The sequence below is a fragment of the Mizuhopecten yessoensis genome, unplaced genomic scaffold (genome assembly GCF_002113885.1).
Source record: "Mizuhopecten yessoensis strain PY_sf001 unplaced genomic scaffold, ASM211388v2 scaffold716081, whole genome shotgun sequence".
NCBI classification, from domain to species: Eukaryota; Metazoa; Mollusca; class Bivalvia; order Pectinida; family Pectinidae; genus Mizuhopecten; species Mizuhopecten yessoensis.
Window position 1 is genome coordinate 2,648 of NW_018479938.1, and position 128,795 is coordinate 131,442.

The 128,795-nt window shown below is 35.6% G+C and overlaps 3 protein-coding genes across 6 annotated transcripts; 2 read left to right on the top strand and 1 right to left on the bottom strand.

Annotated features, from left to right (window-relative positions):
- Positions 1 to 4,701: 4,701 nt before the first annotated feature.
- Positions 4,702 to 16,838, top strand: LOC110441645. Its single transcript, XM_021484844.1, has 7 exons — positions 4,702 to 4,757; positions 9,183 to 9,206; positions 9,889 to 9,915; positions 11,131 to 11,160; positions 11,447 to 11,470; positions 14,336 to 14,355; positions 15,116 to 16,838. The coding sequence occupies exons 5-7, from the start codon at positions 11,464 to 11,466 to the stop codon at positions 15,575 to 15,577; spliced, it is 489 nt and encodes a 162-aa protein (XP_021340519.1). The 5' UTR covers positions 4,702 to 4,757; positions 9,183 to 9,206; positions 9,889 to 9,915; positions 11,131 to 11,160; positions 11,447 to 11,463; the 3' UTR covers positions 15,578 to 16,838.
- Positions 16,839 to 39,278: 22,440 nt separating this feature from the next.
- On the top strand, positions 39,279 to 93,917 carry LOC110441646. Of its 4 annotated transcripts, XM_021484845.1 has the most exons (16): positions 39,279 to 39,319; positions 68,357 to 68,386; positions 69,413 to 69,442; positions 70,503 to 70,532; positions 71,524 to 71,553; positions 72,574 to 72,603; positions 76,521 to 76,532; positions 78,059 to 78,100; positions 86,295 to 86,327; positions 86,844 to 86,858; positions 88,855 to 88,878; positions 90,066 to 90,089; positions 91,303 to 91,332; positions 91,617 to 91,640; positions 92,916 to 92,935; positions 93,498 to 93,917. In XM_021484845.1, the coding sequence occupies exons 2-16, from the start codon at positions 68,383 to 68,385 to the stop codon at positions 93,855 to 93,857; spliced, it is 708 nt and encodes a 235-aa protein (XP_021340520.1). In that variant the 5' UTR covers positions 39,279 to 39,319; positions 68,357 to 68,382; the 3' UTR covers positions 93,858 to 93,917. The 4 variants fall into 4 exon arrangements, with proteins under 4 accessions (XP_021340520.1, XP_021340522.1, XP_021340521.1 ...); XM_021484847.1 differs by lacking the exon at positions 88,855 to 88,878; XM_021484846.1 differs by lacking the exon at positions 76,521 to 76,532.
- A 22,788-nt stretch (positions 93,918 to 116,705) lies between these two features.
- LOC110441647 lies at positions 116,706 to 119,405 on the bottom strand. The gene is made up of 2 exons (XM_021484850.1): positions 117,921 to 119,405; positions 116,706 to 117,257 (listed from the first exon to the last, which is right to left on the bottom strand). Exons 1-2 carry the CDS (start codon positions 119,320 to 119,322, stop codon positions 116,836 to 116,838), a joined length of 1,824 nt encoding a protein of 607 aa, XP_021340525.1. The 5' UTR covers positions 119,323 to 119,405; the 3' UTR covers positions 116,706 to 116,835.
- Between the last annotated feature and the right edge of the window lie 9,390 nt (positions 119,406 to 128,795).

Sequence of the window (128,795 nt, forward strand, 5' to 3'; positions counted from 1 at the left end):
TCACAGTTTTAATTTAGCACTGCGTATAAGAGGAAAACCTGCATTTTGTGATAAAAGCATCCAATTTATATTAAACAATTTAAGGTATGGATGCATCTTTAAAAAAGTAACTTCCGTTTTTTTCCAAAATGGCCGCGATACGCCATTTCAACAATAATATGAAAACATGTATAAATGCTTCCTGCGTTTTGATCACAACTTGGTAGTAGATGTAAAATACTAAAATATTCTCTACACCTAATTCATTTTTCAAAATGGCAACCACTTCTGATAATTTTCGAAGATGGCCACCATTTCGTTGACGATTTGTTTCACAAAATGAAATCTTCTTACTCGATTAGCATTAAACACACGACACAGTGACATGTATTTCACAATGTACAAAATAACAAGAATATGCATATGTATCATTTTATCGAAGTCTGAATATTAATATGTTGTAAAAGTAAAAATAAAAATATGCTTTTCAAATGGTCAAATTGCATTCACCACATTTTTGGAAATAATGAACAGTTGTTCTGAATCGCTTGCATTTTCTGTGAACCACTTTTCAAAATGTCCTCTCTTTGAATGAAGTTAACGCAGGCTATTCCTTTTAATTGGGGAAAAACAGATGTTTATCAGTCTCTCGTATATGAAGTGTTGAAGCCGATCTTTCCCATTTTTCTACTTCCTTAGCAGTCTTCACCATGCTTGTTTGTCAATTTCCTTCGCACCCAGAACTTACAACTCCTCACTTCTGTCCAGGAACGGATTGCGGAATACTTCAAACACAGTGATTGGAGATGGTATGTCAATCAAAAACTTGGTTTGGTAGCTTAATTGTTGTTCATGATGACGGAACTCTTCTGTTGTATCTTCAGAACTGCTGATTACTGCTTCAAACTCTTTTAAGAGTCTTGTAATCTCTGGACCTGCAACCATCCATCGCCGCAATGCACCATGATTCTCTGTCAGTACTACTGCACCCTCATTAGACATCACTGTTGCATTGCTCTGCTCATGTACATGGTCGATAGCAATAGTTGAAACTTTTTATTTGTCTTTTTTACAACAAGGGACCACCTTGGAATTCTTCGGAGAGTACAGGATGCATTTTCACCAAGTGTTTTTTTTTTATATCACGTAGATGTACTGGCAACCATATTGCAAAGTTTACATCAGTACATGAAGGCAAATAATCACGGGTTTCTTCATATCGTCAACATATTCCTCTCTTTTATAGATTTGACAAAAGCAAGTGATGTGAGTTTCATATCAAGTACACTGTTCTAGTATTTAAACGGAGGTGATAACGCCGACCATTTCTCCTTTCATTCTGTGAAATCGAGAGAGGATGGTGTTCCAGAATGTTGATTTTGGAAAATACCACATTTGCTATTTTCAGGATGTGAAGGCAATATGGCTTGCTTTCAAAACGAATCGGCCATTCCAGATGTTGGTAACATTTGTCTAAATGAGTGCAGAAATCCATCTACTTCTACTTACACAGTTTCCAATATGTGTCTTAAAGTAGCCCTTCAACGTGCAACCCCGCAAACATGATAACATCATGATGCTCTCCATAGCGTTGCAGCCAATTACATTAAGTCAATTTTGCCAAAGTTTACAGAGGCTGATCAATTTCAATCACACGTGTCTGACCATGATTGTTGGTAGATTTCTGCATGATATCCATTGCATACCTAATCATTGCTGTACTCTTGGCATTTTCGTGGAACAGGAGTACCAGTGCAGATAATGCAAGATATGCTTGTACATCTTCAAATTATCAGCATAAGAGTACGACCATGCTATTTTACTCTTGTTATTGTCTTGGCTATCAAGACGGTCCAACCACATGTAATATACTAATTCCAAATGCATAGAGCATAAAGCTTGTCCCATGGAAACATGTATTTTTTTCTGCAAAGGCGAATTTGTCATGTGTGTTTGAGTGTGTTTATACATTCAAGATGACGATTGTTTGGATCAAAGTCATGGATATGACAGACTTGTCTAATACAACTGAAATGACAGCTGTGGGACAAAAACATTAATCAGGCTTAATATTGGTTTTGCTTCTATGAATACATATCTGTATTAATCAAGATGAGCAGCAGAAATAGTTAGCGCTTACTCTGTTTGCTTGTTTGGAGTTAAACGATCTCGCAACATCCAAGGTCCTATGAGGTCGGGTGCAGAGGAAGACAACGCCTGAAACAGAAATAAAATAGAAAAGAGTGAAGACAGGACAGATAAGAAACGAAAATATCCCAAGTGTTGCTATGGGTACAGCAGATCATTTTGTTTCTCTTCCATATCCCCATTCGTAGAAGACTGGACACAAAACCCCCCATTCGACAGGGGGCACATTAGACGCCTTCTACGATACAAATGCAGTGGGATACAGATGTTATATTCATGATTTCCTTAATGTCCCCTAAATAGAACACAAGGAAGAAACAACCCCCGATTTTTGCAGGGGGCAAATATTCTTGAGAGGAATGGTTAGATACATCAGGCTCTGTGGTAGGTAAAGCTGCTGGTGGAATAAAGGTGTACTCATCAGATAGTAGACTGCCTTAACTTCTTTGCCACACATGGTGTTGTTGGAACTAGTGGTTCCGATTATCAAACAAAGTCGCCACTTGATCGACTACAGAAGAAAAACGAGTCTTCGACTATGATTTCCTGGACTCGTTAATCGAAAAATGAAACCTCTAAAGATCGTAGCTTGTGGCATGAAGTGTGGAACCAGGGCCGTTTTCGTCCGGTTGGTCTGTACCAACGAACTACTCCCATTGTACTTAAGCTCTTCAACTTTTAGCAGTTGCCCGTTATAACCATGTTGATTATTCCGTGTTGACTGATTAAATAACTTTTGAACATCTTGAATTTTACCCGGGAGTAAAGATTTCATTTTCGTATGTCCCTATATCTTTAAACGACCAGAGTGTATCATGAATCATCGTTACTCAAATGGTAACACAATAATACAATTAAGTTCTTTAATTTCTGTCTAATATACACTCATATTTAGATTTTTTAAATCATGGCGGCCATCTTGATTTTTTAGTGAAGTTAACTTTGTACAATGGGAGTTCTTTTTATGATTCCATATCTTTAAATGACAAGTATAAATCAGGAACTTCATGCACCAAATGTCATGCTTTTATCACAAAGTGTAGATTACCTCTGTTTTTGGCCCTTATCCGCTGTACTAATTTCTCAATAATATGTTTTCTGTATTGATCATTATTTCATCTGCTTGTCATTAAGCTTACAGAAAATATACTATTGAAATTTGTATCTGCAAATGAAATGGTTATATTTAACTAAGACATATTTTGTAATACATAATTTATCAAAGTAACATTACGAAAATTTAATTTTATTTATTTTCCTTCATTTTTGGATAAAAGGAATCAATAATCATGGGCAGCGATTGAACATAATACTAAATATTGGCACACCGGAATATAAACATATTACAAACTTTATTTACCGATTTTTTTCAAATTCTTCTCTTCCGAATCTTTTATTTCATTACTTTGGATGATAATTCGGGATGAATCAATTGATAGTAACCCTCTGATAATGCTACATTGGTACTATATTTCTTACACTTGGAAACATTTTTAGCGTATGCCGTCCGTCCTCGGTCAACTTTTTACTTTAGAAAACATCTTCTGAATATCCAATAGCCTATGGTGATGATATTCGGCCAATAACATGTTGGGATGAAGGATTACTCGGTTTGTTCAAATGAATGACCTTCGCCCATTTTTAAGGTCACGGGTGTCAAACATTTTTTTTTTAATAATTTGTAAAATATGCTTGTAGCATGCGTGGATTAAGGGTTTCGAAGTTTGTGAAAATAAATGAATTTGACCTATATGCAAGGTCACAGGGGCCACATATGTTTTAAACCTTTAAACAACTTCTTCTGAACAGCTAGAAGTGGTGACATTTTCCGAGTAATATGCTAAGAAAAAGGGTTATCAATTTTTGTTCATTTAAATAACCTTCATCCACTTTTGAGGACACATTTGGTCAACTGTGTATAAGCCTTTAAATGACCTAATTTCATCAAAGATTGAGTTTGATAAAGTTTGTTCAACGTACTGACCTTGTTCGACTTTCAAAGTCACGGGGGTCAAATGTGTTAAAATATTCTAACAGCTTAATTTGAGTGATTTATAGTCATACATCTTATATTTTGCCTGTGTCTTAATTTTAGTCCACCTTTCAGGTTACAAGTGCGAAATTCCATTGGGCCTCTTGTTTTACATTCGTTCTCAGTCTTCTTGTTTTCAATCTGGTTGGACTAGGAGACTGTTTCGATAAAACTGTGCATTACGTTCATGCTATTTGATATGATATATTCAGTAGGGAATGATACTAAATATATAATAAAAAGAATAAGTAGGGGCTGATATCTGTCTGTAGGCTAACGACATGTGACATGATTATTTATATTTTCACTTTGACTTTAAAATGTCCTCTCTCGGAATATGTAGTCTTGACTGAAAGATAATATTGTTCGTATCGAATTCTTTACCAAATATGTCATATGTCAAATACTCAAAATCGATAAAATACTTAAATATTCTATAAATTATAAGGTTTTTTTTTTCAATTCAAAGATATAGTTAAACCAGTCGGTCTTGAAACGTTGCTACACGTTTAATACGTACATTGTTTATGTTGAAAGAAAATCTTTGATATTATAGTTAGACTTCCGTCCTGGGAAGCAGACATCAACAACCGTCCAGGTAGGTACAATTTCATTTCAATATCTCTTTGTATTTATACATAATTCATGTATATTATGGATACGTAACAAAGAGTGGAAATCTAAATTACTTTATAAATTATATATATTTCCAGGGTGAATACTGTGTACCGTGAAAGTTTCGCCGAATTAAACTTACGCCCTACACTGGTAAATCCGTATTCGCCCAGTGTTAATTTCGCATTTGATTGCTTAATTAATCATATTATTTACCTATGTTGACTGTTATGATAATTTCGCCTTCATTACCGAGGGAGATAAGCAGAGTGAAACAGCGGGGAACATTTCCCAGTATACAGTAAATCTTAAAATCGATTATAATATTTAATTTAAGGAGGTAGACATGTTTCACTCATATTAAAAACATATTACCTCTGATAAATAATTCCATCAGATAGTTTTTGTTAATTGCAGTTATATGTGAAAAGACTGTTTCAATAATATACAATGTGCTATCGGATTCGAAACTTATATACTCAGTGTACACTTATAACTGGTTCAGTCTTGTATTTCATCTGTCCTTAATTCTATCATTTTAAAAGAAATGCATCATTTATTATAATTATATTCATGCGAAGGCCATACCTATAGCAAATGTGGTTTATTCACGAGTGTGTATCTTAATAACATCTGTTCTGTTTGATATTAATCTTCCAAGGACAAAGAGTTGGATAATCACTAGTATATTTATATTTGGGCTAAGCGTCTTAATAAGAGCTAAGTTCATCACATGCGTGCCTCTATACGTGCAATCCATGTGTCTATGCCGTTGTTGGTATCGTGATGATTTTCTGTTTTTGTTTCTCCGATAATGTTGATCTGACGCCGCTCTTGTAGTACTATCTCAATAAAATACCATACAAAAAGCACCAAGCACGATACTGTAGTAGTACGAGGAATATTGAAAGAGATAATGCCGTCGCTGTGGGCTCAAACTCGCGACCCTTTCTCTATCCAGCTCGATGCTCTGCCACTGAGCTAAAGGAAATTCCCTACAGCTGACAAACCCGAAACGAAGTCGAAACCCTTTCAAAGCACCGGTTTCCGTATGCCATTATGCGAGAGTTTGGAAGACACAACATGGGTTCTGTCTCTGACCACAGTGCATATATATGTATATACACAAATGTTGTACTTCTACCTGTTTAATATTGATAACCAGTGCAAAAAAGATAACACTGATTGATGTGTTCTTTTTTCAAACCCGTAAGCGCCGCATAGGTTTGATATATAAGCATTTTGTCTACTTCTGATGCTTCCCTAAGCGTTAAAGCCTTCTGGGAAATTATGACCGCATACTTTCTACAAACATATAATAGGAAACCCTATCATCATTATGTTTTCGTTTGATAAAATATGTCATATTCACTGCGGTCAAGATATACGAATGTTATATTTTCACACATGAAGATGCCACTCTGAGTACTATTCAATCACAACGGTACATTCTTTTCACTGCAAATATGTTTTAGTTTCAAGTACAGAGGAGGTGACGGAAAAATAAGTGGCTGTTCTGTTCCACAGTTGCAACATACATTATGGTATTTTCATAAATTGTCACCTTAGGCCTTTTTGTTTGGAAATCTAAACAGATAATAGCAGCAAACGTCAAAATTGAGTTGAGATCCTCATTCAAAATGGGGCTCTGTAGTTTTCAAGCGTTACGTCATTAAAAGCTGGCGTCAAATAGCACGCTACAAATTCCAGCACTTTTCTGATGTAGCAATATTTGAGTCCATTTACTTTTTTATAACAACCAGAAAACAAGAAACATGTATTTGTTTTTTCGTTGAACACAAGATCTATTTAACCCGTTTAAAACGCATATGTTATAACAACCAGAAAACTAGCGTTATGGCGTAGAGTGTCTTCGTATCTAAAAATGCATTATCAAATGAAATATTTGTTAAAATCGCGATAGGTATAATATATATTTTATATAAAGCATGTACTGCATTCTCTCTCTCAGAATATGACGTTATTTTCAAACTGTTGTCATTTAAACATGCAGTAAAACTTTACATTTTAGGGTCTTAAGAAATATATTGAATGAAAACAGTGCAACATATGTGGATACTGTGTGTAAACAGAACATCATGAAAGATAAAAGTAATGCCATTTATATTCGAAGAAAAAATTCAGAAGTGCATATCTGCTCCAGGGTGTTGTTTTGAATCTCAATAAGTGATTTTTATCCAAATATCTGGTGTCCAGCAGCTTTGCTGCATTTGTTTGGTTTTGGTGCGGATAACAGTGTTCTTGGCCCTTTGCAGACGACTAGTTAGTTTTGTTTTTAGATATATCACAGAGCAGGGCATAACAGTCAAACTGAGAAGTAACAAGTTAATGTACCAAAGTCTCGCCGCTATGGAGGGCCATCTCAGTAGAGTACCTCGTTTGATAGGCCAGTTGCAGGTTGTCTTGATTACTTCGTATGAAGATGAACCTCTAAAAGCCTGGCCCCAATTCTACACTGGGCGGTACTTCTTAAACTCCTCTCTGTCTGTTTCAGTTTTCTTCAGCAGTTCTCTCTTGACTTTAATGTTAAACGTCCGCCCAGATGTCCCGTGCTAGAACATACCAAAGTCCTTAGATATGTTAGTTTAATTCCCTGCTTAACATTCAGCATTAAAGGTAATGACAACAACCGCTTAAAGCGTTGTTAGTATGCTTTGACCAATCGGAATGCTTTCCTTTGATGTTTTTTGCATGGTGTTTCAGAGATATAGCACTATCAAGTCGAAATCAAGGTTTTGTTTGACTTTATTTTGTTTAACTTCAAGGACGTGCCTACATGTGATGTTTATGTGTGCTGGAGGCAAGGTATTTCGGTGTAATTTCCCCCCTTTGATAGTGGCATCATGTCCGCGTTTAACTCAAGAAGGAAAATACACCACCATACCCTGTCTTCGACACTCATTCGCACATGCTCGGATACATAACACACATAAAGGTACGTCTTTAAGTGACCTAAGCTGGCAATAGACTCAAGTATTACCAATACTACTGTAACGGTTCACGTCCTTAGTCCTCCACCGTTGTGATTCCAGGTTCTAGCGTAAAGTGACGTACGTTTTATATCCTTGGAGTCTGTAGTGTGACAAAATATATACATAACACTGACGTGACCGTTTCCAACATTTATAAGCATTGGCAATATTGACAACAACGTTTAGGAATAGTGCGACCTATTATGTGAGTACCCAATAACATTCTGCGCCGGCGTTAACGTCATAATAGTGACATTCACTCGATGCCATGAGGAGGATCCAACCAGAGGCTCTGGCGTACCCAAACGCCCCTGCGGCGTACCTGGCGACAACCCGTGCCCACCCGCCGACGTAAACCCTCTGCCGTTCTGGTCCGGTGGTTTTCCTCACGTCACTGAGTGTTTAGCTCTATTGTCTCGCTCACCTGTATATAACTCGCTGGTCGCTGGTCTGCTCTCCGAGAGAGTTAGACCGACCGACGGCCAGCGGTATATATACGCATGAATGAACCCTCATAATAAGACGCAATCCTTTACACGGCACAATACAGGTAACACACATTTGGTACAAATACAGGTAAAAACTACCATACATTACACTACACTTTTTTTGATTGAAAACAATATTGATGGGAATGTGAAATCAATTGACAAATGCTAAACATTGATCATCAGTCTTGAATTAAGCTGCCTTCAGGTAGGATATTAAGCAAGAAGATTAAATCAGCATACATCTGCCCTGGGCTGCAACATACTCGAGTCAATTAAAATTGTATTGTTCCATGCAAAACGTTAAGCATCTAGAATTAGCGTTGCGGTTGATTTACTTCAACGAAGATCTGTGCTGGATTCCTTCGGCATGGTATTTCAGTGCTGTATCACTCTGAATTCGGCATTAGATATGTGCTTTCGCTAGGAGACGAATACTTCAATATACAGCCTTAACAAAACAGACACAAACATCACACACATACATGTACGTCCTTCAAATAACTTAGCTATTTATACCATACTTAACTGAATAAATATGACTTGTTATTCTGTACATTTACTGCGTTTTACTGTATGTAAAATTGAAATATGTATCTTGAATAACGACCTGATAAATGTCAATTTTATTTTTGCCTTGTCTTCAAAACTTCCTGTCTACAAAGCTATATATTTGACTGACTAAAAATAGTACATACATAATTATTTACCAAAAATTATATTATACTTTTTATCGTGAAAGATAATACTCATAAACCAGAAGTGAGTTATCAAAGTGATAAACTTAGATATTTTATAAATGATATCTTACTGAATTTTATAATTCAAATATATTAATTCATCTTATAAGGTAATCTTATATTATTTAAGTAACACATACTTAATACAAATTTAATACCATTGAGATATTTCGTTTCCTGCCTTTAGATGCAGCATCCATCACACTAGCTGGTAAGCAAATATTATATTTCAATTAACATTATCCGATACTAAAACACGCTTTTCTTAAACGCATTACTTCTGGTAAAGTAAGAGTGCTTTATACATTCTTAAAATATAATAATGTAATATATGATAGCCTTCCTAGTTAAATCAATGTTATGTCAATATTCAACGACTTCAACAAAATATAACACCAAAAAGACATCAACACAAGTGTTAGCTTTGTTATGTTTTATACATAAATAGTAGTTACATGTAAACGTTCTTATGGTTGTTGTAAATACTTACATTTATTTCATTCCATGACCTGTAATTCAGTACAGTTTCTGCGTGCCACTGTATGTAAAGTTAAAATATGTATCTTTGATAAAGACCTGATAATTATCAATTGAATATCAATCATGTCTCCACATTTTCCTGCTTAAGAAGTTATAGATTTGACTGAACAAACTTAATACATACTTCAAATTATCAACAAAATATATCATTACATTCGGATCGTGAAAGATGATACTCGTAAACAAAAACAAAGTTATCAAAGTGAAATTTTTTAATAATTAAAAACGAAATCTTGCTGAATTTAATAATTAAAATGTATAAATTCATCTGATCAGGTTATATTTTATTATATAAGTAACACATCCGTGATACAAATTTAATACCGTTGTGATGTTTCATTTTCCTGCCTTAGATGCTTCAGCACCCATCAACATACCTGGTAAGCATAAATACTATTTCAATTTTCATTATCCGATTCTTAAACACGCTTTCCTTCAACGCAATACTTCTGGTAAAATTAGAGTGGTTTATACATTCTTAAATTATAATAATGTAACATATGATATTTTTCCTAGTTAAATCAATAATATATCAAAAGGCAACGTCTTCAACAAATATAAAACCAAAAGACATTTACAAAGCAAGTGATGGTTTTGTTATGTTTCATACATAAAGAGTAGTTCCATGTATACACTATTATGGTTGTTGTAAATTGACGGCAGACTGATTTATCGGTGAAGAGTCACAAAGGCAAACAGGAAAATGCCTGGTATAAACTAGAGCATAGATTGCTTTTGCCTGGTTTCTTCCTTTGACAAATCTAAGTTGTTCGTGCTTATTGCACACAGTTCTTAGATTCATCAAAACCAGCAATCCCATCTACCACAGCCCGGTTTCAATAATTATTAAACAAAATCTTTATTATTTGTACCCCAAAATATTTGAAATCGTATAAGCTATTTTTTTGATAACCTCAAATTCTTGTCTTCTGAAATTGTTGATTTAATTGACTTGGACTAAAATTTCTTATTAATGAATTTAAAGTGTTTCTCAGGTAATAATTAAATATTATTTTATATCTTTATTACACATTTCAAAAATATTTGTTATTGAATAATCTTAAACATTCTTAATTCATCAACATCTTACTGAACAAATTTCAATTGCTTTGATTACTGAACTATGTGTTTAAGTGTAAACTTCTGCAGCAAGTTTCTTACTGTTGTTATACTAACATTTATTTCATTCCATGACCTGTAATTCAGTACATTTCCTACGTTCCACTGTATGTAAAGTTGGAATATATCTTTGATAACGACCTGATAATTATCAAATGAATTTCAACCATGTCTTCACAACTTCCTCCCTTATAAGTTATATATATGACTGACAAAAAATAATACATGCTTCAAATTATTAACCAAATATATATTTACATTCGTAATGTGAAAGATAATACTCGTAAACCAGAAGTGAGATATCAAAGTGAAAAGCTGAAATATTTTATTAATGATATCTTCTGAATTTAATCATTCAAATGTATAAATTCATCATCAATGATAATATATTACAGCTAGGTGATCCTTTATCATTTAAGTAACCCATACTTAATACACATGTAATACCATTGTGATATATCATTTTCCTGCCTTAGATGCAGCAGCAGCAATCAACGTTACATCTGGTAAGCAAATATTCTATTTCAATTTCTTTACTCAATACTAATTCTATATTCTAATATCAATTCTACTGATCAATACTTCTGGTTAATACGAGTGCCTTACACATATACAGTTCTAAATAATTTAATTCATGATAACGTTCTTAGTAAAATCAAAGGTATATCACGATTCAACGTCTTCGACAAAGTGTAACATAATTAAAAAACCTTATTTATGTTGTATATATATAGAGAAGTTTCATTAGATATGTTCTACACACAATTAAAACCTGACATATCCCTGCCTCAGAAACAGAACCCATCAGCATGACTGGTAAGTTAATAATGCATTTCAATTTCTTCACTCAAAACTAAAAAACGCCTTTATACTTATCAAAACTTCATGTAAAGTACGATTTTCTTACACATAGCAACATTATAAAGTATATGATAACTCTGTTTGTATTAATCAATATTGTATCAAGACTCAAAGTCTTCTGCATAATAAAGCACCAACAAATAAAAAAATAGTTTTATTAAATACGTTCTAGTGGTTGATGTAAATTTAATAAAATGTAGGCAGACATACTTTTCTCTCCCGTGTCACAATGAATCCTAGGAAAATGCCTGTTATAAAAATGACTATAGAATGCTTCCATTTTGTCCCATCACATGTCAGGTGTGACGTGTTTGTGTTTATCGTGCATAGCTCTTCGAATCATCAAAACATGCAATCCCATCTACCAAATCAAGGTTCCAATAAGCATTGAACATAATCCACAGTATGTGCTAATAAAATATTTGACTTATTATAAACTATCTTAATCAATCCTCAAATTCTTGTTTTCTGAAATTGTTGATTCAATGACTTGGACTGTAATTTATGACTAGTCAATTTATAGTGTTTCACTAATAGCAAAAAATAACATGTCATGTATTCTTATACTTTGATTATTTTTTCGGAATTTCATTATCAGTCTATTATCATGCTTGTTGTACTAGGAAAGGGTATTGTTGGGTCAACGTTCTGAGTTTGGGGAACTCGCCTGCAGTGATAATGAGGCGTTGATCCGTACGTTTATAATACAAAGCGTACGCTGACAAGAACATGTGTTTCCCTCCACTTTATTCACCGGAAACAACAACCTCGCAACTAATAAAATTGACAAAAGAAGCCGGTCTCCGGACAGGAGATCCGGAATTAAAAACAAAGCCGGATTCCGTACCAGTATTCCGGAATTACAGTGATAAATTAGAGCTACCTGACCAGTATACCTGTGTGTACACACACATCCCCCCTCACAAATAAAAATTTAGAGCAATGAGCAAATTTTTTGAACTGGTCAGGAAGCGCCAATTTAGTACTAATTACAAGGTAATGAAAAATATACATGTATAGTATCATAATTACATGCATTTTGAAATGACCATCTTCAGTTTGTAGTAGACTGGTAGCACAAGTGTAAGCATTATCAACTAATAAGCATGGTTTGAAAACACAGTTTGATATAGATATATGTATCTAATGTGTATCCTACAATCACATCAGAGCATAAACCAGAGTAGAACAGATATACATACAAGCCATAGAAATAGTAGAAAATCAAAAAAATTCTATATGTAACCACATACCCCTCTTATAATCACCTAAGCGCTACTAGGTACAAACACTCACATACACTGGTAACATATATGATACAGTCAACCACAATATTTCATGTTTGAATCCAAATACTCAATAGTCTGCAATCTGTCTTTGGCTATCTATTTCTCAGAACAAGTGCATCAAATATCTTTAACATGCATTATATACCAGTGATACTGTAATGGCTTGACACATTGGAAAGATGGCAATCAATACATTATGTTTCCTGCATTCAATGAAATATATTCATATGTAATACTCATTTTAAGCACATTCTTTGTGAAGGAAAAAAATAAAATAACAATAAAGCAGGTTATAACTAGGAAAGTGTATCAGTAACATGGTGCTTTACATTCATGTTGTTGTAAGATTCCCAAATATATCATTTTATTTAACCATAAAAGATAATACTCTTACACCAAAACTTAGTAATCATAAAGAAATAATTAAATATTATTTAAATGAAAGTTTGTTTAAAATTAAATCTACAAATATTACATTTTCCTTCCTGGAACACAGTTACTATTTTATTTCAATTGCTTTACCCAATACCATTTACTAATACATTTCTCTTGTAAAATATGGACACGTAACAAAGAGTGAAGTTTTAAATTACTTCAAAATGATATTTTTCTCTCTTGAATAAATCTTATATTAATATTTAATGTGTAAGACAGAACATTGTATCATCAATATACTACTTTATACCACATACTGGTAGCTTGATAAATTAATTTTCATGGAATGCCGGCATGAGAAAACTCAAGAGAAAGTTTAGAACAATTTGAGAACAACTTGAGAACTTTAGAAAGAATTTCCTCATTTCCCGGTATTTAAGAACGTATTTTTCTCAAAAAGGAACGTTTGCTCGCGCCACGTGACATCCTTAGCCGGACATAGAATCCACACAAAAAGTGATCCGCGTCAGAAAATAGTCCGTCATAAACAAATCAGTATAAAGTTACGAAATTATTGTGAACGTAATTTAATTTTAAGCGTATATATGCACATGGACAAGCCAATGAAAATATGCTTATTTAAAAAAATAATTCGTCATAGCTAAGTTCGTCGGGACATTTCACACTTCATCACTTACTCAGTCATAGCTTCACAAAGGGACCAGTCGGTCTTGACACGTTGCGACACGTTTAATGCGTATTTTTTGTGTTAAAGTAAAACGTTGATATCACATATTTCTAAACTGATGAATCTTATTGTAGAAATTCGTCATAATTTTAAGGTTCGTGATAATCCTCCGCGCAAACCTTATATTTGTTTACGTTTGTCACAGACCGAGGATTTTCGATCGATGGTCATTGAGCATAGAAGTAATTTGAAAGATATGGTGTTGAGTTGACTTATTAAAATTTATAATTTAACTCAAATCCACAAATTCATCACTTTCTCATATATATTCATCATTTTCATTATCATTGTCAGAACTCTTATCGTCAGATGACTTAATCAAAGATCGAAATTGAACGTTCATTATACAATTGATATATTCGGCTGATCGTTCAGATAGCAATATATATTTTCCTTTATCATTTTCAGTCTCAACAGAGAGGTCCGAGGTAAGAATCAAGATTTTGACTTGTGTAACTTACATGAAACACTTTGTTATTAAACGCTCAATTAAGCCTAAGATAAATCGGGGAAACAGTTTTGAGTTCAAACAGAAAACTTAGGAGGAAATTTTGAAGATCATATATTATAACTGGTTAGGCAGAATCAGTCTCTGAAGATGCTCATTGGTAATCATAAAAACTCGAAGCAATTCATTGCATATTTAGATATATTTCATTTTTGTTGCTTACAAATATGTGTTCATGTAAGGACTCGTTTTAAATTGTTGTATTTGAACTTGTACGATTTACTTTTCTTTCGTGCATAACTTATATCAATAGCCATCAGTATATCATCATTTTTGGTTTCGTCACAAACTGAACTGAACAGGTGGAAGAAAAAGGAAATAAGTGATCTGTAATTAGTGGTTTAAAAAAATAGTTTAGAAACATTTAGTGTTTTACTATTGTAAAGTTGTTCTTCACAATACTGCACGAGCTTATCCGACAAATAGTATAAAGATAGATATTAAGTTCATATCTGTTTATTCTTTAGTCATTTGGAGAAGACATGCATACACTCATGCAAAAAGTGTTATTTTTGTGTGTATAATATTATTGATGAAATCATAAATTGCACCGACATGAAAACCTTATTAGCGGACAGGCCTTCACAAACACGCACGTTTACACAGTGGTTAAATGGGCGCATTGTCATCATAATACATAATGATATACTTTGAATTCTCTTGATGTTTATTTGTAACAGGAGCGAGGCACGGGAGGTCTAGATCCCTATGCACCTAACCATAGCTTGTCAGATGTAAAGTCCCTCTATGACGCATGTAAATCTGGAGACAAAGAGAAAATTTTCAAACTTCATGCAAATTGTCCAGAGTTATTATCACAGAACAGTAACCAGTGCCTTCTTCGCATTGTTGAATCTGGAAACATAGACTGCTATATCGCTATAGAATCTTTGTTGCTTAAAGGAAAAGGAAAAGAGGAGCGTCAACAATACATTGGAAACATTAGAGATACGGATAACGAATCCGTGCTCCACAAAGCCTGTCGTTCTGGAAGTAAAGATATGTATTTATACCTCTCTACAACATATTCATATCTTGTTGCTTCAACAGACAAGAACTCTCTCCTGGAAATAACTAGTAAACTAAACAAGTCTGACCTTTATGATATAATTGAGAAGGAGTTTGAGATTAAGAAAAAATAACCGTTGAATGGCCGATGAAAAAACCCATTTCAACATCAGAATATATACCCGGGGATCTTTTTTAACATTTTATGACGTTAAAGTAATGTTACACTTGATGTTTTGATAACCTGTTTTCATTTTTGTATTTTGTAATGTTTAATTCGTGTTTTAAATAGACGTTATTAAGTAGAGTGTGCATCGATTTGAGTGTCCATATTAACGTTTTTCAACATTACATTTGGTTTTAACTCTATTTGGTGTTTTATCATAGATATTGGGATAAATAAAAATAGATAAGATGTACCTCCATAACGTTTTCCAGATTTTAGTCATTTTAAGGGAAACGTTTGAAGAGTTATGGCGTCCATGGCATAATTTCTCAAATAAAGCTAGCTGTTTAGTCTCTTTGATCAAGCCCATAATTTGGTACTCTCCAGAAAATTACAGTCAAACAAAGCCTCTTGTTATGATAAAAACTTCATCTAAAGGCTATCAAAGGATTCTTTCTATAATGTATCCTTCTTGATTCCAAAGCTGTTGTTTACAATGACAAAAAAGCATGTAGAAAGGAAATTTCTCCCGCGTGTTTCGCGCACAGTCAGAACACAACCTGCTCTGCAAATTAAATTCATTAATATTCTAATATAACTCCGTGATGCAATTAACAGAGGACAATCTCCATTGTTGTTGCATTATATAAATGTGATACCTTACATATTCAACATACTAGTGTTCTAACTGATAACTTTAGAACTTATAAGAGTTCCCAGACAACACTAATACACAGTATCATCATTTAACTCAATCAGAATAAACTGTAATTAAATAGCCGGTGTCCGTGAATTCTGTTCAATCCACATAAGCAGGCTTTCTGTTCAGTTAATTTACAAATGCATCTGGAATTAAAACAAGATTTCAACCGGAGTCATCCCGGAGGACCATGTGTTGTCTGATAGTTTTTCTTTACCTTTGACTTGGGTCATTCATATTTCTTTGGTCATGTACCATGTATGGTAAAAATCCAGAGAACATACGTTTGAGCTAGCACTATAAACAAAACAAAAGCTTTAAAGTCATTTTCAACTTGACGTCAGAAAAGCTGACCCCAGTGAGATCGGTTTCATTCGGAAAATGTGACTGTCAAATGAATTTATACAGAAAAAGGATCAGTTAAGTTATTTTTCCTAATTTTTTTACATCAATTTTGTGACCAGAGGCCCTCTAACTTATACCTTACATTTGTAATAATAACTTATAATAACAAAAAAGATATTGTTGAGACGGGAAGTTGAAATAAAAAGGTACAAGTGCTAAAATTAATGATTTGTTGTTTTTAAATCAGAAATAAAATATTTTGCCAGTCAGCCAACCACCCAACCCCCACTTACACAAACACAAGGAGCTGGTCAGCTTCATATTTTGTGATACCATGCAATTTTAATCCTCAAATCTTAATTAAATCCTCAAATCATGGTTATTTCAACTAAATCAAAACGATCCCCTTCTGAAATGAAAAAAATGTACCGAAGAGTGTCATTTTCATATGTAAACAATAGTAAGGTGTATCATCACCAAATGGGAGAATTGATTATTCAGTGGTATTATTATTTACAATTTAGAAAACTACCGAAGAACCTCTCTATTCATTAAAATAATTATTTGTTTATGTACATCTGAGTCTGAAGAAGAAGTTTCTTTAACATTTAAGCCATTTGTTTCTTTGGAGCCCCTCCCTGGACACTGGGGTTATAGAAAAAGCAAAACCTTTATATTCTGTTACATGTACGCTGGTCCGCAGAAGTATAAATACATGTCACGGACGACGCACGACGACGGGGGTTAGCTTAGGTGCCCTTTTACAGTCAAATGCTTACAATATCAATAATAATATATACTAAAGGTCAACAACGGTCTGTTATTTTTTGGGATGTCGCCATTATAATGTTTCCGAAAATATAGAACAAATCGAGGTAATGAAGCAAGAACAACATCAGAAATTAATAACAGTTTCAATACCAAAGTGTATACTGAACTACTCTAAAGTCACCTATGGTGTGATATGTGTAACATAACAGCGAAATTACATTGGTCTGGACCAGAAGGAACCTCAACATAAGAATGTCTTCCGATGTTTTACATCACTTACAACTGTTGTGGACTCGTTGTGATAATGAATAAAAATGGCGGAAATCATTTCATGAAAGTATACAATGTAGAATGCCTTTCAATAAAAACGAAAATTTTTGTTTGGGGGGGGGGGGGTACTTAAAGGGGAAGGGGAAATTACAAATATATTTTGATGTTTTCAAATAAGGTAAAACAACAACAAAATTACCTTTTCTGTTTTTGGAAACATGAGTAAATTGAACAGGCATTGATAAAAAAATGAAAAATGACAGAAATCAATCGACGCTGAAAGATTGTTTACATAAAACGGAGTATTAAGCCAGGGGGTTGTTTTAAGTAAATTTCAAAGAAAAGGTGTTTTGTTTTCTTAATTGTTTCCTTTCGAACCTATATTTTGAGTTGAAATTTACAACTTTACTCATTTGAGTACCCATACATAAAATGCGTATTCACTACACACTTTCCTTTTGTTTTACATTGAGTTATTGCTTCTGGACACATCTCAAACTTTGCAATTTTAAATATCTCTCAATTGTAAGTGAATTAAAAGATCCAGGACACCCTTTATATGATATAAGTATCAGATATCAATAGTTGATATTGTATATTATATATATATCATATAATGTTTGCTTTAAAACCTGGGACTGAAGTGAGTTCCAGGTCCTTATTTGTTTTCTGACTTATCAAAGTTAACTTACAAATAAAAAATGGCATTTGCCATCACAACTACTGTAAAATGTTTAATTAAATATATGAAGTTTTATTTCCTGGTAATTTTAAGTCTATAAGCCTCAAGAAAAGTATCTATTTGAACAATTGAAACTTATACCAAATATGCATTTGAAATATGTAGTGTTAGGCAAGGAGATGCACTTTAGTCCTTGTATTCCAAAACACAAGAAAATGTAAGCTTACGTAGACAGAATGTAATTAAAGAAGACGTCACCTTTGAAATGATGATCATTAAAATGACGTAACCTGTGTAATGATGAAGTCATGATATTGTCAGCACACCGGGATTTATAGGAAATTTGGAGACCTATCACCCTACTAAATGTTTAATACGAAAAGGCAGCACATCAATTAGCTTAACGTCTACATAAAGTACTACCTTCTATGATTAGTATGGATTAACAAGGCTTTTTAAAAATCAGATACACAAACCAATTAAATATGACCCCAAATTATCTACATGAAATTATTCAACCATATATATTAAACCCAGAAGAAAATACATACAATCTTAGGCACTCAAGAGTTTTCAATGAGCCCCTTCCTAGAACCACACTATATGCTAATAGGTTTTTTCCCAGTATGATGAACATATGGAACAGTGCCAATAATAACCTTACTAATATTACAAATATTATTACTTTTAAAAGGAAAATACAAAAGTTAATTGTAGGGTACACAAAACAAAATGTATCTACACCTGTATTTAAATACTCTGGTTCACGAAAAAGTAATATATTAATGTGTCAATTAAGAAATGGTGCTAGTCAACTAAAATATGATCTGTTTAAAGATCACTTGAAAAATAGTCCAAACTGTCCTTGTAGTCATGCAATTGAAAACTCTGATCATTTCTTTTTTGAATGTCCTCTCTATACAGAAGAACGACAAACTTTTATGCAGGATCTTATATTTAATGATGAAGATTTCCATAATACAATACCTTTAAGTACTATTATAAATGGAAACACTAGTAAAAGTGACTTACAGAACAATCAATTGATGGAGTGTGTGCATAAATACAATAATGCTACAGGACCTAGCAATAAATGTATCCATGTGTCATGAGATGAGTTGAAATAAAATGTATGTATGTAAATATTGTATTCAATGTCTTCAAATATCAAAAGTATGCTGGAAGCCATGGAGAGAGCTTATATAGGCAAAGCCTGTTGCTCAATCCTTTTGTTTAATCAATAAAATATATTTGAAATGAAACCAATTAAATATAGAGGGATCAAAGCCTTTGACACCTGTGAATGGGAGTTTATGTTCAACACGTTACAAAATCTGATAACATGTGAAAGAAACAAGGCTGACATTATGAGTTGACCGCCACATTCCATCAATGACATTAATAAGTACCTCACACAGTATGTTGGATACCACAAAATAGGTCTACAAAGACGTAGATACAAGGTATAGCTGTCGATGATGATAGCTACGTACAAGAATTTAGTACAACATTTAAGAATCATATTGTTACCGGAATTAGTTTGACAAATTTACATTTAGAAGATGAAATAATCAAGTCTCTATTGACGTGTTGACGATATCCTTGTTTACATTTTATGAACATACATTGACTAACTATGTTCTTTGATTTCATATTTTATATGAATAATTAGAATAATATTACCGAACTTGTAAGTCACTCTTTTCCAAGCTTTCGGGCTTAGCCCTTCGTCAGGGATTACCTATCACTGGACCTCTGTGTCACATCTATCTTAACAAACATGTTGAGTAACTATCCAAATTAGATGATCTGACCACGCGGGCTTTTGAACTTGCCGAAATACAATCACTTGAAGTTCCAATCTAATCCACCTTGCTACTTCCTATCGCCATTTTGTAAACAGGACCTAATCTCGATGCGCGTTTGAAAGAGTTTGAAGTATTACAAAGCTTCTAAACGATCATGCCTAGAACATACTCTCTAAGGAGGATGTTTTTGATAAATTTACCATCAATTGTTTACTACATTTCTTTTCTGTATCACTTTGCATTAATTCATAATAAAACAAATTGATTTCCTCACATTCCTTTCTGTTATATATCGGATATAGTTTGTTACTTCTATAAGTTGCCAGTTTCCTTTTAGATGAAATATGTCTTGTTTAGGTGATTTTTGAGAATTGGTGGTTCTGCGAAATTTGCTTATTGTTTTTCAAAGTATCAATATTTTTTTGTTCATAACATATATAGTTTGCTCACCTAGTTACCACTTTCTTTAAAATGTAGATATTTTATATTTGTTTTTGGAAAAAATATCCAGAAATATTATTTAGTTTTGAAGTTTTACTTAAAACTTACCATACTGACAATGTCAGACAATTTCAGACATGCGAAACATATAATAATTTGTAATTCTTCTTGAATTTGGTGTGCAGATAAATCCTGAATGAACAGATCTGTCAGATCAGCGCAAATTATTTAAATTGGAGTCTACATGAAGAGTTATGTTCCTTCACTTTCTTTTTCAAGATATTATGATTCAAAGAATTTTCTACTTGAGTCATCCAATCCGTCAAAATCTGTCAAACCATAATTTACATACAATTTACATAGGATGAGAGGGAGGGGGGGGGGGGGGGGGGGGGGGGGGGGGGCTAAAAGTTGGCCCCCTGAAGAATCGAGGATTTTCTTTCATGTCTACTACTTGGGGGACATTTAACAACACACTTGGATCTTAAATCTTTCCTTTCTTTCTTCACTGTTCTCCCTTTCTGTGCTTTGTCGTGAAGCCTGTGAAGCATGGCGAACACTTAAGGATCACTCTCCGTCATCACACGTTGTCGTTGGCGGCGGCACACATTTAAGTTTTCCATACTTTTTTTCGCCACTATTTACCATATCAATTTGTTACTTTGTGTGTGGCTTAATCATAATAGATTACAGATCAAGTTCGAACCACTTGCCAATTTATTTATTTTTTTGATGGAGTTACATGTATGGCCATTTGCACATTGGAATTTCTTATAATTAACTGTTTGCCATACTTTGTTCGTTACCACCTGCCACTAAGTATGTGGTTTTATCATAATGAGTTACAGTTAGTCCAAACCCTGTGTCAATATTTCATTTGTTGCTGGAGTAATGACCCTTTGCACATACGAAATCTCATAATTGATTGTTTTCCCGAACTTTTTTTTCGCTACATTTGAATAACGCTTAGCATCCAAATAAATGACCTAGATCAATTTCAAAGTTGCATTAGAAGCAAGTAAGCGATAAGGCCCATCGGGCTTCTTGTTTAATTTCTGCACAATATCTTCAGTGCTGTTGGTAGAATTGCTTTCAGACTTTATCCGGTGCTTTTTTGAAGAAAGTGCTTGCTTTGAATAGCTTTTCAGGGCCGACGGTCAAAGGTCAAGGTCACTGTTACCATGAATAGAACATTAGTTTAGGTACAATATTTCGATTTATGTTGGGATGATTACACTCAGGCTTTATCAAGTGCTACCTCGGAGAAAGTGCCTGCTTTGGTGCTTTGGTGGTCAAAGGTTAAGGTCATTGTTACTTTAGCAAGTATTTGCTTAGGATACAATTTGTAGCTTTTGAGGCATCGATGTCAAAGTTCAAGGTTAATGTTACTATAAATAGAAAAAATATTTCATGCACAATATTTGGAGCTCTTTTGGGCCATATGCACTCGGAATTTATCCAGTGTAATAAAATATTTGCTTAAGCCTTTGGATAGCTTTTCAGCCTTAGATTTTAAAGGTCAATGTTCACTGTATTTCAAATTATGTTGGACTCATTACACTCATATTTTATCTAGTCCTTCCTGGAAGAAAGTGCCTGCTTGGGATAACTTTTCACGTGCAGTGGTCAAAGGTCAATGAGTCACTATAAATAGAAAATCTGTTTAATGCACTAATGCACAATATCTTGATTTCTTTTGGGCTGATTACACTCTGACTTTATCCAGTGCTTCTTCAAAGAAAGTGCCTGCTTGGGATAACTTTCCAGGCCCGGGGGTTATTTCTCTATCACTGTTACTATTTGAATAGAAAATAAATTTATAAAATGCACTACTTATATTTTGAGTTCTGTTGGACTGTTTACACTCAAGACTTTATCCAGTGCTTTTATAAAAGAAAACACCTGCTTTCACTAGTGTTTGCCACATGTATACCTAACCACAGTTTCTTTTAAATCTTCAATAACCATAATTATGGAGAATAGTCACGGCGGCATTTGAAATATATATATATATAAAAATCTTATTACCGATAAGCTTGTAATAATAATACTAATAATAATAGTCTTTATTTATACTTGATGACGAAGTTGAGTCAACGACTCAACTTACATTTGGTCAAGTAGTTATAAAATATACAATAATTTAAAAAATGTATATAAAACAGAAAATCATCAGAAGAAAATATGTTGAAATGATGTAATTGTATTAAACATCCATAACAGCACTTAAGATAAGTCCATAAAAACTTCTTTGCACTTTGTTTAAAGGACATTTGTGAGGGTGCATTTCTGACATGTTTAGGTAAAATAATCTATGTATATGGTCCATGGTAGTTAAAGATTTCTGAAACATTTTTTGTTTTAAATGAAGGTAGGTAAAATCAAGCTATTAGAACTTGAGTCATGGTCACTTGATGGCTTACTATTAATATTCCGGTATGATTGGGTAACTGAACAATCGTTGCGGCATTTCTAGTTCAACATATGCAATAGCTGTTCATTTTGGAAGTTTTCCCTTATAAATTATATCACCAACATTGGATCTATTCATGCATCGATTTATTAACGCATAAGAGGTCTATAGTACCATTACATTTTAGATAAAACACCCAAAATGAAATGACATCAAACAAACCAAAAGATAAAAAAATAAAAATATCAACCTGAAAAGCAACAGTTATTATGGTAAGTTACATCTATTTTTTTAATAGACCAACAGTTTACAGGTAGGTTAGAAGTGTTGTGATATTAACCGGTTCGAAGCGAGTTTTGAGATTTGTTATATTACTATAAAATGTTATCGTATTGGCTAAAGGGCAATGCAATATAATAAAAAGCTTTACTGTAATGGTTCGTGCATGATACACACTGCGGTTGGTCCTACTTATATGGAACACACTGAATATAAAATCAGTATGATGGTACGCTCTTATCTACAAACCGGATGATAATAGATATATCGTAGAATCCGTCGTTTTATCTCTTTGCTGTATCAATCTGGTCGGATCGCTTATGTAACAGAAAGGATATTATTAAATCACCCTTGTAAACATTATTGTGTGGTAGATAAGTTATACAAACCTGAATGTATCAAGAGGCCAAGAGGGCCTGTATCGCTCACTTGGATATAAATGTTCTTTTTAAATATCATACTGCAACCATTTCAATATATTGACCCTGTCTCTCAGCAACACCTGTCCCGCATTTGGTAATTTCTTACTGCCCGGCTCAAATGGGGAGAATTTCAAACGTTTATTTCAATTTCCCTACGTTCCCCCTATTGGGACTCGCCCTTCTGCACCCTACGGGGCCCATTCTCCAATTATCCAAAATTGAGACCCCTTTGCTGAAATATGCTTTGATTTTGATTAAAATCCCTCCATTTGCAATCGGGAAGGATTTTCAAGATTAATCTGAATTGGGCCGTGCCCCTCCACCCCTACAGGAGTCATACACAACAATTAATTAATCGAGTCCCCTTTGCCAAAGGATGTTCAACACAAAGTTTGGTGTCACACTCTCCTTTTATGCAAAATTGGGACCCCTTGCAAAAGTAGGCTCTGAGCAAAATATGGTTAAAATCCCTCGATTTGTACAGAAAGAAAAGGGATTTTAGACATTTATCGCAAATTTCCTTTTTGGGCCCCACCCCTGTAGGTGAGGAATCGAGATAAGAATAATATGTGGGTTCCGCTGCAGAATACGTATTTGCTTTTTTTGACACAAAAGCGACCAAAATCAATATTGTAATTTTTGAGATATTTGTTCTGCTTCTAACTATCTTTTGTTTCTGTGTCTTGCTTGGCAGTACCTCACTTCTGGCTTTAATGTATAACGTTCGCCCAGGTTCGCGAAGGCAATGGGATCTTTTACCAGGCCGGCACATACCAAATTCCTTAGCAAGAGACCCAGAGGGCCTGTATTGGTCACCTGAATATTAAAGGTGTCATAGCAAAATATTATCAATTAATATTACACTGTACTACAAACATTTCACTCGCAAACATTGTCGGCTCCATCTGTTGAAACTACCAGCCAATATTATTATGTGATTCTATGCTTTTTGGTTCTTCCTACTCCTGCTTAACGCTCAGCAATTTAGGAGTGGGACGGCTGGTTCGCCCGTTGTCAGTATAATGTGACCGGGTGGAGTGTCCTGCTGGTCGTCTTCGGCAGTATGTTTCAGTGAGGTAGCACTATAAAGTCGGCATCAGTTCCGGGCTATCACAAGGAGACAAACACGAACATACCGCAGCCTCCAAAAACACATACGCATACACTACTTGCATGCATCTTGCACACATGGGGAGGCCGTCCTTAAATTACCATAGATGTTGATATGACGTTAAACAAAACTTAACCAAACCAAACCAATCTTCGGACGTTTTTTGAAAGTGTCTGACATATTTTTCCCTGTGACCTTTAAAGTGAGTCAAGGTCATTTTAATTATCAAACTGTGTTGGCTCTATTCCAAGAAGCTACCAGCCAAATCTTATGAATCCATTCTTTTTGGTTCTTCAGAAAAAATCGTTTAAAATGTTGTTGACCTCTGTGACCTTTAAAGTGGTCATTTTCATTTGCAATCTTTGGTGAGCTCTATCCCCAGAAGCCACCAGCAAAATATGCAGATTCTATACCTTTCAGTTCTTCTTCAGAAGTCGTTTGATATTTTAAAAATGTTTGACCCCTGTGGCCCTGACAATAGTTAAAGGTAATATTCACTCGCAAACTTTGTCGGGATTCACCCCAAGAAGCTTTCAGCAAAATGTAAAGGTTCTATATCTTTAAGTTCTTCGGGAGAAGTTGTTTAAAGTGTTTGACATATTTGAACCCTGTGACCTTATTAGGAGATCCAGGTTATTTTAATTTGCAAACTTTGTTAGGCGCCATCTCAGGAAGCTATCAGCCAAATATTATAAAACTAAATAATATGCCCTAGGATTACTCAGAAGAAGTCGTTTAAAGTTTTTGAAATATTTGACCCCTGTGACCTTGAAAGTAGGTCAATGCAATTTTCATTTTTAAACTGACTATATCCTAGGAAGCAACCAGCCAAACATGAGGATTACATACCTTCTTGTTCTTCAGTATAAGTCATTTTACGAGTTTGACATATTTGACACATGTGACCTTGAAAGAAGGTCAAGGTCATTATCATTTTAAAACTTTGTGGGTCTTTATACCAGGAATCAACCAGCCAAATATAAAGATTTTATATCTGTCAGTTCTTCAGGAGAAGTCGCTTGAAGTGTTTGACACATTTGACCCATGTGACCTTGAAAGTAAGTTATTTTCATTCCCAAATTTTGTCAGGCTATACTCAAGGAAGTAACCAGCCAAATATGAAGATTCCATACCTTTCGGTTTTTCAGAAAAATTCGTTTGAATTGTTTGACACAGTTGAACCCATAGACCTTGAAAGTAGGTCAAGCCCATTTTTGTTCACAAACGTTGTTGGGCTTCTACCAACGAAGCTTTCAGCCAAATATCATGACTCTATGTCTATCTGTTCTTCAGGAGAAGTTGTTTAAAGGAAAAGTTGACGGACGGACCGACGACGGACAATGACAGAATCACACTTGCCCTATGGGCAGGTGAGCTAAAAATGGTATTTGTTATTCACTGCTTATCATTCAGCATTTGGAGTAATGGCAACAACGGGTTCACTTGTTGACAGTATAATTGGACCGGACGGATTGATGTGCTGTATGGTCGGTTTGGTATTTCAGTGATATACATGTAGCACTATAATGTTGGCATCAGATCCGCACTATCACAGGAAGGAGATACCCCAACATACCCTGTATCCAGCACACATACACAACACGTATGGAGGCACATCCTTGAATTACAGAGGCTGCTAATAGTACGTAAACAAAATAAAACGAAATATAATGACCTTGCCCCTCTGCCAAGGGATTATCAAACCTCAATTGAAACAAGAGCCAGATGGCCTGTATCGCTCACCTGGATAATAAAGCAACCATGGGAAATAGAAGAAGGATTTAATAGATTAAAAACCTCAAATTCCCCTATTGGGCCCGCAACTCTGCAGGCCAAATTTTGATGAAATCCCTCAAATGGTACACAGGAAGAACGATTTTGAAGACTTTAACCTGTAATTCCCCTATCGGTCCCCGCTACTATGAACCCAGAGGGGCCACACCTTCCGTTTATACAAAATGAAGTCCCCATTGCCCAAGGTTGCTCCAGATCAAATACGGATACAATCACTCTAAAAGTACAGAAGGAGAATGATTTTAACGATTTTAACCTCAAAACTCCCACTTTGAGCCCCGCACCTCTAGAGAGGCCACACCCAATGTCTATACCAAATAAATGTCCCTATGTCCAAGGATGCTCCAGGCCAAATTCGGATAAAATACCTCCACTGGTATTGAAGGAGAAGGATATTTTTAAGATTTAAACTTCAATTTCCACTTTTGAGTCCCGCCTCTATACACTCAAAGGGGTCACACTCATCATTTATACAAAATGAAGTCATCTTGGCCAAAGGATATTCAAGACCAATTTCAGATAAAATCCCTTTATCTCTATGGTAGGAGAAGAATTTCAGAGGTTTTACCTCTATTTTCCCTATTGGACCCCGCCCCGCTGCCCCCAATGAGTCTAAACCCCCGTTTATACAAATTTGAGTCCCCTTTGGCCAAGGATAATCCAGACCAAATTTGGATAACATCTCTTAATCCATATGGTAGGAGAAGGATTTTAAAGATTAACCTATATTTCTCCTATTGGACCCACCCCTCTGCCCCCAGGAGGGCCACACCCACGGTTTATACAAAATGTAGTATCCTTGGCCTTAGGATGCTCTAGATTAAAGTTGGATAACATCCCTTCATCCCTACGATAGAAGAAGAATTTTAAAGTTTCTAACTCTATTTCCCCTATTGGGCCCCGCCCCTCTGCCCCCAGGAGGGCCACACCCACCGTTTATATAAAATTGAATGCCCCTGGCCTAAATTTAGTCCAAATCTACTGGGCCGTTCAGGACAAGTAGTATTTTAAAGAAACAGTTGACGGACGGACGACAGACGCCGCGCCATGGCATGCGTCCCCTTTGCTAAAGGATGCTCTAAAAACAGAATTCGGATAAAATCCTTTCAATTGTACTTAAAGTCAAGGATTGGGTTTGATTTCATTTTGTTTAACGCCCTATCTTCTGCTAAGGTAATTTAAGGACGTGCCTCCATGAGTGCTGTGTATGCGTGTAAGCCGATGTAGGAAGTATAGTTGATGTATGAGGGTATAGGTGGTTTAGGAAGTATAGGTTATGTAGTAGGGTATAGGTGGAAACTGAAGCTAAGGGGGCGTATGAGGCTATAGGGAGTAAAGGTGATGAAGGATGATACAGTTATTTAAGGTGATATATGAGGGTATAGATGGTTATAGGAAGTATATGTGATGTAGGAGGGTATAGGTGGTATAGGAAGAAAACGTGATGTAGAAGGGTTATGGTGGTATAGGAAGTAAAGGTGATGCAGGAAGTATAGTTGATGTAGGAGGGTATAGGTGGTTTAGGAAGTATAGATGACGTAGGAGGGTATAGGTGGGTTTGGAAGTATTGTTGATGTAGGAGGGTATAGGTGGTTTAGGAAGTATAGATGACGTAGGAGGGTATAGGTGGTATATGAGGTTAAGGTAACGTATGAAGGTATATAAAGTAAAGGTGACTTAGGATGGAATAGGTGGTGTAAGATAATATAGATGATGTAGTAAGGTATAGGTGGTATAGGAAGTATATGTGATGTAGGAGGGTTTAGGTGGAAAATGAAGTTAAGGTGACGTAGGAGGCTAAAGACAGTAAAAGTGATGTTGGAGGGTATATTTGTTATATTAAGTATATGTGATGTAGGAGGGTAAAGGTGGTATAGGAAGTAAAGGTGATGTATAAGGGTTATGGTGGTATTGGAAGTAAATGTGATGTAGAAGGGTTATGGTGGTATAGAAGTAAAGGTGAGGTAGGAGGGTATAGGTGGTATTGGAAGTCAAGGTGAGGTAGGAGGATATAGTTGATGTAGGAGGGTATAGGTGGTTTAGGAAGTATAGGTTATGAAGTGGAGTTTATATTGAAAATGAAGTTAAGGTGGCGTAGGAGGCTATAGAAAGTAAAGGTGACGTAGGGGTGTATATGCGGTATAGAAAGTAAAGGTGATGTAGGATGATATAGTTATTTAAGGTGATGTAGGAGGGTATAGTTGGTTATAGGAAGTATATGTGATGTAGGAGGGTATAGTTGGTACAGGAGGTAAAGGTAATGTAGAAGGGTTATGGTGGTATAGGAAGTCAAGGTGATGTAGGAGGGTATAGGTTGTATAGGAAGTGAAGGTGATGTAGGAAGTATATGTGATGTAGGAGGCTATAGGTGGTTTAGGAAGTATATATGACGTAGGAGGGTATAGGTGATATATGTAGTTAAGGCTACGTATGAAGGTATAGAAGGTAAAGGTGGCTTAGGATGGAATAGCTGGTGTAAGAGGGTATAGATCATGTAGGAGGGTATAGGTGGTATGGGAAGTATATGTGATGTAGGAGGGTACAGGTGGTATTGGAAGTCAAGGTGAGGTAGGAGGATATAGGTGGTATAGGACGTATAGGTGATGTAGAAAGTATAGTTGATGTTGAAGGCTATATGTGGTTTAGGAAGTATAGATGACGTAGGAAGGTATAGGTGGGTTCGGAAGTAATGGTGATGTATGAGGGTATAGGTGGTATATAAAGTTGGGGTGACGTATGCAGGTATAGAAAGTAAAAGTGACGTGGGATGGAATAGATGGTGTAAGAGGGTATAGATGATGTAGGAGGGTATATGTGGTATAGGACGTATAGATGATGTAGGAGGGTATATGTGGTATAGGGAGTAAAGGTGATGTAGGAGGGTATAGTTGGTATAGAAAGTAAAGGTAATGTAGAAGGGTTATGGTGATATAGGAAGTCAAGGTGATGTAGGAGGGTATAGGTTGTATAGGAAGTAAAGGTGCTGTAGGAAGTATATGTGATGTAGGAGGCTATAGGTGGTTTAGGAAGTATATATGACGTAGGAGGGTATAGGTGATATATGTAGTTAAGGTTACGTATGAAGGTATATAAGGTAAAGGTGGCTTAGGATGGAATAGCTGGTGTAAGAGGATATATATGATGTAGGAGGGTATAGGTGGAATGGGAAGTATATGTGATGTAGGAAGTAAGTGTGATGTAAGAGGACAAAGGGGGTATAGGAAGTAAAGGAGATATAGTAGGGCAAATGGGGTTTAGGATGTATATGTGATGTAGGAGGGTATAGGTGGTATATGACGTGTAGGTGATGTAGGAGGGTATAGGTGGTATATGACGTGTATGTGATGTAGGAGGGTATATGTGGTATATGACGTGTAGGTGATGTAGGAGGGTATATGTGATATAGGAAGTAAAGGTGATGTAGGTGGGTATAGGTAATATAGGACGCATAGGTGATGCATGAATAGATAGGTGGTATAGGAAGTTTAGATGATGTAGGAGGGTATAGGTGATAAAGGAAGTATAGATGATATAGGATGGTAAAGGTGGTAAAGGAAGAAATGATACATTTATACAGCACCCGAGCTTTCTTTATGAATTAATATACTACAGCTTCTACATTCCAAAAAGTATTATATATTATAACAATGTTTCAATCCGCTGAGATATAGAAAAGAGATAGAGAATATCGAAGTATAATTTTAATTCGACATCGATAATTAGAGAAAAATATGAACCTGAGGAATATTAGCAGAGACTTTTGTTGTTGTTTAACTCAGTTTAAATGTGTCCACAAAATTGGAAATCTGGAATGGTGATCCCGCCCCTGATTAGCAGTTATGTGGTAAGTCCCGGAAAGGATTTGAAACAATTCATTGCATGTGATCTTCCTATGTAGCTTGTACTTATTTTGAAATAGTGTATATCTGATATATTGTACTCCATAAAGGGTACATACTGGTTTCCCATGGTCTGTATTAATCGACGTGTCCAGTACACAAACCAACAGCCACGCCGTTGACACGTGCCTCAGGTATGGAGGTGCTATTTTTTATAGTATTCAAGCGGTTCCTGGTTACTAGTTTACCATGTAATACACAATAAAACACGCATCATTGTATCTTACCAGAAAATTACATAAATGGAATATTGTCTGCGAATAGAAATCGAAATATAAAGGTTTATTTGTATACAAACTGCAAATGTTTCATGATTTAGCCGTTGCTGTTTTACGTAAAGCGACACAGATCTATTTATATACATATATCAGAATTTATCATAAGCACATATAGAGATGATTGGATTGTGTTTTTTACAAAGGCCTTTTAAACTGTATTCGGGGTGACCCACCCCCGCAGTGTTTCACTCCTCCAACCCCTTCTCACACACGTGCATAGTACTCTCGTGTACATCGGGGATCTTAAACAATCGCTACAACTAACGGAGCGGTCCATCTTGCTTTTGATCTAACATGGATGACAAGGTAAACACAGTTTTAATTGAATCTTGAAGACATTGTAGTGTAGCTATAGGTCCCGTTCGTTAGACTTTGTCCATTCAAAATGACGTGGACGACGAATTTCATTTTGGATTAAAATGCCTCCATCAACGAGTCTCGAGATAGAGACGGAAACAACGGTGGGGTCCAAAAGTTCCAGGTTGTCTATATTCCCTCACTAATATTGCAGACAACAGGAAATGTCAACTCGACTTAATGTCCGGAGTGAGGTTTCACTGTATTGTTAATCATAGTGAAAGAAGTATTAGCATCAAATTTACTATGTTTCCATTTTACAAGTAATGCTTAATATATTAAAAACGATTAACATTGAAGAAACCTAAAAAAATCAATTGTATTCAAAATCTGTCCCGGGTGATACCGAGGTAAGGACTACAACACAGAAGAGATCTAAGTCTACCCAGTGCACCCCCGCTAAGCTAAGGCATATTGTAAATCATTTTTCGATTAAATATTATTTAAGCAAGTATATTCCTATGACCTATATAATTTCTTTAACAAAGTTACGCTTGTCTGTCCATACTTAAGCAATCAAGACAGGAAGACACAGACATATAGCCAGAAATGATAGACTCTGCACATTTTGTGATTTAAACGACATAGAAGATGAATACCACTTTATTTTGAAATGCAATGTATACAATAATTTAAGAAAACGCTTCGTAAAAAAATACTACTGGAAAAATCCATAAGTGTATAAACTTATACAGTTGTTGAGTGTTGAAAATACCAAGGAACTATGTATAGTAGGTAAATTTATATACGAGGCTAATAAACTAAGATTGAATTAATTTCATAAGTTTTATTAAATCATGTATTTCTGTACGACATATCCAGTACTGGTATTTGCCGCATTTGTAATACTATACAATTATTAGGTATTTCTATATGTAATTAATGATGTAATGTATGGGAAAATCTATGGTATTTGTGTTAAAAGACGAATTTGAATTTAGCATATGCAATTAATTCAATTCAATCCAATGTTTCTCCTCCATTATAATAACGTTGACTTGAGTGGTATATCCATTGAAACCTGGGACAATGTGCAAAAGAAAAAACAAGAAAAGACAAAATACTTTCATTACAACAAAAACAGGACCAAGGTCTGCGTCCGAGGTTAATATTGTTAACCTAGGTTGATAAAACCATGTATCGACCTCATCACCATACTGTAATTGTATAATATTGTTTGCTTGCAAAGCTGTATCATTAAAATATATCATAAATACCATACAAAAACAGTTAAATGCTTAAACATAGGCCATGTTATTGATAATAATTGACACACGAATCAGTTGCTTATCGTATATCTGAAAGAAGTTACAAATAGTCACCATACAAAAGGACAGTTTTATATACTGGACATGTTTGTGCCAATTATAAGATATAAATGATATATTCCTTTCAAAATGCCTCTTTGTTGCAGATTTAAGAAAGGAAATTCTGAAAATAAACCTATTATGCATGTAAGAAAATTATTTTAAAAGAAATGTTGCCGTCATTCCAGCGGGCGTTGATGACATCAGTACTGCCCAACTCCTTCCCCCACCATTTAAAAAAAAATGTTTACGGTACTAGTGATCTAAATCTCATTTGAATGAAATTGATATAAAATACATACAGTATAAGCTTAAGTATAGCGTAAACACTAATCCAACCCCCTTATCCCCTGAAGTCCTTTGTTATATATGCCTCATAACCATACGTTTCTTCATTCTTCATTACTATATACCCGAAGTTACACACACCCGTGCACGGTGGTCGTCTTTATACTTTCCCTGTTCAATATTTTAGTCAAATTATAACGCTACGTAAAATTCAATCAGTGACGTATACAAGTAGTATAAGCTATTTAATTAGTTACAATAATGTTTGTTTGGACTTATCCTGATATGTCGGAGTAATCATTCTCCCCAAGAGTTGGTTGAGATACATCTAATTTATACTTTCTAAACTCTCAGGTTTCGTTGGAGGAATTTAATCTAGATACATCGACAAAGGACGTATCTGCGTCCACAGGGACCCGATAGTCTTAAATCATTTCTTGGGTGTGGTTGGAAGGAGGGGCAGCATTTATTTCGAGAAATAGTGTTAACCACTAAAACATCTTATTTATACTTCCTAAATTATCAGATCAAGTTAATCTACATGACGCCTTATCACAACAAGAAGAACATCTAATATTACCACACAGCGGGATAGGTCCAAGCAAACCCAAACTGTAGCAAATTCCCGGGTCCCTGTGCCTGAAACCACAGGTAGTAACCTTGTGGTCTTTACCTTCGAAATAACAATAGCCGCAGGTAACAGGAGTGACCACACTTTTAAACAATAATAAAGGCCAGATTAAAGCAAAGACCAGATGATAGTTGGGATTAATTGATTCACAATTGTTTAGGATAGTGAAATTAGTGTTGTTTGTCCACTATACTTTTCAAAATGACGGTCAAGAGAAAGCACTTAAAAAATGTTGGTTCAAGGCTGTTTTAAGAAGGGAATTACAGAAGTAATTCAGATTTCAGATTATGTTTTCATCACTCAGACAAATGAAAATGTTTAACTTGAGGTACAGCACGGAATTAGATTATCCAGGGATGTGAAGTGGAGGGATACGCAACTTCCTCTTTGCCTTAGTAAATATGTTCCGAGTGAAGTTGTATGATACGAGCGCCCCCTAGCGGACAAGTTATGGCTTCATCAGAGCGTGGTTGAAGCGTGAAATTGGTGTGTAAACAAACCAATAATACTGAGTATTACTACATTTTTTGTTTACCTTGTTGTTGTAGGTTGTTTATATTACATCTGGTGGAAGTAGTAGATGGTGTCACAGGACCCGATGTATTGATTTATTGACATATTTTTTTCATTTTCTGTAACTGTGTTTAACGTCAACCGGATGTTGTTTTTTGAGATTCGAGATTTTTTTTTTACTAACCCAACAACAACAAAGTTGTGTTTCTAATTCCTTCTCAACGGAATGGTTTACATTAGAATGTAGTTTATCCATGGACAGCTTAATTAATTTAATTTTGTATGGGGGTAATCTTATGGCGGTGAGTTATTAATAATTTGTGTTATTTTTGTTTCAAAAAAGAGCTAATACTTTTATCACTTTGCGTCGGAAATGGCGTCATTTTCAGTAAAAACCATGTTGTCATCTCGCTGTTTAGATCAAATTTTCTTCCAATAAATTCCACCATTTTTCAAACAACGGATATCAATAAAAAGATGAGTATTTTTTGTATTGTGTAGACCTGAGTTTATTTGTCCTCTGTCAGTATTTTTTTTTTTATTGGTCAGGAAATGCCCGCTATGTTACGAACTTTTTTGTATACATTTGAAAATGTTGGGTGGAAAAAATATCATTACCACCCATTTTGTGTTTCAAATTTCTTCCAAAGTATTTAATCAAGCTTTTCAAAATTAATGGCAATGTAAAGCTTAATAAAAAAAAAATGTAAGGGAGTAGTCTTATGGCGGAGAGTTATTAATAATTTGGGTTATTTTTGTTTCAAAAAGAGCTAATGTTTGTATCACTTTGCGTCGGAAATGGCGTCATTTTCAGTGAAACCATGTTGTCATCTCGCTGTTTAGATCAAATTTTCTTCCAATAGGCCTATTTTCCACCATTTTTCAAACGTGGGATATCAATATATTAAAAAGATGAGTAATTTTTGCAGGTGTTATTTGTGGTATGTCAGTGTTTATATTTGTATTGGTCTGGAAACTGACCACTACAGTACTACAGTACTGTGGCGGTACCCAATCTGGGACGGTACCCAATCCGGGACACTTGTGGGAAATGGTCTAATGAAAATGGCACGTAATACAAACAAGCAATTTTATTTTTGTATTTTTTATGTAATGTTACTCTGAACTGTATGCCGACTTATTTGACTGCCGAATCTGCGCGATTACAGGGGTGTACAATTTAATATATTGACTACTAATCCACTACACATCCCTGTCAAAATCGTCGTCTGAAATGTCCGACTCACTATATTCTGTAAACTCTCCAAGCACGTGTTCTAAATCTATGTCATCATCCCAAGACAGAAAATCAGACGTTGACATGATGTGTGATTCATGATGAGACAATTTTAAAAGCGCTGAAGTATCCGATCGTGAAATGCAATGAACCGACTCCCTCAGAGTCCAAACCAAAATATAGCACAAACTCAAGATACAGACGATAATATCTCCAGACACAGCTACTGTACAGCTAGACATGGAGGCAACGATAACATTTCTCCTGTAATAAAATGAAGACCTACTAATACACAGCCCAGTAAACTTGGATAACCGCAATCACAACACTTCGATTCAGCGATGTGTTGACATGACACCGGAAGAACGTGCGAGTATAACCTGACACTAGCGCGCAAGCGCAGACCGGCCAGAGTAGGCACTCGATGACTTCACGGTCCAGTGAACAAACACAAAAGCGACGATAAGTGTTCGCGACTGGACTCGGAGTTGCAAATCCCTCCACTACACATCCCTGGATTATCTAAGTCCGTGGGTACAGCAATGAATATGATTAAGCGTAACAGGGAGCAAAGATATATACATGCAATTACAATTAGATTAGAGGGAAAGGCAACTGCCTCTTCGGCATAGGTATTATGTGCTGTGCACTTTGATGTTGCGAGAAACTCCGAGAAAGCGCGAGAATTTACGTGATTTGGGGGGAAAACCCGCCGCTTCAATCATCATGTTATCTAAGTCCGTGATATAACAAACGCTCCGGCTTCAATATCATTCATACAAATACTGTTTATAATTATGAAATAATTCCACTAAAGAGAATATCATAAGAATTATATCTGTTTGAGATATAAAACAATAATAACACGGAATTCGCTTGCATCATTTCAGTTGGATTTGTAAGATAATACAGGAACAATACTCCATGCAAACACATCACATTCACTTGTTTTATAAATATTATGATATTCATAGCCAATATTTTCCAAACACAAGTTTCATATTTCATCTCCTTTTGAACATTTGCTGTAAAACAAACAATTACACGTACGTTATTTAGTTTGATTCGAATGTTATATATGTATAATCTGATACACCAAAGCATGGGGTAACGACAAACCTGTGTGAAAATTACGTCTGCAAAAGTTGTCGATAAAGAAAGTGCCACAAAGATCACAAACAGTCTTTCACCATAGCAAACCACACACGAAATATGCTTTCCAGTCTACACTGCATCTGTAGCCATACGTGTTTATGATAAATGTTTGTATAATGTAATGTACATCCATGTAATAATTCTTAACCATAATTATATGAAACAACAGTTAGCTTCATAGCTGTGTTGATGTTTAAACTAAAGCGACTTCTATACTGGTTTTATACATCTCTACTTAACTGAAAGTAGTTGGAAGTTAGGGTTTGACGAAAAATATCCAGAGGAGTGGGGGCGGGCAGGGAGAGGGGGCGCGGGCAACTACTCGATCCCTTAATTGACCCCTCTTATCCCCCACTCCGACCATGCCGAGCGTATCTCAACACGTTCCATATTTGACACATATTCTACTTGTACACGTAGTGGTATTACCATACAGTTTATTGTGTGTGATGGCTAATATGACTTACTAAGTGTTAGCGTATGGAGACAGTGAAAGTGGGAAAGATAGTATACATAAATGTATATGCATGGTCTATAAAATTAAATGGCCATAGCCATTGAGCTGTACAATGTAATAAAAAAATCACAAACGTTTCTCTTTTTTTTTATACGAGTGTAGTTTGTCATTGCATATATGCATATTATGAAAACATTTGAAAAGGGATATTCGTCTCGTGAATATTCCTTTTTATACTGTCCATTGTACCGGTCACATTCCGGTAATAAATTCAATATATATTTATATATATCTACTTTATTTTTATGTCTATTATCATTGTTGACATTTAATTGTAAATGTATGACGGGAGAAGGCTGTGATATATTCTAAAAACGTGTGTCCCATCCCTTGTTAAATTGTATTGGCAACAAATATGTTTAAAGCTTAATAAATTTAAATTCTGAATATTGGCAAGTGTGCAATTAACTTCTGATGATGAATAATTACTGGTCTCTGGCTAGTCAAGTGACGTTATCGGTGCTATTTTTAGCAGGGCTTTCCCGAACAATTCAAGTGGTCAAACTGGATATTTGGAACGGACTATGAATATGGGGATAGCGATATAACATAAGTGGAAGTGCATACAATATATACATTCATTAAACAAAATATGGCTCTTCACGTGATGTGTCTTTAATTGACCCCTCTTATCCCCCACTCCGACCATGCTGAGCGTATAGGTTGTTCATTTTTTTAACAGATAAGAAACAAGTTTAAACGTATTAATCACGCCGACCCCGACCAAAACTAAAAATGTCCAGCGGGGTGTGTCTGTACCGTCTTAGATAACAGAAGTCCATCTCCGGACGGTCGGAGGGTATAATTTAAAGGCTCATCATAATCGGTCTTTCCCATTGGACAGCGATATCCACTCTCCCGGGGGGATTTTTTTTCCAAAAATTTCAAAGGTAGAGTCAAACAAACACGAAATATCAGCATGTGTATATGTGTGTACCCACTGTAGATTTACATGTCAAGCTAAGTATATATCTGTGTGTTATTTTGTAATATGATTGTGAATAACTCTATCGTGTAATCATTAGGATACAAAATATCGTCAAAATAGCGTACATGCGTGTCAATTCTTTTTTTCAACATTTGGTTTTGAAGAAAAGTGGGGAGATAACAGACCATTCCATATCTTGCAGGAATGGAACAGAAATCACAACCCATCGTCCGGGGATTGAAAAGTTAAACGTGGTCAAAGTCAATCAGTGCGCGTGCGAGCGTTCAGTCTCGAGGTCAAAGGCTGCCGCTGGCCCAAATGTGTGGTACACATTCATTGTATATGATTTTTTTCCCGTTTAGCACGCGCCAATGCTTTCAATTTTAAGTTGGCGATGATTGGGATATCTGTGTAAACTATTCAACATATAAAATAGTCAAGATATTATGATTAATGTAGGTAACTAGCAGACACAATCCTTTTTGTTTTTATTTGTTCATTAGAAATAATATATATATGTTCATATTCTGTTAGGGTCAGTTTAACATAATCTTGTTAATAAACTATGATTCCGAACTAAGTTTCAATTAACACATCTGCCAAGTATTGTCATGTCGGGGGGGGGGGGTCATTTTAATCTGATTAAAACCATACCTCGTTTTCGTTCAGTCCACAAGGACACGGTTCAATTAATCAATTTATATCTGAGGCCTTGTTTACCATACAAACTTATGTATGGTAAACAAGGAGGCCTCATTATTAAAATGGTTAATTTAACACCCACATACTAAAAATATAAAGAAAAGCGAAAAGCAGCTCGACCCTTGGCTTTCTTAAAAGAAATATAAAACAGTGCCCATCGTCTTGTAAGAAAACTGCATATATACCTAGTACGATATATCCTTGAATACGGCGCCATTATTTGGGAACCATATACCAAAAATCAAAACTGAAATCCTGTTAAGAATATAGCGCTTGGCAGCCAGATTCATTGCAAGTGATTTTAAGTCCAGGGAAGATGGATGTGTCACAAGGAGCTTCAAGGACGAAAACAACAGAGGGTCACGTTCATGTATAAGGTAATTGAGGGGTTGTTACCAGCTGTCTACCTCCAGCTCATAGGCATTTGTTTCTGTCAAAACAAAAATTAGTCACGCGAAAAAAGCACGTCCTGCTCAGAAAAAAATGGTACATTTTATGAGTAGGGTGTGATTTTTTTTCTTGTGACTACTTTTATTGGCAGAAACAAATGCCTGTGAATTGTGGAACCACCTGGAAGATCATTTAGTATGTGACCCTATTTAGGAGGCTTTTAATTAAGAGTGCTATAGCGCACCAAAAACATAATTGAACTGCTCTCTCTCTCTCTCTCTCTCCCGTTGCATAAAAACCGGAGCCGGGATCTACAACGCACGAAACAGAAACAGACAGAAAGATACATTGAACCGTGCCCCTGTGATCAGTCTGGGTTTCTCGTGCGTTTGAATAATCACATTGAGTTTAGAAAGAGTTTGAAGCACCTAGATTATATCACCGCAACACACGAGCGGTCACTGCTGATCAGGTAAGCTTGTTATCTCATATCCATCGGCCACTAGGCATACCCCTACTTGTGTCGGTGGCTCAGAGGATACAGGTTTTGCCATGCAGAATCAAAATTATCTATCTCAAGTTTGGGACGACAAAATGGGTAATGGAAATGTATTCATTATGATCGATGTCAAAACGGGAGGAATCGGAGATCGATGGTCCGATCACAGGGGCTCGAAATACATATGATTATACTGATATAGGTCAAGGCACACGAAAGGGCTTGAGTGGATGTAGTAGACGACTGATTACACAATTAAACATCACGGATTACTTAATTAAGATTCAAAACGATGCTACTGCCGCAATTCCCTGGACAATATAACAAAAGTAAGTGTTGAAAGTCTCCATTTGAAATTTGGCGGTACCGGTAGTGTTCTGACGAAGCTGCTCGCCTTGTGTATGTTTTTTGTGTGCTGTGACCCATATTAATATGACATATGTGTATTATAGACATTTGTAGCGAACTCCTGTGGTCCGATGCTCGAAACTTAGAGACTGCCAGTCATACAATGATAACATCAAGATTTATAAAAGTATATTAATTTGTATAAGGAAGGGATGAGACTGGAAACTAGGCCAGATTACAAAAATAAAATGGACAAGGACGAAATCTGACGTCGGTTTAGTGAGATTATATTTACACAATGCTAGTGGAAACGATGCCATAGTTACTGATACTTATTTAAACTAGGTAAAGCATAATGTAGCCGGTGATTAGAGAAAGATCTCCATTTCACGGGGGACCGATTTTCACAGAATCCGCTTCCAAATCAAAATTAAATATGCTGAGAGATAATCAATTCAATAGAATCAATAACATATATATCATCTCTCAATCTGCTTAATGACAAGAAATCCGGAAGCTAAATAGACTCTTCTTTGTATATTATTTATATATTCATATTCATATACGACCTTCTTGAAGTCGTCTGATCTTATGTCACTGTTTTCCCGTGAGTTAATTAATGTCTTTGTATCATAAGCTTTATTTCTGAAGTACGTATGATTACACATTTCCAAGTTAGTCGCGATATTGGGTGTTGACATATCATCGTCACGCACGTGTACTAATGTTTACCCGGTGTTACTATAATTTACACTACGGTAATGGAATGCCCGGTACGCAATACGGAAATGACGACACGAAACTACGCCAAGAAAAGCATGTGTATTACGAAGGGTGGGAAGTCCTTAAGCTGCGTAGATGAACAAGCGAATAAAACATAGTGCCGTGACGTGACTCGAACCTGCAACCCTTCGGTTGTGAGCCCGGCGTCTTACCCGGGACTACATTATAATTTGCCCAGAGTATCCCAATAAAGTTTGGATATTCTCAAGTATGGGAAGTTATTGGAATGAAAATAATACATGTTGGACACACGCAATGCAAATAGTCGACAATTTGTCGTGGTTGACCTGAAAAACGTTTGCTTCATATAATGATGATACTATGGAAAGTGGCTAATTTATCATGTACATGTAATAAACATAAAGGAGAGACAGTGGTAATGCAGTCTAAATCTTCCAGGAGGAATCAATCGGCCGCCCGTGACCAGATAATACTCTTAACAATAGACAATTAATTAGTGTGTGCTTTAACTATGGATTTACAATGTATTAAGAGGCGACGGCTATGCATGACACATGTGCTGGGGTGTAGGTATACGTGTCCATCGGTGACCAGGTAATAAACTTATAAACAGTAAAGGAAATAATAATAAAATACGATTAAACCTTTATGTTTATAAGTTTATTATCTGGTCACCGATGGACAATCGCATAGACTACGTATACCTACACCCCAGCACAGTTTAATCGTATTTTATTATTACTGATTTTCCTTGATCCTTTTTGAAGTGATAGGCTGATTTTATAACGTAGTGTTTTAATAAGCAATATCATTTTACGTCATTAACTGTAGGCTCTCATAACTCTTTTAAGAGTGGCTTTCGTCATTCTTTTCATGCCAAGTGTCATGAGTACATCATGTATGTCTTTGCTTGTAAATTTGTATGCGAAAGGTGAGACTCAAATAAAATATTTGTACCTGTATCTGTATAAACTAATTAATGTCAACAAAGTATAAGTGTCGACGAAGGACTGCTGGTTTCTAGATCGTGATATCTGCTTATGCCGAAGGTGGAAAGACCGTCTCAGGGGGTTATGGGATAACCACCTCCCTCTCTCTCTTTTCAAGGCACACTATTGGAGTATTGAAGTGCTCTGAGGTTATATTGAATTCTCAGTTACAATGAATAGGTTTTATGTTACAAAGGAGCTTTTAATTTATTTTATTTCAACCAAATCTTTTCATGTAGTAACGCCTCGCATTTCTAAATAATTCCTGCTTCCGTGCTAGCTCTGAGTCTAGTTTTTAATTGGTGTCCAACAGGTGCGTGTGATTTTGCGGGATCATGGTCCAGTCCCCTACCCCTCTAACCCCATTTTAATTGATACATCCCATTAAATGCACCCTTAATGTATCCTTGACAGAAAATCAATAATTTAAATGAACTGTTTCTTATTTTATGACAAAAAGTCACAAATACTGCAAACAATTTCAGTTTTTAGTCACCCCTGGGGTAACCCCAGTGGGGACTATTAATATCGGTTTCAGTCCCAGATTTTGACCTCTGTTGCCTTGCGCTGTTAAGTGCTTGCTTCTGTCGGAATATACCAGGGGCTAATTACAAGCTCTTGAATAACTGAGATTTCGATTTCCTTTTTAAACAGGAATATGATAAAACTTAAAGGCGTTCCAAATTTCACACGGGAATTACATATAACCTAAAGATGTTCCGAGTATGAATAAGGCACCTTTGAGGTTCCCGAAGTGGATAAACTGTCATCTTATACATTGCTATTGATTTATTTAGATATTTTATTTCTGACCAACGACTACCGTTAATATTTGCGTTTAACTGCACATTTTTTAAGGAAAAATGAAGTGTCAAGAAAGGGGTGTACACGATACTGAAAAATAATCCAGGACAAGTTATTATTCGCGACCACTCATCATAAATTTTTCGAGGATTTTCGAAAATGTTTTGAAATATGCTCGCAGCAATCAACTGCTAAATTTCGTTGAATAACCCCGGATTGCATTGTCAATTTAACAAATACGAAAAGTTGCAAGTTTAAGTCGTATTGTACGATACAGTGGCGGATCAAGAGGGGCTTTATGGGCTTCAAGAAAAAAACCCCATGTATGTTCACCATTTTCCTCAATTTTTCCTTACATGGAACCCCCCCCCAACACTCCAACACCCAACACACTGGCAATTTGGAAAAAACCCAGATAGGTTTCTGGATCCACCACTGAAATAGAATCGGATAAATAAACTCGAGTAAAGTAGGCCTAACTTTTCAGGACGTTACGTTGTGAATTGATAAATACCACGTTTGGGGAAACATAACGAAGACTTGCATCCTATTTAGCATTCTGGGGTTAAAATGTCGTCCTTCGGTAAAATCATGCTGAACTATTCAATCTTGACAGTGGGAATGTGTCAAAACGACATGGGTCAAGTGGCGAAGTTGGCAAGTTTGTGTACCGCAAAGAGTCAGTGTCACGTGATACTAATAACCGGCAGGAATTTACAAGTGACATCCATGCGAATTGAACCGATAATGATAAAAGCTTGAGTTTGAACAATAAATATTAACGGGTTCAAAACAGCCAAATACATTGATCTTTTCTTTTCAAATGTGAATTATGAGTCACAATTGTTTGGTGTTCTTCATGTCTCGCGAATTCGGCTGTTGGCGGTCCTCGTCGGACCTGTGTGAGTGACTGCCTTTAAGTGGTCTACACACTGATGACCGATTCAGTCGGATTTGCAGACGATAAGAAAACTGTTTGGAAAAGTATGTTTCATGACAAAAAAAGTAAAAGATTTATCCGTATGTATGATTGAATCTTTTCTGAAACGTATTGTTGTGGAAACAGCATGGTAATGTTCCAATAACCTGTTCTGCCCATGCCAGGTGACCGTGTCAGCGCGCAGATCTCCCCGTATTCGAGGTGTCAGTCAACGCTATTAATCGTTATATTTCCGACATGCTTTCTTTATTAATTCCATGTGTTGGCATGGCTACCTGAATAGTGTGTATGTATTTACACCTGGTCATTGTTTACCATTTTGATTGACAGGTGTAAAAATATCAGTTGTAGCTTGGTCAATGATTTATCGGAAAATGATCATACATAATGATGGGGTGACTTTCATGTCATTTTGACAAATTTCTAGTTTGTTCTTCTTATTTCCCTGAATTTCCCTATCAATTGATATTTTTTATGAAAGGTTTCTCAATTGAAGTCTGCTAATTCGAAGTTGCATGTTAAAGGAAGATCTAGAAAAAAAGTTGGTTTGGTTTCGATTTGTTTGTTATACATGTACCAATATCCGGTACATGTACGTGTATCAATGTCCGGTACATGTACATGGATCAATGTCCGGTACGTGCACATGTATCAATGTCAGGAACATGTACATGTATCAAGGTCCGGTACATGTACACGTACCAATGTCCGGTAAATGTACGTGCATCAATGTCCGGTACAGGTACGTGTATCAATGACCGGTACATGTACATCTATCAATGTCCGGTAAATGTACATGTATCAATCTCCGGTACATGTACACGTACCAATGTCCGGTACATGCACATGTATCAATGTCGGGTACATGTACATGTCCCGGACATTGATACACGAACATGTACCGGACATCGGTACATGTACATGCACCGGACATTGATACCCGTACATGTACCGGATATTGGGACATGTATAACAAACAGATCGAAACCAAACCAACTTTTTTTCTAGATCTTCCTTTAACATGCAACTTCGAATTAGCAGACTTGTACACTTTATAAATCAACCCCAGGCATGCATACATGTACATGCACCAATGTCCGGTACAGGTACGTGTATCAATGACCGGTACATGTACATCTATCAATGTCCGGTAAATGTACGTGGATCAATGTCCGGTACCTGTACATGTACCGGAAATTGATACATGTACAGGTACCGGACATTGATCCACGTACATGTACCGATCATTGTCACATGTACATGTACCATTGTCCGGTAGATGTACATGTATGCATGCCTGTACATGTACCGGATATTGATACATGTACATCTACCGGACAATGGTACATGTACATGGATCAATGTCCGGTACGTGGACGTGTATCAATGTCCTGTACATGTACATGTACGAATGTCCGGTACATGAACATGTATCAATGTCCGCAAAATGTACATGTACCGGGCATTGGTACATGTACATTTTGCGGACATTGATACATGCACATGTACCGGACGTTGATACACGTACATATACCGGACATTGATATACGTACATGTACCGTACATTGATACATGTAAATGTACCGGACATTGGTGCATGTACATGTACCAATATCCGGTACATGTACATGTATCAATGTCCGGTACATGTACATGTATGCATGCCTGTGGTTGATTTATAAAGTGTACATCACCCGCCCGGAGTCTACTGTGTTCCCTACACCAATAAATAATTTACCCTTGTTTAAAATGACTAACTGCATTGTTACGGGGTACATGCACATACATGAAATAAGTTAATTGATTTACTAATAACAGAATGAAAGTTTCACAGGGAACCTCGAGTTTTATTACAACTTTACTTCAGACTTCAGTGGCGGGTTTAATGATAGTTGCTAAGGTAACGTAGCTACCCCCTGCCATTTTTTTTTCTTTTCAATATACGATATATACGTATACCTGATAATACTGGCAATGACCACCCTCTGACCATTCACCTGTGGTCACATGGACAACTGAAAGGCTGAACCACAAACTGTGTGAAGGCAATAAACAAGTACAGTCTTACAAGCAAGTAAGATACTGTGGCTGTCCCTTTGTCAGGAAATGCCAGCCTCAGGTAGCATAAATTTGGTATTTTCCTAGGGAAGCATCCCAAGGCGATGGGGATTCAAAACTGTACAAATGGTGGCGCTGATGGGCCGGGGGTCAAAAGGGACAATTTGGCTATAAACTATTTCTTCTGTAGAACCATGTCATGGATATCAATCATATTTGGTCGGAAGCATTCATGGGAGGCAGGGATTTAAAATTGTACAAATGGTTGGGTTGCCCCCCCCCCCCCCCCTCGATTTCTCACCCCGTCAGGTATATTAAGGCTTTTTATATAAATTTAATGAAATTAGCGCAGACACTAATGCTATTTGATATACAGTTTTCCGAATAAACACAAAGCATCGCCTCTTATTTGCTGAGACAAATAAATGCTATAAGTATTTCTGTTCTGTTATATGAACTGCAATATAGGTTGGTAAAATGAATAGTTTGATGGTGTTATTGAAGAAGACAAAAACAAAGTCAACGTCTACAGCAACATGGAGGTTGCAGCCTAGCTTTTAAAAAGTCTAAATTATGCAGTGTCCTATATCCCAAAAATTCTGTATTAAAATTAGCAATGTCACTTCAAACACTAAAGTGGCTTTTGTTGATTTTATTTTGTTTTTACAATATATTTTGATGTTAGGTCTGGTCCTGATTGGTTGACATTAAGAAATTGACCGATTTTGTCAGATTCGGTATGCAGATGTGTTATGGTAATGTGATATTGTTTAAGCATCAATTGCGACTATACAGGACAAGTTTAGGCACCTTAAATAACGGTCCCTGTTACAGCTAGATATTGTTATAATTTATGATAAAAAGTGAAATGTGTGTACCCATCCAGAGCAACTGATTTCACTTCTTTATGCTACGTTTACATTATGTTCCCGGCAGCCACGGCAGTCCCGTTTGTCCGAAACGTAGTGCGCCGTGGGATTTTGGAGTCCCGGAAGCTCCAAGGCGCATTACGGTTCGGCCCGCGGTATACCACGGGTGCCAGTACGTTCCCTCTAGGCCCGTCACGTTCTGATGGGGTCCCTCAAGTTTCTCACGTTCTGATGAAGGTCCGGCACGTTTTTCACGTTCTGTCAAGGCTTTCCACTGACGGAACGTGGACACCGGGCAGCTTTGGAGCACGTTTGTGCCAAAGAAGGCTTCCCAAGCAAAGCAATCATTATATCCTGAGACGATCATGAACTACCAAGATGAAGAATATTTTGAGTACGAAACGTAGTGCGCCGTGGGATTTTGGCTTGTATATACTCCCTCCCATACCGCGCGCCGTGTCAGACCGTAGTATAACGCAACGCGCCGGGCTTTCAAACCGTCGCACACCGCTACGCGCTGGATTGAACACGACAAACCAGCTACCATACACCCTAGCTTGCCGTGATAACCGTGACAAAACGTGGCAAAACGGGACAAAACGCGCAGCAATCGTGAACCAACCGTGACAGAACGCACACTAATCGCGATATAACTTGACAAAACTCGAAAGGACCGTGAGATGCCGGGAAATACACATGCTTCCCGTCCCACTACGGACCGCCTCCAAGTTATATTACGGCCTATTACGTACTGTCACGTTTTGTTGCGTTCACCCGGTTTTACTACGGCCTACTAGGTTTCTCATCCGCACCGTGACTGCCGTGGCAAATTTTTTACAGTTAAAAATTCTGGCCCGGCAACCACGGCAATCACGGCCTGTCACGTTGGCCCATCCCGTCCCTCCGCGTTATCTCACGACCATCCCGTTTTGTCCACGTTGGCCTGAAACGTGATTGCCGTGGCCACCGGGAACGTTATGTAAACGTAGCATTAGTAGCTGATGTTGTGAATTTTCTTTTGATTTTTTTTTTGTAATCTTACCATTATTGTTGACTATGTCTTGTATTTAACTTACAAATTATGTATATCTCGTGCAATTTGTGGTTTTAAAATGTTTCTGTTTCGAATATCTCCAGTGGAAATTGATTGCGTTTGAATGTGTTTAAGAAGGTACGCACACGTGCATTGTATTTGCGCGCGTGGTTGTGTGTGCCTGTATGTTGTACGCGTATACGTTCCAAGTATTTATGAACAAGTTGGACATACGTGTTATTGATACTTAGATACCACGTAATCGAGCAACAATAGTTTTGTCATAGTCTTATTGAATATGTGAAGATATTTGAAGACATTCTGTTGCGTGTTTCAAAAGTGAATGTTCGAAATAATTGATAGATAAATCAATCAATAAATGTTAGATATGCTGTACATTGAACATCTGGTCATCCAATATCATGTTAGTACAGACAATTGCATGTACCCTTAGGCACATTTAAAGACGCTCGCTCGCTCTATTCCATCACTGAGAGATGACGTCAGAAAAAACAAGGGAATGAAACAAGCAACGTATGTAAACTGTCGAATAAATGATTTTTTTAACTCACCTGGTCCGATGGTGAGCTTACGCCATACCACAGAAGGGCAGGGCCAAATAGGGGAAATAGAGGTAAAACCTTTAAAATTCTTGTTCTACCATAGGGATTAAGGGGTTTTATCTTAAATTAGTCTCATTTTTGTATAAATCGTTAGTTTTGGCCCCCTGGGGCCAGAGGGGCGGGAACCAATAGGGGAAATAGAGGTAAACATTTTAAATGCTTCTTCTAATGTAGGGATCGAGGTAATTTATCCTAATTTAGTCTGGAGCACCATTGGGCCAAAGGGACTCAATTTTGTATAAACCGTAGCTTTGGCCTCAAGGGGCCAGATAGGCGGGGCCCAATAAGGGAAATATAGGTAAACCTTTAAAATCCTTCTTCTAATGTAGGGATCAAGGGATTTTATCCTAATTTAGTCTGGAGCATACTTGGGCCAAGGGGACTCAATTTTGTATAAATGGTGGACATGACCCCCGGGGGCAGAGGGGCGGGGCCCAAAAGGGGAAATAGAGGTTGACCTTTAAATCCCTTTTCTACCATAGGGCTTAAGGGATTTTATCTGTAACGTTGTGCGATCCCACGACTGTAAGTCTGGAGGATCCTTGGGCCAAGGGGACTCACTTTTGTATACGCAGGGTGTGTGGTCCCCTAGGGGGTAGAAGGGCGGGACCCAATTGGTGGAAAAAAGGTAAACCTTTAAAATCCTTTTAGCTCACCTGGTCCAAAGGACCTTGGTGAGCTTATACCATACCACAGAGGCGGTCGTCCGTCCGTAAACTTTTCCTTTAAAACTAATTTTGTATAAATGGTGGGTCTGGCCCCCCTTGGGGCTGAGAAGCGGAGCCCAATAGGGGAAATATAGCAAGTTCTTTAGAAACCCTCTCCTTCTGTAGGAATGAAAGGATGTATTCCATATTTGGTCAGAAGCATTATTTGGGGAAGAGGAACAACTTTTGCATAAACCGTGGGTCTGGCCCCCCTGGGGGCTGAGAGGCGGGACCCAATGGGGGAAGTATAGCAAGTTCACTTTTAAAATCCTTCTTCTTCTGAAAGAATGAAACGATTTGGTCCATATTTGGTGTGGAGCATTCTTGTGTAAATAGGGACCAATTTGGTATAAACCGTTGGTCTGGCCCCCAGGGGCCTGAGAGGCGGGGCCAAAGAGGGGAAACATAGCAAATTCTTTAAAATCCTTCTTATTCTGTAGGAATGAAAGGATTTGTTCCATATTAGGTCTGAAGCATCCTTGGTTGAAGTGGAACCAATTTTGTAAACCATGGGTCTAGCCACCCAGGGGCCTGAGGGGTGTGGCCAAATAGGGGAAATATTGAAAATTCATTAAAATCCTTCTTCTGCGGGAAAGAAAGGATTCGTTCCATATTTTGTCTAAAGCATCCTTTGGTGTAGGGGAACCAAAATTTGTATAAACCGTGGGTCTGGTCTGGTCCCCCCAGGGGCTGAGGGGCAGGCCAAAAGGGGGCAATCTGTCTATATTGCTTTTAGCGACTTCTTCTTTGGAACTAAAAAATGGATATCAACCATATTTGACTGGAAGCATCTCTAGGTGGTGGGGATTCAAAATTGTACAAATGGTGGGACTGACCCCCCAGGCTGAGGGGTGGTACAAAAAGGGGGTAATTTGGGCTATATTGCTATAAACGACTTCTTCTGTAGAGCTGTGCCATGTATATCGATCATATTTGGTTGGAAACATGCATGGGGGGCAAGGATTCAAAATTGTGGATATGGTAGGGCTGACCCCCCCCCCTCCCCGGGCTAAGGGTTGTTTCCAAACATTTTTTTTTTTTGTAGGTTCAAATTGTTTTATTCCCCCAGCATCTTTGGGAGGGATGCCAGGGTTGGGGTGCCCCAGAATCATCCCTCTTACATAATATAGCCTCATGCAAAAGGCCTCTTTCTCTTCATTCTCTCTGTCTTTTTCATTCATTCTTTTTTACTCAAATTCAAAATCATTCTTTCTTTCATACGTATATTTCATTCATTACAATAACGATAATATTTATTTTGATTAAATTGATATATTAAATTACATCAACCATTCCTTCTTTATATATTCAAATATTGAAAGTATTTTTATATTTATAGAATCATTTACATGCCAAAAATTCTGCTTTATTAATTTGGGATTGCCATATTGTCCTAAAATTTAGACAAGATAAAACCGAATTCATGTACTTTGAATGATGTTGTTTTTCATGTGTAATTACAAATGTTTATTACTTCGAAATATTCGAAATCCCCACCATTTAACCATACACTACCCTCCAAAAATTCTGTTACATATTTTAATTTTTTAGGTGAATTTTCGGGTTTTGACCATTTTCAGAACAAATTCATACAATTTCTTCCAAGTGTGTTATCAGATATGTATGAATGTTTATAGAATCGATGAAAATATTATTTTCTTTTAAATTATGGAAGTAAAATTTCTTAATCTTATTCACTTCACTCAGAAATGCGATTTTAGTTACCCCTACCCCTTATTTTTTAATGAAAAAATGCACATTTTTTCACCATTTTTTGCAGATTAAACGCTTGATATAAACAATTACTGTAATAAACTTTTTTTTAGTATTCAATGAATCAAAAGAAAATGCGTTTCTCTTTCTAAAACAGCCACAGAAATGGGGGGTCGGTGTGCTTCCTTTTTTGGTCCCATTATTATTTGTGTTATTTTTCACCTTTTTCGGGGTCAAAAATCTTAAGTGCTTCAGTTACCCTAATATGTAAAAAAAAATTACCAATAATATATAACTTTCCACTTTTTTGCATATTATTTTAATCATATTAAACATTATAAAGTTGTACAGCAAAATTAAACCTGCTACATTTAAAAATGGTGACACAATAACAATTTAAGTGATCAATCTAGTGTCAAAAAAGGTGAAATTTTGCCCTTTGTGAAGCGCAAGAAATTCACATAAATACACTTTTTCAAAATGGCCGCCAAATTGGTCATTTTTTTCAAATTCTTGTAAAAAATGTTCTACAAACAACAGACATCTAGGTTTTTGACATGTTTTTCAGATGTGTGTTTGCTATTAAACCTATCATAATTTGTTAAATATTACAAAAACCCGTTACACCAGATCAAAACGAGACTTGAACGTGACTGAAACCTCAGAAGAGTACATCCTTAAGTTAATTGGTTGTTGGTTCTCACTATTTATTCTTATTTTTTTTATCTGAATCATTTCCTTTCTCTGGCAAATAGAAAATATGCCTATTTCTAACAAAGTAGTGATGTTAAAATTCTGACTAAAAATAAAGTTAAAGGTGTCTCCCACCAATGCCCAAGTCACGCTTAGGTTAAATACTGTGTGCAATAGTTCTGCATTAAGCTGATGTACACCCAGATACTTCGTATGACATTAATATTATACGCGCAAGAGGACGCCCATAAAACGACGTAAAATGAAAATGTATCGCTCGTTTTTTGTACCTCACTGATTGCGAGTCTATTAATGCAAGTGAATTCCTATAGCAAACAATTTTTCCTAATGTGTGGATTGGAGTTATTATTGGAGCTATTTTTTACCTTCTGATTTCAGGTATTATGGAATATATTTTGATGGTATTCATCATGCGCTGTAATCGAATAAAATCTGTTTGTTACGGTCTATTTCTATGATGTTGTCAAACTCTGCATACACTGTGACACTATGATTCCTCTAGAGACACTCTTTTTCCCTCGACATGGTATTTTTTTCCCGTGCTCGTATAGATATTCATGTAGCTGCCTCCGGCTGTAGTGGCTTGCCGGGAAATTGTTTCCCGTCCATATTCAGACACACGTAATCAAGCTTGCGGCGTTTGAAATTGAATGGACTTTTGGAGTTAAACGCACCCGTGTCGACCTTGCCCAGGACGACCCTCTTGGGCATCAGTCCTATGACCAGTTTGTCCTTGGCAAAGTTCATGTTACCTCGAGGCACGGACGTCACTTTCATTTATATTGTCCGTATTGGATACTTGGCGGGAGTTTTGTCCATGGCTCTTGCGGTCGGATTCAAACTCACTTTCCTTGCGTATATACATATATCTTGCACGACCGCTTTAAACGTGTCGCCTGTCGCATTGAGATATAACGCGTCCTTACTGCATGACATGTTTTTTTTTCCTGTGCAAACACGTCCGAATGGATTTTCCCCATCAAATCGACGGTGCGACTTCTTGCCGTCAACGCTTTCCTCGCGACGTATCCCAAGTTTTCGTCGCCCTGAGTGTCCATTTTACCTGCGGTGTCTTTGTACCACATGGCGCCTGTCAGTTGAGACTCTTTAGCTGCGGGCCCGTAACTTAACAGGGTTTCGATGTACGCCCTGTACGGATATGCATTGTCGGGCGGAGACACCAGCCTTTCGTTTAGACTGACGCTCACGTTATTGAATAGCGAAACGTGTACGGACCTCCGTCGTTGACTGACGTCACCGTACCGATCTGTTGCCAGTAGCCGTCTTCGACACTCGTTTGGGTAAGAGGTACGTCAAACAGATCCAATTCGGATTTTGTGCACTCGAACGAATTCGGATGAACCAACGACATGACTTATGCCTTGCGAAGTTTAATCGCGGACGAATGGAAAATCGCTACATATCGTTTCTATTTATACACTTTTCTACCCCTGATCATCTAAATAGTCGACTCTTCTCTTTTTGTTTCGTTTTGATTTTCGACGTCGTCCCGGCGGACCTTCTCTAACGTTGTCTAACGCGCGGTTTCTCAATTCAGTTCCGGCGTTGCGAACCCTAGTCAACGCTGCAGTTTTGATATTCTTGCCGTCTATGACGTCGCCTGCTACTTCCATACCCGTTTTCAAAGCCTGTCTTCCTAATGCCTTCGCACCTCTTTTTAACAACGGGGTTGCAGCCGTAAATAAACCGCTGAATATCGAACCAAGACCGTGACCTCTCTGCATTCGACTTCCGGCGAAAACGTTTTTTTCCGCTTCCGGCTTGATCGAGATAATACCGATCGAACACGTAAGNATGTACGGATAGGCATTGTCGGGCGGAGAGACCAGCCTTTCGTTTGGACTGACGCTCACGTTAGAACAGCGATTATAAGAATAAATTCGTTGGAGCTACGTTCGAATCTTCCTCTAGGGTGGCACTGTCGGCTTTCTTTACCAACTTTACTTTCACGAATAGGTTGGCGTTTTCCAGGTCTATGTAATCTTCTCCGGATCCAGATATCTTAAACGTGTACATACATCCGTCGTTGAATGACGTCACTGTACCGATCTGTTGCCAATAGCCGACTTCAACACTCGTCTAAGTGGGAGGTACGTCAAACAGATCCAATTCGGATTTCGCGCACTCGCACGAATTCGGATGAACTAACGACATGACTTATGTCTTACAAAGTTTATTCGCGGACGAACGGAAAATCGCTACGTTTCGTTTTTATTTATACATTTTTCTGCCCTAATTGTCTAAAAAGTCGACTCTTCTCTTTTTGTTACGTTTTGATTTTCGACGTCGTCCCGGCTGACCTTCTCTAACGTTGTCTAACGCGCGGTTTCTCAACGCACTTCCGGCGTTGGGAGCCCTAGACAATGCTGCAGTTTTGATATTCTTGCCGTCTATGACGTCGCCTGCTATTTCCATACCCGTTTTCAAAGCCTGTGTTCCTAATGCCTTTGCACCTCTTTATAATAACGGGGCTGCAGCTTTAGATAAACAGCAGAAAATCTAACAAAGACCATGACCTCTCTGCCTTCGACTTCCGACGAAAACGTTGTTTCCGCTTCCGGTCTTATCGAGATAATACCGATCGAACACGTAAGGATCGCTTCTGTGTGGAGGATGTCTCATCTTGAAAGTTTTTGAAATATTGTCGTATTTCTTCGTGGATCACTGCAGATTGCTGTTGATTAATGTCGTTTCGACTGGTATATATAACATTTTTAGGGAAAGCCTAAGAGTCTTCTTTTGAAATGTAGCTTCATCACTACTGTGCTGGTCTCGAACGGTACAGGTGCGCCCGTCTCGTCTCTCAGCGTGCGTTCCACGTCTTGAAATTGACGTGTACGGGATCGAATACTTTACACACCGTGTCGCCAGGTTTGCCTTCCATCGGAACGATGCGTAGTAGCGGAGCTCTCGTATCTCCGACCATTCTCACTTCGACTAGAGGACAGTAAGCGTACAGAGAATAAAATCCTCTTCGAATGTCGCCGTTCAATTCCGCCGTGTGCATTCCGCCTACGAATTATTGTCTTTTTACACCGAGCATTTCGCTTAAACCCCGAATGAGGTATACGTGCATGCCTTTAGTGACGTTAGTCCTGACTTTGTCATCGTGTTCGTGAACGTGAAAGCTAAACCGATCGCCGTGAGACATCATTCTCTTAGCTTTATCCACGTACTTAAGCACTCTTTTCGTCGAGGAATAATATCCTTCCGATATGTCTATCGTCAAACCGGGACTTGCCGCGTTACGCTCTCCCAGTGATAACTTCAGCTGAGCTTCGCCACTTTTCATGTTATACCACAGATGTTGAGGCATGGGAGACAACTCATCATGTCATTTCAGGATATCTTCTCCAAGAATGACAAGGATTTTGTTTTTTCCAATTGAGTGAGACACAGGATAGATATGCATGACGCGACTCCTATCAAGCAGAGACACAGGAGACTGACACCATCCATGTATGAGCAGGTAAAGAACCATCTTCATACTCTTCTTGACAAGGGAATCATCCGTCCATCACATAGCCCGTGGTCTTCGCCAGTCGTTTTAGCCAGGGAGAAGAATGGCGAGTTACGCATTTGTGTTGGCGCCCGGGAGATAAACAAGAGGACCATACGTGATTCCTATGCTCTACCCAGAATTGAGGACATCCTAGAGTGTTTGTCTGGAGCAAAATATCTCACGGTCCTCGATATGAAGCCAGGCTATCACCAGATAGAGGTTGATGACTGTCATAAGGAACGTACAGCTTTTACTGTTGGGCCCCTAGGATTTTATGAATGTACAAGGATGCCATTTGTACTGTCGAACGCTCCTGCAACGTGCCAGAGGTTGATGGAGGAATGCCTAGGGGACCTCCACCTGAGTATCTGCTTAATACATTTGGACGATCTGATAAACTTTCCTTTGAGGAACATATTCGTCGGCTGGAAAAGGTACTTCAGAGATTAAGAGAATGCGGTTTGAAGTTGTCTCCGAACAAATGTAAGTTTTTGCAAAAAGGAGAGCTGTTTACCTTGGACATATGATTTCTGAGGAGGGAATTCACCTAACCCTAGTAAGATCGAGAATGTTCTTAACTTGCCAGAGCCCATGAGGAAGTTCGTGCCTTTTTGGGCTTCGCTGGATATTGCAGGAAGTTCATCAAAGACCTTGACAAAATTGCTAAGCCGTTGAATGAGCACGTACCTGCATGTGCCAAGGTTGGAGGGCGTAAGAAAACCAAGAAGAAATCTGATTTCAACTGGAATTGTGGCCAACCTGAGGCGCAGGCCTTTGAGAATTTTAAGGAGTGTTTGTCAACACCACCAGTACTTGGTTATGCGCAGCCCAACTAACCATTTGAGCTTCATACCGACGCATGTGGACAGGGATTAGTAGCAGTTCTTTATCAGCGTCAGGATGACAGTCTACGGGTTATAAGTTTGCTAGTAGAGGACTCTCCAAGTCGGAGAGGAACTACCCTGCCCATAAATTAGAGTTCTTGACGTTGTAATTGGCTGTAACGGAGAAATTTAATGACTATCTGTATGGACAACGATTCACAATTTTTACGGATAACAATCCTTTAACATACTTCTTGCCATCAGCGAAGTTAGATGCCACCGGACACAGATGGGTTTCTGCGTTGGCTGCTTTTGATTTTGACATTCATTATCGCCCAGGCAAAATCAACACTGATGCAGACGCACTATCCAGACCTCCAATTACCAAGGATTTTGTGCATGCAGTTAACCAGTCCATCACCAATCCAAGGTCATATGTAGAAAGTCTGTGTTCTCCTGCACATGTTGTTAATGTGCTGAATGATCCCAGTGTTGGTGAATTGGAGAGGATGACATCACAGGATTGGTGAGGAGCCCAACGTCAGGATGTATTGCTACGACCATGGATGCGGTTGGTATCCAAGTACAGGCAGCCTAATCGTCATGATTTTCCTATGACAAGAGAAAATTATCAGATGTTCAGGATTGCTAATAGCTTGACCATGCATCGTGGAGTTATTTTTGTGGAAGTCAACAGAGATGGTGTTTATCACTACCAATTGGTTTTGCCCTCGGCCTATATCAGGAAAGCCTTGACAGTACTTCATGATGACATCGGACATCCTGGAAAGAACAGAGTGCTTTATCTTCTTCGCGACATATTCTACTGGCTAACATGGCGAATGGATTAGTGAGTGCCCGCGTTGTATCAGAGCAAAAGGACCTTAGAGATCGACCCACCTTTAGCTACGACTTGGCATCGGAGATGCTGTCGAAAACTTAGAGGCGTCAGAAGGCGCATTACGACATTAAGGTCAGAGGAGCACCTGTCAAGTTCGGGGATCGAGTTTTGGTAAAGAAGCTAGTCTTTGATGGGAACCATCAGCTTGAAGATCTTTGGGAAGAAAATGTATATACTGTGGTTAAACAGCATAACCCTACTATTCCAGTATTTGTAGTGGATCCAGAAATAACAGAAGGAAGGACAAGAACCTTACACCGGAACAACTTATTGCCCATATTATACAATCCACGTGACCCGATGCACCTGGATGATCCAATTAGTAAGGTTCAGCCTTCCACGGACATACCGGATGTAACCCTTGCAGATTCAATTGACTCCGACAACGAAGATTCATATGTTTTATTGATGCCTTATACAGCTGGCAGTTTGGAGTCAGATGGTGAAGAAGGCGATACGGCAACACAGGATACAGATGACGATCCGGGATCTCCAGTGTTTGCCTTTGGTCCGCCTGGTGACGACCAGTTCTCTACTGAGGAGGGAGGACCAGCGAAGTCAGTAGTTGTATCTACTGATGATCATGGTCAGGACACAGTTGTCATCCCAACTGATGATGTCTTGGACAATGGAGATTATCCTAGAGATGAGGAACATGTTGTGTCGGAGCGTCCCGTACCAGTACCTCTCCCCAGAAGATCAACACGAGTGCCAAGACCACCGCAATGGCAAGCATCTGGGGAATTCTTGATGGTAGGAGTCAAGAGTTATATATTTTTATCTATTTCAACTGTGTAGATTCACTTATGTTTCAGTAATATGTTTGGTATATGATATATAGTAATATAATGTCATAATTATGTTGTAATTATGATATCTTTGACGTTCATTATACTTGTATCATTTAACTCATTCACTCATGAAGACACATCTGAACCCTTCCAATTCAAAGGTTGGAATAGTTCATTATGGAACTTCATGTGTCAATTAGTTAAGTGACGAGGACGACCCTTTTCTAAGCAGAGGAAGGATGTAATAGGGTTTATTTTAATACCGCGTCTACCGTTAGTTGTGATGTTTCGGTATACATAGAGATGCGCGAAATTGCACCTTTGAGCCACTAATGTTATATATACCTGTGTACGTATGTCCAGTTTACCTGTGTGACGTCATTGATGTATGTGTTTATGTATTGTATCGTTTTGGTTGTGGTCAATTTTGTCCGTGTTTGGCGGGATTTAAATAGAGGCAGCCATTGCCGACAGGCGGACAAATGTCATTGTCGTTTTGATACAGATTTAAGGTAGGTTCCTACATAAGTATGTACGTGCAATTAAAGCAGTTCTATTGGAAGCAATATATCATGAATCATTTAAAATCAAATTGTATGTTAACAACGTTTATATATCTAAATATATAAAGTCCACTATTTGATCACGGATAAGTAATGTTTAATCAATGAATTCAGTTGTCTTTATAATTCATGTATCGTAAGGTGATCTATAATATATAGCATTGCTTTATTAGTTGTTTATTATATTTTCAGTTGACACTTTGTCCTGGTAGTCCAGACGAAAGTCTTACTAAGACCCTTGACCCATTGCCAGGGAAATACGTAACCTAGATTGCTGCTCAGTAGAGTGATCCACAACTCCGTGTGTCCGTTTTAATACGATAAGTTGATTATACAACTTTCGACTACCGTGAACACTACGATTACTTGAACGAAAAACAATATATCTCCTTTTGGTATTCTCTCGCCAAACACGGACCACCTAGCATCGCTGTCTGTTTTCCACATTTCCTGTAAGTAACCACGTATGCGAGTTCCCATTTAAAGATGTTTTGGTGACTCACTTGACTAACAAGGCGACCACCAGTGTTGTTTTCGCACTGTAGACGGAGTGTGGAACGAGGAGAGAAAATCGCTGTCACCGTCGTCCTCGCTCCACGTTTCGGGTATGTTACGCAACTCGGGCGTGCGCTCGTGCGTTCTAACATGTCTCGTAGTCGGCGTGGCGGGCGACAGCCTTTGCATTCTTGAGGTGTACGTCTTATTCCTTATCCAACTTTGGGGTGCATTCGAGCGATTGAGTGCACCCAGGAATTCGTCGAGACCCTAGGGAGCCACGTGTTGGAGTGCGGTCGGATGTGCGACATTACCGACTAAATCCACCAGATTCGATACTTGAATCACGGAGCTTCCTTTGTATCCGAATTCGCCGCGGTCGTTCCATTGAATTACGTCTTTCAATCTTCCATACAACAGTTAAGTTTTAGAATGAGCTCCGCACGGAATGCTTTCTAAAATGACATTTCTATGTGGTCGACTTCGTTTGCGGATTCTACCTGAGGCTCGGGGGCCGGTGTAGGCGTCAGTGCCTTCGTAGTACTGCCCCTACCTAAGACTTATCTATAGCGATCGACGTATTTCCTTGCTGATCGTATAACGTCGCTTAGTTAACGTCCTATTCATTTCTCTGTCAGCGACATCACGGACGTCGAGACGGGCGGTTTGGGTCTAGAGCGCACGTTGCAACGTCCAGACATGACCACGTGACGGATTCTCATTGAAATATCAAAGCCACCTTAGAAATGAGTCCCGGTAAGACAGTAGCCGCCAACGGGGCTAAAAGAGCCGTGAGAAATCCACCCTTTTGAAGGATTTTCTTATTTTTACTTATAGCTAGGTTTTTTCTTAAGATCTTTCTGAGTTCCGATTTATTTCGTTTAAGAGCCGAACGTTGTTCCCCGTACAGTGTACGTTTCCTTGCAGGATGTTTTTGAGCATTTACAGATACAAATAATTATATTTCTGTCCGCTTTTTCTACGACCGCTTTTCTGACGCTAGGTTTAGCGCGGCATACAGACTCCAATTCTCTAGCGTGTTTTTCTATGTTTGACGTAGCATACGCCATCCTAACATTAAAAATATTACCGATAATTTCTGAGAACTGACCGAAACTAGTATATTTATACCTTTTCCGGTTCTTTTTCAGTTCTTTTTCAAACGTTTTAACGGAATACACCTTTTTATATTCTCCCGGAAAAACGAACGAACGTAATCGAAGCTACGGAATCGTCAGCTTCCATCTTCAGATCGTCGATGATGACTAGGTGTTTGAGAGTCGGTTCGAAACCATTCAAGTCCCGTAGATCTTGTTCGAACTTGACGCCGTCTACGAACCTGTACGACGTCTGGTATTCTCCGTAACATTTCTTAGGCAATCACAACCATCTCACGAGGACGTGCGTTTGACCTTTTACCTTCTTCTTTTTCAGTACCTGTTCGATTTTCCACTTGGTGTATCTATATCGGTGTACTCTCTGAAGTTCGTATTCGTGAAACGATCCGATTATAGGTCCGCCATCGAAATCTTCGACTTTATACACGGGAATGTCTCCTCGATAATATCTGTGAGACACTACAAATATTTCTTCCGTCCATTTCTGCTGCCATCCTCGTCGAAACTGCCGTCTTTTATAACTCAATCTCGCTTGATCGCCCTTTTTTCATTTATATTTCCTCTTCGTGCGATGCCTTTCTTCCCGTTTCCGTGCTGGCCTTTTATACGTAGGACCTCGTAAGGATTATCATTCGTTACTTCTTTAGGCGAAAATCCGTACAGTGCCGAATGAACCCTGCCGTTATAACTACGAACGATATCGGCCAACACGTCGGTAAACTTAAACGTCTTAATGGAATGAAAGTATCTGTACAAAATATTTTTAAACTTCCCTATAAACGATTCGGCAAATACATCGTTATTAGTGCTGTGACTTAAGACGTGCGTAACACCTACAGATTTACAATACTGTTGAAATAACTTATTCGCAAACTCTTTTCCGTGATCCGTTCTTATGATGTTTGGTTTTCGTTTACCAAAAATAATTTTAAAAGCTTCTAACACCGTACTGGCTTTCTTGTTTTTCAGGGGTAGAACCCAAGCTTACCGCGAAAAAATGATATATAACAACGAGCAAGAACCACGTGCCTTCGTTGTGTTCTTTAATGTCAGAAACGTTGGCCAAATTTGCGTCCCACATGTAGTCCACACCCACTAAAGGTATTTCGACTGACGGTGTCTTGTGTCGAACCTGTATTCGGACACTGTAGGGATCTTGATTCTGCAACCAGTCGGTTATCTTTTGAAGACTGATCTTTAATTTTCCTTCTTTTCGGCGAACGGATGCGCACTCGAAGGGACCGAAAAACCGGCAACGTGTTTAGGATCGTACCAGATCTTTGTCAGATAATCTTTTTGCTGTTTTGACAACATTTTCTCTCTCTCGTACGGCTAGTGTATGGAGTGTTTGACAACATCTTAGGGATCTTATTTACTGCAGACTTAAAACATGTATAGAGTGTATTGCTTTATTCAAGCTGTGTGACTAAACATGAACCAATCATAAGCCTTGTTATAAAAAATATCCAATCATAAAACTTGTTATAAAAATAGCCAATAAAAAGCCTCGTTACAAAAGGACATTCTGATGATAGTATGAAGGATTATATCATGGGGGGAAAATGACGCCGACGCGCATCGAACCCGCGACCACACACCCCGTCCGCTAACGTTCTAACCTGTGTGACATGCGGGCCTGAGTTAAGAGCGGATATCGATCGATGATAGTGATGTCACGTTCGATGACCGTGACGTCATCTAAAGCTTCCCGTGCGACTCTGACAAGCTCAGACATTAGTTTAGTTTAAACTTTGTTTTATTCACATAACGTATGTAATACATAATACAAAGATGATTGAACATAAATGAATTGGAGACAGAAACAAGTGTTAATACATTTAAATAAATCTGTTACCTTTCATCGTAACCAACATTATCAACTATAATGGTGAATAAATTACAGGGAAAGTTAAAAGAGAGTTGGGAAAATGCAGTGTAAAATATGGTACATGTACAAAATACGTTATATGCATGAAATCAGTGCGACATCGTTAATACACTTTATGACTGATTTTCAGACTATTTCAAGAAAGGTATATATATATATATGCATATAAGTAAGATCGAAATAAACAAGCTGCATTATAATGCTTATATATAATATGCTCTGTGATAATCATAATCATGTGGATGTTTTTTTCCCTACGCAAATAGTCGTGGTGATAGACTGTTCACATTCCATACACTGTTAATAATCAATTGTTCGTCACTACCCGTTCTTTTCCTCCTGGTAAATCCGTTTCCACTAGACTCTTTGCTTTGGGAAAGACCATCCACATGACTTACATTACTTTGATCAATAATCTTATTCATAGACGTCAGAAGATAATAGATAGGAAATCAATGGATCGATTATTATGTTAGCAACTCAGCTATTTCTTTTTACATAGGATCGCACACAAACTTCCATGTATGCATCCCCACACATACCATAAACACACACACATATATATATCATATATACATACACACATACGTACGTACGTACATACCTACCATCCTACATACATACTTAAAGTATATTCACTTGCGCACATGCGTGTGCATGCATGCATGCATGCATAGTTATGCGACAACGTACGTAAATGTATGCACTCCTACACACACGCTCACACATGCATACATACACACATACATGCATGCGTACATACATACATGCATGCATGCATACATGGTTTGAGCTACTCATAATCCAAAATTGTTTGAAACAGCATGTATACATTAATAACAATATCATCATAATATTATATCACCCTAATGTTGATGAAATCGCTTGGACTTAAGGATGTAATCCTGAACAGCGAGGACATCTTTTTTTGTTTTCTTCTAAAGATAACGATTCATCGACATAAAATAATAATTTGACAGCTATTTGATACTGAAGGATTTGAATGTGTAGTTGTGTGATGGCAGTGTATAAGGTACAATCTAGCAGGTAATGAGAAGTGTCTTCGATGTTACCGCATGCGCATAGAGGGGATCTAACAATGTTTTTCCTATAAAATTGTTCATTAAGAGAGCTGTATGACATGCGTAGTCTAGCATGGTATATTTGGCCTAATCGTGAGCCATATGCGTAGTGTTTTAGTGGAGTTTTTTTGTTGTTGCGTTTAATATGTGATTTAAATTGATAAATGGAAGGGTTTCGGGTTTTTCCCGACTTTAACTGGAACAGAGTTCCAGCTGTTGATAACAGAGGGCAAGACAGATCTTTGATACACATTCGAATGACATTGAGTGGGAGCGATAGTTGTAACATCAGAATGTCTAGTATTATGGCTATGTATTCCAGTGACTGATTGTGGTACAAGACGGTTGAGGTATTGTTTTTTTTTTTGGGTAGAACATTTTGTGGAAAAACAATTATTGATGTCTACGTTCAATTAGTTTGTTTTATAGTTTACGTTCAATTAGTTTGTTCCAGCCTACTTCTATATACAGTTTATCTATGCTTGTCAGTTTGGTTGCACCTGATACAATCCTAGCTGCCTCAGTATTATTTTGTTCCAGTTTAGCACTATATTTATCGGTAATATTATCCCACACTACGTCACCATATTCAATAATAGGTTTGATAACTGAAAAGTAAATAGTCTGTTTCAGTGGAGTTTGAATTTCAGAGAACGAAGAATATTAATTGACTGAGGCTTTATTAATAATGTAGTTTACATGTTTGACCCAACTCCCGTCATTCGAAAAAATACTCCTAGGTGCTTGTGTACTTCAACATTTGTTATTTCTTCATTATTCATGTACAGTGGTTGGTGATAAGGTCTTGGTTGTTTTTTAATTAATTAACATACTTTCGGGTTTTTTAGGATTGAAGCTTAATAACCACGATTTCGACCAGTTTGTTAGTGGTTGAAGATCTGCCCGAAGAGCGGTTCTGTAGTAGTTCGGTTATCGACACTCATGTATAGTGATGTATCGTCTGCAATTAATTTAATACTAAAATTTATATTGTTAACGATATCGTGTATGTAGATAAGAAATAGAAGCGGGTGATTATTGACCCATGAGAGACCCCTGCTTTGACTTCAACCAAATCAGAATGTGCATTATTAATTATAATTATTTGTTTTCGATCAGTTTAATAACTTCTAAACCATTTGAGAAGGGACCCATCGATACCTATTTGTGATAACATATATAAAAGATACTCATGCCACACCCGGTAGGAGGCTTTGCTGATGTCCTAGAAAAATAACTCTTATTACTTTCCCTGTGTCTAAAGCGCTCATAAAATCGTTTGAAATGCTGAGTAATTGGTTGACAGCTGAGTCCCCTGAACTAAAATCTGACTGATTATTGCTGATAATTTGATAGTCAAGTAGGTAATTGTATACGTGTTTATACGCACACCTTTCAAATACTTTCCCTAAGATACAGAGTAATGAGATTGGTCGGTAGTTTTAACATCGTCTCGACTATCTTTTTTGTGAACAGGTATAATATTTGCTTTTTTTCCATAAGTTCGGGAAGATTCCCGCAGACAATGATTCGTTGAAAATAGACAATACTGGTTCGCTTAGAGGAATGGCTGCCTCTTTTGAAACTAATAAAAGCAGTCCAATAGCTTTACTCCAGTCAAGGTGAGGAAGAACATCATGGACATCAGTTTTCGATATATGAATTATGTTTAGGTTACTTTGATTTTGAATTTCTATGGAATGAGGGATATCAGTTGAAGAATCATCAACTGAGGACTGATTAGAAAAATATTCATTAAACTCGTTTGCTTTATCAACATCGTGCTCATAATAATTGTTATCATAAAGAATAGTTGGGATTTCATCAGATTTACCCATGTCTTGCATAAATAGTTTTACGGTCTGCCACAAGGATTTATTCTTAAAATCTGGATCGACCGATTAAGTGGATAACTTGTTATAATATTTAATTTCTGATTGTCTAATGATATTTACACACTTATTACGAGTCTGTCTGAACTGTAACCAGTCTGAAGATTTGTTAATTACTTTAGCCTTTTTTATGATTTTTTTTTACGTTTAAATATCATAAGCCGTATTTCTTGATTCATCCATGGATGGTCGTTTTTTCTTATAAGAACGTTTTTACTAGGGACAGAAGAAGTTGTACAAGCATTAATATGATTATTCAGGAAGGTAATTACTGAGTCTATGTCAGCGACATCGGTGAGTGACCAATCGATTTCAGCAAGTACATTTCTCAGTTTATTGTAATAGACATATTTTTATAACCAGATCTTCCTTCTGTATCAGAAGGTCTGGTTTATACAGGTTTTTTTTTTATATTCAATGACGCATAGATTGACAAAAATGACAGTGATACCTTATCGGTTGGTCTAGAAAAGATTCTCTTACTTATGATCTGTCTATTATGAAGTTGTTGTTTACTAAAATAACATCAATTAATGATGAGGTGTGTTCAGTATATTGAGTGCACTCTGTAATTAATTGCTGTAGACCGTAAACGGTCATAGTTTTTGTCAAGATAATTTGAATTATGGGTTCGGGCTAACTGATTTACATTTAGATCACCAGTTGTAACTATATTGTTTATACCTGTGTTACTAGCATTTTCGATAGATTCCTCATTTTTTTCCCATCAGTTAATATTATAGTTTGGAGGTCTATAATATGTTACCAGTAGTATATGCATTCCACGTGTAACTAACTCAATCCACACGCATTATATTTGATTCATTTCCAAATCAACTCTACGCTTAAAAGATATATTGTTTTTCGCGTAAACCGCCACGCCCCCTCCTGCTTGGTCGCTACGACAGTAGCAGGCTGGATTTTGAAAACCCGGGATGTCTATAGATCAGTTTATGTCGGAGTCTGTTAGCCATGTCTCTGTGAATGCTAGTATGCTATGGGAGTGGAGTTCAGTGTATAGCACATCTAGTTTGGGACGTAAACTTTGGACGTTTAGATGTACTAATGAAAGAGTATTTGAAATAGAGTGATCGAACTAGAATCAGAGGAGAAAGATGAATTGGATGATGCAGAGTTTGAAGGGCCAGGATTTAATTCAATATCACCACATTGTAACAAAAACAGGGACATTAGAATTATTAGAATGTACATTGCTAGCTCAGTCACTACATGTAGTATAGCTTTGTGAGGGGGGAGTTTCCTGTATGTATTTCAGAAACGTTGTTTGTTATCTTCAGTGATTTTGATATCGCAACGTCATAAAATAGGCCTATTCTTGATCGTTGCATATCAGGACTTATAGGCATTAAAAATGATGTTATACCAGTTTGTGGCTTGCATCGCCCATGAATGCCTAATTGATCTATGCATTGACCACAAAGCTGACCAAACGTAGATACATATATTATCTATATCGCAATATACCATTAAAACAATGCAGTTCATTGAAAAAGACATAGATATAAATAATAATAACATAAGACATCTGATATATACAAAAATGAATGAAAACATTATTGTTAACAGAGTTAACATCAGAGCTCCATTTCACCATGGAAATAATTAGATACTAGAAAATATGTATTTGAAAATAAATTTACATGTGACCTAGTAATGGACTTTACTAATCAAACATGGTGTTTAAAGTCACGGATATAATGTTGAACAGTGGATGGGGAACAGAAAATTAGCTGCAGTGGTATCTGATAACGGACAGCAATTACTACTGCATTAAACGATTTCTTGTTAGATACTTATATTTGGTAATTAAACGTTCGTAGTTAAGTACTAAGCCACCATACCATTAAGTCAGGAAAATGGCGTATGCTAATGGGAAGGGATGTGAGTTTAGTCATCGGTATTATCTGATACCAGTGAATAAATTCACAGTGAAGTAAGCAGTATGTTTTGTGGTTTATATTTATCTTTATAATTATCTTACTTGTATCTAAATGTTGACAACGAGTATGATGTAAAAAATATAGCTGATATTATGTCTAATAGTAGCATTAGGAAACTGTAACTTTCTTATTAGTATACCCCCCGCATCGAAGTTAGGGGGAGGGGTATACTGAAATCTGTCTCTCTGTCTGTCTGCCTGTCTGTCTGTCTGTTATCTTGCTTGCTTTCTGCTTGCTTGACACTTGTGAACTGATTTTGATAAAACTTCAAAGGAATATTAAGGACTATGTGTTAATGTGCATGCAACTTTGTTTTTTCAACAAAATCCAGAACTACTCAGTTATTTGACGGATTTCATTGAGACTTGGTAAAATGGTGTAAGTAAACAAAGCCTATAATTTGACACATAAGGCGTTTCCAAAACTATTACCATGGCAACACAATCCTGGCCTCTGATTGGTAAAAAAATAGATACTGTCCGATTTTGACCGAATTCGGTATATAGGGGATGCCGAACATCACTGTATACCATGCTGACGTAAATGGTGGCATCTGATTGGTCGAAAATTAGATATCAGCTGATTTTGACCAAATTTGGTACAGCGTTCAGCTCATTGGGACTGAAACTAAAACAATTGATGTTATAAACTCTGTATACCCTTGCAACGAACCTGGACTTAGGTTGTCTGTCCGTCTGTTTGTCTGTAGACATATCTTGTCCGGAAAACTATTCCTAAACTTGTGAACCATTTTTTATAAAAATGCATAGGAATATTAAGGACCATATGTAGATGTGCATGCAACTTTACATCTGTCCATTGGTCCGTCTGTCTGTCCGTTTGTTTGCCTGTCTGTAGACATATCTTGTCCGGACAACTCCTCCCAAACTTGTGATCCGATTTTGTTGAAACGTCATTGCAATATTAAGGACCATATGCAGATGTAGATGTGCATGCAATTTAAAAAAAAATGGTTGCTTTGGTAACCAGTCACTACAAACAGGTGTTCCTGTAAAGGTCAATGGACAACAGGTATCCCATCCATGCTAATATTGGGAAATGGGGGCATTTAGTTAGCCTTAGGATAACAGTTCTAGTTTTGTTTGTTTTCGGATATAAGGAATCGATAATTAAATAACATTTCTAAACACAACTCAAAATGTCGATCAGTTCCTATATTTCGTAGATAAAATTATTTTCTCAACCAAAGGAACTTTCAGAGATACGTGTTTTATTGTATCGATGGAGGAGGAAAAGTGTGTATGTCAAACAGTTCTTGACAGATATGCACAAAGTGCCTTTAATCATTAATCCATTTTGTTTACTTTCAAATTTGTGCAATCAGTTCCTCGTAGCAATGAGGAAATGTTTTCTTGGCGTGTTTTAATATGTAATGTAGAAATCCTTAACTGTACAGCCGTACGTTTAAGCAGCAGCTGTCGATGAATTTCTAGCTAACTAAAATGTCTTCCCAGTCGAGGGGAGACAGAAGCCTATGTTTTTTTCGCCTAGCATATCTGAATACAAGTACATGCGTAAACATACGTTTTGTATCAGAATCATCTCCAAACATCATCTAAAACATCGTTATAAATGAGTGATCTATTTTACATTTAAACGTATTGATATCACACTTTCTGCGGTTTGAAATTCTCCCTGTGACACCCTCTCAGTGCGTGCATGCTCTAGCCTAATTGAACCTGTTCGTTCTTATTCAAATCCAAACTGAACATTAATATCTCATTAAAGGTATATATTATGATATTTTAAACTCTTACTAGCGATGTATTGTGTACATTCTAAAATGAGTTATGTGTGAACTCCGACTCATAACTGACACTGTGTTGTCGGTCGATAGCACTGAAAGGCCCGGATATAGCGCTATTTCGGTCGTAGATATTTTTATCACCGGCTTTCTCAAAATATGAAAATGAACACCATGAACGTTGGCTTCAGGTCATGTCATTATCAACTACGTAAACTTTCGTTAGGAGCTATATGTTTTTTTCAGTATCGACTTGATTTTCAGGTTATCACAAAATTAACTTTACTAAATGGTCCCTTTAAGTGTGAGTCCCTTATATTAAGTTTTCTATAAGCATTTTTTAACTCCTTAAGTTGGATCACAAATTCAGTATTTTTGGAATGTGTATGACTGTAATAGGATGATTGTTTATTACTTTTATAAACATGTGATTCTTTATTATTATATTAACTCATGAATATTTTCACAAACGATATCTATCATTTTTACATTACTGAAGATGCATTATTGCAGCAAACAATGTACAGATAAGCACAACATCACTCGTATTTCCTAATCAAATGTTGAGAAACTTTAAATAATTCCAATCAAATTATATCTATCTTATAAGATATTAAAATTAATTATTGCATTCAATACTTTACTGTATCTCCTTTCATTTCTAGCATCTGGTGATTCTGAACGTCCTGTTATGGGTAAGTTATCACGTTGTTGCCTTCACGGAAACTACAAGATTATGATTCTATTTTGATTTGTCGAACGGATGTTAAGCTGAAAGGATAATGCAGGAAAATGATAAATTACCTTTTTTGTGTCTCTTTATAGTATTTCAATTTCTACGATATCATAAAGCAGCCAAATATTACAGGAAAAGGTAGGATTGCGCGTTAAAATCCCTTTTTCTTCCGTAGGGATGAAGGAATTCGAAGAAACAAATCTGATCTAGAACATCGGTTAAAAATAGGGACTCGATTATGTATGGATGAAGGATGTGACCAATTTCTTGGCAAAATAACTGGGTCCAATACGGAATATAGGGGTCCATAATACATTTAATGTATTGTATTTTAGGATAACATTTGTCAGTGTTCTTTAATATCCAGGTAGGTAATTTAGTGAATGTTTTGATTATATATTTTGATTTTTTACCGAAAATACAACTTCATTTCTTTATGATAGAAAACCAATGATCAAAAGGACACTTTAGTTAAGTACAAATATTTTATAACAAAACTCTCCATGATTGTAACGTTTGATAATCCCTATGAACAAGTTGACAAGAGACAGTGTTTTCTTGGCGTTTTTGATCGGTAATGGAGAAATCCTTAACTGTACAGCCGTACGTTTGAGAAGCAGGTGTCGGTGAATTTCTAGCTAACTAAAATGTATTCCCAGCCGAGGAGAGAAGGTAGCCTATGCTTTTTTCGCATGGCCTATCTAAAAAACAAATACTTGCGTATGCATCTATTTTGTATCAAAATAATCTCCAAACATCATCTAAAACATCGTTATAAATGACAATAAGTACTATCGACTTATACCGTATTCCTATCGTAATAGGTACAACACCACTCGTATTTCCAAATTAAATGTTGAGAAACTTCAAATATTTCCAATCAAATTTTATCTGTCTTACTTCCGACCTTCTGCAGTGAGTTCCTTGAAACTATTAAAATGAACTATTGCATCAAATACTTTACTGTATCTTATTTCATTTCCAGCATCTGGTGAATCCGAACGTGCTGTTATGGGTAAGTTAATACTTCGGAAACTACACGATTCTTTATATGATTTTTGTTTGGATTTGTCAACCGGATGTTGAGCTTCAATTTCGAAGAGAGGATAATGCAGGTAATGATACATATCCTTTTCTTATCTGACTCCATTCAAGGTCACATGAGTCAGATATGTCTAACGCTTAGAACAACTTCTTCTGGAGAACTGGGAGGTATAGAACCTTTATATGTGGCTGGTTATTTCCTGGGAAAGAGCCAAACAAAGTTTGCTTATGAAAATGACCTTGACTAACTTTCAAGGTCACAGTGTTCAAATATGTCAAACGGTTCAAACTACTTCTGATGAAGAATTAAAAGGCATAAATTTAAAATATTTGGCTGGTAACTTCCTGGGATAGAGCTCACCAAAGTTTGCGAATGAAAATGACCTGAACCTATTTTAGAGGTCACAGAGGTCAACAACATTTTAAAGGATTTGTTCTTAAGAACTAAAATAAATGGATTCACATTAGATTTGGCTGATAGCTTTTTGGAATAGAGCTGACGAAATTCAAAAGGAAAATGACATTGACCTTCTTACAAGGTCACAGGAAAAAACATGTCAAGCAACTTCTGAAGAAGAATAAAAAAAACATAGAATCTAATAATAATATTTTGTTAGTAGTTTCAACAGATGGAGCCAACAAAGTTTGCGAGGGAAATATTTTTAGTGCAATATAGTATTTAATGATAATATTTTGCTATGACTGCTTAACTATTCAGGTAAGCGATACAGGCCCTCTTGGGCCTCTTGTTATGTTGACTAATGGATATTTGCACATACTGTATGTATTATTTTGGCATTACTGAAGACGCATTATTTCAGCAATGTACAAATAACTAATATCGACGTTTAACGTATTCATATCGTTATAGGTACAACAACACTCGTATTTCCTAATTAATTAATCAAAAACTTAACATTATTTCCATCAAATTATATCTGTCTTATTTCCGACCTTCATATTGAGTTCCGTGAAAATATTAAATTTAACTATTGCATGCAATACTTTACTATATTTTATTTCATTTCCAGCATCAGATGATTGGGCACAACCTGATATGTGTAAGTAAACACTTCGGCACCTTCACGGAAACTACAAGATTTTGTATAAAACACTAATCTTGATTTGTCAACCGGATGTTGAGTTTCCATTTCTAAGTAAGGATAATGAAGGAAAATGGTACATTTCCTTTTGTGTGGATCTTGCATTGCTTTCACCTTTTAAGCATAGCCATGTTTATAATTGCGTAAAAAAGCTTATACGTTTATTAGTGTAATCAAACATGTCAGTGCAATTCTATATTATGGTTTTTACGGTTTAATATTAACAAAACTGCTGAAACATTGTGAAATTATTAACAAGTCACATACGTAATTTTTTAATAATACTTTTTTTCTGTATTGATATTTGTTGCATCCGCTTGTCATTAAGCTTATAATAAATATACTAATGATTTTTTAGTCTTTAAATGGAATGATTATATTTACATTAGACATATTTCTAATACAGTATTTATCAAAGTAGCATTACGAAACTGCTACTTCCTTATTATTTTTTTTATTTTTGGATATAGAGAATCGATGAATATTAACATTTCTTAACACAACTGAAACTATCAAACAGTTCCTATATTCCGTAGATAAAATTATTTTCTCAAACAAAAACCTTTTTATTTCCGTTTTGATGAAGGAGTTTAAAACAAATCTGATCAAGAACATACTTTGGAAAAGGGGACTCAATTATGTATGAATGAAGGGTGTTACCAAAACCCTGGCAACATAACAGGGCAAAGTACAGGAGATAGGCGTCAATAATACATTTAAAGTATGGTATTTAAGGATAATATTTTGCAGCAATGTACAAAAAAACTAATATCGACGTGTAACGTATTCCTAACATTATAGGTACAACAACACTCGTATAATAAAAAAACTTAGCATAATTTCCATCATATTATGTCTGTATTAATTCCGACCTTCATATTGAGTTCCGTGAAAATATTAAATTAAACTATTGCATTCAATACTTTGTTATATTTCCTTTCATTTCCAGCATCAGTTGATTGGGAACATCCTGATAAGGGTAAGTAAACACTTCGGTACCTTCACGAAAGGTACAAGATTTTGTATATGATACTTATTTTTATTTGCCAATCGGATGTTGAGTTTCCATTTCTAAGTAATGATAATGAAGGAAAATGATACATTTCCTTTTGTGTGTATCTTGCATTGGTTTCACCTTTTAAACATAATCATGTTGATAATTGCGTAAAAAATATATAAGTTTCTTAGTGCGATTCTATATTATTTTTTTACGGTTTAATATTAAAAAACTGCTCAAACCTTGTGCAATTATGAACAAGTCTCATACGTAATTTCTTAATAATACGTTTTCGGTATTGCTCTTTGTTGCATCTGCTTGTCATTAAGCTTATAATAAATATATTAACGAAATTTTAATCTTTAAATGGAATTACTATATGTACATAAAACATGTTTCTTATACAGTATTTTATTAAAGTAGCATTACGAAAGTTTTACTTTTTAAATATGTTTCTTCATTTTTGGAAAAAGAGAATCGATGACTATGATTTCTAATAAAAGCTCACCATGTCGAACAGTTCCTATATTCCATAGAAAAAGATTTTCTCAACAAAAGGAGCTTTCAAAGATATATGTTTTATTGTATCTAGTTCACACAACCATACATTATACAAAAACTTAAGTGTTTATGTCAAACAGTTATTGACAGTTCCTCATAGCAAAGACGTTAAAGGAATCTTTGCATTTGTTGCACAATGTTTAACAGTGTTTAAATTAAGATTTATTTGGAAACCATATCTGAAGTTTCATTCAGTTTTCTTTTCTCTTTTCTTTGCTGCAGGTTATCACGTTAGTATACATTTCGATATTTTTATTGAAAATACAAACGAAATTTTATCATTATCAAAAATATTATGAGGGTGAAATCCCCATACAAGACGTTAAACAAAATAAAACCAAACCAAACCACATTCGACCTTCTGCAGTGAGTTTCTTGAAGATAAAACATTAAAATAAACTATTGCATTCAAAACTGTACTCTTTTTCCTTTCATTTCCAGCATCATTGCATGTGATACATGCTACACTGTGTAAGTAAACACTTCACTGCCTTCACGGAAACTACAAAGATTTGTTTTTGTAACACTTGTCAACATTTGTCAACAGTATGTTAAGTTTCCATTTCTAAGTAAGGATACTAAAGGTTAATAGTACATGTCCTTGTATGTGTATCTTGCATTGCTTTCACATGTTAAACATAATTATGTTGATAATTGCGTAACAATTCTGTGTTTTGTTAGTTTAAAGGTACATGTTAATGCGATTATTAGCTCACCTGCCTTAAGGGCAAGTGAGCTGATGTCATGGCGCAGCGTCCGTCGTCCGTCTAAAAAGCTCAGGGGGAAAAATTGAAAATAAATTTGAAAACTTTCCTTGGGTCAAGGGCACTCCATTTTGTTTAAACGGTGGATGTGGCCCTAATAGGGGTAATTGAGGTAAAATGTTTCAAATCATTCTACCGTAGGGATTAAGGGATTGTATCCTAATTAAGACTGGAGCATCCTTTGGCCAAAGGGATTCAATTTTGTATAAATGGTGAGTGTGGCCCTCCTGGGGGCAGCTGGGCGGACCCATTATGGGTATATAGGTAAAACCTTTAAACCTTTAAAATCCTTCTTCTAACGTTGGGATTAAGGAATTTTATCATTATTTGGTCTGGAACATCCTTTTATAAATAGTGGGCTGGCCCCATGGGCAGAGGGGCGGGGCTAAATAGGGGATTTAGAGGTAAAATCCTTCTTCTACCATAGGGATAAAGGGATTTTAACCCAAATTGGCCTGGATCATCCTTGGACCAAGTGGACTCAATTTTGTAGAAATGATGGGTGTGGCCCTCCTAGGGACTCAGTTTTGTATATATGTTGGGTTTGTAAGGAGAGTTGTGGGGCCAAATAAGGAGAATAGAGGTAAAAACCTATGAAATCCTTCTTCTTCCATAAGAATTAAGGGATTTTATTCCAAATTAGCCTGGAACATGGACACTAAATTTTATATAAACGAAGGGTGAGAATGTGTACACGAGGTGTGCACGATGTGCAAGCAATACACATATGGACGATTATTGCTTGTGCACATTTGTTTTAAAAACAATCTCTAGATATTGGCTATGGGGAAGTTACTAGTTATTTGACACACACTATGTTAGTATTTGGTCTGTAAATAAGAGATCACGAGTGTTGCGATTAGGGCAGTAGATCAAATTTGATTTCTTCAATGTTCCCAAAAGACACGTTTGGTATTCCAGCAATTTTTATTTTTTTATTTTTTTATTTTTTGGTAATTAACACGCATTGTACCTATATTATGATTATATAGATTTATTTCATTTGAGCAAGAGTGAAACATATGTTGCTGTGCTTGACGTTTTTATAATACCTCAAAAACTAACAATTAATTGTATTGTATTGTATATATTCATATTGAAAGTTTCGCTTATGCATAGAGTATTTCATACTTCAGATTTGTGCCATAAACTAGTTAATATATATGAAAGTGTATTTCACCCTCTGCTCGTATTTTAATTTCATGTTCTTTGGCAGCTGAAGGTAATTGAAAAAAAAAATTACTGTGACTGTTTTACTTCCATGTCCATTTATGACAGTTATATATTACAATTGTGTGTGTGTTGTTACCTCTTTTTAGAAAATGTATTATTTCTGACATGTGTATATGTAAAGAAAAGATTTTGTAAATACTTTTTAATAATTTGTAGATTATCAATACATATATAACAACAGGATAATCCTTTATCGTTTTGTTAACTAATGTATATTTGCACATGACCAATTTACGATTTAGTCATTACTGAAAACGCGTTATTTTAGCGATGTACAAATAATCAATATCTATGCGTAAAATCGATGACGCAGACAAGTTTTTCTTACTGTGTTTGCCACTTTCAAGATTGTAATTATTACCGTATTATGACTAGATGGGTCATTATCAGTTTTCTAATTTTGTATATTTGTCTCATTCTCTTCCACTTCCACTTTCCAAGTCGATTTTTTTTACAAACAAAAAAATAAAACTAATTATAATTATTTGTTCGTATTAATCAAAAACAAGTCTATGAATGTTAAGTACTAAATAAATGTAGGTGCAAAATCTGTAATGTTTTTCCTTACTGTACACACAATAACGTTTGCATCATAGCCATGAATATTTGTTAACTGGTTATGACTCACTTCAGGGTTTTTGCAATAGGTCTAATACAGTATTCAATTGTATAAGCATCGTTTTGGGATACCATTTCATTTCTATTGCTAAAGATATATTTATAATCTAGGAGTGACTCAAATACTAAAACATCATATGTAAGATAACTATGGAAAATTGATCATTCATACTTACCCCTTCATCGTATATGACAGTGTATTGAAAAATAAAGGACTCCTTCATGCACAAAGGTGTAGGGTAGGGAAATCCCGCCCGAGGGGTTTTCAAATTTGGTAAAACTCTTTCCAGTGTGGGTCGGAGGTGGTATATTTTGACCCGGTGAACACATCGAAATACAAGCTTTTGCGGGTTAAAGCATCCTCGATACTCCAGGGGTTACGTTCACTTCCGTTCTCTGAACCCCTGGAATATGTCAAAGCAAAATTGAAGGCACGCGGCTAGCAATTTGATCGGTTTCAGGTAGAAAAAAACCTGACCAATCGCTACGCCGATACCTGGGCATTTGAAGATTACAAATTTCAAGTTTAATGGTTTCCTAAGATACATTACGATGTACAATATGGACATCTACAAGGTGACGCACACTGATTCTTCGATGTTGTCATGACATATCCCAGGGGCACAGAGAGCGTTAGTGAGCCTAACCCCTGGACTATCGCAGATGGGGTAAAGTAGCTATTGTTGTATACGTTTTGACGGACAGTAGGTTGTACAATTACAAATTACAGTTGAAGGAGGAGAACATTTAGACATGTTAGCCTGTGTGGAAAATGTAACGAGCTAAATTAAATCTTGCATGTGATTTTTCAAATTGATTTATTGGAATGCGTGAACAGTGTGATAACTCTGAGGGTAACAACACCAATGTCAATGTATGACTAAATGGCAAATGACATCACGTCATTATACAATGTAGTATAATCCGAGCGCGCTTTCATTATCGGGCTTCAATAAAATGAAAAGAAATACGGATTATTTTAATATATGCATGTTACTTTATGTACTTACCTAATATGTGCTTTTTAACTTACATATCATTGCTGATATTAAGGAAGCAGATGGTACTTATACTGGTAGCGTTATGTTATCACATTTTCTTTCACTTCTTAACCGTTATGTTCACGTTCAACTCGATCATTGTCAAAATTGGTTACACTTGTTATATACAACTCGTGACCATATGAATGTTAAATAAATAGGCTTTACATATGTCTATTTTCATTCCGATAGCTCTGAACACACGTGTTTTACAAAACCGACCGTGTTCCACAAACGTCAAACCTGAAACGAAATGGCGTTAAAAGTATGTTACACTGTTGTGCGTCAACATCTGACGTTACGTCGTTATAATTGGACCATTTGGCAATTTGCCTATCCTACACCCTTGGACATAAAATAGTATTTCTCTCTCATTCCAATCACCAGAATAAGTTCTGAAACCATGAATATGTGTTTGAACTGGCAACTTTTTTGAAATTTTCACTCTGAGCTTTTTAGACGAAAACTATTTAGCCAGCTAGCTTAGAAATATCCTATATTTGCAAACAATGTTCGCGCAGAAAATCCGTGACGTCACGTCATTGTTGAGTCATTGTGATGTCACATCACGTGAAATGGGGTGTAAGATAGAAATGTCTTTCACCCCTTTCTTACACTGGATATCTCTATCTTACACACAGGGAAATGAGAGAAATGTCTTTTCATATCTATGTTAAACATACCTCACGAATTGAAAATATCATATTATTACGATTGCCTTCTTTTGGTACAGGTGGAGGCATAGGTAAGTTCAAAATTAATTCGATATTTCACCCATCACGAAAACGTCTTTATCCCAATCACTCAATCTTTCAAACGTTTATACCAAATTCTAAATGACGTTTGAAACGATACTTTTCTGATTTGGAGCTTACATTATATAAAAACCCAATGTCTTCGACAAGTTATAAAATGAAAACGGATGTTTACTTATTATAACACGTTTCACCATTTAGCTATCATGATGATGTCGCCGCTGATGCAACATCTCATCAGATAATTTCTGGTTGTTTGTGTCAAAAGTTAGCAGACTATGTTACTTATATCAATATCAATATATGTCAATATCAGCTGCAAATCAATTAATCAATCTTCCAAACGTTTATACCACATTCTAAATGTCACCATAATTGAGAGTATTCTGATATGGAGCTATCTTACATGTATATAGAGATCCTATGTTTTCTCTATAATAGGATTCAATATAAGATGCATATGGGATATACCGACTAAAACATTACAATAGGGTTTGGTCGTGTATTTCCACTGTCTTCCCTCTGATGCCATTTCATGATTACAATTATATCAATTGCACCTAACATGCTTGTTACAAAGGTATTTATTCCAAAGTTTGAATAAGAGTAACGGTATAACAACTTCCTTCTTAAGGATCTTTTGTTATGAAAAGTGGAAATTTTCTATTGACTTATGTTTTAACTATTACTAACTTTTTAGGAGAAAATGTGATAAAATGAACAAATCAAAGAAAATTGCCCAGGTGCTCGTTTTATACTTTGACCGGCCAAAGATAAAAAAGTTGAATAACATGTGATTAAGGTGGAATTTATGATTTTGAACGTATGCAAAACAAATTCAAACAATAAATTTTAAGTGTGTCGACAGAAATATATAAATGCGTGTGGAATTGAAAAATGGGTTGTACGTCATATCAACTTTTAAGAACGTACCTCAATGTATGATGTGCAACCTTTCAGGTCGGGGATCGAAAAAGAAAACACTTGCTGTTACCCACTGCCTGTATCGTAAGAAGCATCTAATGTCTCGACCATTCTGATGTGCTTCTGCCTATCGCGCAAATCACTCAGAATCATCGAAACGCAGAAGCTTTGTGATTACAGCAAGATAGCAATAAGCATTGGCAGCGATTGAACATAATCCAAACTATTGGCACACCGGAATAATCGACTTTTTTAATCGATTTTCAATTTTTTCTCTTCTGACATTTTTGATTTCATGACTTTGGATGAAAATTATGAGTCAATTGATAGTGTTTCTCTGATAATACTACAATAGTACTATATTTCTTACACTTTGAACCATTTTTCTGACCTTCTTTATCAGTCTTCTTGTTTTCATTCTGGTTGGACTAGGGTACTGTATCAATAAAACTGTGCTTTACATTCATATTATATTTACGATTCCTACGAATACATGATATATTCAATATGGAATGTTACTAATTTAGTAATTATGATGAAATACTTAAATGTTTTATAAATAATAGTTTGTTTTTGTCAATTAAAACTATAGTTAAAGTTCCGTCCTGGGAAAAAGACATCAATAACCTTCCAGGTAGGTAAAATTTAATTTCGATATATTTTTGTATTTATAAATCATTCTTGTACAGACCCGTACACGTTCGCTGTTCCACTTTCAGCGTACCGTTTGCGTAGCATTTCCGTACCCTTTGCGTAGCACTTGCGTATCACTTGCGTAGCATTTCCGTAGTACTTCCGTACCATTACCATAGCATTTCCGTAGCACTTGCGTATCGTTTCCGTAGCACTTGCGTCTACATCTTTCCATTTAAAAAGCGTTTGTGAAACGTTCGGTCGAAAATTTTACGGAATATATATTTGTCGAAACGAATTGTAAAAAAAAATCATTATAAACCGCATTACGTGAAAAGTATTCCAACTATCATAATAGTCTGAAGGGAAAAAACCCACAAAAATGACGGTTTACACATACATGGACGTAACAGCCCTCCTCCCATGGGCCTACTGTGTGTTCCCCACACCAGCAGCTAGGCCTTAGGGGTAATTTAAATAACAGGCATACAGCTGGCCATGTGGTAATGACCTGTCCCTTGTTTAAGGTATACACAACTTCAGTGTCTGTTATAAAGGTTGTTAGGGCAACATGACCACCCGCTGACAGATACGTTTCTTTCAATATGATATCTATATACCTGATAATATAGGCAGTGATAATGCATTGACCATTCACCTGTGGTTACATTGGATTCTGATGTGCTGTACCTGATCAAGGTCACATTCTGTGATTTCAAGGCAATTAAGTCCATGTCAATTAATCCAGTTCATTGTCTATCCATCACGTACAGCTGTATACAGGTAAATCAGTTAAAGGTACAAACCTACAGGTAAGATACTTTGGCTGTCCCTCGATCAGGAAATGACAGCCCCAGGCACAATTTTATTTCACAACAGTGCCTTAACCAAGGTAAACTAATATTTAACTTGGAATTCCTAATTTAATTTAAAAAAAAGTTTCTTATTACGATATTTAACTTCTCACGTAGATGATTTCCTTGTTGTCTTTAGCAGAGACGTATATATTACAATACGTCTCTGTCTATAGTAAGTTTGTTAACGGAGTGCCCTCTCTGTGTGTGGTAATTATAAAGGTGTCAAAATCAGTCAAGCGGTTCCGGGCTAGTGTACCTATGAACTTACATGTACATGGTTCAATGAAAAAGATAATTGACCTTTTACAGCTGACCAATTAGTACCACTTAGCGCCGTTAGCAAGTTACACAGTGGACAGTATATAGCAGAGGCTGGGATTAACCTGGCCTAGGGTATATTTGGAAATATTATATTAACGACAACAAGATTTATTAATTAATGAAAGAAAGGTTTATTGATATTTTTAGAGAAGAATGTGCAGAAAAAAATAAAATATTCTCAAAAGCAATTTTTTATAGATACAATGTATATTTACGATCATTTTGATCTACCAAACTTACTGCGTAAACCCATACAAAAAAAATATCTGAAAGAAATACAAAAAAAAAAAATTCTCCTCATAACTTAAAGTTAGAAAAAGGGCGATATCAAATCATTGAATTGTCGAGTGTGTGATGTTTGTAATTTAGATGATGTTGAAGATCATGTCATTCTGATTTGCGAGCAATTGTTTTGAAAACTTATTATATTAAAAAGCCAAGCATATTTAAATTGAAAGGATTATTGAGTGCGAAAAATACAAAAGAAATAACGAACTTAGGGAAATATATATAATTTGCAAATTCGAGAGGAACCTAATTATTATAAATAGGTATAGTTGCACTTGTAATTGTGTTGTGAGTGTGTGTAACGTTGTGTAATGTTATTTTGTATTTTGCACAGTTAATATCACAAATTTTGTTATTTTGTAACTGGTGAGTCGCACGACTCAAAGTAATAAAGAACTTGAACTTGAACTTGAGGGTACGTACATGTATGACAAAATATGAAATATTGTAGCACTTACACTTACATGTATTGAGCACAGACAAACAAAATGTTATGTAGTTTTGCCACTCATCTATTGTGGTGTTGTCTATAAAAAAGTCTGACAACGGTCAGAGACGTATACTTTAAAGCAAACATTTTCACTTGATTTTGTGTGCTGTATCATTCCCCATCACCAGTTTCACGAAAAATTATTTAATTATTGAGACTCGTTAACTTGAAATTTCAGGAAAATGTCATCATCTTCCCTCAACGCCATAACGTTTTCATGTGGAACTAGAGACAAGAGATTGTGAGCATCCTCACATAGATATGCATGTATACCCCCCCCCCAAGTGAAATATGTTAAATCTATTAAATAACCCCACCCACCCCCCTACCCACACCCTTTTACTTTGCTCTACTCTACCAATGACTAATTGCCCCTGGACCCTGATCAGGAAGCTATCGCCCTAAGCCCACACCCTCCTTGATCCACGCCTGTTTAGGTACAAACGTACATGTACACACGGAGAAATACATATTGTAGATATAGTGAAGGTTGACTTGGTCTCAGTCCCTACGTTATCTGACATCAGACCCCTATACCCTCTGTAGTACACACCCCTCAGGGTGTGCCAGACAGTCATAGTTTCTCCTGTACCAGGATTCAGACATGTAAGATTTACCTGTATAAGAGTCAGTATAGATACCTACATTTTTATGATCGATAAAGAAAACCTATATTCTTATTAATACTAGAGGTACATATCATGAATGTAAAAAATATATATATTTAGTACATATTATTTTTCTTATTCATAATAGTTTCCTACATGCACGAGCTTGCCTTTCAAACTGAAAATATATATATAATAACTCCCGTAATAATATACACGTACAATGTATACTTAAACAAGAATCAACTACATTTTCATAATAAAATAAAAGATGTATAACAAAAAAAACTGTTTATCTGGGAATGAAATTTAATTAATAGACATGGTATAACATGTATACATTTCAAATCTCCGATGCATGTATTTGCATGTACTAATAATTAAGCACATTATCGGTCTCCAAATCCTACGAAAAATCTAAAAGTGTATGGAAGTATTAAAGACGATATAAAAAATAGAAATAGAGGTACTGGATCCTTAACACAGGAGTCTGAATTTATATATTTTTTAGCTCACCGGGTCCAAAGGACCAAGGTGAGCTTATGCCATACCGTGGCGTCCGTCGTCCGTCGTCCGTCGTCCGTCGTCCGTCCGTCGTCCGTCGTCCGTCCGTCAACAATTTCTTTAAACGACTTCTTCTTAACCACTTATTGGATTTTAACTAAATTTGACTGGAAGCACCCCTAGGTAGTGGGGATTCAAAATTGTACAAATGATGGGGCTGACCCCCCAGGGGGCTGAGGGGCGGGGCAATAAGGGGGCAATTTGGCTATATTGCTTTAAGCGACATCTTCTCTGGAACGAAGAGATGGATATCAACCATATTTAACTGGAAGCATCCCTAGGTGGTGTGGATTCAAAATTGTACAAATGGTTGGGCTGACCCCCAGGGGGCTGAGGGGCGGGGCCAAAAAGGGGCATTTTGACTATATTGCTACAAACGACTTCTTTTGTAGAACTATGCACTGGATATCAATCATATTTAATCAAAAGCATTCATGGGAGGCAGGGATTCAAAATTTTACAAATGGTGGGGCTGATCCCCGTGGGGGCTGAGGGGCGGGGCCAAAAAGGGTTATTTAGCTATATTGCTGTAAGCGACTTCTTCTTTGGAACTAAGAGATAGATATCAACCATGTTTGACTGGAAGCATCCCTAGGTGGTGGGGATTCAAAATTGTACAAATGGTGGGGCTGACCCCCAGGGGGCTGAGGGCTGGGCCAAAAGGGGGCAATTTGGCTATATTGCTTTAAACGACTTCTTCTGTAAAACTATACCATGGATATTGATCATATTTGGTCGGAAGCATTCATGGGAGGCAGGGATTCAAAATTATACAAATGGTGGGGGGATTTTTTTTTTGACTTGGAAATGGTTGAGATCTCCACCATATAACCATATATACAATTGTTGAGTATAACGAGAGGAATGCACATTTGCTTCCAGGATGGCCCTAGGGTCTGGCCCCACCCTTGGAGACTTAACCCCTGGGTCATAACTTTGAAACGGTTAAGATCCCCACCCCAAAACTATATATACAATTGTTGGGCAAAAAGAGACACATGCAGTCATGATATTAGAATTGATCCAGGGGTCTGGCCACAACCCTAGGGACCTAGTTTCTGAGTCACAGCTTGGAATCAGTTGAGATTCCCACCCCATAACCTTACATAAAATTGCTGGGCATAAAAAATCAAATACAGATATGCTACAAGGATTGGCCTTGAGGTCTGGCATATTCTGTTGGATCTCATTTGGAGAATATTTTGCCATGGTTGCTTAGATATCCAGGTGAGCGATACAGGCCCTCTGGGCCTCTTGTTTATTATTATTATGCTTATTAATTATTACGTTTCTCGTTAAAAAACCTGTAACAAGTTTACTTACTGTCAATATTAATTAGTATTTTATTCGGTAAGCAGGTGGAAATACTTCTGACCATAACTTATTATTATCTTTGTGTCGCGTTGATCTGTTAGCGTACGTCAGGTCTTTGTGATGGATATATTACATGTACCAATATTTGATCGACCTTTATCTTTATAAATCACGAGACATTTCTGTTTGTTTCACACTCATCCATTATGCAAACGAAATGGCAAAATTTAAATCATTCTTATGTGCCTCGATCCTCGTAGCCTACAGTGTACTGACGTTTCTTCCTATGCATTGTGGGTATGTTCGTTTCGTTTTAGAAATTTGTTATGCTTCCGCTTTTTATGTAAACCCGTTCTTGTCACCACAAACGAATCACCGTTTGTAAGCGTCATCCGTAGCAATTCCGTACCGTTTGCGTAACACTTCCGTACCGTTTGCGTAGCACTTGCGTCCCATTTCCGTACCGTTTGCGTAGCACTTGCGTACCATTTCCGTACCATTTGCGTAGCATTTCCGTACCGTTTGCGTAGCACATATTTTGATATTTTTTACGAGTGCGCAGAGCGAGCGTGTACGTGTCTGTATATTATGGATACGTAACAAAGAGTGGAAATCCAAATTCCTTTATAAATGACATATATTGGTGAATACTGTATACCGGGAAACTTTCGCCCAGTTAAACTTACGCCCTACACTGGTAAATCCTTATTCGCCCAGTGTTAATTTCGCTTTCGCATTTGATTGCTAAATTAATTATGTTATTTACTTATATTGGCTGTAATGATAATTCATTACCGTGGGCTATAAGAAAAGTTAAACTGCGGCGAACATTTCTCGGTATATATTAAATCTTATAATCGATTAAATGTGTTCGATAAAATATTGTTGTTGATCTGATGCCGATCTGTTAGTACTACCTCAATGAAATACCATACAAAAAGCACCCAGAACGATACTGTAGTAGTACGAGAAATAGTGATACAGATAATGCCGTCGCTGTGGGCTCGAACCCGCGACCCTTCCGATGCTCTACCACTGAGCTAAGGGGAGATTCCCTACAGCTGACAGACCCGAAACGACGCCGAAACCCTTTCAAAGCACCGGTTTCCATATGCCACTTTGCGAGAGTTTGGAAGACACAACACGGATTGTGTCTCCGACCACAGTGATCATCCAGTGTAATATATTTGTATACAATAATGTTATACTTCGATCTGTTTAGTATTGTAACCAGTGCAATACAGATAACACTGGTTGATGTTTTCTTTTTTCAAACCCGTAAGCGCCGCATGAGTTTGATATATAAACACTTTGTCCACTTCCGATGCTTCCCGAAGTGTGAAAGCCTTCTAGGGAAATTACGACCGCATACTATCTACAAAAATATGATAGGAAACCCTTTTATCATTAATTTTCCGTTTGTTAAAATATTTCATCTTCACTGCGGTCAAGATTTACGAATGTTATATTTTCACAAGTGAAGATGCAACTCTGAAAATTGTTCAATCACAACGGTACTTTCTTTTCACTGCAATTATTTTTAGTTTCAAGTACAGATGAGGCGACGGCAAAATAAGTGGATGTATGGTAGTTTTTGTTTGGTAACATTAACAGATAATAGCAGCAAACAACAAAATTGCGTTGAGATCCTCATTCAAAATGGCGCTCTGTAATTTTCAAGCGTTACGTGTTTAAAAGTCCATTTACTTTTTATTATTGTTAAAAAAAGATCAATTTATTGGTTTTTGCGTTGAACCCCACATATAGAGGATATTTAATGATGTCTTCAGTAATAACAAATATATTTCACGAGTGTGGCTAATATTTTGATATTTTTTACGAGTGCGCAGCACGAGTGAAAAATATCAAAATATTAGCGACACGATTAGCGATACGATAATTTGTTATTACTGAAGACACCATTTAATTTTCTATTTATTACATTTTCAAAGCATACAACATGAAAAATCTAATGCATTAAAAAAGGGCGGGAATCAGAAGCGTAATTATTAGCGCCATATTATAATGACGTCACGCTTGACAACAAGGCTGCGCGCCATTTTGAGTGGCATTCCCAACGCAATTTCGACGTTTTCTGCTATTTTCTGGTATGATTGCTTATAAAAATGTCATTACTGGTATATATATGTAAATACTTCAGTCTGTGTACAAACATTTACCATAACAACCACTTATTCTACCGTCGCTTCATGTGGATCTGTGACAAAAGATCGTTGCCTTTGAATGCAGCGAATAGAAGATACCGTTATGATTGGTCAATACTAAAAGGTGATATTTTCACACTGTGAAAATATCACTTTTGATATTTGTCACAGTGTGAATGATATCTATTTATCAAGTTGATAGAATCCGATATTTCACTGGCAAAAATGTAATACACATATTTAACCCGTTTAAAACGTATATGTTATAACAACCAAAAAACTAGCGTTATGGTCAAGTGTTTCTTCGTAGAAGACTCGAGAGACAACCACTTCTCATGATTGACAAGTAACCTCAAGCAGATATAAACATTTTATTCAATTAAAGTGTATATAAACGTGTATCATCAAATGAACTATTTGTTAAAATCGCGACAGGTATATATTATGTTTTCTGTAATTAATGTACTGTATCATCCCTCTCAGAAGATGACCTTATTTCCAAATGGTTGATATTTAAACATGCAGTAAAAATGGACATTTTCTGGTCTTAGGGAAAATATTGAATGGCAATAGTGCAACATATGTGGATAATGAGAGTAAAAATAATTTTCTGAACGATGAAAGTAATGCCATTAATATTCAAAGAATACATTGAAAATTGCAGGATCCGCTCCAGGGTGTTTTTTGGACTGTCAGCAAGTGATTTTCATCAAAAGATCTGATGTCCAGCAGCTTTTCTGCATTTGTTTTGTTGGTGTATGGGCAGCAGTGTTATTGGCCCTTTGCAAACGACTAGTTGGTCTTTTTAGATATATCACAGAGTAGGGCATAATAATCAAACTGAGATGTAACAAGTTAATGCACCAACGTCTCGCTATGTCATAATGCAGCGCCCTCTCAGTAGAGTTTCTCGTTCGATAGACTAGTTGCAGGTTGTCATGAAGACTTGGTATGGAGATGAACCTCTAAAAGCCTGGACACAATCTTCTCCAAGATCCTACCTAGACAGAAAAGGTAGATTTTATAATGGGCGGTACTTATTAAACTCCTCCATATCCGTTCCATTTGTATACAGCAGTTGTACTTTGACTTTGATGTTAAACGTCCGCCCAGATGTCCCGTGACAGAACATACCAAAGTCCTTAAATATGTAGTTTAATTCCCTGCTTAACATTGAGCATTAAACGTAATGACAACAACTGATGAAAGCGTTGGTAGTATGATTTGACCAATCGGAATGCTGTTCTTGGTGCCTTTTGCATGGTATTTCAGAGATATAGCACTATCAGGTCGAAATCAAGGTTTTGTTTAGCTTTATTTTGTTTAACATCTTATCAACAGCTAATGTCATTCTTCAAGGACATGCATCCATGTGTTGTGTATGTATGAAGGAGGCAAGGTATGTCGGTGTAAATTCCACCTTGTGATAGTGACATCAGATCCGCGTTATAACAAGGAGGCAAATACACCACCATACCCTGTCTTCGACACTCATTCGCACATGCTCGCATACATAACACTAGGTCACAGTCAATAGTGAATGTATAATCCTGCGGTTTACTATGACCTTTTATTTTTCATTCCTTAGATGAACGCAGAACAGCTCGATGGCCTTTCCGTCGTGAGTTACATTTCTATTTGTGTCCTAAAGATATCATTATAGTTTGACCGCGAAGATAATACTCGTAAACAAGTAACTCGTAATTATAATGAAATAGTTGAGCATTCAATAAGTTATATCTTTCTTGATTTAACAATTCAATGTACAACAGTATTGCTTATGATATTGTATGACATCGAAGTGATCTTTTTATGAAAGTTATACATGTTTTACACATTACAAATACTATTGTAATATTGCATTGCCCTGCCTTAAATAGAGACAACATGACATGATGTTTCATCCATTAAACTTTCACTTTGGCTTTATTTGGTTCATTTTTGGAACTTTTAGTTTTGACTGAAACATATTGTAGGTATCGAATCCTTTCCTAAATATATCAATAAATTCTAACGTATAAGATTATACTCGTCAAGCAAAATTTAGTAATTATGATGGACTGCTTAAATATTGTAAAGATTATAGCTTTCTCGATTCAAATCTACACATTTTCCATTTTCCGTTCTGAAATAAAAGGCAGGAACCGAACAAGTAAGTAAACATTTTATTTCAATTTCTTAACCCAATACAAAAACGTGTTTTTTATTAAAATATATTTCTTGTATTTTAAGGTTACGTAACAAAAAGTGGTAATTTAAATTACTTTATCAATGATATATATTTCTTAGGTAAATACTGTATACCGGTAAACTTTCGCCAAACGCTGGTAGAATCCGTATTTGCAAAGTGTTTAATTCGACCTTCACATTTGGTTGCTAAATGTATTATGTTATTTACTAATGCTGACGGGTATGATAATTTCGCTTCATTACCGAGGCGAAAAGCGAAAGTTATATTACGGTGACAACTTCCCGGTATACAGTAAATCTTGTACTCGTCAAAATGTAATATCATAGTGAATTTTGTTCATCTTGGGACTTAGACATGTTTCACATATATTATGAACATTTAGTTTCTCATACGTAATTTCATCATATACTTTTTACTAATTGCAGATATATGTGAAAGGACTGTTTCAATAGTATACAATGCAATATCGGATTTGAAACTTATATACACTGAGTTCACTAATTTATAATTAGTTCAGTCTTGTATTTCATCTGTCATTCATTTTATTCTTTTTAAACGAATTATAATTATAATTATATTCCTGCACAGATCATACCTTTAACAAATGTAGTTTATTCACAAGTGTGTATCATAATAAGATACTAATCTGTCCTATTTGATATAAATCTTCCTAGGAAAGAGAGTTGGCTAATCGTTAGCATGTTTAGCATCATATTCACAGCTAAGTTCATTAAGTGGCGTGCTTCTATATTTGTTAATTTGTATAATAACGTTACATGTCTAGAGCGGTTTTCGCAAAAAAAAAATAGTGTTTCCACAATGGTAGGCATTGTGAAAGCTGGTGGGTCTTTTTAACAAAACGTGCAGAAACGATAGTCATTTACAATGTCACCAGGTTTTTGTATTTGTTCATACTCGAGTCAATTAAAATGGTATTATGCTATGAAAAACGTTAAGCATTTAGAATTAGCTGATTTACTTCAATTGAGAGCTGTGCTGGATTCCTTCGGCATTGAATTTCAGTGTTGTATCACTCTGAATTCGGTATTAGATCTGTGCTTTCGCTAGGAGACGAATACGCCAACACACAGCCTTAACCAAACAAGGACACAAACATCACACACATACATATACGTCCTTCACGTACCTTAGCTATTTATATGATGCTTTACTGAATAAATATGACTTGTTATTCAGTACATTTGCTGCGTTCTGCTGTATGTAAAGTTGAAATATTAATCTTGAAGAACGACCTGATAATTATCAATTTAATGTTTACCTTGTCTTCGAAAATTCCTTCCTAAAAAACTATAGATTTGACTGACAAAAATTAAAACATACTTCAAATTATTTACCAAAAATGTAATTAAACTTTTTTTTGTGAAAGATAATACTCGTAAACCAGAAGTAAGTTATCAAAGGGAAAAACTGTAATATTTAAAAATGATATATTTCTGAATTTAATGATTCAAATGTATAAACTCATCTGATAAGGTGATATTTTAGCATATACGTAAAACATACTAAATGCAAATATAGTACTATTGTGATATTTCATTTTCCTGCCTCAGATGTGTTATTCAGTACATTTGCTGCGTTCTGCTGTATGTAAAGTTGAAGTATTAATCTTGAATAACGACCTGATAATTATCAATTGAATGTTTACCTTGTCTTCAAAAATTCCTTCCTAAAAACCTATAGATTTGACTGACAAAAATTAAAACATACTTCAAATTATTTACCAAAAATGTTATTAAACTTTTTTTGTGAAAGATAATACTCGTAAACCAGAAGTAAGTTATCAAAGGGAAAAACTGTAATATTTGAAAATGATATATTTCTGAATTTAATGATTCAAATGTATAAACTCATCTGATAAGGTGATATTTTAGCATATAAGTAAAACATACTAAATGCAAATATAGTACTATTGTGATATTTCATTTTCCTGCCTCAGATGAAGCACCCATCAATATAATTGGTAAGCATACATTATATTTCAGTTTTCATTATCCGATACTTAAACACACTTTCCTTAAACACATTACTTCTGGTAAAGTAAGAGTGGTTAACACATACTTAAATTAAAATAATATAACATATGCTTTCCTAGTTAAATCAATGTTATATCAATATTCAACGTCTTCAACAAAATATAACACCAAAAAGACATTTACAAAACAGTTGATAGGTTTGTGATGTTTTATACATAAAGAGTAGTTCCATGTATGCCTTCTTATGGTTGTTGACAATTGACGGCAGACTGATTACTCGGTGAAGAGTCGAAATGACAAACAGGAAAACGCCCGGTATTAAATAGAGCATAGTTCCTTCCTTTGACAAGTCGCATATGTTTGTGCTTATTGTACACAGCTCTTAGAATCATCTAAACCAGCAATCCCATCTACTACAGCAAGGTTTCAATAATTATTGAACAAAATCTACATTATTTGCTCGCCAAAATATTTCACATCGTATACACTCTTTTCCGTGATCTTCAAATTCGTGTCTTCTGAAACTGTTGATTTAATTGACTTGGACTAAAATTTCTGATTAGTCAATTTAAAGCGTTTCTATGGTAGTCATGAAATATTGTTTTATATTTTTATTACACATTTAAAAATATTTGTTATTTGAATGATCCTAAACATCCTTAATTCGACGACATCTTACTGAACAAATTTCAAATGCTTTGTTTACTAAATTATTTGTTTAAGTATAAATTCTGCAGCGAGTTACTCACTGTTGTCATACTTACATTTGTTTCAATCCATGAACTGCAATTCAGTACAGTTTCTGCGTTCCACTGTATGTAAAGTTGAAATATATATCTTTGATAACGACCTGATAATTATCAATTGAATTTCAACCATGTCTCCACATTTTCCTGCCTAAGAAGATATAAATTTGACTGACAAAAAATAATACATACTTCAAATTATTAACACAATATATCATTACATTCGTATCGTAAAAGATGATACTTGTAAACCAGAAGTAAGTTATCATAGTGTAAAAAATTAAGATTTAAAAATGATATCTTTCTGAATATAATAATTCAAATGTATAAATTCATCTGATATTTTGATATTTTATTATATAAGTAAAACATACTTAATGCAAATTTAAAATTTAATGCCATTGTGATATTTCATTTTCCTGCCTTAGATGAACCACCCATCAACTTGACTGGTAAGTATACATTATATTTCATTTTCAATCATCCGATACTTAAACACACTTCCCTTAAACACATAATTTCTGGTAAAGTAAGAGTGGTTAACACATACTTAAATTAATATAATATAGCATATGCTTTCCTAGTTAAATCAATGTTATATCAATATTCAACGTCTTCAACAAAATATAACACCTAAAAGACATTTACAAAACAGTTGATAGGTTTGTGATGTTTTATACATAAAGAGTAGTTCCATGTTTACGTTCTTATGGTTGTTAAAAATTGACGGCAGACTGATTACTCGGTGAAGAGTCACAATGACAAACAGGAAAATGCCCGGATATAATAGAGCATATATTGCTTACGTCTGGTTCCTTCCTTTGACAAGTCGAAGGTGTTCGTGCTTATTGCTCACAACTCTTAGAATCATCTAAACCAGCAATCTCATCTACCACAGCAAGGTTTCAATAATTACTGAACAAAATCTACGTTATTTGCACGCCAAAATATTTCAAATCGTATACACTATTTTCCGTGATCTTCAAATTCGTGTCTTCTGAAATTGTTGATTTAATTGACCTGGACTAAAATTTCTGATTAGTCAATTTAAAGCGTTTCTATAGTAATCATTAATTATTGTTTTTTTTATCTTTATTACACATTTCAAAAATATTTGTTATTGAATAATCCTAAACATCCTTAATTCATCAACATCTTACTGAACAAATTTAAATTGCTTTGTTTACTAAAATATTTGTTTAAGTGTAAACTTCTGCAGCGAGTTTCTTACTGTTGTCATATTAACGTTTATTTCATTCCGTGACCTGTATTTCAGTACATTTCCTACGTTCCACTGTATGTAAAGTTTGAATATTTATCTTTGATAACGACCTGATAATTATCAATTGAATTTCAACCATGTCTTCACAAGTTCCTGCCTATGAAGCTATATATATGACTGGCTAAAATTACATACTTCAAATTATTAACCGAATATATCATTACATTCGTAATGTGAAAGAAAATACACGTAAACCAGAAGTGAGATATCAAAGTAAAAAACTTAAATATTTTATAAATGATAATTTTCTGAGTGTAATCATTAAAATGTATAAATTCGTCGTCAATGATATTCTATTACAGCTGGGTGATCCTGTATCAAATAAGTTATTCATATTTAATGCACATTTAATACCATTGTGATATATCATTTTCCTGCCTTAGATGCAGCAGCAGCAATCAACATAATATCTGGTAAGCAACTATTCTATTAAAATTCCTTTATCCAATAATAGAACACGTTTCTTCTGATCAATACTTCTGGTCAATACGAATGGCTTACACATATAAAGTTCTAAATAATTTAATTAATGATATCGTTCTTAGTAAAATCAATGTTATATCAAGATTCAACGTTTTCGACAAAGTATAACACCAGAATTAAAAAAATAAGGTATGTTTTATACACATAGAAAAGTTTCAATAAATACGTTCTACATACAATTATTACCATTGTTATTTTCATATTCCTACCTCAGAAAGAAAACCCATCAGCATGACTGGTAAGTTAATATTGCATTTCAATTTCTTCACCCAAAACTGAAACACGCATTTATACTTATCAAAACTTTATGTAAAGTCCGATGTTCTTACACATAGCAACATTATAAAGTATATGATAACTCTGTTTGTATTAATCAATATTGTATCCAGACTCAAAGTCTTCTGCACAATAAAGCACCAACATGACTCTTTTTATGAATTTGTTAAAATGATAAATTATTCTTTAAATGAAAGCTGGTTTTATTTTTTTCACAAATATTGCATTTTACTTCCTGGAAAACAGTAACTATTTCATTTCAATTGCTTAACCCAATACCATTTACTAACAATTTTCTCTTGTATAAAATGGGGAGTTCTTAACTACTTCAAAATGATATAGTTATCACTTGAATAAATCTTATATATTAATATTTAATGTGTACGACAGAGCATTGCATCATCTATATACTACTTTATTCCACCTACTGGTAGCTTGATAAATTCATTTTCGTTGATTGCCGTCAAGAACAACTTGAGAACAACTTGAGACAAGCTTTAGAAATAATTTTCTCAATTTGCCGGTCTTTGGGAACGTATTTTTCTCAAATAGGAACGTTTGCGCACGCCAGGTCACGTTCTTAGCCGGACATAGAATCCACACAAAAGTTATCCGCGTAAGAAAATAATCCGTCATAAACAAATCAGCATAAATTTACGAAAAAAAGGATAACAACATCACTGTAAGCGTAAATGTGAACATGGACAAGCCAATGAAGACATGCTTATTTAAAAAATAATTTGTCATTGCTCAGTTCCTCGGGAGATTTCACACTCACTTATTCGCAGCTTGACAAAGATAGCAGTCGGTCTTGAAACGTTGCGACACATTTAATACGTACATTGTTTGTGTAAAAAAGTAAAACGTTGATATCACACATTTCCAAACTGATGAATCTTATTGAAGAAATTCGTCATAGTTTTAAGGTTCATGGTATTCCTCCTCGCAAACCTTATATTTGTTTACGTTTGTCACAGACCGAGGATTTTCGATCGATGGTCATTGAGCCTAGAATTCATTTGAAAAGTATGGTGTTGAGATGACTTTTTGATTTTTTTTTTTTAACTCAAATACATAAATTCACTTTTTCATATATATATTCAACATTTCCATTATCATTATCGGAACTTTTATCGGCACTTGCCTTAATTTAAGAACGAAATTGAACGTTCATTATAATATTGATATATTCGACGGATCGTTCAGATTACAATATGTGATCCTTTATAATTTTCAGTCTCAACAAAAAAATCCGAGGTAAGAATCAAGCTGTTTACTTGTGTAACTTACATGCAACATTGTTTTATTCATGACACATTCAGAAATATTTGATGCTTACAAATATGAGTTAGCGTATGAACGCTAACGTATATTTTTTCAAGAAGACTCGTTTTTAGTTGTTGTATTTCAGCTGATTCGATTGATTTTCGTTCGTGCATAATTAATATCAATAGCAATCAGTATATCATCTATTTTGGTTTCGCCACAAACTGAACTGATCATATGAAGAAATAGGAAATGAGTGATCTGTAACAACTAGTGTTATACTTTTGTAAAGTTGTTCTTCACAATACTACACGAGCTTATCCGACAAATAGTATCAAGTCAGAAATCAAGTTCATATCTATATGCTTTAGTCATTTGTGATTTTTTGTGTATCTAATATTATTGATGAACTAATAAAATGCAATGACATGGAAACCTTATTACTGGTCAGGCCTGCACATACAGATATGTTTACACAATGGATAAATATGCGCATTGACATCTTAATACTTAGTGATATTATGTGAAATATCTGAATATTTATTTGTAACAGGAACGAGGCAGGGGACGTCTAGATCCCTATGAACCTAGCGATAGCTCGTCGATGGTAAAGTCCCTCTATGACGCATGTAAATCTGGAGACAAAGAAAAACGTTTCAAACAGCATGCAAACTGTCCAGAGTTGTTTACACAGAACAGTATCCTGTTCCCTAAATCAAGAAATATAGATGGCTGTATCGCTGCAAAATATTCGGTGATTAAAGAAAAAAGAAAAGCGGATAACAAATCCTTGCTCCAAGAGGCCCGTCGCTCTGACAAGTCCTCTCTCGTGGAAATAACACGTGAATTAAATAAGTATGAAATTTATGACAAAGATGAGAAGGAGCATAAGATAAACAAAACAATCCGTTAAATGACCAATGAAAACAAAATTCAGCATACTTGTAACATCAATTTAACGTTATATAACATTAATGCAATTTAAAAAATATAAAAACTACCATGCAAATATTTCAACGTTATTTCAATATCAGAATATGTATTCTGGAGATCTTTTTTAATATTGTCATGACATTTAAGAAATGTCACTTAACGTTTCGATAACCTTATTTCAGTGTTGTATTTTTGAATGTTAAATTCATGTTTTAAAAGATATACACGTTCTTTAGGTAAAAGTGTATCGGTTCAAGTGTCCATACTGACATGTCAACATAACATTTGGTTTAAACTGGATTTGGCTTTCTTGTTATCTAGTTCAGTTCCTTGGGAGAAGTCACACTTCACCACATGTATGGGTATTACTGAAATTATATAAGATGTATATTTGTCAAGTTTTCCACGTTTTCAAAGAAAATTTAAAGAGGAATGACGGCCAGGGCATGTTCGCTTTGATCAGGCCCAATATTTCAACTGGACTATAGGACTTTTTTTTTTATATAATATATCCTTCTTTACTCCAAAGCTATAGCTGACAATGTGCATAAGTCACTCATTGGAGTTAACTCCCCTTACCTTTACATCAATATGTTTACAGTGGAAAGGTTTATTGTTGCTGTTAGTTCAACCACTTAAAAAAGAGTTGTTTATTTCCATTACTACCAGTTCAATGTATTAATCTAGAGTTACCTATACTTTCCTGTCAGAAATATGTAACAGATAAGATATGACTGTAAAAGGAAAAATATATATTTCTAGACTCTTACACTTTCCCACTCTCTCTCTTTTTAAAAAGATGTTTATGATTCAATACTCATCTTAAATTACATATTTTACATGCCTTGTCAATCACTACTACATAATATCGGGTGTACTATATTTCATTGTTATTGTACAGATGCACAAATCAATAGTACATGTATATTAAGAATATTAAAATGCTTATCTCAAAAACATACATGTATATAAAGAATATTAAAATGCTTATCTCAAAAACATACATGTGTCCATCATTATTTATTGAATGTTGTATTGACCAATACACACGTTCACGCGCCCATCCTCACACATTCACAAAGCGTATATTTACACAAATATAAAATCATATCCATATCTGCATACCAATGTAATAAAATGAAATAAAAAAAAATAATCAAATAGAGCATGTCATAACATCCCTTTTTCGAGAAACTTTGCAGCTCGATATATGGTTTCAAATGTTATAGAAAGATTGAAAACAATTATTTCAGGTCTATTAATGAAAGGGTTCCAGTTTGTATTCTCTTGTGATACATGTATTGCTAAGTCTTCTATTTAGCAAATTATCCAAAAATGCAATACACTTTTGTGTCACTTTTTAATTATTGACTAAAGCTTAATAATAATGTCGGCCTTTCATATCCTTCAATATCAGTAATAAGTCAGTAATATTTTTCTTGTAATGCATTGGTAGACATAAATGGACATGCTTCCGAAATAAAAAGCATAAATCCCTCAAAAACTGTAAATAGATGGTCAAAAACTGTAACATTTACAGTTGTGGGATCGCACAACGTTACACGATGTGCGGTGCGCGCACGATATGTGCAGGGTGTGTGAACGGAGTGTGCACGATGGGCGAACGATAAAAAGCTGGACGATCATTTCTTGCGCACATCTGTGCGCACGATGGACGGACGCTGTGCGATAACAATCGTAGTTGGTGTAAATTGAGGAATGCCTTAACAATTTATACGGTTTTGTGTTTAAACATATAAACTTGATGTTTACGTATGTTTCTATATTCTAGCAACATTTATAAACTTATATAATTATCTTTATGTCTATACATTCTTATAATTAGAAATTGTGTTTTCTGTGTTTTTAAACAAACTTAATCGTCACATGTAAAATTAAATTAAAACACAATCCCGAATACAGGTAGACATAACCACTTTGTACATGTACCTGGACCGTAGTTTTCTCGCCGCCTGGGACACTTACGTAACTCGTCGGGTAAGGCCGGGGGGGTAAAAATCCAGGTGAAGGGGAGCCATAGGCAAACAAATGTATGGCATATCAGCTCTTTGTGTCAGGCACTGGTCAGGTAAAACTCCGGACACTCATAAAATTGTTATTTACCTGTTCTGTTACCTTGGAGCCAAACCCATTCTTGACAGCCTTACGGTCGTTGTAATACTGTGTAACACGCATTGTAAAATTGTGTAATCTTGATTATTGTGATGATAAATTACATATATATAAACAGTGTACATTATCGTATAAAAGCCTTCCGTATTTTTGTCATTCCGTAATTTTGATCTTCAAATTATACCAAATCGCACAGTTGTGCGGAGAGAATCGCACAACGGGGCGAACGATTGCTAAATCGCACAGTTGTGCACACCATGTGTGGACGATGTGCGGATGGTGTGTGAACGATGTATGCACGGTGTGTGCACGCTTTTTTTGGTGCGTTGTGCGGTCCCACAACTGTACAAAACTCTCTATAGTCAAAAAGTTTCCAATTTTGGTTGAACATATCGCGTATTTTAACTATACCTAACCCATACCACAGTGGATAAAAAACGACTTCTTGTTTATTTTATTTTATTGATTATAACTCAGGTACACTGATATTTTTGAAATATGCCAAGGTTTCAAAAACGTCACTCCAAAATGTATTTTTACATTTTGTTGCAATGTATTTAAAAAAAGTCTAAACCAAACTCATGAAAAATTGGTGAAGGAATCTGAACCAACAATATTGTTTTCCAATTTGATAGCTTCTTTACCATTTGGTTTTTCCAAGTGTGTTTCAAAGAACTCATTCATTATTGAAATGCATCATCTTAAGTCCTCCATTCACTGCTTACTGAACAAGTGATTGTCTAGCTATTCTGTCTACTGATCCTTTCCAAAAATATGAAATTTTTCCCGAGACTTGATAGATTTTTGGGAGACTCACATTTAAATGAACCAGTTTCGAAAGTGCATAGGTTTTCACAACAGTAATGTTACTAATCATCGTAAGATTCCTTTTACTCAATGATATACAAAGTTTACAAATATCATCAATTTTACATGAATAATTTCACTCTATCATATCATTTAAGTTTGTACTATAAATAAAACCAAACATTTTAAAAGGTTCATGAGTACATGTCAAGTGAAAAGACATACTATTTCTTTACTACCAAATTTTGAATCGATCCATTACTGCCGACGTTTTAGAAATATTTGGTGCTATATCAGAGAATTTAGAAAAATGATCAGGCAAATTCATTGCTGCTCTAAATAAGCTATCAGAACCATCCAATATAAATCCAGGTTATCAGCATAGTGCGTTAATTTTAAATGTGTTTCTCCAATTTTGATTCCTTTAATTTGTTTTTGTGTCCGACCAATATCCCCAGTATTTCAACAAACAATAGAAAAAGTATGGGTATAACGGGTCCCCCTGTCTACAACCACGTCCTATATAGAACACTTCTGAAAATATTCCATTCTGAATAACGCACAGGTACATATCTTTATTTAGGATGTTGACCCATTTGACTATGTCTTCCCCAAAGTTGAAAAAATATACCGTTATCAATAAATTTCAAAGAACGGAATAAAATGCATTTTTTAAAGTAAACTAAGAGTAGAAGAGCAGGAATATTTTAAAGTCTTGGTATACTGCTTGGTATCATATACAATCCTAATATTTCATCAATGAATCTTCCAGACATAAACCCCTTCTGACTCTCTTGGATGACATTACCCAATAAGTTTTTAGTTTTTGGCTACACATCCTCAAATTAATTTATAAAATATATTTGATAAGATAATTGGTATCCAGTCTTTATCCCTAGGTTTGTTTCCTTTATGCAATAATGATATACTACCTTGTTTCTGGGAAGTGGATATATGTTCTACATCAAAGGAATATTTTGCCGTACTAGGAGACTTATCAAATCAGACCAGAAACAATTGAAAAATTCTGCAGAAAATCCATTTGGTCCAGAGGCTTAATCACTCTTTCTTTTTTTAACGACCTTCAACATTTTTTCTTCCCCAATTTTATCCGGAATTTATATTTTGTTATCATCACTTACCCATGAGAAGTCATAGTTGCTAAGTAGTTTTTCGAAGTCAACATCTGCTATGTCATCATCTTTTAATATACGAAAAGTCTTATACAAAAATATACACTCAGAATTCATTTTGGTCATTGATTACCACCCTTTTATCATATTGTAATTTTTTAAGTTTTACCTTCTGTGTTTCTTTTTTCTAGGATTGTAAAATATTGTGTTGGTCTTTAAGCATTTTCAATCCAATTTGTTTTAGTTTTCTGAACAAAACCCTTCACGTAAAAAAATCTTGATAGGATTTCTTCTACCTCAAGTATGTTTTCTTTTTTTCAGGGATGTAGATTCTCCAAGGATCCACAAGATCAAGATTGTTGTTTTTTAAGTTATCACTTCTGCTCTTGCCATTGTTTAATTGATATGTTTATAATTGTAAGTGCTTATTGCACAATCTTGAACCAAATTGAAAACTCCACATATAACTGTAATCTCCCCTTCCATTTCAGATAATATATATCTATACCAAGCTTAATCAAACAAATCGGGACGATCTCGATACCAATACCGATTAATAAAGTTCAAATTACCTGAATGGATTGAAATTTCGATTTCAATAAGATTGTCATCATTGTCTATTACTTTCTTCCCAATGTTACAAGCAAAATTAGATTTGAACAAAATCGCCACTCGCCTGGAATTTCCTTTAAAAGTGTTAATACAATCATAGCCCAAATGAGACCGATATATTAATGTCCTTTCCGTAAAATGAGTTTCATGACAAAAATGTATTGAACAATGCTTCTTTCTCAAAACATTAAAAACATATCTTCTAGTATAAATATCACCTGAACCGTGACAATCGAAAGACAATACTATAATCGTCATCTTCATTTATACAGATTTTAACAAGTATGTGGTTATTGAACTTATGTTTCGCACATGAAGCAAGTGAAATATTGACATGCAAAAAAGTTTAACAAAACATAAATATGACATTCCATAAGTACAGGCAGTGTAATAAACATTAAAAAAAAAGGAAAACAAACAAAGAAATACACATATTTTGAATTTTACCGGCTTCCTGTTTGAATGGTAAAATAAGTTTCTATTCACAATTGTATATGTCTTGAAGGCAACTCTTAATATGATACTGCCACATCATGATCATATTTATTAAAGTTGAAAAAAACACTGAATCAACTCTTTAGGCATTAAAAGAGTTCCCCAAATTTATACCAATTTCAAATAATCCAAACCCACGTGTACTGTATGATTACATGTATAAGCAGCTGGCTATAGATAATCGAATCAGGTACAATAAATATATGGCTTTCTGGCCGTTCATCCGAAGTACAGTTTAAACATTGTATTTGATTCGATGTTATTACTGAGTTCTCAGTTTGTGTGGTTACAGTTAGTTCTTCACTGAATATCTGGACCATTTATCAACTCGGTAGTTATCTCACCTGCATCGCGCTGGGGCAGCCGATAACGTTGGTTATCGATATTTTCACCATAAAACGTCTTAAGACATCCTTAATAAATTCATCGTTCTCTTGACTAAGACTAAATATGAGAAGGTTATTTGTCTACTCATTGACTCACCATAATCTAGTTTTATTTCAAGTGCCTCAAACCTGTCCTGCACACTTTTGAGTAGTTTCCCCGTGTCCTCAGATTCTTTCTCTATCACGTCGACTATGTCCTCGATTTTCCCTACTTTAGATGATACTGCCTCAATGTTGTTATTCAGATGTTTCCCTTTTCCCATTACGAATTTTCGTTATTCAATAGTTGAGATGTCTTTTGTTTCACCATCGTGGGTCTAACTGCGAGACACCGACGCCAAATTAGTACATGTGCTCTCATCAGCAGAAACATTCTCCGTCTGACTGGACAGCCTATCATCTGAGCGTCCTCGAAAGAAATATCCTTGAATACTCATGGCTGTTTGTCGCGGTTGCTATAATCGGTCACTTTGAAACAAGTATTTTAGAAGGGATTCCCCACTTTGGTTCTAAATATGAATTATATTACATTTCTTGATTTGTAGGGGAATATTGTTTAAGATTTAAAATCAGACATTTTAATTAACGGTAGAATATAAGTGAAGCAATTTCAATCTAAATTAGTTTAGAGCATCCCAAGGCGACCCAACGTTGTATAAAGGAAGGGTTTGACTCCTCTAGGGAGAGAAGGGCTGGCCAAATATGGGAAATATTAGGTTAATCATCAAATCCGATTTTTTTGAGCTTCAGCACAGGGATTCTAACATTATATGGTCTGGAGCAAACTTAGGCAATGATGATTTACCTTTGTATAGATGAAGGACGTGTTAACCCCTTCGGGGGGGGGGGGGGGGGGGGGGGGAGGGCTATGTAGGGGACAATTTTGATTTCAAATGGTCATTATATTGGACAATGGGGATCAACACTGCTAAAACACATACAGTTATTAAAAACAAGCATTCACACACCAGATTTATGTAATTTATCCTTGAACTTCAATTGCCAGTTAGGTTTAAAAAGATATAGAAAGTGAGCTGTTGATGTCCCTGGACCTCTTGTTTTCATTTCCCATCAACAACAATTAATTTCTTTGATTTAAGGACAAAAACATTATAAAAATATACGTTGACATATAAGATGCATCAAATAAAAAACAACAGATAAAGCAGAGGTGTCACCAAGGGGGATGACAAGTATACCCCTCGCATACATGTAAATGGTATAATGACAATGGAAATGTAATTCTCTATATTCTGGTTTAAATTTCAGATCTCATAAACTTTGAGTTTTTGAGGTGAGCTACCTGAAGTATTAATTTAATCGCTCTCATCGAGAGCACATTATCCCGCCATTACCTCGCTAAAATGAGAAAATGTTATCACAGTCACAAACAGTTGTTCGTCAATGTTTTATGTAAATAGGCTAACTGTCTTAAAAAGAACGGAATCACATAATTATATCAGAGGCACAACTACATGATTACGATACAGTCACTACACTTCATAGAAATCTGTTGAAAAGGACAAAAACATTATAAAAGTAGACGTTGACATATAAGATGCATCAAATAAAAAACAACAGATAAAGCAGAGGTGTCACCAAGGGGGATGACAAGTATACCCCTCGCATACATGTAAATGGTATAATGACAATGGAAATGTAATTCTCTATATTCTGGTTTAAATTTCAGATCTCATAAACTTTTAGTTTTTGAGGTGAGCTACCTGAAGTATCAATTTAATCGCTCTCAACGAGAGCACATTATCCCGCCATTACCTCGCTCAAATGAGAAAGTGTTATCACAGTCACAAACAGTTGTTCGTCAATGTTTTATGTAAATAGGCTAACTGTCTTAAAAAGGACGGAATCACATAATTATATCAGAGGCACAACTACATGATTACGATACAGTCACTACACTTCATAGAAATCTGTTGAAAATGTCCGAATGCATAATCGGACAAATATTGTCTACGATCAGACGGACGGACGGACAAGCTGATTCAGGTAGTTTATACTTTATCTCCTGTTTAAAGTAATTTGATAGTGTTTTAGATAATTATTTATCAATACAAAGTGCAAATACTATTTCAAAGAAAACATTTCATCTGTGTGAAACAAACTTTTTGTGAAGGTTGTCAATCGTTAAACATTGCAAACGTTTATTTAAAATTGAAGGATATCTCGTACCATCTAAACGAGTATGCTGGTAATCTTTTAGCATGGAAACATTCCATATGACAGATAAAATAATACAGCTGATATATAAGTAGAATAAAGTGTTATGTACTTGTCTTGAACGTAAACAAAAACGAATATATTGCTGTATTCGTTTGGTTTGGTTTTATTTTTTTTAACGTCCTATTACCATCTTAAGTCATTTAATGACGTGTCTCCATATGTGTTGTGCAAGTGTGCAAGTGTGTATGTATGCTGGAGACAGGGTATGTTGGTGTGCTGTTTTCAACTAAACCATGTACTTTTTGTTATAATTGTATACGCATGATTACATTATATATCTTAATTTTTGGCTTGTTAAATAGTATACCTAAAATGCCACAATCTCAGTCAAAAAAAAATAAAACACACAATATATCATATATCGTATCTTATCATAGAAATTGATTGAGTGTTAATAGCCCTACATTGGTTGCTTAGAAACTGTATCAAATACACATTTTAAAGAAGGTACATTACATAATATGTAACGTATTTGTTTGAAATCAATGAATTCAATCATACAGTGCTTGACTGTAAATGGTTAATAACAATGCATGACAATAAGGTTTGTCTTCCTTACGTAAAATGTAACTAGGTGTGATGTAGGTATGGCTTATGTGTAGCCGCGAGAAGACAGCTTCCTCTCTGCAGTTTGTTCTACCTATTGCCCATGCACGTTTTTATTCCACATATTTTTTTTAAATGTGAACAGGTGTTGTATATGTTTTGGCTTGGGGTTTTAAAAGTTTAACATCATCACAGCAGATACAATTATATGGAGAAGGTCGCCAGGGGAAACACCACCGACCAAAAAGAGCAAGAAAAAAAGAGATTGTAAGTGCTGCAAAAAGACAGCAGGGTTATTTTGTTTTCGTTATTGTCTTTGAAGCAGAAACCGCCTTTGATCATGCAGGACAACATTAAACCACCTACTCTTTCCCCACACATGGACAAGACTCAATATACTGAAAGTTGGACAGACATAACACTTATTGAATCATTGTATATGTCTGTCTCAGCTTAAGGTCTTCGCAACAGCAAGTTCACAAATACAGTCACCTGCCAGATATAAAGTGCAGGAATAATACAAAAGATCGGACCATACCTTTCTTGCTAATTGATACACAACAATTGAAACTCTCAATTAAGGTACATATTTTGTACCATAAGAAGGTCACGCTGACCATGTTTCAATATTCTATTTGATAACTTAAGTTCCATTAAAAAATGTTGTTGTGATTGGAATATTTTGTTTTGACAATTAAATCTGACAAACATGGAATGCCTGTGTCTCGTGTATCATACATACTTAGGCCATTTAACCATCAGGTGAAAATACCTATTGTTTTTGTTATTTCTCTTCTTCTAAATGAAATATCGACCAATTCTTCAAAATGGCAAAAGTTATATCAATAATACTTTGACATATTATATGGCATGAATTTAAGGTTTTTATTACAACAATTTCGAATAGGTCAAAACACTAAAAAGGCCGCCATGACCTAATAAGTCAAATTATTGAAACGGCCATAATTAAAAAAAAAACATGGATTCTATAGCATTCATGTAGATTGGTAATTTGTTGATATTATTCGGATCTTTTTTTCTCTCGTAACATGTAACTACAAAGACTATTTAGTACCATACCAGTTTATCAAAATAGTACAAGATACACAAGTTGCAAAAAGGACTACACGAACATTTGTAAATCTGTTTGGGTTGGTAAGATAACAAGAAAATGAGTGTAATCTTCATGTCCAGCGATTTTGTAAATGGTTATGGCATTGGTATCTCAACTATTTCAATGTTATGACCAAGGAAGGTAGTCTCAAGAGGTTGGTCCTGACCTCCAGATTATTATTGATTTATTGATTTACCACTATTTCCCCTTATGAGAAGCATACCTTTGACCACATGAGCCACACACAGTTTATATAAACCTACGTTCCACTTGCTCTAGACCAAATCTGGTTAAAATCCTTCCATTTGTTTTGAAGAAGTTGGATTTTGAATATAAGCTATATTTCTGCTGTTGGGCCTAGTCGTCTGCCCACACCCTCCATTTATACAAAATTGACCCCAGGTAGGCCATGCAATATGTTTATACCAAATCTTCTTCACTCAAAATACTCTAAAACAGTTCAAATCCTTTCATTGGTACAACAGGAGAAGAAGTTTTTATATGTTCCTCCATTTTTCGTATTGGGCTCCATCCCTTTGCCTGCCCTTTCAGAGCCTCTTTTATATAAAATCGATTCCTCTATCCCTTAGGATGATTCAGGGCACATATGGTTTAATTCCCTTCATATTGTTCAGAAAGAGAAAGATTTTATTATATTTCTCCTATAGGGGCCAAAAGTCTCTGCCAGGTGTGGGACGACCGGTTCGCCCGTTGTCAGTATAATGTGACCGTGTGGGGTGTCCTGCCGGGTGTCTTCGACAGAATGTTTCAGTGAGGTAGCACTATAAAGTCGGCATCAATTTCGCGCTATCACAAGGAGACAAACACGAATATATCGGAGCCTCCCAAAACACACATGCATACACTACACGCATGCATCTTGCACACTGGGGAGACCGTCCATAAATGACCAAAGCTGTTGATAGGACGGTAAACAATTTGCGATTGATCGAAACATATGAATACTATTGAGAGACAACTGCAGCTGTGTCTAAACAGACTTCATACACGGGCAAATAATATGGCTTTACATTTTCTAAATCTAAAATGGTATGTATGCACTTCTGCCAATTTCGAAAACTACACGATGATCCCTGTTCAACTTTAGACGGAGCTATTACTCCAGTTGTACAGTTTATTCGACTGAAAACTAACCTTTTTAACTCATATCAAATATTTAAATGATAATTGTTTCTTTTTGTTAAATATTCTCAAGGTATTATTTCATACAGAAAAGGAGGCAGATCGTGATGTGCTCCTGCGTCTATATCGCTCGCTTATCCGTTCATAGCTTGCGTATGGTTCCATTATATATGGATCAGCTCGAAAATCGTACTGGCAGATGCTTGATCCAATTCATCACCAGGGGCTTCGCCTGGCCGCGGGTGCTTTTCGTGCATCACCAGCCGCGAGCCTCTGCGTTGAAGCAAATTAACCAACTCTAAGCAAAAGACGAACAAGATTATTACTTTAGTTTGCTTATCAGTTAAAAGCAATCTAAGAAAACCCAGCTTTCCAGTCAGTATTTTATCAAAATTATACACAGCTTTTCAAACACAATAAGAAATTAATCTATCTTTTGGCGTACGGCTTCAAAAAATGCTCGAAGATTTCTACATTACCTAATATTCCACTATGGACAATTCAGCTTTCCGATATAAATTTAGAATTACACAGTTATGTAAAATCTCGAATCTCCCGGTTCTATACAAAAGTCCTTTTTCAGAGTATATCTCCAGATTTTCTTTACATAATATCTTATACACCGACGGTTCTTAGGTCGATGAGAAAGTTGCTGCAGCATGCCTTGTCCGCAATGTGTTTTTTCCTGCCGTTAGATGAATGGATGCTGCAGCAAATTTCCCGTCGACCTTAGAACCTAACAATGCCTCTATTTTCACAGCTGAAGCAAGTGCGCTTGGTCTGGCTTCGGATGAAATTGAAAAGAATAAAATGAAAAAAGCTAGTATCTGCTCCGACTCTTTGTCACTACTACAAAGTACTAAAAAACGGAACTTTAACAGCAATCTCGTACACATTATTGCCCTCCGTATTAACATAATTTTAATTTGCTGTCAACTTATTTCTCCGGCCATGTCGGAATAAATGAAATGAAAAAGTAAGACAGAACTTAACCTCAATACGAAAGACATTAAACTGCCTTATTTTGATTTTAAACCTTCAAGAGCTTATTAAAACGAATAGGCAAAATAAATGGACTGAAGAAAAAAATAATAACTTATTTTCAGTTCAACCTAATATAGGTTCATGTGCAAAATGTGGAGCAGACCGCAGAAAGGAAGTTGTCCTCTCGCGACTACGCATAGACCATACCTATATCACGCATAGCTACAATTATCATTGGGGAGACCAACCTTGTTGACATGCCTTTGCCCAGCCATTTACAGTCAAACACTTTATGATTGAATGCGCTGATTTCAAACAAATACGTGACAGATTTTAAAATGTACACTATGATACGTTTATTTGATACAGTTTATATGCAATCAATATATGATCACAGTGTATTTATCTTCAATTAATCTCTATAATTAGATATGATATACTTTACAAACAATTCGTTTGCTATTGATGTAATTTTACATCTTAACACTTTTTAACCTTTTGGTTCTTGTTTTTATGTATTCAGTATTTTTGTGAATGTCTTGTTTTACACTGTTGTTTGGCCCTAATTGACTAAAATTGTCGATGGGCCGTAAAACAATACAAAACAAACAAACAAACCCTTGGGGGGAGGGGCACATCGTCCGTTAATACAACATTGTATTTCTTCTGCTCAAAGATGCTTAAGAACAAGTTTGGTTAAAAGTCATTCATTAGCACAAAAGTAAAAGGAATTTTAGCCTCTATTTCCTTATTGGGCACCTACCTTCTGCCCCAAAGGGGGACCACTGCCCCAGTTTATACAAAGTGAGGCTTTTTACCCTAGACCACATTTGGTTTAAATCCCTTCATTTGAACAGAAGGAGAACTATTTTTTCTCTATTTCCGCTTTTGGGCCCCGCCTCTCTGTCCCCAAAAGGGCCACATCCTTTGTTTATCTAAAACTTAGACTCATTGACTAAAGATGTTCTAGAATAAGTTTAGTTAAAATCCATTCATTGGTACAATAGAAGAAGGATTTTTTTATCCCCTTTGTTTCCCCCTATTGGGCCCCACCCTTTTGCCCCAAAGAGGAGGGGACACAGCCTCGGTTTATAAAAAATAGAGCCAGACCATATCTGGTTTAAATTCCTTCATTTGAACAGAAGGAGAAAAAAAATCCCCCATTTCCTTTATCGGGCCCACCCTCCGTTTATATAAAAGTGTGACCCCTTTGTCCAAAGATGCTCTAGGAAACACTTACTTAAAATCCCACCCCAGGTCGAGAAGAAAAAAACACGTGAAGATTGACCTTTAAACCTCCAAGTAAACCTTTCTCATTTTGGGTACAGAGACAGAGACAGGCAAATACATGGGTCATTTGAAAAAAAAAGTGTACACACACATGCACGTGACTTCAGGTAAGCGCAAAACAAAGTCAACAGGAAGAGGTTAGCATTTAACCAGAGTGACAGGGATAACATATATATTTGTAGATCAAAATTTACAATCTACAAACTTATGCTGATATTACGCAAGAAATGGTCAACGCTTATTCGGTGTCTACTTATATTAGCGTTTTACCTGGAGTACTTGTTCAACACATCTTAGTCTCTTCGTTCCGTTGGATTTTTGTATAGAGACCATGGAGGCGAAATATTGTACCACCGTCCCTTCGTAATAAGTTAACGTCATGAATGTTCCGTCGCAACAGTAATATGTACTTGAAGGCGACCAAGCGATCATTATCCTTCTGTCATCCGTGTTAACACTAAAGAAGCTATATCAATAAAAGGAATGGTTTCCTTTTATTTATTGATGCGTATTCTCCTAAAAAAAAGTAGAAATCAATTCAGGTTTCTGCTATTTTCTACGTTTCCTCATACAACTCGTACAATACGATCAAACTATTTAAATAAGAGTGTGTGTGGTAGGTGGTGGTGTTTTTTTCACATTATTCTTAGAAGACTTTCCTGGGGACTTTACAGAAGGGTGAATTTTCGGATTGTTATTCTACTGTCAACAGCTGTGGCATGCACTGAGAGTCTTTGTTTTCAGTATAAACTGTATCTTCAAAAAATATGTTTTTGAAAAAAAAAACAGTACGGTGCGATCAGTCAATTAGTTGTCGTAATGAAAACAAGGGGATGTAACTGTAAGTAAGAAACACTGAAAGATAATTCTCTATTGTTTTGTTGCAAGCAGGGGGACAGGAGTCCTTGAGATGTTCCCTTAATTTACTTGTCTCAGTGCCCATCTCTGGCTCCGTTCTAGGTCTGCCTACAAAATGAGAAATGTCTATTACCTCACATTCTGCTTTAGGTTTGATCGTTCGACCAAATTGAGAAGGCAATTGGTTACATTCACATGTCCCCTTAAAATGTAGTTGATATTCCCTGCTTGACGTTCAGTTTGTACGGTAATTCCAATAACTCGGTACATCGTGCATCAGATCATCGTCATCGCAAGGTCTCAAACACGTTAACAGCATATAAAATGCACATACAAGTCTGGGTATGTTTTGGTGTTATTATGTTTCACTTCCTATAAACAGTTAAGGTAATCTAACAACGTGCCCCCTTGTCTGTAATGTATGTGTGCTGCAAGCGGTACTTTGATGTATTTTTTCTCATATTTGTTTCTATAGAACGGACCTGCTGCCGGGAAGTGCTACATGTACCTCACTGAAATACCGTACTGAAGCCCCAGCACAGTATCCGCCCGGTCACATTATACTGACAACAGGTTAATCAAGTATTGCGATTACCATATATATATGCTGACCATTAAGCAGAGAATAGCTACTACCATTTTAAAGGTATGAGGTATGTCCGGACCTGGGGACAGAAACCTTTGCCTTCCTCACCTTGGTGAACGTTCAACATTAAAGCCGAAAAAGAGGTGTTACCAAGAAAGGCGCCTGGAGATAGAAGGAAGCTAGTAGTAGAAAGAAGTACAAAGATCCAAAATATTGAAATGGGTGCAGCAGTAATGTAACTTTGTGCAAATGATGCAAACATGCTTTGAATCAATTCAAATCTCTTAACGCTCTTAACGTTTGCTCATACATTTTCCTGTTTTTTGTTTGCGCCAGCTCCACCAAGTAGACGTTTAATTAACTAGGTAGCATATTCCTGTCGTGACCCCGTGTTATTTTAATATCAATCTGCAACTCAAGAAAACAGCACTGTCCTCTGGCTGGTGGAGACCATTTTGTCTGCTCTGAATGCCGTTAATGCTTGCGTAGCCAGCCGTCCCTTTGCCTCCCCCCCCCTCCCCCCCCCCCCCCCCCCCCCCCCCCTACATTTTAACAAAAACACGCAAAAAGACATACTCTGTAGCAAACAAGTTTATTTGTGTATAATTTGTTTTTGATTTACATTTCACAGGCGAGGGGTTAGTTGATATCACATTAACACTCATGGTCAACGTCATTCACAAAATCAAACCATTGTATGCATTGAATATAAGTTGTTATCTTTCAAATTGTCATAATCCAGGAACTTAACAAACCGAGAGAACGTTGAAGGTGTTTACTTCATGTTTGTATCCGTTGTAGCATAATCTTTTGGACAATGATTCATGCATGTACGATTTTGGATATTATTTAATACCTTTTGTTATGTTTTTGTTTAAACATATGAGAAATTTATGATTTCAAATTGAAATCAGGACCCCGATCGTTTAAAGTTTTGCCGTGTATTTCGTAAGCATATTCGAGACTAAAGCGACCAGATGAAAATAAATTGTAAATTTTAAAATCATTTCTCGGTCATTTTTAAATTCCCTAGATGTAATATGTTGATGATAATTCTTTAATTATTATATATGGTATCATTTATGTTGAAATACAATTATCACAAAAACCGTTTATTCATAAGTGATTAGTTTGTATTATCCGAAAATGTTGGAGAAGGTAGAGCAACAGCAAGCCAGAAATTTTTTTTTTAGATAAAAAACTAATTCATATACAAAAATAAAAAAATAATGGAAAATAATTAATGGAAAATAATTAATGGAAAATAATTAATGGATCTATCAGGACAGCTTATATATTTTGTTTACAAAATAACTGTTATATTTCACATCTTACCAGGCAATATAACCCCGAGTGTCTAGGTAAAATTCGAATAAACTATCCACCGTGACGGTTGACCACCGGTAACTGGTTGGGAATGCAGATGTACTGCCAGGGGATACATTTTCTAACCACGTGATATCCCTTTATAAAAAGTGTTAAAATCCATGCACTTAAGTCTATTAATACTATGATTGCAGATAATTGATATCCACAATAGGAAATCAGGCCATAATAACGCTTTTAGGCGTAATTTGATGCCTCTCCTGTAGTTAACTATGACTACATATTTTGCTGACTTTACAGATTAAAGTTAAACTTATTAAAAATCTTACCAAAAAAAGCCAAACACGTTAGAAAACAGAAAGCAAATAATCTGCTTAATAATTATACTAATACTTATACATATTGCAAAACCGTATGAAGGTAAAACGGTAATACACTCACATCAACATTCACATCAACGAAAAATCAGAACATTTAACTATGTATTAATATGTATAAACACGAAACCTACAGAAACCGTTCGAATTATTTGTTTGAAAAAAAACACCAAAAAACCAAAACAAAAACATTAACATTCAAGTTCAACGTCATTCATAAAAACAAACCATTATATATTCTGAATATAATTTCGAAAAGATAGAACTCGGGAATAATTTAATGAACCAAGAAAACGTTGGAGGTGTTTACCACTTGTTTGTATCTGTTGCAGCATCAGGTTTTGAGAATAATTGATGCATGTACAATTTCGGATACTATTAAAACATTTGAGAAATTGATCTTTTATATTGAAATCAGGAACCAAATCGTGGACGGAAAACTTTTGTTATTATTTCGTTAGCCTATTCAAGACTAAAACTTTACGATGGAAAATACTTGTAAATATTAAAAATCGATAACATTATTTATGTTGAAATAAAATCATCACAAAAACTGTTGATTCATAAGTGATAAATTTGCGGTTTTTGAAAATGATTGAGAATATCGCGTTACAGAATGATAGACAAAATACACCAAACAAATTGGATTTAAAAGAAAACAAAAAATCGTAAAAACAAAATAAAAATAAAGGAAGTGGAAACAAGTACTTTATAAGTAAAAAGAAAATTAAATCAATATATCAGGACTGCTTATATACCTACTATATTTATTTACAAAATAGCCGTTATATTTCACATGTTACCAGGCAATATAACCCCGAGTGTCTAGATGAAATTCGAATAGACTATCAACCGTGACGAGTGACCACCGAGAACCGGTTGGGAATTCAGATGTACTGCCACGGTAAGCACTTTCTGACCACGAGATATCCTTTCATATGAATCGTTAAAACCCACGAACTTAAGTCTATTAACACTATGATTGCAGATAATTGATATCCGTAATAGGAAATCATGCCATAATAACGCTTTAAAGCGTAATTAGATGTCTCTCTTGTAGTTAACTATGACTACATATTTTGCTGACTTTACAGATTAAAGTTAAACTTATTAAAAATCTTACCAAAAAAAGCCAAACCCGTTAGAAAACAGAAAGCAAATAATCTGCTTAATAATTATACTAATACTTATACATATTGCAAAACCGTATGAAGGTAAAACGGTAATACACTCACATCAACATTCACATCAACGAAAAATCAGAACATTTAACTATGTATTAATATGTATAAACACGAAACCTACAGAAACCGTTCGAATTATTTGTTTGAAAAAAAACACCAAAAAACCAAAACAAAAACATTAACATTCAAGTTCAACGTCATTCATAAAAACAAACCATTATATATTCTGAATATAATTTCGAAAAGATAGAACTCGGGAATAATTTAATGAACCAAGAAAACGTTGGAGGTGTTTACCACTTGTTTGTATCTGTTGCAGCATCAGGTTTTGAGAATAATTGATGCATGTACAATTTCGGATACTATTAAAACATTTGAGAAATTGATCTTTTATATTGAAATCAGGAACCAAATCGTGGACGGAAAACTTTTGTTATTATTTCGTTAGCCTATTCAAGACTAAAACTTTACGATGGAAAATACTTGTAAATATTAAAAATCGATAACATTATTTATGTTGAAATAAAATCATCACAAAAACTGTTGATTCATAAGTGATAAATTTGCGGTTTTTGAAAATGATTGAGAATATCGCGTTACAGAATGATAGACAAAATACACCAAACAAATTGGATTTAAAAGAAAACAAAAAATCATAAAAACAAAATAAAAATAAAGGAAGTGGAAACAAGTACTTTATAAGTAAAAAGAAAATTAAATCAATATATCAGGACTGCTTATATACCTACTATATTTATTTACAAAATAGCCGTTATATTTCACATGTTACCAGGCAATATAACCCCGAGTGTCTAGATGAACTTCGAATAGACTATCAACCGTGACGAGTGACCACCGAGAACCGGTTGGGAATTCAGATGTACTGCCACGGTAAGCACTTTCTGACCACGAGATATCCTTTCATATGAATCGTTAAAACCCACGAACTTAAGTCTATTAACACTATGATTGCAGATAATTGATATCCGTAATAGGAAATCATGCCATAATAACGCTTTAAAGCGTAATTAGATGTCTCTCTTGTAGTTAACTATGACTACATATTTTGCTGACTTTACAGATTAAAGTTAAACTTATTAAAAATCTTACCAAAAAAAGCCAAACCCGTTAGAAAACAGAAAGCAAATAATCTGCTTAATAATTATACTAATACTTATACATATTGCAAAACCGTATGAAGGTAAAACGGTAATACACTCACATCAACATTCACATCAACGAAAAATCAGAACATTTAACTATGTATTAATATGTATAAACACGAAACCTACAGAAACCGTTCGAATTATTTGTTTGAAAAAAACACCAAAAAAAACAAAACAAAAACATTAACATTCAAGTTCAACGTCATTCATAAAAACAAACCATTATATATTCTGAATATAATTTCGAAAAGATAGAACTCGGGAATAATTTAATGAACCAAGAAAACGTTGGAGGTGTTTACCACTTGTTTGTATCTGTTGCAGCATCAGGTTTTGAGAATAATTGATGCATGTACAATTTCGGATACTATTAAAACATTTGAGAAATTGATCTTTTGTATTGAAATCAGGAACCAAATCGTGGACGGAAAACTTTTGTTATTATTTCGTTAGCCTATTCAAGACTAAAACTTTACGATGGAAAATGCTTGTAAATATTAAAAATCGATAACATTATTTATGTTGAAATAAAATCATCACAAAAACTGTAGATTCATAAGTGATAAATTTGCGGTTTTTGAAAATGATTGAGAATATCGCGTTACAGAATGATAGACAAAATACACCAAACAAATTGGATTTAAAAGAAAACAAAAAATCATAAAAACAAAATAAAAATAAAGGAAGTGGAAACAAGTACTTTATAAGTAAAAAGAAAATTAAATCAATCTATCAGGACTGCTTATATACCTACTATATTTATTTACAAAATAGCCGTTATATTTCACATGTTACCAGGCAATATAACCCCGAGTGTCTAGATGAAATTCGAATAGACTATCAACCGTGACGAGTGACCACCGAGAACCGGTTGGGAATTTAGATGTACTGCCACGGTAAGCACTTTCTGACCACGAGATATCCTTTCATATGAATCGTTAAAACCCACGAACTTAAGTCTATTAACACTATGATTGCAGATAATTGATAACCGTAATAGGAAATCATGCCATAATAACGCTTTAAAGCGTAATTAGATGTATCTCTTGTAGTTAACTATGACTACACATTTTGCTGACTTTACAGGTTAAAATTAAACTTATTCAAAATCTTACTAAAACAAACATAACACGGTATAAACAGAAAGCAAATCATCTGCTAAATAATTATTTATAATATGAATACATATTGCAAAACCATATGACGGTAAAAAAGGAAACAAATTCACACCAACATTCTTCAACGAAGAATCAGAACATTTAAAATACAAGAATATGTATTGATACGTATGAGCACGAAACCTACAGAAACCTTTCGAATTATTTGTTTGAGAAAAACCAAACACAAACAAAAAACAAAAATATTAACATTCAAGTTCAACGTTATACACAAAAACAAACCAATATATTCTGAATATCATTTTGAAAAGATAGAACTCGGGAATAATTTAATGAACCAAGAAAACGTTGGAGGTGTTTACCACTTGTTTGTATCTGTTGCAGCATCAGGTTTTGAAAATACTTGATTCATGTGCAATTTCGGATACTATTTATAACGTTTTTGACGTTGTATTTTATAAACATATGGTTAATGAATCTTTTTATATTGAAATTAGGACCCAAATCGTGGACGTAAAACATTTGTCAATTATTGTGTAAGCATATTCAAGACCAACACTTCATTATGGAAAATATTTGTAAATATTGAAATCATTTCTCGGTCCTTTTTAGTTCACTAGATGAAAAATGTTGATGATAACAAAAATAGTTAGTTCATAATATATGAGATAATAGTATTTATGTTGAAATAAAATCATCACAAAAACTGTTTATTCATAAGTGATTAATTTGCTGTTTTAGAAAATCATCGAGAAGTTAGCGCTACAGAATGATAGACAAAATACATCAAACAAAATGGTTTAAAAAAAATCACATTTACAAAATAAAAAGAATAAAAAGTGGAAACACTTACATTAAAATAAAAAAAAATAAGACCAATCTATGGACTACCTCTAGGAACATCCCTATACTACTTCTAGGAACATCCCTGTACTACCTCTAGGAACTTCCTTGTACTACCTCTAGGAACTCCCCTGTACTACCTCTAGGAACATCCCTGTACTGCTAATATATTTCCTTTATCAAAATACAATGTAGCCGGTACATATTGTATATGTCACATCTTACCAACAATATTACCCCGAGTGTCTAGGTGAAATTCGAATGCACTATCCACCTTGACGATTGACCACCGATGATCGATTGGGAATTCAGACGTACTGCCAGGATAAGCATTTTCTGACCACGATATATCCTTTCTTATGAATCGTTTAAGCCCATGCACTTAAGTCTATTAACACTATCATTGCAGATTCTTGATAACTGCAATTGGAAATCAGGCCATACTAACGCTTTTAAGCGTAATTTGATGTCTTTCCGGTAGCCAACTATGACTACAAATCATCTTCTATATAATTATTTCTAACATAATACATACTGCAAAACCATATGACGGTAAAAAGGGAAAACATCCACACTAACATAATAACGGTTTTAAGCGTAATTTGATGTATCTCCGGTAGCCAACTATGACTACAAATTTGGATGACTTTACAGGTTAAAGTTAAACTTATTCAAATTCATTCCAAAACAAACCTTAACACGTTAGAAAACAGAAAACAAACCATCTGCTAAATAATTATTTCTAATTTCATATTGTAAAACCATATGACGGTAAAAAGGGGATACATTCACACCAACATTCCTCAACGAAAAATCAGAACATTTAACATACAGGACTCTGTATTGATAAATATAAGCACGAAACCTTAAACAACCTTTCGAATTATATGTTTAAAAAAAACAAAAACAAAAACAACAACAAAAAAACAAACAAAACACACATAGTGTTGTGATGATACCAATGCCTCCAAAATGATTTTATCTTGAAATTTCCTCTATCAAATAGAAGCGGGTTATTGTTGTTTGCTTTTCTGTCAATCACATATTTATGACAACATATAGCCATGATTTATACATTTGATTTATACAGGTTATCATGGCTATTCAGACTTCAGAAAGGTTCCCGTAAGCAATTGTACAGCCGAACCCTATTGATTCCTTAGTAACTATAACAGTAATATTTAATATAAAAAATCAAATCACATATTTCATATATGTACAAAAGATGTCAGAAAGGTTAGAGTACAAACGTTAACTAGAGATACTTTGATTTATGTGTTACTTAAACTAAAACGCCTAGATCATATCAAAACATTAATTTAGATGATTTTGATTATGGATTTTGATTATACATTTCGATGATTTTGATTATACATTTTTAAATGTTTGTGTGTGTACCGTTTCTGATAACACTGTAAATCTAAAGTGTTTTACAAATTATTATACCTTATATTATATCATCATCGACATTTAAACCATGCATCTAAAGAGGCGTCTTTGTAGACCTAATTTTGTGAATCCTTCAGATTCAAGAGGTTACACCCGCTTACCTCTCCTGATTCCAATTTACGATTCGAAGGGACGCGTTAGCTATTTGATTGGTGTCAGGTGCAAAAAGTGACTTGCTAGGCTGATACCTATCCTTTCAAGATTACAGAGATACGACACCCGACACAAGAGTTCAGGAAACATCGAGATATCGCGGATGTTAATGTGACGGCATGATCAAACTAGTTAACTACATGCAGACAAATGTGTATTTCAAACTGTGTAATTAACCGGCATTTACAGACTTAACAATTCTACAAAAATAGAAATATTAAAAAAATAAACTGTATCTTTTAGTAAAAAATGGTTATTTTGTTATTTTTTTGTTTATGTATCAATGCCTTTGTTAACATTTGTGTTACTTTTATGATTTCATCACTGTTTGCGTCACATCGAAATATTTTAGCAAAAATCGAGTCTTTAACTTGTTTGGTCAGCAGACCAGCTCAGACCAGCTCAGACAAGCATACAAATTGGTATTGAAGAAGTTACATATAAAACAATTTTGTTCAAGGATAACACGGTGCAAAAACAACCCATACCCGTCTCTCAAAGCTCTGAAGGACTTATCCATCGATGTAAGCATACATTGTAAGGAGTTCTAGATTGCGAATTGATAATACTTATTAATAATAATACACGACACACAATGTTATACAAAACACACTATCTCCAAACATGATTAAATACGGTGATTTACAAACATTGTTTCTTAATAATACATACAATTACACAACAACTAAATACCTATTATGTATAAAGAATATAAATTAAACATTTAGAAGACATTGTGACCCACTCTCAGTATTTCTGCAAGGTTTCCTTGAAAAACTAAACATAATCATCCGATTTGTATCATGTATAATCTCTCTCATTAAAATATTACTGCTTAAATAATCAATATATGTATCGCATTGCAGATCTCTCTGACGCTGGAGTTACGTTATGTACGTTTATATTTGTACAATTTAACAATCGTCTCAACGTTCTTCGCACCAGTTCCTATTGCAGTCCTGATTGAATTTAGTGATACACTGTTAGTGGTTATTCCGTCCCAATGCACTCCAGTTACTGACTCGAGTCCATAGGCTCAGTAAAGCACATTAGTTCGACACCGAGTGCTTTGAGAATCGGTTTAATTGGCGTTACAACCCCCGCACCATCTGACATACAGCCGATAACAAGACCCAAACACCGAAGGTCGTCACCTTTTTTGACGAACACGCCTGAACCAGAATCTCCTCGAGCAATGAAAGGCTCAATTGCCGTACAGTTACTGATCGCAAGCTGACCCTGCATTTCAAAACGCCTTTCTGTCAATTCAGTAGGTCCTACTATTCCCAATTTAATGGGTTCTCTCACGTGGACAAGTGATCCATACTTTCCTTTTGTTGCGTGTGTTTTAGCTCCGAACTTTACTATTTCTTTATCCAGTATCGCTGTTGGCTCTGCCTGGTCAGCAGAATCAAATACAGGAAATGTTTTGAAACCTGTAAAAGAAAGGCTGTTGTTAATCTTTATAACAGTGCAATGTTACAAATTAAACATACTCTTATATATGTAATACAGTATTCCACATTATCTGTACATTATTCATCGTCCACTGATTAATTTTATGAAACGGTTTTTTTTTTTTTAATATTCTGACTATTTCACATTACTAAAATATTACGTTTTTATTCAAGCTTGTTCATAATAAAATATCCGAGATAGTTTGCGTGCTGTTTACAAAACTAGACTGAGATATAACTGCCGTACTTGTATTGGAATTAATGTTCTACAGATAAACGTGTTTCAGTATGTTTAGGTACACGAAGAAAATCCATAATTCATTCAATAAAACAAGGCATCACTTATCTTCAATATGATTCAAAAGTATGGAAATATGTAATGAATGTTTTACTTTATACACACACGATGTACGTATGGACGTGCCGCTGCGTTTTATGACCGACTGGTCCCTTTATCAGGCTATGAATGAGTGAGCGATTAGTATTGTTTACCTTTACAACTACGTTACGGAAATGTATAGTTCATGTGTCACGCAACCTTGGACGTTTCAATATAAAAAAATGATATTAAGGAAACATTTAACTTTGTTTGTTAGTAATTATCAGCTAATGAACAAGAGTTTACATTAAATTAATGCACACCTATTTGTCCGAGCTGGTTTGCATCGAGAACAGCGAACTCTCCCCCTGACGGCATTCTGTTATCCTGTACGGCTACTACTGCGGCATCTACGGTCACACCATCCACTGTTACACCAAATGTGCCGCGATAGGTCTTACCGCACTTTCGATCAAACGTGATGATTGGCCTGGGGTTGGAGAAGTTATCCACTGCAGGCTGGTTGACTTGTAGTTTTGTTAGAGTGTTGATTTCATCATAGACATAACTATCTTCTCCGTCCTTGACTCCATAAGCAACATGTGCGCATGTCAGAAATCCGTCGAGAACACCACCCTCGATGCTGTGTATTTTCACAAAAGGACCAATAGTTCCACCCCTCCTCTTTCCACCATCTTCAACGTCGCATTCGCAACCCATCTTTAGTTTAGAATGGAAATGTGAGCTTGCTATTGGTGAATAACTACGTGGTGCGATTTCAAAGAATCCTTCACGAACATCTATCAAAACGGCAATATCATCAACTAAAAGCCAATGCGGAAATGCATCTTCCTGTATTGGCCTAAATCCTTTTGAGCTACAATATATAACTACAAGGGTTGTTTCTGCCAGCTTCAAGTCTTTGCTTCCTTTTCTGAACCTCAAATGCGAGACTCCCAATGCATTGATGTTCGAATGTGATTGCATCAGACGCGTGCCATGCACCTGAATTGCTTTCTCAGCATATTGCATGCCCCTGATGTTGTGTGTGTTCAATGACCTCATTTCCTCACTATTTGCTATTCGCATTGCTTCATCATTGACTTGTTTTGGGTTTCTGAATATTACTTTTATCCCCGCAAATTGCTCCACTCTCTCACGAACAACGTTTAATCCATAAGCCAGGAATACCACTTCTCTTACACCGTTGAATGTTGGCTCAATTCGATAGGAACCTTTCACCTTGTTCGCTAAACGCTTTTGTAGCTCCAAAGCAACAGCTTTTGTACAATTTTCATCCAACGGATACAGCGTAAGGCACTTGCCAATATCATTCTCATCTTTCACGGAAGGTAGCAGTAAACTCATAATATCAGCCTTGTTTAGCTCACACGTTATCTGAAGGAGAGTAGACGTGTCCGTAGAAGCAACAAGAGATGGATGTGCAGTACAGAGGTATGAATACATGTCTCTACTTCCAGAACGACAAGCCTTGTGAAGCAATGATTCGTTATCCGCATCTACAATATTCGCTATGTATTGTTGACGCTCCTCTTCTCCTTTTTCTTCAAGCAACACAGATTCAAAAGCGAGAAGGCAATCCTTATTTCCAGATTTAGCAATGCGAAGAAGGCATTCGCTACTGCTCTGTGTTAACAAAGCTGGTAACTTTTCATGAATTGCAAAACATTTTTCTTTGTCTCCCGATTCGCAAGCGTCATACATGGCTTTTAAATTCCAGTTTCCAAACGAAACTTGCTCACATTCAACCGATGTAGATCCATTAATGTCATCTTGACGTTGTTTGACCTGTGCCTGTTGAAATCAAATATCGAAGGATTTATGATTATGGTGAACATAATACCCTCTGCGTAAAAGTGTAAATAGAAAAAACATTGAAGATGGCTGACTAGGATAAATGTTTGAATTATTTTTTACATTGAATGATTGCAGCCATCATCTTACACACAAAACGTGAACGTTCAGACACCAATACAATTTTGCAATATGTTTTATTCTGATTATTTGTCATCTGATCGCTGATGACAATGTAAATACAAAATTCAATATTAATTTTGATCAATATGAATGTTTCTCAGCCAAATGTTTCTGTTCACACACATTGTATTCCTTGATTTATCTTTTGCCGACCGATATTAAAATATCCACGTACACAACGTCTTACCTTCGGCATTTCTGTAGACACTGGAAAATTTAAACAAAACAATTTATCAGAACTTTTAGTTGAATATTTCATTTGATAACAAACGTTCATAACAATTAACGATAACGCTGATGGCAAAATTGAATATATTATAAAATTAAAGAGCAATCAATTATTTAAATAAAATCGCTTTTCATCTAAAATTCATTCGATCAGTATTTGAGAATGACACGCGGTATATTTTCAGTCAATCGTATTTGTAATACATGTAAACATCTCGAAGAATATCATACCAATTTATATTCGTAGAATACCCCATTTTAATCAATTATTTACTAACGATCATACAAATATGACATCCTAAGTATTCAATATTTAAGTACGACGTCTAGCATGTTCTTTCCCACTAATTTAATTTGAATTGTTACTATTTCTTCATACACTTAGTTATGGGGGGGGNCGATAATGCATACATGACAGAAAACGAAAATAGTTGTTTAGAATAGCAGCCTTAACCTTGTAATCAGTTAAATATCGATTACTGTGGTGTTTGGTAGAATTGTTGAACTTTTTTATCAGAATTACATGATTTTTCAACCAATCTCTAAAATTAAGAGTATTACTTTTATGGAGGTCATTGAATACTTGATTTTTAAAAAATCAGTTTAGATTGACATAGTATGTGCACATATATTACGTTTATGTTTAAATGTTGCCCTCTATTCTTCTTTCGGTTTTTTTTTTGGCTTTCTGATGAGAAAACGTTATTTTCCTTGCCAGCTCTCTTATTCCATTACATATCCCATTGGGTTCGTTCGCACAAATGGTTACTATTTTGTTAGGGATACATTAACGAGCAACTTTAAGAACTATGAATCTTATATCTTATGTTGGTCATATCATTCCAGTGAATTTGGGACAGCTTATATTCATTATAATCGCAATGATGTAAAAGCTATTTGTGGCGTTAAGAACTGACTTTCATAACATATAGGACAATAATAACGTGTTTATTGATCAACTAAACGTTCACTAACAAAGCATGCATTAAATACGTTATTGCATTTAATGTCTAAATAAAAAGAGGAAGACTCAGAGTGTTGAGTGGAGATCGGAAATAGTCTATTTGGGCGATAACTATAGAAATGCGGATTAAGAACATTTAAATATAAGTCACCAGTTATAGTTATATTTCTAACTTCAATATAAAAATTCAAGTCAACATAATATCAAATGTGATGCCATGTAGAACCTGGATATCTTGGACGCCTATAAAACGTTCCGCACAGGACTGGTTTGTTAGACAATAACACTCAACCGACACGTATTCAATAGTTGGTAATTCTAAATCATCACGCCTGTAAGACACACAAAAAGATGTTTACATAGACAGCCATTCAGCCGCCTATTCTAGTTGGTCTGCAATAACAAAATAGGTTTGAAAACCCAGAAAAAAACGAATTTCCAGTATAGTTATATCGTCAGGACAACGCCATGTTTCAGGAAACGATAGTATACTATGATCATGCAGGTCAGTTGAAAGAACGTCGACCTTTGGTCTAAGACTAAACATTTAGATGCGATCAAATGTGTTGCTATAATGAGTGGAAGTAGACGATGAGTTATTTGATTCGGATTGAGATTCAGAATTTGTTTCAATACCGCAACATAAGCCACTAAGCCAGAACATCATCAGAGAGAAAAGTTAAAAGTTTGAAATTAAAGATCCGCAAAACGTTAGTGAGCATATTTGTGACTGGCAGATTTGGAGATAGATTCGAGGTAAACTAGTGGTAAAAACCCAGAAATGATTTCTTAAGTATAGCGGCATTATTAAAAGAACTAATTGCTTTGTATATGTACACCTGAATACATAAAAAAAGTTTATGATTTAATCATTGAAAAAGACGAACTCTTGCACGATATAATTTAGTATGAAGCTGCATCAGGAGACACAGAGAACGAGACCAAGATAATCACGTGCAAGAGCATGGTCTTGTTATTAGGCTACAGTATATATCTCACTAACATGGAATACAATACATATATCAAAGGTTATACATGTCCCATAAATCAAAACAAAAATGTGTAGAAAATGTAAGGAAAATATAGTTTAAATAACAACCTCATTAATACCTATTAATTGACATGACGCAAGTTTTCTCATTATATAATTCAGACTACGTTCATTTAAGTGGTACAAAGTAAGCCTTGTGACAGTTATGTAAATAGCAATGTTTGTTTCAAAAGTAATAGCAATATTGAAGATGACATAATTGGCTATGATGACGATAACATCGAAAGTCATGATAGAATTGACAACGAATAGCTATGATGGTGGAGATAATGAACATTGTCATACTGTTGTTCACGTAATATCCGTGACGTTGGTAATGTAATAGTAATGATGGTTATAGGGTAACAGTCGTGATGATGAAAGCTTACTAGCCACGATAACTTATTTGCCGCAATGATGACAGGTAATTACGGTGACGATAACGTACCATTCATGACGGTGATAACGTAAGAGCCACGTTAATCACAGCTAAATAAAATATATAATGAGTATACATAACCAAAAGAAGATTACCTAAATAACCATGATAACGACAGCGTTTATGATCATGATGAGTAAAACGGCGCCATAGTTGGGATAACGTGAACTTTCGTAAATAGTCATGTCAGATATGGAACGTAGACACACTGAAACCACGTTAATTGCTATTTTAACGATAAGATAAGTAATCGTGGTGATAAGTACGTGAATTTCAATGGTGAAGTTTATATAGTTAGGGTGATTACGCAAATGACCATGATGATTATTAAACGAATAACCACGGTACATATTACATAAATACGTAAGAAACGGTGTTAAGAACTCGAGAACGAATGACGATAAACAGACGAAACTCGGTTTGAAGGTTAACCTAGTAATTGCAAAGAGGGATTTCGATCTTGCATTGGTCCACCAGAGGTCAAAGTCACTGTTGGTCAAAATTGTCCGGTTTATAAATTAAGAACGAATGCATTTTTTGTTTCTTTGTTTTGAGTTTAACGTCCTTGCAACAGCAAGGGTCATAGTATAACGGATATGCATAGACAAGTAGAAGAAAAAGTATATATGAAAAAATGGTTGAAAGGAAAATTAGGAAACTCAAAAATCAATCAATGGAAGAAGCTGATTAATTTTAGTCACTTTTGTGTCCGCAAAGTGAAAGGCACTGAAGAAACTCCCGATTATGTAGGGGGCACGAACGAATAACCATATACAGTGAAAAAATTGTGTTTGGATTGCCGTAATTATTTTTTAAGACCTGGCCCACCAGAGGTCACCGTTGTTAAAAAAAGCGTTATGCTTGGTTGTGTTTTCCTGGTACCGACTGCACATTGAAGGATAAAAGTTGACGTGATGGTTCAATTTCAATGAATGTTATTGTCAAAAGACAAATGGATTGGGCAGCAGGCATAGCCCATTAAAGCCATTTCCAAACATAGTAACAGACAGTGGTACAAGCATATACATAGACATTATAAAACATACAAACACATATAAACAAGTTGGTATTATCAAATTAATAATCAAATTAAGGAAAACAACTACTAATACTCATTTTTATTATAATTGAATCTAATGGTTTAAATTCTAACCTTTTATTTTGATACCGAAAAGGCATATATATATATATTATGAAGAGAAAAGAAAACGTATTTGTTGATGGAGCCGCATGTATAAACATTTGATGGTATTTAATTACCGCACCCAACAGAGACAGGCCAAAAATTCCATTGTATCACACAAGACCATCCACTGATGAGTTTGGAAATTCAATCCCACCAAATAGTTTAATTTATGCATATTAAACACAGGTTAGATATATAATTTACTTGTTGTAAAGCTTTATATTCTTATTTATGTAGTTGTTTCCCAATATTTTTTTAATAAAATAGTATAACTGGTCTTCTGAAACCCAGCCCAGTCAATCAGGAAGTAATGAAATGCTCTTTTAAATCTAGAACCACAAGAACATGCAGGGTGACTCAGTAAGAGAATCTTTCTGACGGTCATTATTTAGGTTACTGGCCTCATTTCCCAACTGACAGAGAATAATGTTAATTTCCCTATTTCCTAAAAACTTAAAGACATCAGTTGTTCTTGTGTTTGAATTTGGAATAGGTGTTATTAACTTTTTGAACTGATAGGCGGAACGAATATTTTGAAGGTCTGAAGCAATATTATTTATTTCATTTAACATGGATGGAAACAAACTATTAGAATAGTTAACAGTTCGACAAAGAGGAGGATCACATATTCTATCTGATCTAAGGGGATATCTAGCTAGTGTGGGATCATGGAAATGTGACTCAGTGATTTCTTTCAGATAATATGGACTTTCATTATTCATAATCTTGTACATCAGCATCATTTTATGTTTTTTCTCCTACTTTCAAGAGGAACCCAGGCTAATTCTTTGTACAAACTATTTTCGGGGTGCCTCTACGCAGTCCTGTATTTATTCTTGCAGCCTCTAGCTGGGTTGACTCTAAGATATTTTTTTAGATTTTGTGAACAATTATCCCAAACAACATCTGCATATTCTAGTATAGGTCTAATATATGATGTATACATTGTGGTTAATGACTGTCTGTCTAGTTTATGTTTCATCATCCTTAAAATATTATTTGTTTTGTATGCTTTTTGGTAAATATCATAAATGTGGTCATTCCATTTAGCATCATCACTGAATGTCAAGCCAAGATGTTTATGTGTTCGGCTGACAGTAACAGGTTCATCATAAAAAAATATACATTTGGGTGATGAGTATTCTGTTTTTTAGAGAATATAACAGATTGTGTTTTATTTGCATTACATTTAATATCCCATTTATTAGCCTAGAGTTTTATATTACTAAGATCATCAGTTAGGTTTTGTGCTAATTCGATTGGATCATCGTCTGTTACAGCGTACAGAGAAGTGTCATCAGCAAACAGTTTAATTTCATGAGTCAACAATATCATTAATATAAAGTAAAAACAAAAGTGGACCGATAACCGAGCGCTGTGGTGCCGCTTCATTTACAGGCCTGGATTTAGATATATATTCCTAAGGTAACACTCTTTGTTTCTGTCATCTAAAAAAAATATCAGCCAACAAAGTAATTTCCCTTTGATACTATATAATTGGAGTTCATGTACCAGTCCATCATGCCATACTTTATCGAACGCCGTGCTTATGTCACAAAAAAACAAATCTTAATTCTTTAAACTGGTCAAGACATTGTACAATAGTATGATATACTGAAAAGTTCATTTATAGTGGAGTCCTTAGGCATAAATCCAGATTGATGCATAGTAATAATTTCATGTGTAGTAAGATAATTAAACATGTACTTATATTTTTTTTTTCTTTCTATAATCTTACTAAAACATTAAGTAATAGAAATTGACCTATAATTAGACATTTCATTTGTTAAATCTTTTCCTTTATAAATGGCATTAATATTAGCAGTTTTCCAACTAAGGGGGATAACTCCTGTTTGTAGTGTCTTGTTGAAAAGCAATGTTGAAGGAAGAGAAATATAATGTTCAAGTTGTTTAATTATTTTAGGTACCATGCCATCGGGTCCAGCTGGTTAATTACTATTTAGGAGACACAATTGGTCATGTATATCTTGATGTGTTATTGTTATGTTTTCCAAAGAGTGGGGACATTTAATTTCAATATCAGGAATAGGTTCAAGATTCTCAGAGGTGGTAGATATATAGGTAAAATACTTGTTAAGATATTCAGCTTTATCAAATGAATGTTGAATGAAACATTCATCACATTTAAGAGGGGGTATAAAGTTACTTTTAATATTTGCATTTAAAACAGTTTTTGCAATTTCCCACCAACTACTTATTTTTGTATTAGCTAATGATTTTTGCATATTTTCAATATAATTATACTTGCTCTCTCTTATTTTACTAATGACTTGATTCCTGATATGTCTGTAGTTTTCCCAATGACATGGTAAGGTACTTAACTTTGCTTTTCTATGTGCCCTATTTCTTTGTCTAATTTTAAATATAATTTCATTTGTCATCCACTTTTTATCCCTAGGCCTTACTGTAACATTTATACTAGGAACACATTCGGATATTTGTTGATTAATAGCATTACAAAGAGTATTATTAAACTCATTACTATCTTAAAATTCTGAGATTGCAACCCAATCAATTTTCATAATCTGCTTCCCGATAGAGTTTTTTTTTTCTCTGATAAGATCAAATGCGATACTGAATTGAATAAGAGAGTGGTCCCTACAAATGGGTGGAGAAACCAAGTAATTAAGGTTAGACTATTTGAGAAAACGATATCTAATGAGGTGCAATATGTTTGAGTTATGTGTGTGGCTTCATCAACATAGTTTACAAGATTATATTTGGTCATTACTATAATACGAATTTACGAGACCCAATACATACTTCAACCCAAATTAATTATATATCATTATGTTCCAATTCTGTTCGTCTTTTAGTAAAAATAATGTTCTTGGGATAATTAGTACTCCACCACCAGGGTCTGATCTTCGGTCTAATCTGTAATGTGAGTAGGAATCTATGGTGATATCATAATCAAATACTTCAGGAGAAAGACGAGTTTCTGTTAGACATATTATATCATTATTATTTAATTCAGCTTCTATAGTATCAATTTTATTTCTTAATGATCTAACATTTAGGTGAGCAATGTCAAGACTGCATAGAGGCCCCGGATTAAGTAAATGCCATTAGAAATCAACAACAAAATATGAATTGTAATATTAAAACATACATTTTTGAGACTAAAAACATACTGGGAATTCAAAATAGCATTAATTAAGACAAATGAATGAAAAAGAAAAAAAAATACCTCCGTTATCAAATATTATGATTTGTGACACGTGGTACATACATATATAAAGAAGTACTGTTCATTACAAAGTTCAATCAAAGCAGGGAGAGAGTTCAAACAGACCAGCGTGACCGTATTCTTACATACAGATAATTTGAAATTAACAGAAACATATAAGGCAGCTAAGCACTTAGCTTAATTTATGCATCTGGAGTCGTGCACATAACCACTTTATTTGAATAAATAAAATTAAGAAAAATAGGTTTCGAAGAGTTGTCTCCCATGCATAACAGCTAGGGATAGGAAGAGTTACTCGCCTTGAATTAAGAGCCGAGGATTGTGGGTAATCTGCATTGAGCGCGCCATTGAGAAAATGTGTAAACAGCGCGCCATTGAGAAAATTTATAAACAAAAAGGTCACACAGTGCAAAACTATTGTGTTAACCATTCTAAGTACAGACCTAGTCTGGTATACCTTCCGAAGTTTTTAACCATCGAAGGAGTGAATCTATTCATCATCGTCCTTCTGGAACTGGAGGAGGGGATAAGCGACACGAGATAACCCCCGGGGTAGCCCGTTGGGTTCCTGTTGGATCGTCGAGGAGTCGACATTTGACTTTAAGTATAACAGCTTTTCCTCTCAATATGAATTAGTACTCTGTATCAGCATGTCCACCTCAACACATAGAGTTTTAATTTTAGGACACAGCTTTGTGAGACGACTGTTCGATTTTGTGCATGAACAGAATTTATCTACATTTGGCCTTTCTCAGTGTGTTGTTTACGGTGTAGGGGTCAGCGGTGCAACAGTTGACAAACTTCAAACGGATCGGACCGTACATGAAAAAATCAGCCATATCCAGCCGCATATTATTATTCTCCAGATAGGTGGTAACTGTTTGTGTAATAATGACATTCGTCCTGATCAACTGGCTTACAAGATTTTTCATTTTGCTCGACATTTGCATGACACTTACGGTAGCCATGTGTATGTATGTGAAATATTTCCGAGGCCTCGGCCCCGCGGGATCAGCGCGAGTCTCTACGAATCACGTAGATTTGCTGCTAACAAGGCTCTGCATGTTCTGTTTATATCACCAGAACTATTGCATGTATGGTCGCATCGACGTCTCTTCAACAGTCCACTAGATCTTTTTCTGCGAGATGGTTGCCATTTAAATCCTACAGGATCGCGGAAGTTCTACCGTAGCGTTAGACTCGCCATTATGCATGCATGTAGACAACTTTCCACTCAGTGAAACACCTGCTGGTAGGTTGAGTTATTTTTCCTGAATGTTTATTTCAGAGTTAGGTACCCCACCCTGCCATTTGTTATTATATCTATTTATTTTAGTTATGGGCTATATATATAGCTACCTGCCATCTAAATTAGTATGATGTTTTATTCAACAACCTTTTATGGCATTTATTCTCAGAAAATTACCTGCCAACTATTACAGGTTTAAACATTTATACAAGACAGATTGTGATTCTTTTCGCAGCAGCTAATGATATAAAACAGCTTGATATTGTACATTTGGCCATGCATATACTTGGGTAAAACCATAAACTTGGGTTACCATTTAAATTTACTTTTTCTATGGTGTTGTATACAAAACTTAACTGTGGACTATCAGTCCATATTGTTTGTTTACTTATTTGTATTGGTCCTTTCACTAATATGGGTAGACCTATCACATTGTTATCAACCCAAAACCTGACAGTGTTGTATCTGATCTCATTTTCAGTTATATTACAACACATTGTAATCAGAATTTCACATCAGTGTAATATATTCAGTATAACGGTATATTATATAGGTTGATAATCTTGTGTAGTGCCTATTCATTTATCACCAGTCTTTAATTTTTAATTTTTATTGTTATTTTATTTTTATTCCAGTGTCTTGAAATAACATGATTTCTATCCCATATATTTATTAAACTTTTACTGGTAAAATACTCATGATCTAGACCTGAAGCCAGTTGTGGCAGTGTTGTGTCTGCATGTCCTGCTTTTTACTCCTGTACATGTATTCAGGCTCTGACAGTGTTGAATCTGTCCTAATTACAATATAATTTCTGGTGTAGTATCCAAATTTCAACAGTATTGTATCTGCCCCTATGATAAAAAGCTAATCTGGTGCATATATATATATAT

What these genes read in the sequence shown, in the direction of transcription:
- LOC110441645 (XM_021484844.1), top strand. An exon ending in TCTCAACAGAGAGGTCCGAG is followed by an intron (nt 14,356 to 15,115) that starts GTAAGAATCAAG and finishes TATTTGTAACAG; the next exon opens with GAGCGAGGCACGGGAGGTCT.
- LOC110441646 (XM_021484845.1), top strand. An exon ending in AAAACCCATCAGCATGACTG is followed by an intron (nt 91,641 to 92,915) that starts GTAAGTTAATAT and finishes TATAATTTTCAG; the next exon opens with TCTCAACAAAAAAATCCGAG. An exon ending in TCTCAACAAAAAAATCCGAG is followed by an intron (nt 92,936 to 93,497) that starts GTAAGAATCAAG and finishes TATTTGTAACAG; the next exon opens with GAACGAGGCAGGGGACGTCT.
- LOC110441647 (XM_021484850.1), bottom strand. Translation starts at nt 119,322, where the DNA reads ATGTATGACGCTTGCGAATCGGGAGACAAAGAAAAATGTTTTGCAATT. An exon ending in AAACCAGCTCGGACAAATAG is followed by an intron (nt 117,258 to 117,920) that starts GTGTGCATTAAT and finishes TTTCTTTTACAG; the next exon opens with GTTTCAAAACATTTCCTGTA.